The following is a 138,631-nucleotide window of genomic DNA, read 5'->3' on the forward strand; positions in this document are numbered from 1 at the left end:
CCCCGCCCCCTGTGCACCCTGGGGTATTTCCTCCCCCACGGGGAGCACTTCCCCCCCATGCTCATCCCTCCCCTGTGCACCCTCGGGGTATCCCCCGCCCCCTCCCACGGGGAGCACCTTCTCCCCTTGTTCATCCCTCCCCTGTGCACCCCCGGGGTATGCCCTGCCCCCCAGGAAGAGCATCTCCTCCCCCTGCTGCTCCCTCCCCTGTGCACCCCTGGGGTATCCCCCGCCCCCTGCTCACCCCTCCCCTGTGCACCCCCGGGGTATCTCCTGCCCTGCCCCCCACGGGGAGCACCTCCCCCCCTGCTCACCCCTCCCTTGTGCACCCCCGGGGTATCCCCCGCCCCCTGCTCACCCCTCCCCTGTGCACCCCCGGGGTATCTCCTGCCCCGCCCCCCACGGGGAGCATGTTCCCCCCTGCTCATCCCTCCCCTGTGCACCCCCCGCCGACCCCTCCCCTGTGCACCCCCGGGGTATCTCCTGCCCCGCCCCCCACGGGGAGCACCTCCTCCCCATGCTCATCCCTCCCCTGTGCACCCCCGGGGTATTTCCTCCCCGCCCCCCACGGGGAGCACCTCCTCCCCATGCTCATCCCTCCCCTGTGCACCCCCTGGGGTATCTCCTGCCCCGCCCCCCATGGGGAGCACCTCCCCTGTGCACCCCCGGGGTATGCCCTGCCCCCTGTGCACCCCCGGGGTATTTCCTCCCCGCCCCCCACGGGGAGCACCCCCTCCCCATGCTCATCCCTCCCCTGTGCACCCCCGGGATATCCCCCGCCCCCTGCTCATCCCTCCCCTGTGCACCCCTGCGGTATTTCCTCCCCCACCGCCCATGGGGAGCACCTCCCCCCCTGCTCATCCCTCCCCTGTGCACCCTCGGGGTATCCCCCGCCGCCCCCCACGGGGAGCACCTCCTCCCCATGCTCATCCCTCCCCTGTGCACCCCCGGGGTATCCCCCGCCCCCTGTGCACCCTGGGGTATTTCCTCCCCCACGCCCCACGGGGAGCACCTCCCCCCCATGCTCATCCCTCCCCTGTGCACCCTCGGGGTATCCCCCGCCCCCCCCTCGGGGAGCACCTCCTCCCCCTGTTCATCCCTCCCCTGTGCACCCCCGGGGTATCCCCCGCCCCCTGCTCACCCCTAGGGTATCCCCTGCCCCGCCCCCACGGGGAGCACCTCCCTCCCTGTGTGCTCACCCCTCCCTGTGTGCCCCTGGGGTATCCCCTGCCCCGCCCCGCCCCCCACGGGGAGCACCTCCTCTCCCTGCTGCTCCATCCCCTGTGCACCCCTGCGGTATCCCCTGCCCCCCACAGGGAGCGCCCCCTCCCCCTGCCTCCTCCCCCTGCTGCTCCCTCCCCTGTGCACCCCAGGGGTATCCCCTGCCCCCTGTTCACCCCTCTCCTGCCCACCCCTGGGATATCCCCCGCCTCCTGCTCACCCCTCCCCTGTGTGCCTCCGGGGTACCCCCCATGGTGAGTGCCCTCTCCCCCTGCCTCCTTCCCCTGATGCTCTCTCCCATGTGCACCCCTGGGGTACCTCCCACCCCTACTCCCCACAGGGAGCGCCCCTCCCCCTGCTTCCCCGCCCCCTTCCCTGTGCACCCCTGGGATACCCCGCCCCCCACTCCCACAGCCCACCCCCCATGAGGAGCACCCCTGCCCCCCCTTCCGCTGTGCATGGCCGGGGTACCTCATGCCCCGCCCCCTGCTGTCCGTGCCCCACCCCTCCCGGGGAGCCCCCTCCCCTGTGCACCCCCAGGGTACCTCCCGCCCCTGCTCCCACCAGCCTGTCCCCCCACAGGGAGCACCCCCTCCCCCTCCTCTGTGCACCCCTGGGGTATGACCTGCCCCCCCATGGAGAGCGCACTGCCTCCTCTGGGTACCCCCCCAGCCTGCCCCCTGTGGGGAGTGCCCCACCCTGCCCTCTCCTCTGTACAGCCTCCTGGTACCTCCTGCCCCCTGCTCTTCCCAGCCCGTCCTCCACGGGGATCGCTCCCTCCCTCCCGCAATGGGAGTATGTGGGGGTGGGCACGCCGTCCCCCCCAGGGGAAGGGTAATGAGCTGGGGTGCTCCTTGAACCCCGTGTGCTCAGCGTTCGGCCCTGCCCCATGGGGCTCCACGCGCCAGCCCTGCCCCCATGCCCATTGGAGGGCCGGATCGGCCCTTTGGGCCCCTCTGGCTGGTCTCTTGCTGGTCTCCTGCTCCCCTGGGTCAGACCGCACATCTAGCTGGTATCGCGCCCGCTCCGTGCCTGCCCCCCTCACTCAGCCCCTGGGCCCCTCAGCCGGCTGCCCCTGTTCTCTCGGCCTGGGCAGGCAGCGCAGGTCCGGGAAGCGTGGTGGTGTCTGGCTGTCGGCACTGGGGGGTCTCCAGGCGGCAGGGGAGATGCTCACCCAGCCCTTGGGGTGCTGGGCTACTAGAGTTGCAGTCCTGGCACCCCTGCTTCTGACCCACTAGATCCCACTCTCCTTCCAGAGCTGGGTGCATCTAGGGCCAAGTCCCACCCGCCGCCCAGCATGAGGCAGTGCCGGCTGTTCCAATAGAAGCTGCCAAGCCCCTTGTTATGCAGCAGCCTGTGGAACTCGCTGCCACTGGAAGTTCCTGAGGCCAGAAACAAAGCGACTCTCCAAATGGACGGGTTTTATTCCTTCCTGACCCAGTTTCATCCACCGACACTGCTGGATGCCAACACTACCCAGTTTCAGCGTCTCCCTCCTGGTGATTGACAGGCCAAGCCGGTCTCATGAGCTCATCCGGACTCCTGGGTTCTGTCCCCAACTCTGGGAGGGAAGTGGCGTCTAGTGGTTAGAGTAAGGGGGCTGGGAATTAATAATTAATTAATGGAGATATCCTATCTCCTAGAACTGGAAGGGACCTTGAAAGGTCATCAAGTCCAGCCCCCTGCCTTCACTAGCCGGACCGAGTACTGATTTTGCCCCAGATCCCTAAGTGGCCCCCTCAAGGATTGAGCTCACAACCCTGGGTTTAGCAGGCCAATGCTCAAACCACTGAGCTATCCCTCCTCCCCCCCCCCCCCCAGGACTGCTGGGTTCTCTCCCCAGCTCTGAGAGGGGGAATGGGATCTAATGCGAAGGTGGGGAGGTGGGAGTCAAGACTCCCGGGTTCTGTCCGTATCTCTGGGAGGTGAGTGAGGTCTGGTGGTTAGAGCGAGGATGGATGAAGCTTGGACTATCCCAGCACTGTCAGTCCCAGCATGCAGTGGGGCAGTTCTTCGGCCCATCGCGTTGGTTTGTGGTGCCGAGATTTTTGCAGCCGAGTTTCCGCTGGCCTCTGCTTTTCGCCAGCGCTTTCTGGGTGACTTTTCCCGCTGTGTGCGGCAGGGTGAGGCCAGCGCTGCGCCTGGTCCTGGGGGGGTGCTGGTTGACAGGGGCGGAGGAGAGACCCCAACATGATTGCGGGACGGGAGAAGGGGCCCGGTAGTGAGCCGTCACAGCGAGGACGGAGCAGCGATGGTCAGGATGCGGGGAGGAAATGGGAGGCTTGTGGATCCAGCCGAGAACCAGTGGCTGGAGATGAAAGCCGGACAAAAAGGGGTGGAACCACGGGGCTGGGTCGGGAGCTGACGGGACTCCCGATGTTGCAGCACCACAGCCCTTTATAAAGCAGCTGGAGAGCTCGGCGCTTTACGCAAGAGAAGGAGAGTTATCTCTGCTTGATGGCTGGGGAAACTGAGGCACTGAGCAGGGGAGTGGCTTGGCCTTGCTTGCCCAGCTTCCCTCCCTCCCCCACATTCCACCCCATGCCTGCACTGCGCCCACGCCCCCGCCCCCCACTGGTCTCACCCTCCGAGCACGGGATCTCCCTCCCCTTCCCCCGGAGGCTGCTCCCCTGCCCCAGCAAAGGGGACAGACCCCCAGGGGTAGTACAGCACTGCCGGGACTTCCCATCTCCAGCTGAGGGTCCCGGGACTCCCCCCCATGCACCCCGTGGGCTCCCATTAGCTGGGCGGGTGCTGGGTCTGGGCGTGGACCTGGCCCTGTCTCCGAAAGGGCCTGTGTCGGGCCGTTGGTCTGAGCCTGGCTGCATGCCCGTCCCCCAGCTGGCTCTGTGCCCCTCCTGGGCGCTATCCCCATGCGGAGCCCAACTGGCTGTTAATGAGCCATTGTCTGGCGACGGAGCCTGCTGGCTGGCGGCTGGCTGCAGCGGAGTCCGTGGAGCAGAACCCTTCCCTGCCCCAGCCAGTCCCCCCCGCCCTGGGGATGGATCGAGGCCAGCACCCACTAGAGGGGAAAGGGCCCCATTCCCCACCCCCCTGAGCCAGCCGGTCCCCTGGCCTGGGGTCGGATTGGGGTGCAGGGGTTGGCATGGCCAGGGTCCTGACTGGCCTCGCGGTGCGGAATGGTGCCAAATGCCATGTTGTTGGCTCGCGTCCATCCCCCTGACGTCAGGTCTGCACACGGCCAGCGCTTGTGTAAATGCCACATTAGTGCCGGTGCACGGGGGAGTCAGCTGAGCTACCTGGGGGTGCTCGAGGTCACCTATGGTAGTGAGTTAGAAGGCGGGGGGGCTGGGAGCCTAGACTCCTGGGTTCTTTTTCCAGCTTTGGAAGGGGAGTGGGGTCTAGTGGTTAGAGTAGGGGGGCGCTGGGAACCAGGACTCCTGGGTTCTATCCCCAGCTCTGGGAGGGGAGTGGGGTCTAGAGGGTTAGAGGAGTGGGTGGGCTGGGAGTCAGGACTCCTGGGTTCTATCCCTGTCTCGCATGCCCATTCCTTCGCTGCAGACTTGCGGTCCTTGCTGGGGTGGCGCCGGCTAGGAGGGCGGGGGGGGGGGGGGTGAGGTCTCACATGGGAGCGGTGTTGGCTCGTTTCACCGTGCGGCTTTATTGGTATTTGTCTGTGGTGTGGTGCGCAGCTGGTTCCCTACACAGACAGAGGTAGAGCAACCTTGGACTTCGATCCTTCCCCGTGTTTCCCCTCTGAGCACGTTGCTGTCCCAAAACCATAGTGTAGAACAAAGAGAGGCTGGGCTGCACCAGGGCACAAAAATGTGCTCGTCCTGCACTGCTGACGTAAATCCACCCCCAGCTCTGTGGGGTAAAGGGCAAGTCACTGGGTGGCTGTTCCCCAGCTGCCCCACCCCAGAAGTGGCTGCATCTCAACACTGGGCAAGCCACCCCTATGTGGCATCCCCATGTGACCTTTGTAAACCAGACAGGGACTCAGACACGCTAGATCCTGCTTTCTTCCTCTAGCAGCTGGCTGATAGCTGCCGGGGGTGGGGTGGGGTGGTCTGGGCACATGCCTCATGCTGTAAGGAAGGGGCGTCTGGCGGGCACCCTGTGATGGGGTTTGCTGCTTTCCAAGCCTCGGGCCCTTTAAGACGGATGAGGAGTGGCTGCCTGGCAACCCCTAGTTGTCTAAGCAACAGCACGCTGGCACTCTGGCTCGCCCAGCAACTGGAAGGGGGGGTGCTGCATCCAGCGGGCTCTGTGCCTGCCCCCTGGGGTCCAGACCGGGTTTCTGGGGCCCTGGCATGTCCCATGCCCGCCTTGGGGTGAGAGCCCAGGTGCCCTGGTGTCTCACGGTATGCAGGTCACGACACGGATGGGAGACCTGCAGGGAGTGGAGCTGGGGGCTCTGTGCTGTGGGGAGCAGGACGGGGGCTCAGTCGGGGGTGCCGTGCTGCAGGGAGGGGGCAGGGTGGCAACCGTGCTGCAGGGAATGGGGCAGCTGGGGGGCTCATTTCCTTTTCCCTTAGGAACCCCAATTTCCCCAACCCGTGCCCCATTTCCCCTTGGATGTTTTTCTCCTTAACATCCTGGCGCAGCCTGCTGGGCAGCGTTGCTGGGGCCGTGGCTAGCTGCTGCGCTCTCCCCCAGATTTCAGTGCTAGGTAAAGCAGTGGGATGGAAAAAGGGGGTGGGCCTTTTGTCTCAGCCCCTATTCCACTCTCCCCCCCCCCCCCCCCCCCGCCGCCGCTTCCCCACTGTATCCTTCCTGCTTCCTCTCACGTTCTCCTCCTCTTCCTCCCCCCAGGCTCCCCACGGACAGAGCCCAGAGCCCTGAGCCAGCTGCAGGGACTGAGAGCCGCCTCAGTGGAGCGGGCTGGGGGGCGCTGCCCATCTCAAGGTAAGTACCCCGGATTCCACTCCCCCAGGCCGGGCTGGGGGACCCTGGGCACTGGAGCAAATTGGGGGGTTGGGACACCGGGCCCTTGCCCTGTAGGCGGGCGCTGACTCTGATCCAGCCCCATGGAGGTGGGGTTGGGGAGTCCCTGGCGTGGGCAGAGTCTGGGCACCAGCGTCAGTCCAGGATCCGGATCAGAGCAGCCATGCCCTGAAATTGCACAAGGCTGGTCAATCTGGAGAAACCAGTTCCCAGACCTAGGGAGCGGGGGCAGGGGACACCATGATGGGTGGGGGCTGGGAGCCAGGACACCTGGGTTCTATCCCCGGGGAGGTTAGAGCGGAGGAGGAAGGAACTGGGAGCCAGGATGCCTGGGTTCTGTGCTGGGGAGGGGAGTGTGGTCAAGTGGTTAGAGCAGAGGGAGGAGGGACTGGGAGCCAGGACGCTTGGGTTCCCTTGGTGCTGTTGGCCCTGCTGCTGGAATGATCCCCTCCCCCTAACAGCAGCAGGCCCAGGGACAAAGGGTTCCTGCAAAGTATGTCAAACATCCAGCCCCCGGGGCACATGAAAGCAGACGCGGGCCCCGGGGTCAGGGCCTGGAGGCTGGGCTAGGTGGAGCCAAGTCCCAGCAGGGGAGCACCCCACAGGCAGGACCCAACTGGGCCAGCCTCATCGCCAACCAGTGCATCCCCCTCCCAGAGCAGGGGAGAGAACCCAGGAATCCTGGCTGGCTCCCAGCTGTCTGGTGGGAGGGGAACCTGTGGTGGGGCGGGATCTGTTCCCGGAGACACTTGTTGAGCCAGGGGCTGGCTGGCTTTTGTCTTCCCTGATTTCCCAATTCCTGCCACGCCTCCTGCAGCAGTGTCTGGCTCACACCTCAGGCAGGTGAGGTGGTGAGACAGTATCCAGGACGCCTGGGATCTGCGCCAGGCACTGGGAGGTGAGTGGAGGCTAGGGGGTTAGAGGGCTGGGAGCCAGGACTCCTGGGTTCTCTGCCCTGCTCTGGGAGGGAAGAGAGTCTAGGGGGTTAGAGCAGGGGGGCTGGGACCCAGGACTCCTGGGTTCTCTCCCCTGCTCTGGGAGGGAAGAGGGTCTAGGGGGTTGGAGGAGGGGAGCTAGGACCCAGGAGTCCTGTGTTCTCTCCCCAGCTCTTGGGGAGCAGTGGGGTTGGTTTACAGGTGGCACAGGGGGTCATGCTACCTCCCTCCCCCCCGGCCTGTCCCCAGGACGCGGTGCCGTAGCCGTCCCCGCCCGCCATGGCTAGATGATCCCGGCCCCGCGCCATGCTGCAGTCCCGCGGCCGGTACCTGCTGCTCCTGCTGGGGGTGCAGCTGGTGGTGATGGCGTTGCTGTACCATGAGGGCTACCGCCGGCGGGTCGCCTACTTCCTGGGCATCTTCTACAAAGGGGGGGCCCCGGCTGGGCTGGGGGGACCACAGAGCGCCGCCCACAACGCCTCGCTGCCCGGCGACGTCTACGCCAACCTCAGCCTCATCGCCCGGCCCCCGCTGCGTCCCGAGGAACTGCCCTACTGCCCTGAGACCTCCCCATTCCTAGGTAAGGGGCGCTCGGAGCCCTGACTTCACAGGGTGGGGGGGAGAGAAGAGTGGTGGGGGGGGGCTGGGGTCAGGACAGCTGAGTTCTATCCCATCTCTGGAAGGGGAGTGGGGTCTAGTGGGTAGAGCGAGGGGTTTGGAGTCAGGACTCCTGGGTTCTCTCCCTGGCTCTGTCGGGGGAGTGGGGTCTAGTGGTTAGATCAGGGCAGCTGGGAACCTGGACTCCTGAGTTCTGTCCCCGGCTGTGGGAGTGGGGCAGAGATTTGGGGGCTCCCATGGCTTTGAAGCCCCTCTGTGGGGTATGGGGGCGGCCCCCCAGAGCTTGTGAACCCCAAGTTTGCTAGGGCTCAGACGTTTGCTCTGCCCTGCAGGGGGGCCGATCCGGGTGACCTTCCCCCCGGGACTGACCCTGGAGGAGATTGGGCGCAAGAACCCCTATGTGACGGCCGGGGGCAGGTACCAGCCCCCCGACTGCGACCCCCTGCACCGCACGGCCGTCATCATCCCCCACCGCAACCGGGAGCAGCACCTGCGCTACCTCCTCTACTTCCTGCACCCCTTCCTGCAACGCCAGCAGCTCCGCTACGGCATCTACATCATCCAGCAGGTGCCCTGGATGCCGATCCAGGGGGGTGGCTCTTGGGGGTTAGAGCGGGGGGGGCTGGGAGCCAGGACTCCTGGGTTCTATCCCGGCTTGGGGCGATTAGTGGGGCCTATAGGTTAGAGCAGGGGGGCTGGGAGCCAGGACTCCTGGGTTCTATCCCGGCTTGGGGCGATTAGTGGGGCCTATAGGTTAGAGCAGGGGGGCTGGGAGCCAGGACTCCTGGGTTCTATCCCGGCTTGGGGCGATTAGTGGGGCCTATAGGTTAGAGCAGGGGGGCTGGGAGCCAGGACTCCTGGGTTCTATCCCGGCTTGGGGCGATTAGTGGGGCCTATAGGTTAGAGCAGGGGGGCTGGGAGCCAGGACTCCTGGGTTCTATCCCGGCTTGGGGCGATTAGTGGGGCCTATAGGTTAGAGCAGGGGGGCTGGGAGCCAGGACTCCTGGGTTCTATCCCGGCTTGGGGCGATTAGTGGGGCCTATAGGTTAGAGCAGGGGGCTGGCAGTAACCCTCCGTTGTCGTCCCCCCTTCCCACCCACCAGGCAGGGAACTACACCTTTAACCGGGCCAAGCTGCTGAACGTGGGGTTCAAGGAGGCGATGAAGGATGAGGACTGGGACTGCATGTTCTTCCACGACGTTGACCTCATCCCCGAGGACGACCGCAACCTGTACACCTGCGACCGCTTCCCCAAGCATGCCTCCGTCGCCATGGACAAATTCGGATACAAGTGGGTCCCTGCGCCCCATCCCAGAGGTGGCTGCATCTCCATGCTGGGCGAAGGGTGCCCAGATAACCAGCCCGCCATGTCTTCACACTGGGCAAGGGATCCCTGCATAACCAGCCCCCGAGCACCACCACAGAGGGGCTGTGTCTCCGTGCTGGGCGAGGGGTCCCCAAATAAGTACGCCCCGCCCCAGAGGTGGCTGCATCTCCATGGTGGGCGAGGGGTGCCCAGATAACCAGCCCGCCATGTCTTCACGCCGGGCAAGGGATCCCTGGATAACCAGCCCCCGAGCCCCACCCCAGAGGGGCTGCATCTTGCCAGGCAAGGGGTCCCCGAATAATCAGAGCTTGTGCCCCGCTCCAGAGATGGCCACATCTCCATGCTGAGCGAGGGGGTCCCTGTATAACCAGCCCCCGTACCCCACCCCAGAGGGGCCGCATCTCTGGCAAGTGTGATTGACAGCCTGGATTCCCCTCCCCCACCATCACTGCCCATCTGGAGTGCCCCCCGCTGACGCTGCCCCCTCTTCCCGTAGGTTGCCCTACAAGACCTACTTCGGGGGGGTGTCGGCTTTGACCCCGGAGCAGTACATGAAGATGAACGGTTTCCCCAACAACTACTGGGGCTGGGGGGGCGAAGACGATGACATCGCTGTGAGGTAGGGGGCGGGGCCTTGGGCACCCTCAGTCAGTCACCCCTTTGGGTTCTTTCACCTGGGGGGGGTGTGTGGGGGGGTGAGGATTCTCATATGACACCTGCTGGGCTAGCCCAGGTTTATGGGAGGGGCCACACGGTCTGTTATACAGGTGGGGAAACTGAGGCACATGTGCGGCACAGCCGGGGAGAGAACCCAGGAGTCCTGGCTCCTAGCCCCCCCTGCCGTGAGGCTGGATGGGCCGGTGGGTGTGATGGGCGGGGGGACGACAGGATACCAGGCTAGATGGGCCCGTGGTTTTTAACCCTGCCCCCCCTCCCCGCAGGGTGGCGCTGAGCGGGATGCTGATCTCCCGGCCCTCCGTCCAGCATGGCCGCTACCGCATGATCAAACACGGCCACGACAAGGGCAACGAGCAGAACCCCAGGAGGTGATGGGGGGGGGGAGGGGAATGGCGGGGGGGGGGGAGGGATCCCCTCAGTGGGAGAGGGGAGTGGTGTTGGGGGATCCTGGCAGCGGGGGAGGAGAATGGTGTGGGGCTTGGTGGGGGGCGGGGTCCTGGCAGCAGGGGTGGGGCTTGGGGGGGGGGAGCCTGGCAGCGGGTTGGGAGGAATGGAGTGGGGCTTGCTGGCGAGAGGGGAGGGGAATGGGGTAGGGTTTGCCCGGGGGATCCTGGCAGTGGGTTGGGGGGAATGGAGTGGGGCTTGCTGGGGGGGGGCATCCTGGCAGCATGGGAGGGGAATGGGGGGGGGGGGGGGCTTGGCAGAGAGGGGAGGGGAGATCGGGCATGAATTGGGCAGCATCCCAGCAGTGGGCAGGATGGGGGGGTCCTTGTCCGGCTAACCCCCTCCCCCGTCCCCCAGGTTTAACCTGCTGGCCAAGACGCGTCGGACCTGGCGCCAGGACGGCATGAACACGCTGGACTACCAGCTGCTGGCCAAGGAGCTCCAGCCTCTCTACACCAACATCACCGTCGCCATCGGCACCGAGAAGGGCCTGCGCCGCCCCACGTGACCTCCCTGCCCGCAGGGGGGCTGGGACTTGGGGGGGCGTGGCTGGCCCCCAGACTGGACCCCCCCGATCCACCCTGGACTGAGCAACCAAAGATGCCCAGCTGGAGGGGGTGGGGTCTTGGGCTGGTGCTGCTGGGGGGGGGGGGGGGAGAGAGAAGATTGGGCCCCTGAGCCGGGGGGGGGAAGAGCGGGACCAGGGAGTGGGGCCCTGATTGGGGGGGAATTGGGCCCCCAAGCTGGTGGGGGGGTGCAGGCAGGGGATGGGGCCCCTGCTGCCCCTGCTGTTAGAGGGCGAGGGGGAAGGGAATCAGGGCCTGGCTCCCCCCAGAGCCATTCACCAGGGCTGGTTTTTTATACAGATGTCTCTTGGGGGGCGGGGTTTGCTGTCCTGCCCGCAGAGGGGGCTGCCCCCCCAGTGCACAGACTCTTTCTTATTAAAGTGCAATTTATTTTACTGCAGCCGTGTTCCCCTCCCCCCAGCCTTGTTTGTTCTTGGGCGGGGGAGGGGGGCATTGGCCATGGGCCGGGCCACCTGGCTGCCATGGGGGGCCCCTGGCCGTGCTGGGCCCATGGGGAAGGGGAGGCATTGGCCGTACCACAGCCCCAGCCCCGATTGCCCTGGGGCTGCCAGCACCTGTTCCCTCTTCTCTGCCCCCGGGGGCTCCCCAGAAAGCCGGGCCCCGGTGGTCCCAGTGCCCAGCTCCCTCCTGCAGCAAGAAGAGCTGCTGGAGATCCCCCCTCCCCTGGGCTGATGGGATGAGTTGTGGGGGGGGGGGGGTGAGACTCTGGACCCCCTTCCCCTCCCCCACAGCCCCCCATGCAGCACACAGGGCCTGGGGCTACCTCCCCAAGTGTAGATGGGGCGCCTGGTCCCGCAGCCAGAGGTGGGGGGAGAGCTGTGGGTGGGGATTGAGGGGCACTGGGGGAGCTGGGGGGGGAGGGGGGCAAGAGAGCTCAGGCCTGGGTTTATCCAGAGACTGCGGGTCCCCCAGTGTCACCACACCCCTAAACTGCAATTCTCTAGCAGGGCTCATTCCCCGTTTGGGGGGGGGGAGCATCTCCAGCAGCCGCTTCCTCCCCCTCTCCCAGCTGAAAGAAGTGAGAGGGGGGAAAAAGAGCAGTTAAAAGAAACACACATTTCCCAACCCCCCCCCCCCCCGAATCTCAGCCTTCAGTTAAAAAAACCAATTCTGGGTCGAGCCCCCGCAAGTGGGGAGAAAAGCTGAAAACCGTGAATCTGCTGGGAGCTGCCTCGGGTACAAGCGACACTGCCTGAGTCTGCTGAGAGCCTGAGCCCGGTGCTGGGAGAGGGGGGAGCTGTCCCAGGTGTGAGCAACGCTGCCTGGGTCTGCTGAAACCTGAGCTAGGCCAGGTCCTGGGGGCCCCAGTCCCTATTCTGGTACAGAATATTTATTTTTAAATTTATTTTATTTACAGCTGGGCCTGATCCTCAGCTAACTCAGCAGGCAGAGAAAGTTCCTGGTCCTCCAGCCCAGCAGCATTTCAGGGACGTGGGCATGGCCCCCCTGTCTGCGCCCCAGGCGTCCTCCCCTGCCCCCCGGTTGCCATCCGCGTTGCCGCAGGCCCTGGGCACCTTCCTGGCTGGGGGTGCCCAGGAATACCCCAACTGGTCGGAGTGCAGGGGGAGGGTGTCCCCAGCTGGGCCCAGAGAAAGCTGCGTTGTGAGGCCGGCCAGGGCCTCCATGTGTAGTCTGTTCACCTAGGGCAAGGGGGCAGACGGCAGCAGCCAAACCAGGGCTAAAGCCCAGGAGTCCTGGCTCCCATCCCCCTCCCCTGGCTCTGACCACTAGACCCCACTCCCCTCCAAGAGCTCACGTAGAACCCAGGAGTCCTGGCTCCCAGCCCAGGGCTTTAGCCCTCCCTCTCAGCCATGCCAGGTGGCCCATCATACTCACCGCAATGCAATGCCAAGCAGCCCAGCTGTTGGGTAGGGTCGTCTTGCCCCATGCCTGTTAAAGAGAAACATAACAGCCTGGTATGAGAGTCTCTTCAATTCTTTCACTCTCCGGGCAGGGCTGGGGAGGGGCCTGTGCTCCATCCAGAGGGCTGCGTGCCAACTGGGGGCTCCCTGGGGGGTTTATCTGCTGCCCCTGGGGAAAGGGGATTTGAATGGCCCCGCTTCGGTAACCCTACAAAGGGCTGGGGTTGATCTGCCATCGGCGCTATCGCAGCCAACCACCAGGTGGCGCTGCTGTCTTCTGTCGCCTCCGACTCTCTAGTTCTCTTCTCGGGGTTTTAGGGCTTGTGCGTCGGGGCGCCTGGGTTCTGTCCCTGGGGAGGGGAGTGGGGTCTGGTGGGTTAGAGCAGAGGGCCTGGGAGCCAGGACACCTGGGTTCTGTCCCTGGGGAGGGGAGTGGAGTGGGGTCTAGTGGGTTAGAGCAGAGGGGCTGGGAGCCAGGACTCCTGGGTTCTGTCCCTGGGGAGGGGAGTGGGGTCTGGTGGGTTAGAGCAGAGGGGCTGGGAGCCAGGACACCTGGGTTCTGTCCCTGGGGAGGGGAGTGGAGTGGGGTCTAGTGGGTTAGAGCAGAGGGGCTGGGAGCCAGGACTCCTGGGTTCTGTCCCTGGGGAGGGGAGTGGGGTCTGGTGGGTTAGAGCAGAGGGGCTGGGAGCCAGGACTCCTGGGTTCTGTCCCTGGGGAGGGGAGTGGGGTCTGGTGGGTTAGAGCAGAGGGACTGGGAGCCAGGACTCCTGGGTTCTGTCCCTGGGGAGGGGAGTGGAGTGGGGTCTAGTGGGTTAGAGCAGAGGGACTGGGAGCCAGGACTCCTGGGTTCTGTCCCTGGGGAGGGGAGTGGGGTCTGGTGGGTTAGAGCAGAGGGGCTGGGAGCCAGGACTCCTGGGTTCTGTCCCTGGGGAGGGGAGTGGAGTGGAGTCTAGTGGGTTAGAGCAGAGGGACTGGGAGCCAGGACTCCTGGGTTCTGTCCCTGGGGAGGGGAGTGGGGTCTGGTGGGTTAGAGCAGAGGGACTGGGAGCCAGGACGCCTGGGTTCTGTCCCTGGGGAGGGGAGTGGGGTCTGGTGGGTTAGAGCAGAGGGGCTGGGAGCCAGGACTCCTGGGTTCTGTCCCTGGGGAGGGGAGTGGAGTGGGGTCTAGTGGGTTAGAGCAGAGGGACTGGGAGCCAGGACTCCTGGGTTCTGTCCCTGGGGAGGGGAGTGGGGTCTGGTGGGTTAGAGCAGAGGGGCTGGGAGCCAGGACTCCTGGGTTCTGTCCCTGGGGAGGGGAGTGGAGTGGGGTCTAGTGGGTTAGAGCAGAGGGACTGGGAGCCAGGACTCCTGGGTTCTGTCCCCAGCTCTAAGAGGGGAGTGCGGCCTGGGGGGTAGAGCAGGGCGCACTGGGGCCAGCATGTGTGTGAGAGTGAGGGATCATGGGTGCATTGTTGGCCTCTGTGTGCCTGTGCATCCATTTTTCCTTGCATGTTGCAGCCAGAGCATGTGGGCGTGCTTTTGCACCTGTGCATTTGGAGCTGAGTGTGCAGTTTGGTGCATGGAGGGGGTGCATTTTTGCACAAATCTGTGTGCATGTGTGTCACGGATCCCCAGGAGAGCCCTGAAGCAGGACTCGCTGCCATAATAGTGGGGGTGGGTGAAATGTACTTTGTTGCCGGTGGGCAAATACCCCAGACTGCAGCGATTTGCAGGAACCCACGAAATCTCCCATCAGTTTGGCAGAAAGAGAATCTCAGCAATGCAAAGCCAGTCTGTTTTTAAATGAAAGTTTTCATACTTCAAGTTAAGCGAGGGATAGAAAGAGATTTCCTGTCTATGATAACAGGAGTTACAGTGTGTTTGTACCTGCTTTAAGCAAGATTTGTTTGATTCTTTCAGTGGTAAAAATTGTCTGAATTCTGTTTATATAGATCATATCTTCACCCACCGGTTTTATGCTGGTTTTTTTAGCAGCATGGGGAAACCTCTCTCTCTTGTGGGATTTGAGGGATGAAAATGGAAGAAATGCGGGAGCGGGTGGGAGCAGGTCTTGCAGGTGGGACGCGCAGGGGTCTATCATGCGTGTGTCACTGTCGGCCGCTGTGGCCACGTGCCGCGGCCCGTGCGTGAATTTTTCCTTGCACGTTGCTGCGGGAGCGTGTGGGCGTGCGTTTGCCCATTTGTGTTTGGAGCTGAGCGGTCATCTCAGTGTGTGGGTGTGTGTGAGTGTGTGCATTTTTGCACGGATCCACGTGTGCAAGTGTCACAGATCCAGGGGGCCAGCCCTGGGGAGGCCCCTTTCAGTATGTCAGTCCCCCCCCCCCTCACTAGGAGCAACCACCTGGCTTCGCCTCCTGGGACCTAACCTCGGAGTCTTCCACCCCCGTGTCACGCCGTGAGCTCCCTGCAGCAAGTCTGCCTGACTTGGACACCCGAGGGAGACGTGTACCCCCAAAGGGAGCAATGTGCCCCCAACCTCCTTAATCTGGAGTGACTCTCGGGCAGTGGTGTAAAAGCAGGAGGGTTTTGAGCTGCCTGGAAAGCCCTTCATTAGCACTGAGAACAGCCTGGTCCATCTGGGTCAGTCCGGAGTCCTCTGACCCCGCTCTAGCTTGTCCAGACGCTTCTCGCTTCCAGCAGCCCCACAAGTAACAACCCCACCAGACCCCTCCTCAGCGCTTTGTTCCCGGGCTGGTCAGAGCCTCCTGGCTCCCTGCTGCGGGGTCCATCCACGGGTGTTAGCTGCTAGGTGCCAAATGTCCGGGCAGTTGGCATGGCCATTGTCTTCTGAGAGGCTCCATGGGCGTGGGGCCCAGGCAGGTAAGTATCAACCACACCCGGATTTCTGCAAAAAGTAAACAACCTTTTCCCACCACCTGGGGAACCATGCACCACTTAGGGGAAACTGAGGCACGCGCCACCTTCCCACACAATATGTCGGAAAAGTGCCCCGCTGTCCCAGCGCGTTGCTGCAGCTGCATGGCGGTGGGCGTGCGTTGGTAAGATAAGGCTGCATGGGCAAGTATTTGTGCCTGAAGGTGTGTGCACCGATGATGTGTGTTTGCATCCATTGGGGGTGTGCATTTTGTGCAGGAGGGGTGTGGGCATCTGGTGTGTGTGCCTTATGCATAAGGGGGGGTGTATTTTTGCCCACCATTGTGTGTGTATTAGCTCATACACATTGTGTGTATGTGCGTCTGTTTCTGTCCCCGTACGTGTGGTGCTTTTGGGCCGGGCTCTGTGTGCAACCTCACACACGCTTTCGCACTTGCGTGTGTGTATGTGTGATGGGTGTGTTACTGCTCACACTCTTTCTTCTCCGCCCCTCCCCCCCCTGCCCAGGGCGGGGGAGGGGGGTGGAAGTGGCTGCAGGTTTCCGGTGACCAGGCTCAGTTCCCAAACGGGGAGGGGCTTGGACTAGGCTCCGCCTCCTCTGGGGCAGCAGGTGGGGGGAGGGGGCATGCAGTAATGCAAGGCGCAGTGGGTGTGTGGGGCCAGTGCCTGACAGAATGGGGTATCTGGGGGGGGCAGTGAAGTGTGAGGATGTAGTGGGGTGCAGTGGGGGAGTGGGGTGCAGTGGGGGAGTGGGGTGCAGTGGGGGTGGGGGGATGCAGTGGAGCACCGTGCAGGGGCAGTGTGGGGGGGTGAGGTTCCGTGGGGATGGGGGATGCAGTGACTGGTGCAGAGGCGGTGCAGTGGAGTAGGGTGTGGATTATGGATTATAGTGGGGTGCAGTGGATTGCAGTGTAGTGTGGTGATGCAGTGCCCAGCACGGGGGGGGGGGCAGTGAGGCATGGAGTACAGTGGATTGCAGTGGGGTGTAGGGGTGCAGTGACCAGTGCAGTTAGGTATGGGGGTGCAGTGATCAGTGTAGTGTGGTAATGCAGTGCCCAGCACGGGGGGTGGGGGTGCAGTGAGGCATGGAGTGCAGTGGGGGTGCAGTGCCCAGTGCAGTTAGGCATGGGGGTACAGTGTGGTGCGGTGATGCAGTGCCTAGCGCAGTGAAGTACAGTGAGGCATGGGGTGCAGGGGTTGCAGTGGGGCAGGGGTGCAGAGGATTGCAGTGAGGTGAGGGGGGTGCAGTGCCAGGCACAGTGGGGAGGCAGTAGTTAACCCGCGGTGGGGGCGGGCTGTGCACTGCGGTCTCTAGCTCTTCCCCCCCCCCCCCCCCGGCCATATCCCTTCCTCTTTTCAAGGGTTTCCTGTCCGTGCTGTCGCTTGGCTCCGTCCCCAGCACCTGGCCCTTCCCGCGGGGACCCCAGCACCCGGCAGACGCCCCAGCCAGACACCTCCGCACCCCAGCACCATGGGACCTCCGGGCCCCTCACCCCTCCACGCCTTACTGGGCTTGGCCTGGGCGCTGCTCGGTGAGTCTGACACCCCCCCCCCAGCTCCCCCAAACCTCCCCTGCATTGCAGCTCCCCCAGATCTATCCCCTCCCCCACAGCCCACCAGACTTCTCCCCACAGCCCCCAAATCTATGCCCTCCCCCAAACAGCCCACCAGATCTATCCCCTCCCCCGCAGCCCACCAGACATCTCCCCACAGCCCCCAGATCTATCCCTCCCCCACACAGCCCCCAGATCTATCCCCTCCCCTGCAGCCCACCATATGTCTTCCCACAGCCCCCCAGATATATCCCCTCCCCCCCGCAGCCACCAAATCTATCCCCTCCCCCACAGCCCACCAGACTTCTCTCCACAGCCCCCAGATCTATCCCCTCTCCCACACCTCCTCCCATTAACACGAGTTGCCCCCCCCCCCGGGACCTGCCTTTCCCCCCTTCTCCCCCTTCATCAGAAGAGCCCCCCCCCACACACACACACACACTGCCTCCCAATATCTCCTCACCCCACCTGGGCAGAATACCATCATCCCCTATAGTGCCCCCCATCTCTATCACCACCTGCCCCCCCCAGCCCAGCCCCGCTCTCCACCAATACAATCCCCCCCCACCACAGCCCCAGCTCGTCTGCTCCCCCATCCTCCTTAGACTCCCCCACCAATCAACAGCCCCCCGGCACTCCAGAGGAGCATTGCCCATTGATGCCCATGGGATGCTGGGGACCCCTCCGGGCCTGGGGGGCAGTGGGGGCAGGAATGGGGGTCCCAGCAGGGTCCTGTCTCCTCGTCCATCGTGCCCCCAGCTCTGCTGTGGGCTTCCCAACCCCCCTTCTCCCAGGGCCTCCCCTTCTGCAACCCCTGCTGCTTCCCCTTTCCAAGAAGAGACTCAACAAAGAACAACACGAGGGGGATGGGCAAGGCCAGGACGCCTGGGTTCTCTCCCCAGCTCTGGGAGGGGAGTGGGGTCCAGTGGTTAGAGCGGGGGGGGGGCTGAGAGCCAGGACTCCTGGGTCTGGGAGGGGTGTGGGGTCTAGTGGTTAGAGCAGGGGAGTGCTGGGAGCCAGGACTCCTGGGTTCTCTCCCTGGCTCTGGGAGGGGAGTGGGGTCTAGTGGTTGGAGCAGGGGAGGCTGGGAGCCAGCTTGGAGCAGGAGTGTGTGGGGTTGGGATAGGGAGCCATGGCTCCTGGGTTCCACCCATGCAGGGCCTTGATCAAGTCCCTTACCCTTCTCAGTGCCTCAGTTTCCCTTGGCTGAGTGGTGTTAATGTGATGGCACAGATGGAGCTAGCAGTGGAAGTGGGGGGGGCACAAGCTGTCTGGGTGCCCGGGGGGGCTCAGGCTCCTACTTATGGGTCTCCCCTCCCCCCACACTTCTCTGTATCCTTCCTCCTTCAATCTCCAGCTGTAGCGTGCTTCAAAATACCCAGCCACAGGACTCGAGCTTCCGGCCGCCTCAGCCCTGGCATACCCTGGTCACAATAACGCAATGGAACCCAGAAGTCTGGGCTCCAAGCCCCATCTGCTCTAACCACTAGACCCTACTGCCTTCCCAGACCTAGGGAGAGGACCCAGGAGTCCTGGTGCCAGCCCCAGGGGTTTCTGGTCCATGGGGGTCATTGGTACAGCGCCCCAGTGGCATGGTGACGTCAGGGTGTTAGACACAGCCTAAGGGAGGGACAGAGGGCGGGAGATGGGGGGGGGGCGGAATCCTGCTGCCCCCCCCCCTCCCCCAGTACAAACACAGAGCGGGGGCAGGCCTCAAGCAGAGAAACCAGAGGTGTGAAACTGACCACGGGCCCTGCAACAGCTAGGGCCAGGCAAATGGATTGGAAACACATCACTTGCAGAGCTGGGGGGGGGGGGGTCACTGCACAGATACCACATGGGAGCTGAGATCACAACCCAGCCCTGCCCCCGCTGCAGTCAGGGGGTGACTCCGGATCGACCCCGGGGGAGCTGAGATCAGAACCCAGCCCTGCCCCCGCTGCAGTCAGGGGGTGACTCCGGATCGTTCCGGGGGAGCTGAGATCAGAACCCAGTCCTGCCCCCGCTGCAGTCAGGGGGTAACTCCGGATCGACCCCGGGGGAGCTATCAGAACCCAGCCCTGCCCCCGCTGCAGTCAGGGGGTGACTCCGGATCGTTCCGGGGGAGCTGAGATCAGAACCCAGTCCTGCCCCCGCTGCAGTCAGGGGGTAACTCCGGATCGACCCGGGGGGAGCTATCAGAACCCAGCCCTGCCCCCGCTGCAGTCAGGGGGTGACTCCGGATCGTTCCGGGGGAGCTGAGATCAGAACCCAGCCCTGCCCCCGCTGCAGTCAGGGGGTAACTCCGGATCGTTCCGGGGGGAGCTGAGATCAGAACCCAGCCCTGCCCCCGCTGCAGTCAGGGGGTGACTCCGGATCGACCCCGGGGGAGCTATCAGAACCCAGCCCTGCCCCCGCTGCAGTCAGGGGGTGACTCCGGATCGACCCCGGGGGAGCTGAGAGCAGAACCCAGCCCTGCCCCCGCTGCAGTCAGGGGGTGACTCCGGATCGACCCCAGGGGAGCTGAGATCAGAACCCAGCCCTGCCCCCGCTGCAGTCAGGGGGTGACTCCGGATCGACCCCGGGGCAGCTGAGATCAGAACCCAGCCCTGCCCCCGCTGCAGTCAGGGGGTGACTCCGGATCGACCCCGGGGGAGCTGAGATCAGAACCCAGCCCTGCCCCCGCTGCAGTCAGGGGGTGACTCCGGATCGACCCGGGGGGAGCTGAGATCAGAACCCAGCCCTGCCCCCGCTGCAGTCAGGGGGTGACTCCGGATCGACCCGGGGGGAGCTGAGATCAGAACCCAGCCCTGCCCCCGCTGCAGTCAGGGGCTGACTCCGGATCGACCCCAGGGGAGCTATCAGAAGCCAGCCCTGCCCCCGCTGCAGTCAGGGGGTGACTCCAGATCGACCCCGGGGGGGGGGGGGGGGAAGGTCACTGCACAGATACCACATGGGAGCTGAGATCACAACCCAGTCCTGCCCCCGCTGCAGTCAGGGGGTAACTCCGGATCGTTCCGGGGGAGCTGAGATCAGAACCCAGCCCTGCCCCCGCTGCAGTCAGGGGGTGACTCCGGATCGACCCCGGGGGAGCTATCAGAACCCAGCCCTGCCCCCGCTGCAGTCAGGGGGTGACTCCGGATCGACCCTGGGGGAGCTGAGAGCAGAACCCAGCCCTGCCCCCGCTGCAGTCAGGGGGTGACTCCGGATCGACCCCAGGGGAGCTGAGATCAGAACCCAGCCCTGCCCCCGCTGCAGTCAGGGGGTGACTCCGGATCGACCCCGGGGCAGCTGAGATCAGAACCCAGCCCTGCCCCCGCTGCAGTCAGGGGGTGACTCCGGATCGACCCCGGGGGAGCTGAGATCAGAACCCAGCCCTGCCCCCGCTGCAGTCAGGGGGTGACTCCGGATCGACCCGGAGGGAGCTGAGATCAGAACCCAGCCCTGCCCCCGCTGCAGTCAGGGGGTGACTCCGGATCGACCCGGGGGGAGCTGAGATCAGAACCCAGCCCTGCCCCCTCTGCAGTCAGGGGGTGACTCCGGATCGACCCCGGGGGAGCTGAGATCAGAACCTAGCCCTGCCCCTGCTGCAGTCAGGGGGTGACTCCGGATCGACCCGGGGGGAGCTGAGATCAGAACCCAGCCCTGCCCCCGCTGCAGTCAGGGGGTGACTCCAGATCGACCCGGGGGGAGCTGAGATCAGAACCCAGCCCTGCCCCCTCTGCAATCAGGGGGTGACTCCGGATCGACCCCGGGGAGCTGAGATCAGAACCCAGCCCTGGTCCCGCTGCAGTCAGGGGGTGACTCCGGATCGACCCGGGGGGAGCTATCAGAACCCAGCCCTGCCCCCGCTGCAGTCAGGGGGTGACTCCGGAACGTTTCGGGGGAGCTGAGATCAGAACCCAGCCCTGCCCCCGCTGCAGTCAGGGGGTGACTCCAGATCGACCCCGGGGGAGCTATCAGAACCCAGCCCTGCCCCCGCTGCAGTCAGGGGGTGACTCTGGATCGACTCCGGGGGAGCTATCAGAACCCAGCCCTGCCCCAGCTGCAGTCAGGGGGTGACTCCAGATCGACCCCGGGGGAGCTATCAGAACCTAGCCCTGCCCCCTCTGCAGTCAGGGGGTGACTCCGGATCGACCCCGGGGGAGCTGAGAGCAGAACCCAGCCCTGCCCCCGCTGCAGTCAGGGGGTGACTCCGGATCGTTCCGGGGGGAGCTGAGATCAGAACCCAGCCCTGCGCCCGCTGCAGTCAGGGGGTGACTCCGGATCGTTCCGGGGGGAGCTGAGATCAGAACCCAGCCCTGCCCCCGCTGCAGTCAGGGGGTGACTCCGGATCGACCCCGGGGGAGCTGAGAGCAGAACCCAGCCCTGCCCCCGCTGCAGTCAGGGGGTGACTCCGGATCGTTCCGGGGGAGCTGAGATCAGAACCCAGCCCTGCCCCCGCTGCAGTCAGGGGGTGACTCCGGATCGACCCCGGGGGAGCTATCAGAACCCAGCCCTGCCCCCGCTGCAGTCAGGAGGTGACTCCGGATCGACCCCGGGGGAGCTGAGATCAGAACCCAGCCCTGCCCCCGCTGCAGTTAGGGGGTGACTCTGGAACGACCCGGGGGGAGCTATCAGAACCCAGCCCTGCCCCCGCTGCAGTCAGGGGGTGACTCCGGATCGACCCCGGGGGAGCTGAGAGCAGAACCCAGCCCTGCCCCCGCTGCAGTCAGGGGGTGACTCCGGATCGTTCCGGGGGAGCTGAGATCAGAACCCAGCCCTGCCCCCGCTGCAGTCAGGGGGTGACTCCGGATCGACCCCGGGGGAGCTATCAGAACCCAGCCCTGCCCCCGCTGCAGTCAGGGGGTGACTCCGGATCGACCCCGGGGGAGCTGAGATCAGAACCCAGCCCTGCCCCCGCTGCAGTTAGGGGGTGACTCTGGAACGACCCGGGGGGAGCTATCAGAACCCAGCCCTGCCCCCGCTGCAGTCAGGGGGTGACTCCGGATCGACCCCGGGGGAGCTGAGAGCAGAACCCAGCCCTGCCCCCGCTGCAGTCAGGGGGTGACTCCGGATCGTTCCGGGGGAGCTGAGATCAGAACCCAGCCCTGCCCCCGCTGCAGTCAGGGGGTGACTCCGGATCGACCCCGGGGGAGCTATCAGAACCCAGCCCTGCCCCCGCTGCAGTCAGGGGGTGACTCCGGATCGACCCCGGGGGAGCTGAGATCAGAACCCAGCCCTGCCCCCGCTGCAGTCAGGGGGTGACTCCGGATCGTTCCAGGGGAGCTGAGATCAGAACCCAGCCCTGACCCCGCTGCAGTCAGGGGGTGACTCCGGATCGTTCCGGGGGAGCTATCAGAACCCAGCCCTGCCCCCGCTGCAGTCAGGGGGTGACTCCAGATCGACCCCGGGGGAGCTATCAGAACCCAGCCCTGCCCCCTCTGCAGTCAGGGGGTGACTCCGGATCGACCCCGGGGGAGCTGAGAGCAGAACCCAGCCCTGCCCCCGCTGCAGTCAGGGGGTGACTCCGGATTGACCCGGGGGGAGCTATCAGAACCCAGCCCTGCCCCCACTGCAGTCAGGGAGTGACTCCGGATTGACCGCGGGGGAGCTGAGATCAGAACCCAGCCCTGCCCCCTCTGCAGTCAGGGGGTGACTCCAGATCGTTCCGGGGGAGCTGAGATCAGAACCCAGCCCTGCCCCCGCTGCAGTCAGGGGCTGACTCCGGATTGAGCCGGGGGGAGCTGAGATCAGAACCCAGCCCTGCCCCCGCTGCAGTCAGGGGGTGACTCCGGATCATTCCGTGGGGAGCTGAGAGCAGAACCCAGCCCTGCCCTGGCTGCAGTCAGGGGGTGACTCCGGATCGACCCCGGGGGAGCTGAGATCAGAACCCAGCCCTGCCCCCGCTGCAGTCAGGGGGTGACTCCGGATCGACCCGGGGGGAGCTATCAGAACCCAGCCCTGCCCCCGCTGCAGTCAGGGGGTGACTCCGGATCGTTCCGGGGGAGCTGAGATCAGAACCCAGCCCTGCCCCCGCTGCAGTCAGGGGGTAACTCCGGATCGACCCCGGGGGAGCTATCAGAACCCAGCCCTGCCCCCGCTGCAGTCAGGGGGTGACTCCGGATCGTTCCGGGGGAGCTGAGATCAGAACCCAGCCCTGCCCCCGCTGCAGTCAGGGGGTGACTCCGGATCGACCCCGGGGGGAGCTGAGATCAGAACCCAGCCCTGCCCCCTCTGCTATCAGGGGATGACTCCGGATCGTTCCGGGGGAGCTGAGATCAGAACCCAGCCCTGCCCCCGCTGCAGTCAGGGGGTGACTCCAGATCGACTCCGGGGGGAGCTGAGATCAGAACCCAGCCCTGCCCCCGCTGCAGTCAGGGGGTGACTCCGGATCGTTCCGGGGGGAGCTGAGATCAGAACACAGCCCTGCCCCCGCTGCAGTCAGGGGGTGACTCCGGATCGTTCCGGGGGGAGCTGAGATCAGAACCCAGCCCTGCCCCCGCTGCAGTCAGGGGGTGACTCCGGATCGTTCCGGGGGGAGCTGAGATCAGAACCCAGCCCTGCCCCCGCTGCAGTCAGGGGGTGACTCCGGATCGACCCCGGGGGAGCTGAGATCAGAACCCAGCCCTGCCCCCGCTGCAGTCAGGGGGTGACTCCGGATCGACCCGGGGGGAGCTGAGATCAGAACCCAGCCCTGCCCCCGCTGCAGTCAGGGGGTGACTCCGGATCGACTCCGAGGGAGCTGAGATCAGAACCCAGCCCTGCCCCCGCTGCAGTCAGGGGGTGACTCCGGATCGACCCCGGGGGAGCTGAGATCAGAACCCAGCCCTGCCCCCTCTGCAGTCAGGGGGTGACTCCGGATCGACCCCGGGGGAGCTGAGATCAGAACCCAGCCCTGCCCCCGCTGCAGTCAGGGGGTGACTCCGGATCGACCCCGGGGGTGCTGAGATCAGAACCCAGCCCTGCCCCCGCTGCAGTCAGGGGGTGACTCCGGATCGACCCTGGCGGGAGCTGAGATCAGAACCCAGCCCTGCCCCCGCTGCAGTCAGGGGGTGACTCCGGATCGACCCCGGGGGGAGCTGAGAGCAGAACCCAGCCCTGCCCCCGCTGCAGTCAGGGGGTGACTCCGGATCGTTCCGGGGGAGCTGAGATCAGAACCCAGCCCTTCCCCCGCTGCAGTCAGGGGGTGACTCCGGATCGACCCCGGGGGAGCTGAGATCAGAACCCAGCCCTGCCCCCGCTGCAGTCAGGGGGTGACTCCGGATCGACCCCGGGGGAGCTGAGATCAGAACCCAGCCCTGCCCCCGCTGCAGTCAGGGGGTGACTCCGGATCGACCCCAGGGGAGCTGAGATCACAACCCAGCCCTGCCCCCGCTGCAGTCAAGGGGTGACTCCGGATCGACCCGGGGGGGGCTGAGATCAGAACCCAGCCCTGCCCCCGCTGCAGTCAGGGGGTGACTCCGGATCGACCCCGGGGGGAGCTGAGATCAGAACCCAGCCCTGCCCCCGCTGCAGTCAGGGGGTGACTCCGGATCGACCCCGGGGGGAGCTGAGATCAGAACCCAGCCCTGCCCCCGCTGCAGTCAGGGGGTGACTCCGGATCGACCCCGGGGGGAGCTGAGATCAGAACCCAGCCCTGCCCCCGCTGCAGTCAGGGGGTGACTCCGGATCGACCCCGCGGGGAGCTGAGATCAGAACCCAGCCCTGCCCCCGCTGCAGTCAGGGGGTGACTCCGGATCGACCCTGGGGGGAGCTGAGAGCAGAACCCAGCCCTGCCCCCGCTGCAGTCAGGGGGTGACTCCGGATCGTTCCGGGGGAGCTGAGATCAGAACCCAGCCCTGCCCCCACTGCAGTCAGGGGTGACTCCGGATCGAGCTGGGGGAGCTGAGATCAGGACAGTCTCGGAGATAGGAACTTCGGAAGGGACTTTGCCCAAGGTCTCAGAGTGAAGCTGGAGCCGTGTCCGTGCTAGGCGGATGTTAGCGCAGAGGGCTGGGGAGGGAACATTGTTATTGGATCGAGGTGCGCTGTGGAGCGACAGAGCGAGCCGGGGAGCCACAGGCCCCTGGCGATGGACCCCACGGAGCTCGACCACTCAGCTCAGCCCAGCAGCCCCATGGCCCATAAGAGCGATTCACTCCCCTGCCCGCCTCCTCGTGCAAATTATCCAACTTACACAGTAGTCCAGGGGCAGATCTGGGACGAGAACCCAGGAGTCCTGGCTCCCAGCCCCCCCTGCTCTAACCACTAGCCCCCACTTCTCTCCCAGAGCTGGGGAGAGAACCCAGGAGTCCTGGCCCCCAGACCCCCCTGGTCTAACCACTACCCGCACTGCCCTTCCAGAGCTGGGGAGAGAACCCAGGAGTCCTGGCCCCCAGACCCCCCTGCTCTAACCGCTAGCTCCCACTTCCCTCCCAGAGCTGGGGAGAGAACCCAGGAGTCCTAGCCCCCAACCCCCCCTGCTCTAACCACTAGCCCCCACTTCCCTCCCACAGCTGGGGAGAGAACCCAGGAGTCCTAGCCCCTAACCCCTCCCCGCTCTAACCACTAGCCCCCACTTCCCTCCCACAGCTGGGGAGAGAACCCAGGAGTCCTGGCTCCCAGCCCCCCCTCTAACCATTAGACTGAGGAACTTTTCTTTGTCTTGCAGGTTCTGTTAACGCACAGAGAGGTGAGGAGCCGCCCCACACCTAGGGGCTGCAACTTGGGGGGGCTGGGGGCTGGCCACGCCCCCTGGCTTGAGGGGGTTTCCAGGGTTTCCAGTTTGGTTCAGTGGCTCTCAGCTGCCCCCCACACTCCCACTATACAAATTGTTCCAGCACCCCTGCCCCACACCCCATTCCTTCCCTGCCCCCCAGCTCACTGCCCTGCCCCCCTCCGTCTCTACTCCCCCTCCCTGCCCCCCACTGCCTCTACTCCCCACCCTGCCCCACACCCCATTCCGTCCCTGCCCCCCAGCTCGCTTCCCTGCCCCCCTGCGTCTCTACTCCCCCTCCCTGCTCCCCACTGCCTCTACTCCCCCACCCTGCCCCACACCCCATTCGGTCCCTGCCCCCCAGCTCGTTTCCCTGCCCCCCTGCGTCTCTACTCCCCCTCCCTGCCCCCCACTGCCTCTACTCCCCCACCCTGCCCCCCAGCTCGCTTCCCTGCCCCCCAGCTCGCTTCCCTGCCCCCTGCGTCTCTACTCCCCCTCCCTGCCCCCCACTGCCTCTACTCCCCACCCTGCCCCACACCCCATTCCGTCCCTGCCCCCCAGCTCGCTTCTCTGCCCCCCTGCGTCTCTATTCCCCCTCCCTGCCCCCCACTGCCTCTACTCCCCCACCCTGCCCCACACCCCATTCCGTCCCTGCCCCCCAGCTCGCTTCCCTGCCCCCTGCGTCTCTACTCCCCCTCCCTGCCCCCCACTGCCTCTACTCCCCCACCCTGCCCCACACCCCATTCCTTCCCTGCTCCCCAGCTCGGTTCCCTCCCCTCCCTGCCCCCCTGCATCTCTACTCCCCCACCCCCTCCCTGTCCCCACAGCCCTTCTCTGCCCCACCACTCTGGTCTCAGCCCCCTGCTCCCCACACCCCCTTGCCTTTTTCCTACCCCCCCCCCCCAGCTGGCTACCCTCCATTTCGTGCCCCCTTGCCTTCTCTCTCTGCCCCCCTCCCGCAGTCCCACACAACCCCCACCCCTCCCCTCCTGGCCCCCTGCTCCCAACCCCCCTTTCCTTCTCTCCCTGCCCCCCCACTCCCCAATCTCCTTACCCTCCTCCCCCCACACCCTGCCCCTCTCCCACCCTCTCTCCTCCGCCCCATACTCCACAGATCCATTGCTCGATGCCCATCTCTCTCTCTCCCCCCCCCCCCCGCCCAGATTGCACTGGCTGCCCCCAGCTGAGCGGGGGGCTGATCGCGGGGCTGGTCGTGGGGGACCTGCTGCTGACGCTGCTCATCGCTCTGGCTGTCTACTGCCTGGCCGGCAAGATCCACCTCCACCGGGGGAGCGCACAGGGTACGGCACCGGGGAGCGCGCTAGGGCCGGGGGGTGCACAGGGGGTGGGGGTCATAGAGGGAACGGGGGGCACCCAGGGGATGGGGTAGGGGAGAAATTGAGGGGCAGCCAGGAGGTGGAGCAGGGGAAGAGTTGGGGGTGCACAGGGTATGGGGTTGGGGGTCATACAGGGAATGGGGGGCACCCAGGTGATGGGATAGGGGAGGAATTTGGGGTGCACAGGGTATGGGATTGGGGGTCATACAGGGAATGGGGGGCACCCAGGGGATGGGGCGGGGGAAGGATCAGGGGCCAGCCAGGGTATGGGGCAGGGGAGGAATTGGGGGTGCACATGGTATGGGGTTGGGGGTCATATAGGGAACGGGGGGCACCCAGGGGATGGGGCAGGGGAGGAATTGGGGTGCACATGGTATGGGGTTGGGGGTCATACAGGGAATGGGGGGCACCCAGGGGATGGGGCAGGGGAGGAATTTGGGGGGTGCACAGGGTATGGGGTTGGGGGTCATACAGGGAACGGGGGCACCTAGGGGATGGGGCAGGGGAGGAATTTGGGGGGTGCACAGGGTATGGGGTTGGGGGTCATACAGGGAACAGGGGGCACCCAGGGGACGGGGCGGGGGAAGGATCGGGGCCAGCCAGGGGATGGGGTTGGGGAGGGGCCAGGGACACCTGGGAAAACGGGGGGCTCCCAGCGAGAAGGGTTCAGTGGGACTGCATGGGAGGGAATGTCTCTGCTGCCACCTGCTGTCAGGATGGGCCCTGCTCTCCCTGTGTCCGTTTGTCCCTGCTCACCCCCTGCACGCACAGACGGATGTTTATTTCTTTCCCCCCAGGGGAGGTCAAGAAGCCCCCCGCCCCTGAGACGGAGTCGCCGTACCAGGTGAGCATGACCTGCTGTTTCCACTGGCCCCAGACCCTCGACCCCACAATGTATCACGACCGGGCTTGTCTCAGCCACGTGTCAGGGCCCCGCACTGACCAGAGTGCCTGGGGATTTGCCCTCAGTTACAGCCACTAGCTGGCAGGGATCTCGACTCCTGACTGCTACTAATGATCCTTAGCACCATCACTTACTCTCCCAGAACCTGCACAGGGAGGGGGCAGGGAAAATAGCATTAGCCCTGTTTGATATGATGGGGAAACCAAGGCACAGATCAGGATATGATTTGAATTGGTGGCAGAGTAGGGGATAGAACCCAGGAGTCCTGGCTCCCAGTCCCCCTGCTCTAACCACTAGACCCCACTGCCCTCCCAGTGCTGGGGTAGAACCTAGGAGTCCTGGCTCCCAGGAGCCCTCTCTGACGCTCTCCGTTTCTCCTCTTGTAGGAGCTCCAGGGTCAGAGGATGGATATTTACAGTGACCTGAAGAAATCGGGAGCCAATTATTAATGCCACGTCTCCGTCCCACGCCCGCTCTGCACCCAAGCGGCTAGTGCCAGGGTGTCAAATCCATGCAGCCTTCATTGTTTATCTCCATGCCACCCGCTCTGAGCACCGTTCCGTGCAAACATGCAGTCCCCCTAAATCTGCAGCATTGATCCCACCCCGCATAGGTGCCGACTCCGTGGGTGCTCCGGGGCTGGAATACCAATGGGGAAAAATTGGTGGGTGCTCTGCACCCACCAGCAGCTCCCCGTCCCCCCGCCCCAGCTCACCTCCGCCTCCTCCCCTGAGCGCCCCACCACGTCCTTCTTCTCCCTCCTCCCTCCCAGCGCTTACGCCGCGAAACACCTGTTTCGCGTGGCAAGCGCTGGGAGGGAGGGGGGAGGAGGAGGAATGCACCACGCTCGGAGAAGAGGCGAAGCCGGGGTGGGGAATTGGGGAGGGGCCAATAGGGGCAGGGAGGGGGCGGAGTCGGGCAGGGCCGGGGCAGGGGGGCGTGAGCACCCACCGGCGCCAAGGAAAGTTCTTCAGAGATGCATTTCCTCTCTGCTGGACTCATTTAATCTCCAGTTCAAGTGCCCTGCTTGTGTCCGGATGAGGGGGTTAGAAAGACCCCAACCCTGCTCCCTGGTCGTGGTTTTGCGATCTTAACAAAGTTTTTTGACTTGGAATTTCCTTCCTTGCTGTTTTTCTCCTCAACATTATTAGTACAATTTCAGCTTTAACAAAGTCTTTTCGCCGGGAATTTTCTTAGTCGTTTTCCCTTCATCAAAGTTATTGGTACAATTTCAACGTTAGCAACGTTTCTTGCTTGGGAGTTTCCTGACTTGCTTTTTTTCCGTTAAAGTTCTTGGGCTGATGTTAACAACGTTTTTTGGCTGGAAATTTCCAAAGTTGCTGTTTTGCTTTATTGAAATTCTTTGTCCTGTTTCTATTTAAATGAAATTTTTAGCTTGTGAATTATCATAGTTTTTCTCTATTCCATCCCTGTTGCTATTACTGGCCCTATGTCAGTGTTAAAGTTTTTGTGACTGGGAGGTTTCTTGGTTGCCGTTTTTTCCTGGTTAAAGCTATTGGTACAATTTCCACGTTAACAAAGTTTTTTCGGCCGGGAATTTCTCAAATGAGTTATTTTTGTTTGTGTTGAAGTGCTTGGTACGATTTCAAGTTTAATAAAGCTTATTTGCTGAGAGTTTCCTCTGAGGCAGATGCATCTGTTGACACAACAAGGAGCAATGGTCTCAAGTTGCAGTGGGGGAGGTCTAGGTTGGATATTAGGAAACATTATTTCACTAGGAGGGTGGTGAAGCACTGGAATGGGTTACCTAGGGAGGTGGTGGAATCTCCTTCCTTAGAGGTTTTTAAGGCCCGGCTTGACAAAGCCCCAGCTGGGATGATTTAGTTGGGGTTGGTCCTGCTGCTTTGAGCAGGGGGTTGGACTAGATGACCTCCTGAGGTCCCTTCCAACCCTGATATTCTATGATTCTATCTCAGCACCTGGTGAGCCATCACCATGAGGTGTTGTGTGCAGCTGTTATCCCGCTGCCTCGCCCCAGAGGTGGCTGCATCTCAGCGCCGAGTGAGTCATGCCTGTAGCTAAGATGTCTAAAGTGCTGGCGCCCCCTAGAGAGGAAAGCCCCCATGTTCCATTCCCTGCACCCCTGAGCTAGCCAGACCCAAATCCTGGGACTGGATGGGAGCCGGTGCCCCCAGAGGGGAAAGACCCGGTGTCCCATTCCCCACCCCCCTGAGAGCCAGCCAGTCACCGCCCTGGGGCTGGATTGGAGCCAGCAACCCCTAGAGGGGCACTGAGCTGCAGAGAACAGGGTGGGGGCTCAGTAGGGGGTGCCGTGCTGCAGGGAGTCACAATAAAGCACCACTGGAGTCAATATAAACAGGCCCCACTTGTTTTAATGGGAAAGATGAAGAGAAGTAGTTAGGCGGCTTATAGCTCCAAATCCTTTGACACTTGGGGCTGATGGGGGTCGGGTGGGGGCAGAGGGGGTGTCTTCTATTTCCTCCCCCCTTCCCTGGGGGTGGCTGGGTAGCACCCCCAAAAGTTGGCCCTCCCTCAGCGTTAGCCCAGAAGCTCACTGGCTCCCTTTCATTGCCCCCCAATGTCAGCCCCCACCAGCTTCCCCCCTGCCCAGATCTGGGGTGTCCCTCTGGCAATTGGGGTGTTTCCCTCACGGATCCAGCCCTTCCCCTGCTAGGAATGGAGGTAAATTCTGCACCCCCTGAGCAGGTCCCAGAGTCCCCCCCTCCAGGGCTCAGCCCCCCCAAACTACAATCCCCCTAAAAAGGGGAATGTGAGCCCCCAAAACGACTGCCTTTACATTCACCCCCAAACTGGGGAAAGCCCTTGGGATTGGCCATGAAACTGGGAACCCCCAGCAACACCCAAACTGGGGCTAGGGCATGTGATTCTGTCACCAAACAGCAGGGGGCACTGGGGAGCCAAGAGTCCATCTGACTGCACCCCAAATCCCTGACCACATCAGCCTCCCAAGCCGGCGCCCCCTAGAGGGGAAAGGCCCTGTGTCCCATTCCTCACCCCCCCCCAAGCCAGCCAGTCCCCCGATCTGGGGCTGGATTGGAGTCAGCACTCCCTAGAGGGGAAAGCCCCCGTGTCCCATTTCTCCCCCCCCCCCCCCACCCCTGAGCCATCCAGTCCCCCGACCTGGGGCTGCATTGGAGCCAGCGCCGCCCAGAGGGGAAAGGCCCCATGTCCCATTCTCCGCCTCTGTGGGCCAGCCAGTCCGCACCCTGGGGCCAGATCGGAGCCGGTGCCTCCTAGAGGGGAAAGGCACCATGTCCCATGTGTTGGGGCAAGGAAGTGCTGGTATCTGTGGAGAAGGTCTATCTCCCGGTGGTGAGGATGGTGTCTGTAGTGGGATCAGCTAGGTACTGAGGGGAGGGGTGGGGGGGGGGAGGGTCAGTTGACTCTTCCAGGCATGTTCATATAAACCTTCTGGTCTTCTACAGAGAGAGACAAGCAAAGAGCTTCCGTTAGCAAACAGCCAGTCTGATTCGGGAGGAGGGGAAATGGCAGTGGGGCAGGGGGTGGTGTAGGGGTGGGGATCCCGGCAACAGGAGAGGGGGTGGCATGGGGGGATCCAGTGAGGCAGGGGATGATGTGGGGCACACAGGCTGGGGGGGATCCCAGCAGCGGGGGAGAAGGCAATAGGCCTGGCAGTGGGGGAGGGGGTGGCACGGGGGGAATCCTGGTAGTGGGGGAGGGGCAGTAGGCTGGGGGGATCCCAGCAGTGGGGGAGGGATTGGGGGTTCTCCGCCCCCCCACTCACCGCTGTTGCCCGTGGGTTTGCCGCAGCGCTTGGTGCAGTGATACACCCCAGCGATGAGGAACAGGGTGAAGATGAGGTCGCCGATCACCACGCCGACGATGACGGGCGTCTGGATCTGGTAGCAATCCCCACACGGCCCTGCAGGAGAGCGGCTGTGAGCCCCATAACGCAGCGCGGGATTAGGGGCACCGGGCTGCAGGGAACAGGGTGAGGGCTAAGCAGGGGGCGCTGTGCTGTGGGGAGCGGGGGGGGCTCAGCAGGGGGCGCTGTGCTGTGGGGAGCGGGGCGGGGGGCTCAGCAGGGGGTGCTCTGCTGCAGGGAGCAGGGGGGCTCAGCAGGGGGCGCTGTGCTGTGGGGAGCAGGGGGGCTCAGCAGGGGGCGCTGTGCTGCAGGGAGTGGGGCCAGTGGGTGTGTTTGCTGCCCCCTGCTGGAGGGGCTGAGCCCTGTGCTGTGTGTGGGGGCCTCCTCCCCCCCGCAGTCCCGCTCTCCGTGGCTCGGCTCCGTCTGGCTTTCACTCACCCTGTCCCTGAGCGGAGACGGCGTCTGCTGTGGAGAGAAAGGAAACGGGGGTGATCCAGCTCCAGCTCCCCTTCTACGAGCATCTGCCCCCGTGCCCCCCTCATCCCCTCCCCCACACAACGCCCCCACGCCCTAACCCCCCCTTGGCCCCTGCCCCGCTGATACAGTAACTCAGCCGTTCCCTGTTGGGTTACTAGATAACGATTAAAAACCCAAGGAAATTCCCTCCCCAAAAACTCCGTTTAGCTGCAATTCAATTGGCTTCCTTCTGCTCCGCCCCCACTGCAGCTCCTCCCCCCCCAGCCAGAGCTCTGCTGGTGCCCCTCACTCCCGACCCACAGCCCCCTGCCAGCCCAGCCCTGGGCTCCCCACCCCCCAGCTCTGACCCACAGCCCCCCTTGCTGTACAGAGCAGTACCCAGTTTCCTTGCCCAGCTGTGGGGGGCTCTGGCTGTGGATATGTGGGGGCTGAGGGGTGGGGAATGGCCACTCTGGGGGGGAGGAGCCAGGTGTGCTCACGACCCCCCTAGGCAGCATCTGGGGTTCAGCCGGGAAGAGGAAGCGAAAGTGAAGTTTGAGACACTTCCCTGTTCCTGCTCCCAGCCAGGGGATTGCACAAGGGGATGTGACAGCAGCAGGAGCTCACGGAAACTTCTTCCCTGGGGAGATCGGCCTGACCCCCACCCTGCCACCCTCCCAGCCAGGGCCAGCCTCCATCCCCCACCCCCTCCCCTCGGGTCACAGCCCGCCATGCCCACAGCTCCCCCCATCTGTCACTTAGTACAAGGGAATTGCCCCAGAGCCTGGGAGCCCGGACTCCTGGGTTCCCCCCACTGTGGCCAGCGGAGAGAGGTCTAGTGGATTAGAGCGGGGGCAGAGGGGTTGCGAGCAGGACTCCTGGGTTCTGTCCCCGGCGCTGGGAGGGGAGTGGAGTCTAGTGGGTTAGAGCAGGGGGGCTGGGAGCCCGGACTCCTGGGTTCTCCCCACTGCTGCCAGCAGAGTGGGGTCTAGTGGATTAGAGCAAGGGGGCCGGGGGCCAGGACTCCTGGATTCTGTCCCCAGTGCTGGGAGGGGAGTGGGGTCTAGTGGGTTACAGCGGAGGGGGCAGAGGGGTTGCAAGCCAGGACTCCTGGGTTCTGTCCCTGGCACTGGGAGGGGAGTGGGGTCTAGTGGTTTAGAGCAGGGGCGCTGGGAGCCTGGACTCATGGGTTCTCCCCACTGCTGCCAGCGGAGTGGGGCCTAGTGGATTAGAGCGGGGGCGGAGGGGTTGGGAGCCAGGACTCCTGGGTTCTCTCCGCAGGCACCCGGTGGACACTCACCAATCAGGAGGCAGAGGAAGGGCAGGGCAGGGCCCCACATGGTGAGCTAGCCCCGGGCAGGTCTACGGGCAGTGCAGCCACTCTCCCCTCCAGCAGCGGCCAGGCGATTGCTACATGTTTGTGACTTTCCCCCTGGGGCCCAGCACCCGTCACAGTCACCCACATCCGGGGCTGGAGCGCGGCCCAGGCAGACCATGGCAAGACACACAGGATGTGGGGGAGGGCAGAGCGCAGGGGCTGAGTCACATTTGCCAGCCAGAGGCTGTTGCTATGCCCCCGCCCCCCGCTCTAACCACTAGACCCCCTCTCCTCTCAGAGCCAGGGAGAGAACCCAGGAGTTCTGGTTCCCAGCCCCCCCGCTGTAACCCAGACACCCGCTGAGGGTCTGGACCCACTGACTCCAACGGGGCTCCGGCCAATTGCCGCCTGCTGGGCTCTGCCAGTCTCTCCTCGCACCGCGCGAGCTGAGCCCTTGCGCTGGCTGGGAGCAGGTTTCCGTTTACAAATCATAGAATATCAGGGTTGGAAGGGACCTCAGGAGGTATCTAGTCCAACCCCCTGCTCAAAGCAGGACCAATCCCCAACTAAATCATCCCAGGCAGGGCTTTGTCAAGCCTGACCTTAAAAACCTCTAAGGATGGAGATTCCGCCACCTCCCTAGGGAATCCATTCCAGTGCTTCACCACCCTCCTAGTGAAATAGTGTTTCCTAATATCCAACCTAGACCTCCCCCACTGCAACTTGAGACCTTTGCTTCTTGTTCTGTCATCTGCCACCACTGAGAACATGTAGATAAATCTTTGCATTAAGCATGTTCACATAACTTTCATATGACTTTGTATTATGCCTCTATTTTCATACAACGTTGTATCAGATCCTTATATAGAAAACTTTGTATTGAGCCTTGGTATAATGTTATAGCCCCTAAGGATAGAATAAGATAAAAGAAAAATGTCTCTTTCCTAAGAATAGACAAAGATTCCCGCCCCCCCCCCCCCTTATCAATTGCCCTGTTGAATGAACGAGGTGTGAATGAGGAAGGCGTGGAAGGCAAGCATCCCCAGACACCTGCAACAGTTGGAGAGGGGATGGAAGCCAGACCCAAGGACAATAAAACTTGTCAAGTGGACTCACTAAAGAAGATCAGACATATTGACGGCCTCGGGGGTTAGAAGCGAGCACCTTCTTTTGAAAACACCCTTTTTAAACGGCATTGGGACAACACCCAGAGAGAAGCAGCACAAAGGACCAATGGACACAGACACAGATTTTGCATCTGGTACAGATTTGCATGAGAGGGAAGCTGCTCTAAATGTGAGGTGTCCTGCAGAGGATCCTGGGTCTTGGCTTGTCAACATGGGAGCATCGATCCGGACCCGCAGAAGCCCGGCTCCACCCCTCCCCCATCTAACTCACCTGCCAGTGAAGTTAAGGGGAGCAACTAATTGGTAACAACAACAAGGAGTGTGTTTGTGTGTGTATGTGAGTGCATGAGTGTAATATATCTCATATGCATATGATACAGTGTTGATTGATACATGTATTACCAATAAATGTGGTGCTTTGCCTTATCCCCCTGAAAAGATCCTGTGAAATACTTTAAGTACAACAAACAGTCTAGATCCATCCTCTTTGGAACCCCCCTTTTCAGGTAGTTGAAAGCAGCTATCAAATCCCCCCTCGTTCTTCTCTTCCACAGACTAAATAATCCCAGTTCCCTCAGCCTCTCCTCATAAATCATGTGCTCCAGCCCCCTGATCATTTTTGTTGCCCTCCGTTGGACTCTTTCCAATTTTTCCACATCCTTCTTGTAGTGCGGGGCCCAAAACTGGACACAGTACTCCAGATGAGACCTCACCAATGTCGAATTGAGGGGAACGATCACGTCCCTCGATCTGCTGGCAATGCCCCTACTTATACAGCCCAAAATGCCGTTAGCCTTCTTGGCAACAAGAGCACACTGTTGACTCATATCCAGCTTCTCGTCCACTGTAACCCCTAGGTCCTTTTCTGCAGAACTGCTGCCTAGCCACTCGGTCCCTAGTCTGTAGCTGTGCATGGGATTCTTCCATCCTAAGTGCAGGACTCTGCACTTGTCCTTGTTGAACCTGCTCAGATTTCTTTTGGCCCAATCCTCTAATTTGTCTAGGTCCCTCTGTATCCGATCCCTACCCTCCAGTGTATCTACCACGCCTCCCAGTTTAGTGACATCTGCAAACTTGCTGAGGGTGCAATCCACACCATCCTCCAGATCATTAATGAAGATATTGAACAAAACCAGCCCCAGGACCGACCCCTGGGGTACTCCGCTTGATACCGGCTGCCAACTAGACATGGAGCCATTGATCACTATCTGTTGAGTCCAATGATCTAGCCAGCTTTCTATCCACCTTATAGTCTATTCATCCAGCCCATACTTCTTTAAGTTGCCGGCAAGAATACTGTGGGAGACCGTCTCAAAAGCTTTGCTAAAGTCAAGGAATAGTCAAGAAAAGTCAAGAAATCGACTTCCCCGAACGCGCCTCACTCGGCTGGCTTTGAAATTCGCTGTGACCCTTCGCCTGCCCCGTCACAGACATGCCCTGGCGCTGAGCAGAAGCCCCCACCCCTTGGACCCTTCACCTGCACCATGGACAGAACCCAGCATTTATGCACCGTTACCACCCCTTCGCCCTTGGGCGCACCCCATGGCAAGACAAACCCCCCTGCCCCACTGCGGACACAACCTAGCCCACGCAGCGCTCCCATGTGACACACCAACATATGTGTGTGCCCTCGCAACATATGTGTGTGCCCTTTTCCTCTGATCCCACAACCAGGCAGGGGGCACGGAGAGCGGCTCACAGACACTCCCCAAGGAGTGCAGGGCCCCCCCAAGATCACTCCGTGCCCTATTACAGCTCTGCCAAGCTGCTCCAACTAACCCACCTGGGGGGAAAATTCCAAGAAGACTTTGCCTGAGAAGCCAGGAGGCGATTACTTACACTGCACATCCACTGAGACAGATGAAGACTGTCTATAGCTGATCGCGTTCTGAGCCACACAGCTGTAGCTACCGGACCGCTCCTCTGTGGCAGGGAAGGTCAGGACACTCTCTTGGGTCTCCTGATACTGGCGGTTATCCTTGTACCACGTGTACTTGGTCACCGGGGGGTTACTGCTGCCCACGGAGCAGTTCAGCATCACCGCTTCGCCTTCCTGGATGCGCTGGGGGTTTTTGAGGGTGATTCGTACCTCCTTGGGGGGGTCTGGAAAAGAATCCAGGTCAGGGTGTGTCTCGGTGTTCAGGGGGCATTATAGGAAGGAAATAAAAAGGAGGGAACTGCCCCAAGCATAGACAACGTCTGCCTGAGTCTGCAGAGAGCCTGCACCCATCGCTCCGAGATGGGGGATCCATCCCCGGGTGTTAACTCCCAGCTCCACTGCGCTGAGGTCCTGTGTCCGAGCAGGGGGCTCTGTAAGGCAGGATGGGGAGAGCACCCCACCCGAGCACAGATACCCCGGATGCTGAGGTACATACCGGGATCCCACCGCTCACACCAATGCCTCTGCAGAGGGCGGAAGGAGGTCCTAGGGGGAGGCTATGGCTCCTGCCCCTCCGGGATTCATGCAGGCTCTGCCACGCCAAGCTGGAGTGCAGATCCTGGATACCCCACCCAGCTGCAGCGCCCCCTGCTGGTCCCCTGGCTACTCACACTGTACGTCGACTGTAATGGCCGGCGATTCCGACATCCCGACTGTGTTCCGAGGCTCGCAGTGGTAGGAACCGGACTGGTCGGGATGGATCTTGTCGAAGTGAAGCTCCTGCTGGGTTTGTGCTGGGAGGTGCTGCCCGTTTCTGTACCAGCTGTAGCTGCTGACGGGCGGATGAGCCCTGCAGGAGCAGCTGAGCACAACCATGGTCCCTTCCTGGATCTGAGAGCCCGTCACCAGTTCAACACGCGCGTCCTTTGGGGCATCTGGGGAATAAAAAGGCCCTGATTTAAATGGATTATTCTGTGGGAAACCCTAAATGACTTGACCAAGGTTACCTGGAGAATCCAGTGGCAGAGAACAAACTGAACTTAGTTCCCCGGTGAACACCTGACGCACGGGCCAATCCTTTCTCTAGAGGTAGGGTGGGGAAACTGAGGTAGTGTCACAGCAGAGCCCTGCCTGATTTGGGGAAATGGCCATTATTTCTCTTGGGAAGTTTTGGAGGGTTGCATCTGAAATGTTCGTGTTTTCAACGAAAACTCCCCAGACATTTCCCGTGAAAAAAATCATTTTCTGGTCTGTGATGGGGTGTTCACCCCACACCGGAAAGCAAGGGGTTAAAAGCAGCCTCAGGAGGCTGTGCAGGGAGCAGCCAATTGGAGAGCAGCTGAACGGAGCAGCCAATCAGGACCCAGAGGGCTCACATAAAAGGAGCTGCAGGGGCAGCGGCAGAGGCAGCCAGTGTCTGCAGGGTGCCCAAGGAGAGAGGACGGGGTTCCTAGCAGGCTGGGAGGCCCTGAGAAGAGGGCGAAGGAGATGCTGGGGCCATGGGGAGGTGGCCCAGGGAACTCAAGCAGCAGAGACAGAGGTTAGAGGCGCAGCAGGTCTGCAAGTGGTGACGATGACGGCGACACACCACCAGGAGGGGGCTAATCCCCCAGACGGCCAGCAGGAGGCGCCGCTCTAGTGAGTGAACCCGTCACACGGTCTCAGGAAAAGTTCAAAACCCTGAATATGTTTGGATTTTCAACGGGCTGCGCCCCATCCCCACCCCACAAAACCAAACCAATTGTCCAGTGAAACGAATTATCCGTCTGTGGCAATTTTCTGTCTGTCTCCAAAAGTTGCAGGGGCGGGGGGAGGGAAAGTGCTTTTTGGTCTGTGGGTTTTTTAGCAAAATCCGGGACATTTCACCCCAAAAGCGAATGTTCCTCTTGCATCACACATTGTTTTCTGCATATGCCAGGGACCAAGCGTGACCCGCCGAATTCATTCAGGCGCAAGACGCTCTCTGGCTCTCCCGAGAGGTGACGGGTTGAAAAAACTTTCAAATCTTTGAAAGAGCCGAGTCGCTTCTGCTTCAAAATGGGCCGATTTGGGGGGCAGGGGGAATGTCACATTTTTGAAATGACAAATTTTCCGTTTTTCTCCTGTTTGCCCCTGAGTGCAATAAAATAAATTGTTCCAGTGTTTGCGGGTTTGTTTGTCTTTTTCTCCCAACTCTGTGTGTGTGTGTACATACGTCTCCTGCTGCCCCCTGCTGGAGGGGTTGAATCCTGCTCTGCGTGTGTAAGCACTCCCCCTGCTTGAGGGAATGGGTCAGATCCGCCTCTGTGTGTGTGAGATTGGGCACATTGCCCTCTGCTGGCTGGAACCCGAACTGCCATGCTGTGTGTCAGAGGCCTTGTACTGCTAACAGCTAATGCAGATTCCCATTTAACTTCAGTTCCTGTCTTTTCCGATGCGACAACCCCTGCCTATTTCACCTCCTCTGATGTCCACATCACAAGTGTCTAGGGAAGTACAATAACATCCTCTCCTTGTGCTCAGCAGAGGTATCTAGTCTCGGGCAGTTCCACAGACCCTGCCTTCCCGTCTGGCCCCAGCCCCCACACTCACACTGGACGTCTATCCGCAGCGCTGGGGATGGGACCGTCTGTATTTCATTGGTGGCTTGGCAGAGATAGGAGCCGGAATGCTCATCCCCCTTGGCTTCAAACTCCAGCCTCTGCTCCTGCCCCTGGTGCAGCCACTGTGTGTCCTTATACCAGTTGTACGTGAAGACGGGGGGGTTGCTGCCCTCGGTCATGCACATCAGCACGAGTCTGCCCCCCTCTCGGATGGTCTCTCCAGGTGTCGCATTCAACTGGACTCCCTTAGGGGCATCTGGAGCAAACCAACACGCGGGTGAACAACTGAGATATGGACACTGTCCAGACATGGGGCAGGGAATGGGACACTGGGCCTTTCCCCTCTAGGAGGCGCCAGCTCCCATCCAGGGCAGGGGACTGGCTGGCTCAGGGGAATGGGGGATGGGACACTGGGCCTTTCCCCTCTAGGAGGCGCCAGCTCCCATCCAGGGCAGGGGACTGGCTGGCTCAGGGGAATGGGGGATGGGGAATGGGGCATTGGGCCTTTCCCCTCTAGGGGGCGCTGGCTCTGACCCTCATGCCCATCCCTGCCCAGTGGTACAGCCCCACTCTTCCTTCAAAATACTGCCAGCTCCCGCCCCATTGGCCAATCTGCTTCCACCCACCTGGACCCCAGTCCACCTCCCAGTGCCCTCCAAGAACTGCAGCCCGTACAGCGCTTTATGGGTCAGCGCCAGAGCTGCTGGTGGGGCTGGTGCTGTCAGACCGAGGGGCGCCCAGTTCAAATCCCCCCACTCACATTTCACGTCCAGCACCACGCTGCTCTCCGAGCTCGGTGTCCCAGCCGGGGTGCTGAGCCGGCAGGTTAAATTTGTCCCATGGTCCTGCCAGGTGGGCGTGAAAGTCAATGTGCTCTCAGTCCTTCCACTCCCCGTCCTCATGGTGGGCTCAGGGGTCCTATGCCCCAAACCGACCCACGTCAGGGTTATGGGGTAGTCGGGGCAGTGATAGGCTACGGAGCAAACTGCCTGGGCCGCGATTGACTCCCTGAGCTCGCTGGGTGCTTGGATTTGAGGAGCTGGAGGCGAATCTGTGTCAGGGGGACAAAGGGGAAAGTTATTAAGGAGAACACTTTATTATTAGGTGGTGATAGATGTTCAGCTGCGTGTGTGTGTTCTCTCTGTGTGCTGCCCCAGCTCTGCGTAGACACCTCAAGTGAACCGCCCAATGACCACAAGATCGGTTAAGGTACGAAGGCACCGGATCAGGTTTATTGGCGACAAAGCACGGTAGTAGCACCCGGCAGACTCTACGAGGACACTAAGACATGTCTGCCTGTGACAATGGACGCAGCTCAGTCTGTGGCGGGATTTTCCACTGCCCCCTCGGCTGGCCAAAGAGTCTCCCTCTGAGGCTGTGTCTACACTGGAATTTCGTTGGCAAAACTTTTGTCGTTCAGGGGTGTTAAAAAACACACACGCCCTGAACAACAAAAGTTTTACCGACGAAAAGTGCTGGTGTGAACAGTGCTTTGTGGGCAGGAATGCTATCCCGCCGACAAAGCTGCCACCGCTCACTGGGGGTGGAATTTTTTTGTTGGCAGGAGAGCTCTCTCCTGCCGACAAACAGCAGCTACACTGCGCGCAGGGCTGTAGCGGCACAGCTGTGTCGCTGAAAGGTGCCTAGTGTAGACAAAGCCTCGGGTACATCTTTATACCCTGCTATAAACAAGTTCCGTACTGTCAGCCTGATCTTATCTGTTAGGAGGGGTCAGTGTGTTCCCGTTATCCTGGGGGAAGGTTTTTGTACCTTCCTTGGTACCACTTAATATCGGGCGGTGTTTGCGGGAGTGCTCTGTGCCTAGCACTTCTTAGCAATGTGTATTTCTGCAAGATCAGCCCTGTGCTTGCCACAGTCTGTGAGCAGGGCCTGCCTCATACCAGGCCTCTGATACAAGGGCTCACGTCTCAGGCTCTCTTCCTACTGCATTAGGTAGAGTCCCTGCCCCAGGTGACATCAGGGCCCTGTTGTGCCGGGCGCTGCCCAGACACAGCGAGAGACAGTCCCTGCCCCAAAGAGACCACAGTGGAAATAGGCAAAGGATTATTCTCCCTGATTTTCAGGTGGGGAAACAGAGGCACCGAAAACGACTTCCCCTGGGGCAGCCAGAGGAAAAGGGAAAACATGAAATAACAAAACCCAACCCCTGCCATCCTTCCTTGTGCTGCACTTGGGGTGAAAAGGGAACAAAAAGCAAGTGGAAAAATTAAATTAAAAAATTCAAAGTTTGTGAGTAAAATATTTCAGGAGAAATGTGGAAAAACACCGTAAAATGTTAACAACTTTGAAGTTTTCTATCCAAACTGTTGTTCCGTTTTGCTAGAGGCTCTGCTGAGCAGCACGGAGGATAACAACCTACTGCTTCCGCTAGGTAAGGATCCATCTCCTTTAGCTCGACTGGCAGAGGTCGGTGCTGTTCTTGTGCAGACGGGGAGTTCAAGGCTGGCTGTAGCCCCAGACTTTAGCGAGAGTCGTTACCTCATTAAAGGGATGGGACAGTGGTGGAGAAAATAGGAACAGCCGGCCTGGATGTCATCCCAGGCACATTGAGCTGCATCCCCAGTGATGGCTGCTACCAGAGCGGGGTCTAGTGTTTGGGGGGGCTGGGAGCCAGGACTCCTGGGTTCTCTCCCCAGCTCTGGGAGGGGAGTGGGGTCGAGTGGTTAGAGCAGGGGGTGGGGTGGGGTGGGCTATGAGTCTTTAATCTGTTCCTACAAGGAAGCCCAGGACTTTCCCTCTTACCCGTCACGTTCACACTGATCTTAGTCATCCACTTCTTCTCCTCCGGCTTCTGCGCGGTGCTCGAGACGATCTGTCTCAGCCCGTAGGAGCCATTCTCACTGGCCCGCAGGTCAGACAGCTGCAGGCTGCAATCTCTCTCCAGGTCCCCCAGGAACCTCACGCGCCCTGCAAAGGCCGGGCTGATGGCGGCGCTGTGTTTATACAGGACGGTGCCACTGAAATCTTTCTTCTCAGAGTCATACACAGGGTTCAGGTACCAGGTCAGGGAGCTGATGGTCAATTTCTTTGTCCTTATGGGGTTCAGGACACAGGATTGATAGAGGCACGGGATGGACAGACAGGCCCCCGTCCAAGCGATCAGGGACTCGGGGACCTCGACAGGTGGCTCACATTGACAGAGGAAGCCTGGAAGCAGCAGAGTGACAGAGATGGCAGTGAGGGGCAGGCTGTCCGGGCGCTTCCGGTGCCGAACTGGGACTCAGTAGATCGGGGTCTGATTCCCAGCACTAAACTCCCTGTTCAGCTCGTGGTGTGGCTCTGTGCCTCAGTTTCCCCATCAGCACACTGGGAAGAACCCAAGATTCCTGATTCCCAGCTCTAAACCACTAGACCCCACTCCCCTCCCAGAGCTGGGATAGAACCCAGGAGTCCTGAATCCCAGCCCACCCCCCTCCGCCAATCAGTGGATCACATCAGTCTGATGCAAGAGGAGTAAATCTCACAGAGAAAAACCTCCCTCTGGGCTTGTGACTCCCTGGCCGGGTCTCCCCTCCCTTCTCCCCGCCCCCAGGGCTCTGTGGGGCTGAAGCAGCCAGACCTTCAGGGCGAGGTGAAGGGGCCTTACCCGGGAGGAACAGCAGCCAGACGAGACGCCTCATGGTGACCCCTGGGCAGCCGCAGCGCTGGGGAGCAGAGGAAAGAGCGAAGGGCTGGTCGGTTCCTGCAATGACCCAGAGCAACATCAACCACCCGGAGCGGAGAGAGACCAGCTGGAGGGGAGACTGCGGGGAACCCGCTACTTGCTCTAACCACTAGACCCTTCTCCCCTCCCAGGGCTGAGCAAGAACCCAGGCGTCCTGGCTGCCAGCCCCTCTGCTCTAACTCACTAGCCCTGCCAAAAGGCAGAAGAAATAGCTGCCGGATGGGTTTGTCACACATGGCGCGGTGCAAAGGGCGTCACATTTACATAGGGGAGGCAGCTAAACGCATGGGGACCGTTACACACCCCGCTGGGCAGGGTTCTGTTATTACAGGTCTTGGTACAACCCCACCCACACACCCCGGGAGCTCAGACCGGATGCCTCTAATCGGTTAGGGGGTGGGGGCTGGAAGCCAGGACTCCTGGGTTCAATCCCTGGCTCTGGGTGGGGAGCAGAGTCTAGTGGTTAGAGCAGCAGAAGAGCCCAGAACTCTGAGCCCACTTGTGTATGAGGTTCTTTCATTCACCCCCGTGCCTCAGTTTCCCCAGATGTGCAGCAGGACCCAGACGCACGCCTGCTGTCAGGCTGTGTGCATCGCTGCAGGCCGGGCACGGTGCAGTCCAGAGTCAAAGGCCCCGGCTGCTCCTCACATTTGATCCCCCACTTAGGGGACAGGGGATGAAGAGCCCTGAGAATGCCCCTCCCCCACTTCCCAGCAGCGCAGGGCACCAGAACAGCTGTTTCCCCCGCGTCAAGGGTCACTGGCTGGGCCTCGGCCGGGGTGTTTTTGTTGCAGAGACGCTGCCACTTCCTCTGGGCGTTGAGCAAACCAAGGTGAGGGGGAGGACCCCAGAGAGCAGCCTCAGGGTTTCACTGGCATTGAGTGCCTCTGCCCCGCCCCCGGCAGCACAGCGCCCCCTAGTGCCTCCAACCTGCCCCCTGCAGCGCAGCGCCCCCCAGCACCTCCACCCCGCCCCCCAGCACCACAACGCCCCCTAGCGTCCCCATCCTGCTTCCTGCAGCATAGCGCCCCCCAGCGCCTCCACCCCGACCCCGCACCACAACGCCCCCTAGCATCCCTATCCTGATTCCTGCAGCACAGCGCCCCCTAGTGCCAGGGAAAGTTGGCAGCTCCCAGGAGCAGAGACATATTGATTGGGGGGGGGAGAGGGGCAATCGACCAACCAGATGGGGGGAAATGGGGGACACACAGAGCTCCCCTCATCTGGTCAGAGCAGCCACAGCTCCAGCCGGCTCTGAAACTGATGGTAGATCTGAGAACCGGCTGGTGGCACCATTGACGCCTTCCAGTCCCACCCCACTGCCAGCTCAGCTCTGCCCAGTGTCCCAATGGGGAGGGGGCACAGACTGAGCCCCTGGCATGGGGGGAGCTGCTATGTGGGAGGCGATAATGGGGGGCCCAGAGGACCCCTGGCTTGGGGGTTAGATTGGGGGACCCTGGTGCAGAGGGGAAACGGGGGCACAGAGAGCCCCTGCTCAGGGGAAAGAGGTTTCAGGGAGTCCCTGACCTAGAGGAGGTGGGAGGGGGGCACACATGGAGCTGTGGGGGATGGGGGAGCTCTGCCAACACCCGCTATGAAGTGCGCTGCCCCCTGATAGAATGTTTCTCCTGAGCCCCACGGTTCTCTGCCCTGGAGCACCCCAAGGGGCTGGGTTAGTCTGGGAGCACAAGAGGGCGGGGACCGTCTCTCAGTGTGTCTGGGGGGCACTCGGCACAATGGGGCTGCACGGAGCTGGGAAAAGAACCCAGGAGTCCTGGCTTCCAGCCCCCCCCGCCGCTCTAACCACTAGCCCCCACTCCTGTCAGCAGGAGAAGGTGCAATTACCTTATAGCGCGTCCTGCAGCTACGACTCCGGCACCCGATCTGGCCGGGGAGGAGCTGAGCAATCAGTCCGGCGGCTCCGGAGGGGAAAGGGGAAGTGGCACCAGGCGGGGCATGGGTGAGATCTTTCCGCTGGTTAGGAAAGATAGAAAATGTGGCAAAAGACCACCTTGGCTTAACCACGAGATCTTGCATGATCTAAAAAATAAAAAGGAGTCATATAAAAAATGGAAACTAGGACAGATTACAAAGGATAAATATAGGCAAACAACACAGGAATGCAGGGGCAAGATTAGAAAGGCAAAGGCACAAAATGAGCTCAAACTAGCTACGGGAATAAAGGGGAACAAGAAGACTTTTTATCAATACATTAGAAGCAAGAGGAAGACCAAAGACAGGGTAGGCCCACTGCTTAGTGAAGAGGGAGAAACAGTAACAGGAAACTTGGAAATGGCAGAGATGCTTAATGACTTCTTTGTTTCAGTCTTCATCGAGAAGTCTGAAGGAATGCCTAACATAGTGGATGCTAATGGGAAGGGGGTAGGTTTAGCAGATAAAATAAAAAAAGAACAAGTTAAAAATCACTTAGAAAAGTTAGATGCCTGCAAGTCACCAGGGCCTGATGGAATGCATCCTAGAATACTCAAGGAGCTAATAGAGGAGGTATCTGAGCCTCTAGCTATTATCTTTGGAAAATCATGGGAGACGGGAGAGGTTCCAGAAGACTGGAAAAGGGCAAATATAGTGCCCATCTATAAAAAGGGAAATAAAAACAACCCAGGAAACTACAGACCAGTTAGTTTAACTTCTGTGCCAGGGAAGATAATGGAGCAAGTAATTAAGGAAATCATCTGCAAACACTTGGAAGGTGGTAAGGTGATAGGGAACAGCCAGCATGGATTTGTAAAGAACAAATCATGTCAAACCAATCTGATAGCTTTCTTTGATAGGATAACGAGTCTTGTGGATAAGGGAGAAGCTGTGGATGTGGTATACCTAGACTTTAGTAAGGCATTTGATACGGTCTCGCATGATATTCTTATCGACAAACTAGGCAAATACAATTTAGATGGGGCTACTATAAGGTGGGTGCATAACTGGCTGGATAACCGTACTCAGAGAGTTGTTATTAATGGTTCCCAATCCTGCTGGAAAGGCATAACGAGTGGGGTTCCGCAGGGGTCTGTTTTGGGACCGGCTCTGTTCAATATCTTCATTAACGACTTAGATATTGGCATAGAAAGTACGCTTATTAAGTTTGCGGATGATACCAAACTGGGAGGGATTGCAACTGCTTTGGAGGACAGGGTCATAATTCAAAATGATCTGGACAAATTGGAGAAATGGTCTGAGTTAAACAGGATGAAGTTTAACAAAGACAAATGCAAAGTGCTCCACTTAGGAAGAAAAAATCAGTTTCACACATACAGAATGGGAAGAGACTGTCTAGGAAGGAGTACGGCAGAAAGGGATCTATGGGTTATAGTGGACCACAAGCTAAATATGAGTCAACAGTGTGATGCTGTTGCAAAAAAAGCAAACATGATTCTGGGATGTATTAACAGGTGTGTTGTGAGCAAGACACGAGAAGTCATTCTTCCGCTCTACTCTGCTCTGGTTAGGCCTCAGCTGGAGTATTGTGTCCAGTTCTGGGCACCGCATTTCAAGAAAGATGTGGAGAAATTGGAGAGGGTCCAGAGAAGAGCAACAAGAATGATTACAGGTCTTGAGAACATGACCTATGAAGGAAGGCTGAAAGAATTGGGTTTGTTTAGTTTGGAAAAGAGAAGACTGCGAGGGGACATGATAGCAGTTTTCAGGTATCTAAAAGGGTGTCATAAGGAGGAGGGAGAAAACTTGTTCACCTTAGCCTCTGAGGATAGAACAAGAAGCAATGGGCTTAAACTGCAGCAAGGGAGGTTTAGGTTGGACATTAGGAAAAAGTTCCTAACTGTCAGGGTGGTTAAACACTGGAACAAATTGCCTAGGGAGGTTGTGGAATCTCCATCTCTGGAGATATTTAAGAATAGGTTAGATAAATGTCTATCAGGGATGGTCTAGACAGTATTTGGTCCTGCCATGCGGGCAGGGGACTGGACTCGATGACCTCTCGAGGTCCCTTCCAGTCCTAGAATCTATGAATCTATGAGATATCGGTGGGTCCCCCTGGGGGCGAGCTGGGGGGGCCGGGCCCCAGAGCGCCTTGAAGGGTGGCTCCAAACTCCCCCCTTTCGCTGCAGGTGCAGGGGGCTCTTTAGCATCACCTGAGTCCTTTCACTTTCCTCTCTCTAGCTAAGCAGGGCGGGCACGATCCAGGCATGGATGGGAGATGGGCAGGGAGCAGGGTGGAGGCTCTCCCCTGGCAGGCAGGGCTGGCCCCAATGCCCCAGCCCGGCACTAGGGGGCGCTGGGCCACAGGGAATAGAAAGGTCACTAATTGCTCAGGATCTCTCAGCCCAGACCTGCGATCAGCCTGGGGCACAGACAATAGGGGGCGATCGTGCCCTGGGCAGGGGGTGGGGTGGAATATACAATCCTACCTGTAACCTCAGCCCCGTTCCATACAGAGGGTCCTTCTCTGGCCCCGCGTCCACGTCCCCCCACGTGGGCACAGACAGAATGACAGCGAGGGGCTGCCTGGCCTGGGCTGTAGGTTCCTTAGCACTGCGGGGCTGCGGTCTGGGCCCAGGACAGTGCTGACCCCTAGGGTTTGGGTTTTGCCCTGGCGGGGCCTGTCCCCCTTTCCCGCCCCTGGGGAATCGCTGGCTGCAAAGTGGCCAGAAAGAAAAACACTTTGTTGTGACTGGAGCCCATGTGCTCAGGGAAGCGAGGGGTCGGAGCAAGAATTTGGGGGCACATCGTTTCAAAGGCAAAACTGAGCCCCTCCCCCAGCGCTGTCCCTGGTTCTATCAGCCCCTCTCCTGGCCTGGTCTCCACCTCTCGCCTCCATCAGCAGATGTTCTGGACCCACCACAGATCCCCTGAGCATGCTCAGGAGCAGCAACGCAGGAAACCGGGATGAGGAGCGTTTCTAGCACCACATGCCGGACAGCCCTGCCCCCAGAGCGGGGGATGGAGAGCGACGCAATGGGGTCAGAACAAAGTGCCCTGCGCTAACCACTAGACCCCTCCCAGCACTGGGGATAGAACCCAGGAGTCCTGGCCCTCAAGCCCCGCCTCCCAATCAGCAGACTGCACTCTCCTCCCAGAGCTGGGGATAGAACCCAGGAGTCCCTACTGCCAGGCTCCTGCTCTAACCACTCCTCCCCCCACTGCCCATAGGGACAGACACACATACCCCTCAAGTTGGGGGTGTGATCACTGGTCTTCAGACCCTCTTTCCCACTGTGTGTTGTTCTGTGTCCCCAGCAGGAAATCCTGCGCTCCGGAGATATCGCCAGCCCCTCGGACAATGATGGAGCCGATTATAACAGCCTGGGGGGCTATTCTAACTGAGCCCGGACGAGGTCACTGTGAGCCGTGGTCCCCTCTGCGCTGCCAGGACCCTGAACCCGATGAGACTCCACCGTCAACGCCTCGGCCTGTGTTCACTCTCCTCTAGGAGCCAGGAAAACCCTCTGAACCAAGCTCACGCCCACTGCTTGTTCCCCAGAGCCGGGCTGCAGCCCAGACCCTGCTTAGGGCTGGGAATTGCTGCTGTCAAATGCCGGGTTCTCCTAACTTTGACTTGACCCGGGAATTTCCTGCCTGTCTCGTCTTTGGGATTTGAAATCTCCCGAGTTCTCCTCTCCTTTGCCACCTGGGACTTGCAAGTTAATCGAAGATTTTTGTCTAGGTATTGTGACGTCTGGTGTTATCTGGACTGGTGATCTGCTAGGTCACTCCAATCCTTGCCTCTGGGAGCCAGCCTTACCCTGCTCTGCTGTGAGAACCCCCACTCCTGGGCTGTTCACGCACAGCCTCTGGCATGTAACCTATTCCTTGGATTGTGCCACCAAATGACACTAGCCAATATCTCCGGTCCCAGACACAACCCTAGGAACCTCCGTCTTGCAGTGTCCAGTTATGCCCGCTGGACGCTGCAAGCTTATATGAGTTCATTAATTTATCAAAGAAATTGATATGTACCAGGCTTGTTTTCCAAGCGGAGTCTCTGACACACTTCAAACCAAACGCATTGCTCCAGGTAGAACAAACAAACAGATTTATTAACTATAAAGATCGATTTAAGTGATTATAAGTCAAAGCAGAAACAGTCAGATTTGGGGGTCAAATGAAATAAAAGCAAAACACCTTCTAAGCTGATCTTAACACTTTCAATGCCCTTACACCTTAGATGCTTCTCACCAGGGGCTGGCTGGTTGTCCTTCAGCCAGGCTCTCCCCTTTGATCAGAGCTTCAGTCGCTTGGTGGTGGTGTCTGTAGATGGAGGTGGAAGAGAGCGAGAGCATGGCAAACGTCTCTCCCTTTTATCATGTCCTTTCTTCCCTCTAGTCTCCGCCCCCCCTTCAGAGTCAGGTGAGCATTACCTCATCGCAGTCCCAAACTGGCCAAAGGAAGGGGGGTGACTCACTCGAGAGTCCAACAGATTCTTTTGCTGCTGCCTAGGCCAGTGTCCTTTGTTCCTGTGAGGCTGGGCTGGATTTGTCCCATACATGCCCTGATGAGGTGTGAACTGCCTCTCTGCTTGTGGAGAGTTTTTGCTGGGGCTTATCTTAAGCCACATTTTCAGCCTCATAACTATATACATGAAATTATAACCTATAACACTACTATAACCCTTGGTGTTCACACCTCAACTGCTAGAAGAGGGCCTCATCCTCCCTGATTGAACTAATCTCGTTATCTCTAGACTGATTCTTGCCTGCATATTTATACCTGCCTCTGGAAACTTCCACTACATGCATCTGATGAAGTGGGTATTCACCCACGAAAGCTTATGCTCCAATACGTCCGTTAGTCTATGAGGTGCCACAGGACTCTTTGTCGCTTACTCCTATAACATTACTGTAACAACAATTCCAATAACATCACTATAACAACAATGCTCAGTGCATCATGAGCCTTCCGAAGACACCCGACATGACAAACTTTGCATTCGATACCACACAATCATATTATAAGGATGAACATGGGGGTGCAGGGTGTTCCCAATAGCTACAGAACATCACAGGTATTTCCACTGTTTTTTGTAAAGTTGATATAGAAAAAAAAATACCCAATCCCTGCATTTCGGTGCTATTTATTCCCAGTCGAGCTCTCCAGTGGAGTGATGGCCACGTCAACACAGTTGGGGGTCTGGCCCCATTCATTCCAATGGAGCTATGGCCAATTGGCCCCAGCATAGGTGCTGACTCCATGGGTGGTCTGGGGCTGGAGCACCCACTGGGAAAAATGGTGGGTGCTGAGCACTCACCGGCAGCCCCCCATCAGTGTTTCCCCCTCCGTCCCCGCGCCTCCCGCTTGCCACAATCAGCTGTTTCATGGTGCAGGAGGCTGGAGGAAGGGAAGAGGAGCGAGGACGCAGTGCACTCAGGTGTGGGAAAAGGTGGGCATGGTAGGGGTGTGGCCTTGAGGGAAGGCGGGGAGTGGGGGTGGGGCCTGGGGCAGAGCCAGGGATCGAGCACCCCCTGGCACAATGGAAAGTCGGCACTTGTGGACCCCCGCTGGGATCTGGCCCTGTTGAGCGATGGCGTCTCTTTGTGTTTAAGGTCCCGGCCGTGCAGAGAGGTCCCCGGCTGGTCGGGATTTCGGCGGAGCTCAGTGGGAACCAGCTCGGGGAGAGTCCAACTGGCTGTAAATATCCTGTGATGGTCCTTGGAGTTCCTGTAGCCCAAACAGAGAGCCAGTGAGATCCCTGCTCAACGGGCCCCAGGGCCAGCGGGGTGGGTGCCGCCAGGACCGGACACTCTGTGGCTGCGGGAATCTCCCCTGAGCCGGTAGCAGGACGGGGTCTGACACACACACACTCGGGCAGCGCCGGTTCCACCCAGCAGGGGGCAGGGATTTGCACTGCGGGGGATGGGGAGGCTGCAGCCGCACACCCCCCCCAGCCAGCAGGGGGCAGCGGAGTCCCGGGGGGGGGGGCGGAGGGTAACAGACCCTGCACTCACCTCATAGGGTGACTCCGTTTCTGGCGTGAGGGAAAGCTCAGCACCTCGTGGGAAAGGGAGAATAGTTTCTGTTATTAGATCCGGGTCCCCCCAAACCACCAGCCCCCTGAATCCCCCAAGTGTCTCCCACCAGCCCCCCACACCCTCGGACCCCCACCCCCTGACTCCCCCCAAATGTCTCCTACGAGCCCCCCACAGCACCAGCCCCCTGAATACACCCTAGTATCTCCCACCAGCCCCCCTAAACCTCCAGCCTCCCTACCCTCTGACTGCCCCCAAATGTCTCCTACAAGCTCCCCCACACCACCAGCCCCCTGAATACACCCTAGTATCTCCCAACAGCACCCCTAAACCACCAGCCCCTGGATCCCCACAAGTGTCTCATGAGCCCCCCAAACCAGCAGCCGCCCACCCCCTGTAGCCTTTATTTCTATTTAACGTGAAGGCCAGTGATGTGACATTACAGCAGTGAGGGGCTGGCGCTGGCGGCTACTGTCTCCGTTCAGCAGAGTCACCTCGGCCTGGTTACATCCAGCGTCACCGGGACACAGGGAGGCCAAGGCCAGTAACACAGACAGTGGCAGGAACAAGGTCCCCTGTCTCTGCTCAATTGTATTAAAGTCACCAGCTGAGTTATGACTGTCACCGCGTGTCCGACTCCTAGAGCGATCCATGCACCAGTGATAGCTGCACACGGACTCGCAGCCTCCCACACAGTGCGAGGGGCTGCTGGGTCTCCCCTGGATGGATCGTCAGGAGAGGGATGGGTCCCGCTCGAGTTTTCTCATAGGAAGCTCAATTTCCCCGCTCTGGGTCCCCCCTTTTTGTAAGGTGAGTCTGCCTATAGTGACCTTCTGTGCAGGTACCTGAAAGTTTCACCCCACTTTTCCCTTATGGGTCTGTGTCCCCATGACACTTACGGCCCCCCAATTTCTATAGGTGGGGCCCTACCAAATTCATGGCCATGAAAAATGCGCCACGGACCGTGAAATCTGGTCTTTTATGTGCTTTTACCCTGTACAATACAGATTTCACGGGGGAGACCAGCGTTTCTCAAAGTGCGGATCCTGACTCAAAAGGGAGTTGCAGGGGGAGTCACAAGGTTATTTTAGGGGGGTCTTGGTATTGCCACTCTTACTTCTGCGCTGCCTTCAGAGCTGGCTGGCCGAAGAGTGGCAGTTGGTAGCCGGAGAGCGGCGGCTTTGGCCAAGTGTTGAGCTCTGAAGGCAGCGCCGCCGCCAGCAGCAGCGCAGAAGTAAGGGTAGCAGTACCACAACCCCCTTACAATAACCTTGCAACCCCCCCCCCCAACCCTCCCGTCCTCTTTGGGTCAGGATCCTACAATTACAACACCGTGAAATTTCAGTTTTAAATAGCGGAACTCATGAAATTTACTATTTTTACAATCCTATGACCGGGAAATTGACCAAAATGGACTATGAATTTGGTAGGGCCCTCGCTATAGGTTGTGTAGATTCTCTTTGTTCTCATTAAAAAGAACAGGAGTACTTGTGGCACCTTAGAGACTAACAAATTTATTACAGCATAAGCTTTCGTGGGCTACAACCCACTTCTTCGGATGCACGTTCTCATTAACACTGACACACAACCTGTAGCCTGTGGTGCAGACACATGTTGGAGCCAGATGTGCCGCTACAGCATTTTTGTGATTTAAAGTTAATCTTCGGGCTGATTGTTTGTATCATTGCCCTTTGGTGCCTCTTTTCCCAGCATCTCAGGACATCGGGTTTTCCTTCGCTCACTTACGTCTGTCGGCATTTCTTAGCTCCGAGGCCCAAAATAGCGAAGCTAAAATCTTGCAGGCCTCGGCCTACAGGCCTTGCGTTTCAGCCTTCCTGCCTTAGCTCTCTAATACAGCGGTTCTCAAACTGTGGGTCGGGACCTGATTTTAATGGGGTCGCCAGGGCCAGCATTAGACTTGCTGGGACTCAGGGACCCAGCTCCAGCCCCACCTGGAACGGCAGGGCTCAGACTGTGGCCCCCTCTCCAGCCCACCCGGGGTGGGGGGGGGGCGCTCGGGCTCTGCCCCCTCCCGGGGTTGCAGTAACTCTGTGGTCAGAAAGGGGTCACGGTGCAATGGAGTCTGAGAACTGCTGCTCTAATACATGGTTATTCCTGCTAAATACTGATCAGTCTTAGACCTCTATAGCCCTACAGCTCCCCTCTACTGACCAGACAGTGATTGTATGTTAATGAATCATAACAGCATGCAATAAATGAATCATAAACTAAAATCATTGGCTGCATCCCTGCATTCCCCCAAGTGTCTCCCCCCAACCATCCCAGACCACCATCCCCCACCCCCTGTATTTCCCCATCTCCCACCAGCACCCCACATATCACCCCACGTGTCTCAACATTCCCCCAGCCTTGTGTTCTCCCAGATATCTTCCACCAGACTCCCAAACCACCAGCCTCCTCATTGTGTTTCCTCAAGTGTCTTCCACCCCCCCCCAAACCATGAGCCTCTGCCTCCCTTGAATCACCCACAGTGTCTCCCCCCAAAACACTGGTCCCAATCCCCCAAATTCTCCCATGTGTCTCCCACCAGCCCCCCCAAATCACCAACCCCCTGCACCAGCCCCATCCCTGTTCCCACCCACCCAGCCCAGCTCTTACCCTCCGCAGACCCCTTGGCTCCCGCCTGCCGCCGGCCTCTCACAAGCAGGTAACAAACCCCCACATTAACGAGGATGATGAGGAGCAGGACGGCAACCACAACGCTGGCCACAAGGACGGGGTACAGAGATTGGCAGTTGCTACAGCCTGATGAAAGACAGGAGCTGGTGTCACCAGTGTGGGGCGCTGACAGCCCGGCCCAGCCCAGCCCGACCCGGGCAGCACGGAGCCCGACGGGATCAGAACCCACAGCCCAAGGGTTTCCCAGCCTGCGTGTTGGGCATTCCCCAGCCAGGCCCCCGGGGTACCAGGGACTCTCAGGACCTTCCGGGGACACCTGGCGTTATCCTGGTACCAGGCGAGGTGATGTTGGCAGGGACACTGCTGCTGAAGCGGCAGGTTAAATTCACTGGGTCCCCTTTGTGCGGGTCAGCGCCGGGTGTAGCCGTGATGTTTGTGCCTTTAGGGGCGTCTGGAAATGGGGGGACAAAGGAGCCGGGAAAAGGACGAGAAAAATGGGGTTGTGTGTCCCGGGCTGGTATCGCTTTAACTAGGCGGTGAGCCTCTGGGGCGCTCACCGTGTTCACACTTTAGAAAGCAGCCGTGTGTGCGGGTAGCTCGGCCTGGCCGCTGCGTGTGGTTAACAGACACATGTATTGGGGCCCTGCCGGCTGGTGGGGTCCCTCCCCTGATCATCGTCACTGAAAAGGCAAACGACACTTGGCCGAGTGGGAGGGGCTCTGGGGCAAACGGGCACTTTTCAGAGACAGAGTGGCGGGGGGCCTGGCCCAGAGGGGGGAAGGGTTTCAGGGCAGGGGGTGAGGGGCAGGGCCTGGCCCATGTGGTTCCAGGGCGCCAGAACAGGCAGGGTGGCAGGGGGATAAGGGACGGGGGTCCCCAAGAAGGATCTGGGGGCACACGGTAGGTGTGTGTGGGCAGGGCATTTCCCAGACAGGAAGGGGGCCACAGGTCACGTGCCCAGCCCCCTTCAGTCTAGTCCATCCAATGCATCCCATTAGTTCACCCCCCCTCACTTCAGTCCCCCTAAATCTCACAGCCAGCCTCCCCGAGACCTCTGGCAAAGGCAGTGATGGGCACAGGGACGGATGATCCATAGAAACTAAGGGCAGAAGGACCAGCTGGGTGACACAGGCCCCAGGACCTCCCTGAATTCATTCCTGTTTGAACGAGAGCAGATCCTTTAGCAAAACATCCCAGCGTGATTTAAACATTCCCCGGGATGGAGAATCCACCACATCCCGAGATTGTTGTTTCAATGGCAAATTCTCCTCCCTGTTCAACATTTGCACCTTATTGCCAGTCTGAGGGCAGGTCTACACTAACCCCCCAATTCGAACTAAGGTACGCAACTTCAGCTACGTGAATAACGTAGCTGAAGTTCGAAGTACCTTAGTTCGAACTTACCTCCGTCCAGACGCGGCAGGCAGGCTCCCCCGTCGACTTCGCGTACTCCTCTCGTCGAGCTGGAGTACCGCAGTCGACGGCGAGCACTTCCGGGTTCGACTTATCGCGTCCAGACAAGACGCGATGAGTCGAACCCAGAAGTTTGATTTGCTTGCCGCCGAACTACCAGGTAAGTGTAGACCTACCCTAAATTTGTCTAGATTCAGCTTCCAGCCCCTGGATCTCGGTCTGCTCGGCTGCTGGGCCCATGATCAATGTTCTCTTCTCCGCGTAGGATCTTCCAGATGGGGCTCACGTCCCCCCTTCCCTTTCCCTTGGTGCAGCTAAACAGACGGAGTCCTGGAGCCTCTCACCCTAGGGCAGGTTTTCCAACCCCTGACTCCTTCTCCTGGCTCTTCTCTGACCCCTCCCCAGCTGATCAGCACCTCCTGGGAGTGCAGGCCCCAGAACTGGGCACAGGACTCCGGCCGCGGTCGCACCAGGGCCAGTTCCAGAGGGAAAATCCCCTCTCTGCTCGATTCCAGATTGCCCTGTTCATGCACCCCGGGATCGCGCTAGCCCTGCTGGCCACCACAGCGCTGGTAGCCCCTGGTGAGCTCGTGATCCACCGCGATCGCCACGACGACCCTCCCGCGCTGGGCCTACGGCACAAAGGCACAACCCCAGCCCCTCCCCCACCCCGGAGCTCTCTTTTCACACGTCCCCGGCACTTACACAGGACAGTGATGGTGATGGGGGGGGACAGGGACTGGCCAATCCCATTGGCAGCCTGGCAGCGATATCGCCCAGCATCCTCCGCCGTGATGATCTTCAACACCATTTCCTGCCGGGATCCCTCCAGCTGCCGGCTGCCCCGGTACCAGGCGTAGGAGTTGGGGGCGGGGAGGCTGCTGGTGTAACTGCACGTTAGTGTCACCGATTCCCCTTCCCGCGGGCTGGTGCCCGGCACTGCCGTAACGTGGACACCTGTGGGGGAGTCTGGGGGGCGAGACAGAGACACGGGGCGTGAACAGAGAGAGACAGAGTGGGGGGGACCTGGCCCGGAGGGGGGAAGGCATCCAGGGCAGGGGGTGAGGGGCAGGGCCTGGCCCATGTGGCTTCAGGGGGCGAGAACAGGCAGGGTGGCAGGGGGATAAGGGGCAGGGGTCCCCCAGAAAGTTCTGGGGGCACAAGGCAGTTGTGGGTGGGGGACAGGGCCTGGCCCAGAGCAAGCTGGGGGCCTGGGGCAGGTGAGGGGTGTGACAGGGCCTGGCCCATATGGGGCTGGGGGGTCTGTTGGGGGCAGAGGCTGTCCCAGAGGGGTCCGGGGACACAAATCAGATCGAGGGGCAGGGCCTGGCACAGAGGTGGCTGGACACCCAGGAAGGTGGGAGGGGACAGCTCAATGTGGAATGGGGCCCCCGGGTCAGGTTGGGGGAGGGGCAGTGGCCCGGAGGGGGCTGGGGACCCAGGGCAGGTGTGGGGGGGACACAAACTGAATTTGTTGCTGATGGGCCCAGACATGGGAGCGATACAGAGGAGCAGGGGGGCCCAGCCCAGAGCCAGCAGCACTGGGGGCGACCAAACCTGGGTATTAGGAGGCGGGGCAGGAATATGAGGCTGGGGCTGATGAGGTGGGCGCAGCAAAGCAGGGGGGACGAGGTGGGAGGGACGGAGCAGGGGGGACGAGATGAGGGGCTGCAGGGCTGCTCCAGGAGGCCGTGTGGGGAGCATCGGGGGCTGCGGGGGAGGAGGCTCTCGCCAGCCCTCGCTACTTACGCTGAACTTCGACCGATTCCCTCGCAGAGAGGCTCAGATACCCCCAGCCGGGGCCGGAGACCCAGACCCCGCACGCGTAGCTCCCTCCGTCAGAGACGGCTGCCTTGTCAACACGTAAATCCTGCCCGGCTTCTGACAGCCACACGTCCCCGCGGGACCAGACGTACCCGGCGATGGGCCACAGGGCAGCAGCCCGGCAGTGCAGGGTAAAACCATCGCCTTCCCTTAGCGCTGCCTTCCCTGCCGGCCACGAAACCGCAACCCTGGGCACGTTGGGGGCGACTGAGGGCGAGAGTCGGGAGAGAGTTCGTCAGCGGGGCCCCGGGACTGAACGAAGGGGCAGGTCCCTCCCCGTCCAGTCCCACGAGGCAAGAATAGTTGCTAGAGCCAGATGACAGTTTTTGACGGAATAGAACCCAGGAGTCCTGATTCCCAGCCCCCCTGCTCTCACCCACAGACCCACTCCCCTCCCAGAGCTGGGGAAAGAACCCAGGAGTCCTGGCACTGAGTCTCACCCACTTTAACCCCTAGACCACCCTCATCCAAGAACTGGGGATAGAACCCAGGAGTCCTGGCTCCCACTCCCCCTGCTCTAACCATGCCATGTCTAGCAGCAGATCTCACCTGTCCCCGGGGGCTGGGATTTGTCAGAGTCACACTCATCCCTGTATCCATCCACCTGGCATCTCAGCGCCGTGCCGGGGTGCAGCTGGGACGGGGATATTAGCCGCTCCATCGCCCTTGCCTCGCCCGGGGTTTGCCCTGGGCTCCACCGCGCACCATCTCGGTCGTACCAGGAGGGGCGATGGGGGCAGGCGGCCCCCACGTAGCAGGTGAGGGAGGGTCCCGGTTCCATTCGGCGCCCCAGGGAGGGCTGGCACGGATGGGCTGTGAGGAGAGGAGGGGTCAGGAGCCATTGATCCCTGCTGGGGCCCTGGGGCTGGCAGCGCTCCCAGGGGCCGCGGCCTGGCTGCAGAGCGGGGAGCAGCCCCCAGGGGGCGGGCGCGGCCCAGCCTGGGAGCTCGGCTGGCCGGGGCTATGAGGGCTCGTGGCAATGGGGGAGAGCAGCAAAAGTTGGCCTGAGACACGGGGAGCGCTGGGTCTGCCCGGAGGGGCACAGCCACCAGTGCGGGGCACCACATATCAGGCCTCAGAGTAGAGCCCTAAGCGGGACTGTTTTTAATTCTGTCCCGTTCCTGTTATTCAAGTGCTCGGCTTTGTTTATTGCATTTTCAGCCCCCTCCCAGCCACAAAAACCTTCGATCCCGCAAATCCCGCAAGAGAGACAGATTCCCCCATGCTGCTAAAAACCAACCAACCGACCGACAGAAACCGGTGGGTGAAGATATGATCGATACCAACGGAATTCAGACACAATTCTTACCACTACAAGAACAAAACAAATCTTGCTTGAGCCAGGTACAAACACACTGTAACTCCTGTTATCATAGAACGCGTCTCTGAGCTGACTTGGGCTGGTGCATTTCCCCAGATTTGGAGCGAGGGAGATAAACACGGAGAGGAACTTCACCGAGAAGTCTGAAGGAATGCCTAACATAGTGAATGCTAATGGCGAGGAGGTAGATTTAGCAGATAAAATAAAAAAAGAACAAGTTAAACATCACTTAGAAAAGTTAGATGCCTGCAAGTCACCAGGGCCTGATGAAATGCATCCTAGAATACTCAAGTAGCTAATAGAGGAGGTATCTGAGCCTCTAGCTATTATCTTTGGAAAATCATGGGAGACGGGAGAGATGCCAGAAGACTGGAAAAGGGCAAATACAGTGCCCATCTATAAAAAGGGAAATAAAAACAACCCAGGAAACTACAGACCAGTTAGTTTAACTTCTGTGCCAGGGAAGATAATGGAGCAAGTAATTAAGGAAATCATCTGCAAACACTTGGAAGGTAGTAAGGTGATAGGGAATAGCCAGCATGGATTTGTAAAGAACAAATCATGTCAAACCAATCTGATAGCTTTCTTTGATAGGATAACGAGTCTTGTGGATAAGGGAGAAGCTGTGGATGTGGTATACCTAGACTTTAGTAAGGCATTTAATACGGTCTCGCATGATATTCTTATCGATAAACTAGGCAAATACAATTTAGATGGGGCTACTATAAGGTGGGTGCATAACTGGCTGGATAACCGTACTCAGAGAGTTGTTATTAATGGTTCCCAATCCTGCTGGAAAGGCATAACGAGTGGGGTTCTGCAGGGGTCTGTTTTGGGACCGGCTCTGTTCAATATTTTCATTAACGACTTAGATATTGGCATAGAAAGTACGCTTATTAAGTTTGCAGATGATACCAAACTGGGAGGGATTGCAACTGCTTTGGAGGATAGGGTCATAATTCAAAATGATCTGGACAAATTGGAGAAATGGTCTGAGTTAAACAGGATGAAGTTTAACAAAGACAAATGCAAAGTGCTCCACTTAGGAAGGAACAATCAGTTTCACACATACAGAATGGGAAGAGACTGTCTAGGAAGGAGTATGGCAGAAAGGGATCTAGGGGTTATAGTGGACCACAAGCTAAATATGAGTCAACAGTGTGATGCTGTTGCAAAAAAAGCAAACATGATTCTGGGATGCATTAACAGGTGTGTTGTGAGCAAGACACGAGAAGTCATTCTTCCGCTCTACTCTGCACTGGTTAGGCCTCAACTGGAGTATTGTGTCCAGTTCTGGGCACCACATTTCAAGAAAGATGTGGAGAAATTGGAGAGGGTCCAGAGAAGAGCAACAAGAATGATTAAAGGTCTTGAGAACATGACCTATGAAGGAAGGCTGAAAGAATTGGGTTTGTTTAGTTTGGAAAAGAGAAGACTGAGAGAGGACATGATAGCAGTTTTCAGGTATCTAAAAGGGTGTCATAAGGAGGAGGGAGAAAACTTGTTCACCTTAGCCTCTAAGGATAGAACAAGAAGCAATGGGCTTAAACTGCAGCAAGGGAGGTTTAGGTTGGACATTAGGAAAAAGTTCCTAACTGTCAGGGTGGTTAAACACTGGAATAAATTGCCTAAGGAGGTTTTGGAATCTCCATCTCTGGAGATATTTAAGAGTAGGTTCGATAAACGTCTATCAGGGATGATCTAGACCAGGCAACCTATGGCATGCGTGCCGAAGGCGGCACGCGAGCTGATTTTCAGTGGCATTCACACTGCCCGGGTCCTGGCCACCGGTCCGGGGGGCTCTGCATTTTAATTTAATTTTAAATGAAGCTTCTTAAACATTTTAAAAACCTTATTTACTTTACATACAATAGTTTAGTTATATATTATAGACTTATAGAAAAAGACCTTCTAAAAACGTTAAAATGTATTACTGGCCCACGAAACCTTAAATTAGAGTGAATAAATGAAGACTCGGCACACCACTTCTGAAAGGTTGCCGACCCCTGATCTAGACAGTATTCGGTCTTGCCATGAAGGCAGGGGACTGGACTCGAGGTCCCTTCCAGTCCTAGAATCTATGAATCTATGAAAGAGAAGCTCAAACAAAATATTTAGCAATTTCCCCAGTAGGCGACTCTCGGTACATTTATGAGATTTAGTGTTTTCCTGCCACTTACCGCAGCCTGGTTTATACCCACCCAATCCCACCCCCAACAAAGCACATTTTATCCGCTCCCGCTGTTCTGCCGGGGGGTCCTGCAGGGTCCCAGTCCCACTATCGGGCTCCACCTGAGAGCCCCTCACGCCTGCTGCATTACGCTGGCTGCAGGGTCAGTCTCAGCGGCTCTTCAGCACAGGCCAAGGGTTAGACAGAGTGACGGGGACGCGGGTCTGACAACACAGCCTAGGAGTCTGACCCACAAGTCCCCCCTGCTCTAACCACTACGCCCCACTTCCCCTAGAGCTGGGGAGAGAACCCAGGAGTCCTGGCTCCCAGCTCTAACCACTAACACCCCCCCCCCACACACACACACTTCCCCTAGAGCTAACCACTTGGATTTCAAAGCAAGGCAGAAATGTGTGTGTGTGTGTGTGTGTGCACGCACACGGGCGTGTGGTGCCTTCTCTGAGTGCATTGAACTGGGGGTGCTGGAAGGAACCTGGTTACCAGAGACATTGAGCCGCTGTCCTGGGTCACTCGTCCGTCCGTCACTGCTGCCATTGCGCACTGCTTCGAACCGGAAGCGGTAGGTGCCGTGATCGCTGGGGCGCAGCCCCGCCACCCGCAGGGAGCAGTTGTGCTGCAGGTCCCCCAGATAGCGGGCGCGGCCCTTGAAGGCAGCGTGGACATGAGTCTTGTCCTGGTAATACACGGTTTGATCACTGTCCCGTGTCCAGTTCACGACACTGACGTTCCACCCTGCGGGGTAGGTGAAGTTGCAGGGGATGGTCACGCAGGAGCCGACCCATCCATCGAGGGGCCCTGGTGCGAGTGTCACGCCCCACTCCTGGGCGTAGGTACCTGCTGGGGACAGGAATCGGGATCAGACCGGCGCCCGGCCCCAGCGAGTTGGGATTTTGGAGAGATCCCCCCCTCCCAACATCAGCCCGTCCCCTGCCCAGCAATTAATGACCCCAGCCCCCGAATCACTCCTGTCCCCCCGAGTTCTCCCATCAGTCCAGGCTGACCCCCTCCCCCACATCTGCCCAGCCCCCTTCAGTTCAGTCCATCCTCTGCATCCCATTAGTTCACCCCCCCTCAATTCAGCCCCCCAAATCCACTCAGCTCAGCTCCCCTGGCCACCCCCTTCAGTCCAACCCCCCTCAATTCAGCCCCCATTCCCCCAGCCCCTTCAGTTCAGCCACCTCATCCCTCCTCAATTTAATCCCTCTCAATTCAGCCCCCCAAATCCACCCTCAGTTCAGCACCCCCCCCAAAGCTGGGTGTCTGGCACTCACGCCGGAGGCCCTGACTGTAGGACGAGCCCCACAGGGGAGTGGTCAGAAACTTCCCATGCACAAGAAGCTGGGTGCAGACGCAGGCAGGGGCCAGCCGGGCCAGAGCTGGGTGGATGGGCAGGGCAGCGAGAAGCCCGGAGGCAGGACCTGGCGCAGGGAAAATGGCAGCCTGGGGGACAAGACCAGTTGAGACCCTCGCTGCTCAGCCCAGGGTGCTCAGGGCTAGACCAGGCTGACTCTGCCATGAGAACCAGGCGTGTTCTCCACCGGGGGGAAACCAGCAGCGAGGACCCGTCCGCTCAGGGTCAGGTTCAAGGCCAGACGCCCCCTAGGCTTGAACTGGAGCCGCTGGCGCGAGTGGCTGGGACGTCCCTGTGATGGAACCCGGTTCCGACCCCCTCCTGGCAGTGTAGACACACTCCCAGGGCTGGGAAACGGTCCCCGCCGGTCCCCTGGGCGGCAGCGCATCGCGTCTGTGTGAATTACTCACCGCTCAAAAGGCAAAAGACAGGGACCAGCACCAAGGCCATCTCCGTCCAGGACAGAGCGCTCAGCCGGCCTGGGAGGGGAAAGGGGCCGGGAATGAGTCACCTAAGGCTTGGAGACTGGCCCGATGGATCCATTTCATTTCCATTCCCGCGTGCTTTGCGGGCCGTGTATGCAGGGCTCACCCCTCGGAGGTGCAATGCAGCCACCTCTGGAGAGGGACACGTGGCTGTTTGGCAGCTCACAGCAACTCAAGGGACGGTTTCAGGACAGGACAGGAGGAAGGTTCCTGTGTGGAGCTGACACATGCAGGGAGATTCAGAGAGGGGGAAGGGAATAAACAATGTTGGGGTGTGGCAGGGACCCCAGGGGGATAGAGCCATGTGGGGGAAGGGTATCCCAGGCACAAGGGGGCAGGGTCGGGGTTCAGTGTCTCAGCTGGGAACAGCAAAGTCCCAGAAGCAGAGATCAGCCCTGACTGCGAGGGGAGAGACCCCTACCGAGCCCCCGTCCTTACCGTACAGCCCCCCCTAGCGCCACCCTGGTGCATTGGGGCCAGCACTGATTGAAATGGGAGAGTGCCCCCTACTGAGCCCCCCCCCGGCCCATCCTGCAGCTCCGCCCCCCCTAGCGCTTCCTCTGCTGCTTCCTCTCTGATAACTGGATTGTTTATCGGGTCCCGTCTCTCCGTGTATCTGTGACCACAGCCTGGGCAGAGCCAGTGTCTGATGTTACCCGACCGCTCTGAGAACGTTCGCTCTGGGAATGGGGCAACTGGCCAGCAAGGGTCTGAGGGCCCAGGTGTGTCTGGAAATATATTTTCCTTTGCAGAGCTGGGACTAGAACCCAGGAGTCCTGGCTCCCAGCTGCCCCTCCTTTAACCCAAATACCAGGCTCCCTCTCTGAACAGTAGCTTCAGCTGACGTGTTCTCCCCCCTAGGACCTCAGGTCCCTTCACAATCTGCCCAGCTGTTGAGCATTTCAACAAGCCGTGAAATGCAGCCTGGTCTGGGGTGGGGCACAAAAGCCATGTAACAGTGCAGGATGATGTTTCCCTGCCATGTTCGGTCCCCGTATCTTACACCACGAGCTCGTCCGGCAGGGACTGGCTCTCACGCCGTGTTTGGGAAGCACCCTGTATATTTACAGTGCTAGCACAGGCTGCTGTGGTCTAGTGGCTAGAACACAGCCTGGGACCCAGGTCTGTGGGTTCTCCTCCTAGATGTGCCATGGCCCTGCTGTACGACGATGAGCGACTCACTTCCCTGTTCTGTGATTCAGTTTTTCCTCCCACCTATTGTCTATTTTAATTGCCATTTCTTTGGGGCAGGGACTGTCTCTGGCTGTGTCCACACAGCACTCTGCTCACCAGGTCTTGATCTCAGCTGGGGCCCCACCCATAAGATTCTCTCACTGTTTAATCTCCTTTCAGTGATTTAGAGATTCGAAGAATCATTCTCCCCCTATCTGGCTTTTTGCCCCAAAACAAGGAGAAGCGGCTCTTACCTGGGCCTGGGCCTGAGTTAGTGACTGGGACTCCGGTCTGATCCCACCGCTAACACTAACGGGAGAGCAGGGAGGTTGGGGCAGGTAACTAGTAATCATATTCATCTACATCTGTGGCAATAGCCCCAGGCGCCGTGAGTGGCTGGTGGCTCAGGGGAGGAAAGGGAACCGTGATAGTGTGTTCCTGGCCTTTAAAGGAAATGTATTTGCTATTTAGGTGGCAATAAAGTCTAATGGTTAGAGTGGTTGTGGCACACTGTACTGCCAAGCCGCCCCTGGGACCCCCATATTCACCACTGTCCTATAATGATGATGTGTTGTGTACAAAGTCTGCCTGGTGAGGTATCAGTGTGAAAGGCTTGATCTGTTGAACATTAATGCCCTGCTGGATTGGATGTGCTGTCATTGCATGGGGATCTATGAAGTTTTGCTACGTGTGTGTTACTGAAATACTTTGTGAGTTGGGAACCCCCCACAACCAGCCTTTACATGTACAACAATGGAGCAGCCAGACGTGCTGATGGCCCATTAAAGGAATCCACAAGCCCAGGGACTATCCCAGGAACCGTAAACAATGGAAACTTCTCAGGCCCTGTCTAAACTGGCAAGTGTCTGTGCAGTAAAGCACATTGATCTCTCTTAAAAGGAAGTTTTAATCTTTGGCTTGGAAAATAAACAGGAGTAGTTATGATATAGCACCTGTTCAATACCTAAACTGAAGTCAAGGTTAGTACTATTGTCTCTCGAGGAAATAATGGAATAAAACACATAGGAACGTATTATCCACACCTCCCATTCCTCTCACCCCAAAATAGTTAATTGTGCTTGTTGCCTTCAAACAATTGATCAAGATAAGAAACAGCAGCAGATCATCAGCAAGAAGGCAGCTGCAATCAGACCATAGCAACCTTCTCTGATCTGAAGCTCATTAGTCATATTGCAGCAGAGGGTAGACTGGGAAGGGTTTCAGTTTTTCTGCCCCTTTCAGGGATTTTAACTCTATGACCACCGCACGCTCTAGGATTTCAGCCTTCAGCTTCTTCGTCAGCTCACAGGCTGCACACATGGCACCTTCAGTCGCAAGCAGGTCGTCAATGAGGGGGGAGGGATAGCTCAGTGGTTTGAGCGTTGGTTTGCTAAACCCAGCATTGTAAGTTCAATCCTTGAGGGGGCCACTTTGGGATCTGGGGCAAAATCGGTACTTAGTCCTGCTAGTGAAGGCAGGGGGCTGGACTCGATGACCTTTCAGGGTCCCTTCCAGTTCTAGGAGATAGGATATCTCCATTAATTTAAAGCAGCTTCCTACATGGTAACTCCCGAGGTGCACACACTGCCAAGCCACTTAGTGCACAGAAACAGCGGAGTTGTAAAAAACTCTGGAGAGGTGTAGAGTTTCTTGTGCCTCCATAATTCCTGTTGTGTGTCCCATAATTCCTGTTCTCACCGGTCATTGGTTTGCACTCTACTGCCCTGCCCTCAGGTGACCAACCATCATCCCCACCCAGGAAATTGCTTTGGAAATTTGAAAGTCCCCTTCCTGTTTGCTCGGTGACGTGTGCAGTGGTCTCAGCGCATCTTTCCAGGTGACCCTGCCTGCTCCACGCACCAGGTGATCCCCCGCTTGGAGCAATGAGACTGTTAAGAATGCTGGAGACACAACACAGTTCATGCAAACAAACATGGCTCTGGCATCATACTTTCTATTTAAGCAAGAGATACCACACACTACAAACTGGAGTCCAATGTTAGGTACATTGTCACTGGTTCCGAACAAGACCAGCAAATGCTCACTCTCTTTCTGCAAGGAACTCGACTGGCTAGAAGTATGTGGTGCCACAGTGAAAGACTTAACAGTGGAAAAAATGAAGAACTCTCTCACCACATTCAAAAATTTGCATACATGGCTGATGAATGCACCGATGCAAATGGGCATCAAGTATTAAGTCATTGCGTACATTATCTTGATGTCAGGGGTAGGCCAGTAGATGCATTTCTAGATGTTAAAGTTATAGAAGACACATCGGCTGCATCTGTGACAACCCACATCTTAGAAGAGTTAAATGCTTGTGTGACAAAGTGGGGGATTTTCTTGTTTGTTTTCTTGTTTTCGGAGGGGTTTCAATGGTTTGCATGCGGAGGGGGTGGGACTCAGTTTCCCTGGGTGTTACTGGTTTAACGAGGTGAGGGGAGAGGGAGTTTGTTGTACAGAGGACCGTAGAGAGGGCACGTGGGACCCCAGCCAACGGCCTGGAGGATGGATACCCCAGCGACCGGACCCGGAGACCCAGCTCAGGAATCGCAGCTGGTTCTGGCCAGTGGGCGGACAATGGGCTGCAGAGTGAGGAGCCAGTGACCTAACCAGCCGGTTCCAGCCAGAGGACAGAAGCGAGGAGAGGAGGCCCCAGTTTACGACCCTGTTTACCTGGAGAGAAGACAATGGACAGAGGTGCGGCTTGGGGCCCGGGATTTCAGATGCCCAGCTGGGAAGCAGGGGGGCTCTGGGCTGGAGAGGGGGAGCAGGCAGAGCCCACCTGGATGCAGAGAGACTGGGATGTGCTGGGCTGAGGGAGGCCAGGCCTGAGGCCCTGAGAGTTTCCTGTGCTGTGTTCAACTCTCAATAAATCCTCCTGTTTTATGCTGGCTGAGAGTCACTCCGGTCTAGAGAACAGGGTTGCATCAAGCCCTTCAGGGGTGGAGGCCCAGGGGGTCCAGAGCGAGTGGACTCCCTGAGGGGGCCCACGGCGAGAGACAGGCATGCTAAGGCTCAGAGAGGTGCGGTTCCAGGAGGTGGAGGGGCCTGATCCCGAGAGAGAGTGGACCCCCGAGAAGGGCTGTCGCACTGAAAGGGGCACCCCCCACGGACCGCACGGAGCCAAGAGTGGGCACGATCTGTGAGTCCGTGACAACGTGGTGTCAGAAGTGGGATTGGTCGTGGATGCACCCTGTAGACATGGGCTGCGAGTGCCGGCGCTTTGCAGTGAGCGGCTGCCAGCGATAGAACGAGGGTATTGAACGGAACCAGCCTGGAAATGGCCTAGAACCGGCTCCGTAAGAGCGACCTGGCCCGTCTCTGCAGGGAGAGGGGGCTGAGCGTGGGGAGGCTCACTAAGGAGCGGCTGATGGCTCAGCTTGTAGAGAATGACCAGTCTGAGGCACAGGCTCCAGACCCAAGGGGGGCTTCCGGGGTGCCCGGAGAGCTGGCGAGTAGCCGGGGGGGGGGGCAGTCCGTGTAGTGACCGGGAGTGGGTCAGACCTGACTCCCCAGTCAGTACAGGGAGACCCCAGTCAGGTTCCCCCCTCGAGGAGCTGCGGAGATTGGAGCTGCAGCTGAAAGCAAAGGCGCTGGAGCTGGAGGAACGGAGACTGGCAGTCAGAGAGAGAGAGAGAACGAGCGGACCGTGTAGAACAGCGGAAGCACGAGTTGGAGTTGGAGGAGCGGCGGGCTAAGAGGGCCTGCTGGGGGGTAAGTGGGGAAGGGCCCCGAGATGCCGGTGTTGGGGGGAGTTTAGACACCAAACTGCTGCCCCAGTTCGAGGCGGGGGGGGATATTGATGCTTACCTCACAGCCTTTGAGAAGGCTTGTGATCTGTACCAGATTGACCCTGCAGACAGGCTTCGCTGTCTGACCCCCCGGCTGGGTCCCAAAGCCATACAGGCATTCAGCGAAATGGATGGTATTGAGACGGGGGACTATGACCTGTTCAAACAGGCTTTGCTGCTGAAGTTTGAACTGACCCCCGAGGCGTACAAGAAACGATTCCGGGGTGTACACAAGGCCTCAGGTGTCACTTATAAGGAAGTCACCAACTTGCTGGGGGAATATCTCCGCAAGTGGGGGAAGAGCGCAGGGACCAGTACCGCAGAGGATGTGTATAACCTGGTGGGGTTGGAGCAGCTGTAGGACATCTGCCCTCCAGACCTTAAGATGTGGCTAGTGGACCGGAAGCCCAAGGATCGGCGCCGTGCAGGGGCACTGGCAGATGAGTTTGCGGACAGCAAATCGGGGGCAGGAGGGAGACCCACATCGGGGACTCAGAAGAGGAGTCATCCCGAGACCCCTCCAAGGTGGGACTTGAGGGACCTGAAATGTAATTACTGTGGCCAAAAGGGACACAAGGTGGCACAGCGCCTGAAGATGAAGGAAATGGCAGCCAAGCAGAACCCGCGGAGTGTCAACTGGGTGGAAGCCCCCCGAGAGGGGGCACCACTGGTCTAGGGGGGTGAAGTCGAGAGGGCTGTGCCAGGGGGAGGGGGAGTGCCAATGTTATAGCCGATGCTATACCATGGGGCGGGGGCCCTGAACTTCCCCAGGTCACCGGCTAAGTGACCCTGCTCCGTTCAACCTCGAAGGGGGGAGAGATGTGACGAAGTGGGGGATTTTCTTGTTTGTTTTCTTGTTTTCGGTGGGGTTTCAATGGTTTGCATGCGGAGGGGGTGGGACTCAGTTTCCCTGGGTGTTACTGGTTTAACGAGGTGAGGGGAGAGGGAGTTTGTTGTTACAGAGGACCGGAGAGGGAACGTGGGACCCCAGCCAATGGCCTGGAGGATGGATACCCCAGCAACCGGTGACCTGAGACCCCGACCCGGAGACCCAGCTCAGGAGTTGCAGCCGGTTCTGGGCACTGGGAGGACAATGGGCTGCAGAGAGAGGAGCCAGTGACCTAACCAGCCGGTTCCAGCCAGAGGACAGAAGCGGGGAGTGGAGGCCCCAGTTTACAACCCTGTTTACCTGGAGAGAAGACAATGGACAGAGGCGGGGCTTGGGGCCCGGGATCTCAGATGCCCAGCTGGGAAGCAGGGGGGCTCTGGGCTGGAGAGGGGGAGCAGGCAGAGCCCACCTGGATGCAGAGAGACTGGGATGTGCTGGGCCTAGGGAGGCCAGGCCTGAGGCCCTGAGAGTTTCCTGTGCTGTGTTCAACTCTCAATAAATCCTCCTGTTTTATGCTGGCTGAGAGTCACTCCGGTCTAGAGAACAGGGTTGCATCAAGCCCTTCGGGGGTGGAGGCCCCGGGGGTCCAGAGCGAGTGGACTCCCTGAGGGGGCCCACAGCAGAGACAGATGTGCTAAGGCTCAGAGAGGTGCGGCTCCAGGAGGTGGAGGGGCCTGACCCCAAGAGAGAGTGGACCCCCGAGAAGGGCTGTCGTACTGAAAGGGGCACCCCCCATGGACCGCACGGGACCAAGAGTGGGCATGATCTGTGAGTCCGTGAGAGCTTGTCAATTGGACCCCAAATAGATGGCTGCTTGTGCATTTGATGGAGCTACAAACTTCTCTGGAAGACATGGTGGAGTACAAGCTTTGCTCAGAGAAAAGTGTAACCCTAATCTCTCCTATACGCACTGCAGAGGCCATCTACTCCAACTAGCGCTAGTATGAGCTGCAGACTCTTCAAAAGACATTTAAAAAGCTATAAATTTAATGTCTTCATTATATTCTTTTTTCAGCAAGAGTCCAAAAAGACTGAATATCTTGGGAAATATAGAAGATACCCTGGGACTGAAGTTCAATTAGTCCAACCTGGAAAAACCCGCTGGCTTTCTCATGAGTGATCCTTGGCTGTTGTCTTAAAATTACTCCAGCCGTTATTTCTGGCTTTGAAAAGTCTCTACCAAGATGGGATGGATCTAAGTAGTGAGGCTGGTGGGTTACTTTTGCTACTACGTTCAGAGAAGACTATTGACGTTCTCTCTCTCGTACGTCTACTGTTGAAACCACTTGGGTCATTAAACAATGTCATCCAGGCATCTGCTACAACAGCAGTAGATCTTTGTCCAGCAATAGAAGCTACATTTGGATCAATCAGAGAGCTATCCATTGAAAAAGTACTGGAAGAAGCAAAGACTTCAGTCAAGAAGTTGACTAATGAAGGCATTTATATTGAATCCTTAAGTGAAGAGGACAAGAAGTGTTTGTTAAGCCAGCTGAAAAAGTACACAGACTTGATTCTTTAAAATCTACAACAGCGACTTCTAGATTCTACTCAACCTCTACGGAGCTTTTACAGATCCCTGTCCTATAAAACACCGACAGTTGAGTGGAGTGAGGCACTACCAGCAATGGGGCTGCCATGTGCTCAGGACAGAATAGAGAATTTGAACACAGAGTGGAATATCATAGGACGAATGAATAAAGATTTGAACTTCAACTTCTTTTTTATAATCACTAGTGGCTCGACCTGATCTTTGTGCTATGTTTCCTGGGCTGAAAGAAGTAGGAATCCATCTCTTGCTACTCCCAGTCACAACAGCTACAGTTGAGCGTTCTTTTTCACCATTGAATAGAATTTTGTGTTCTGAAAGAAGTCGCCTTCTGCCTGATCATGTGACTGAACTAATGAGCATATCAATTGAAGGAATGGAAGTACTGGACATACGAGAAGCCACCAAAGATGAACGCATTGCATTCAAGAACTTCATTAACAGAGTTGTTCAAGAAGGATGTAGATGTTGTGCTTCATAAAAGGCTTGAGAAGCCAACTTTAATTTGTATGATGATTTTAAAACATGAGTTAAATCTAATAAAATGGTCATGAAACATTTCTCAGTTTTTACGATGGTGCCATACAGCCCACCTTCACCCTCACGGTCTCACCGCTCATCGGCCCTGACCCCTCCTCCTGTAAATTTGAACACCCCCCCCCCCATTTCAATTCCTGGGGAAAACACTGGCTGGGTGTGTCCCTGCCTGGGGATGGCTGTGTAAGGGCAGGACCTGCCAGAGGTTTGTTGCTTGTCACAGCATCACAGTGTGAGAGGGAGCCCAGGTTGGAAAGCCAGAGGGGTCAGCGGTACCCCAGTTCCAGGTTGCACCCCAGGGAACCCGTCACAGCGGCTGGGAGTCAGGACTCCTGGGTTCTATCCCCAGCTATGGGGGGGGGGTCTAGTGGGTTGGAGCGGTGGGGTTGGGAGTCAGGTCTCCTGGGTTCTATTCTTGGTTTTGCCCCTTTGCCCCTGGGGCGTGGGGACCCTCCTCTCACTCCGAGGGCTGAGCGGCTCCGCAGAGGCTTTGAGATCCCAGCTGGCCGGCGCTAGAACAGGACCAAGCCTCATCCCTTCACTAGGGTCTCTCAGAGCACGGGGGTCGTGATCCTTCGAACTCTGACCCAGCAGCCCCGTTTGGCCTGTGGCTGGGGAGTCTCTGGGGCTGGACGGGGTTAAAAGGAACAGGCACCACCACACACACACCCCGTGTAATCAGCGCTGGGGCTGAGCTTTCGCAATGTCCAGAGAAAGGGGAAGTTTCTCTGCCGCAGCCAGACAACAAAGTGAAAGGCTCCCACAGGAAAAATGGTGCATGGAGCCGGAACCCCCGAGTCCCAACTCTCAGCCCCCTGCTCTAACCATTAGACCCCACGCCCCTCCCCCAGCTGGGGATAAAAACCAGAAGTCCTGATTCTCAGTCACTGTAACCACTAGACCTTATTGCTACCAAACCAGCGAGTACGTTGCCTTTAAAGGCCAGGAACACACTATCACGGTTCCCTTTCCTCCCCTGAGCCACCAGCCACTCACAGCGCCTGGGGCTATTGCCACAGATGTAGATGAATATGATTCCTCGTTACCTGCCCCCAACATCCCTGCTTTCCCGTTAGTGTCAGCAGTGGGATCAGACCGGAGTCCCAGCCGCTAACCCAGGGCCAGGGCCCAGGTAAGAGCCGCTTTAACTTGTTTTGGGGAAAAAGCCAGATTTGGGGAGAATGATTCTTTGCATCTCTAAATCACTGAAAGGAGATTAAATGGTGAGAGTTTCTCATGGGAGGGGCCCCAGCTGGGATCATGGCCCCGTCGTGTCAGGTGCTGCCCAGACACAGGGAGAGACAGTCCCTGCCCCAAAGAAATTACAATTAAAATAGACAATAGGAGGGAGAGGAAACTGAGGCACAGAGGCGCAGTGACTGACCCGCTATTATATGGTGGGTCCATGACAGATCTAGGAGTAGAACCCGGGGCTCTGTCCCACTGCCGTGCTCTATCCACTGGGCCGCACTGTCACACCGTAACTGGGGGTAGCATTGAAAATACACTGGGGGCTTCCCAAACACGGCGTGAGAGCCAGTCTCCACCCAACAAGCTCACGGTGTGTAAGATATGGGGACTGAACACAGCAGGGCAACATTACCCTGTGCTGTAAAACAGCTGCCGTGCCCTACCCCAGAGCAGGCTGCATTTCACTGTGGGTTGAAAAGATCAACAACTGGGTGGGGTGTGAAGGTGTCTGAGATCATATTGGGGAGACCACAGGAGACTGATCAACGGTTCAGAGAGGGAGCATCGTGTTTGGGATAGAACTGGGGGCTAGGAGCCAGGACTGCTGGGTTCTAGTCCCAGCTCTGCAAAGGGAAATTTATTTTCAGACACACCCGGGCCTTCAGATCCTTGCTGGCCTGTTGCCCCATTACCCAGAAAGAACATTCTCAGAGCACTTGGGTAACATCAGACACTGGCTCTACCCAGATTGTGTTCACAGAGACGGGACCCGATAAACAGTCTAGTTATCAGAGAGGAAGCAGCAGAGGAAGCGCTAGGGGGTGTGGCGCTGCAGGATGCGCTGGGGGGCTCAGTAAGGGGCGCTATCCCCTCGCAGTCAGTTCTGGCCCCAATGCCCCAGGGTAGCGGTGGCGCTGGGGGGGCTGTGCTGCAAGGATGGGGGCTCTGTAGAGGGCTCTCCCCTTGCAGTCAGGGCTGATCTCTGCTTCTGGGGCTTTTCTGTTCCCAGCTGAGACACTGAACCCCGACCCTGCCCCTTGTGCCTGTGATACCCTTCCCCCACATGGCTCTCTCCCAAGGGGTCAGAATGTCCCCCTGGGATCCCTGCCGCATCCCAAAGTGGTTTGTTTCGTTCCAGCTCCCTGACTCTTCCTGCACATGTCAGCTCCACATAGGAACCGTCCTCCAGTCCTGCCCTGAAACTGCCGTCTGCGTTGCTGTGAGCTGCCAAACAGCCACGCGCCCCTCCCCAGAGGTGGCTGCATTTCACCCCTGAGGCTGTGAGCCCTGTACACACAGCCCGCAAAGCACACGGGGATAGAAATGCAACCAATCATTGCTCCGTCAGGCCAATCTCTGAGCTTTACTCCCTTCTGGTTAGGAAATTATTTTACGAAGGGATCTAGGTGTAAAATACCTGGTCATGCAGCCGATCCCGCGGCCGGACGCCATCGCCCAGCGCAGATGAGCTGTCACCCAGAAATGCTGCAGGTGACTCATTCCCGGCCCCTTTCCCCTCCCAGGCCGGCTGAGCGCTCTGTCCTGGACGGAGATGGCCTTGGTGCTGGTCCCTGCCTTTTGCCTTCTGAGCGGTGAGTAATTCACACAGACGCAACGCGCTGCCACCCACGGGCCGGTGGGGACCGTTTCCCAGCCCTGGAAGTGCGTCTACACTGTCAGGAGGGGGCTCGGAACCGGGTTCCATCGCAGGGATGTCCCAGCCACTCGCGCCAGCGGCTCCAGTTCAAGCCTAGGGGGCATCTGGCCTTGAACCTGACCCCGAGCGGCTGGGTCCTCGCTGCTGGTTTCACCCCAGTGGAGAACACGCCTGGTTCTCAGGGCAGAGTCATCCTGGTCTAGCCCTGGCCACCCTGGGCTGAGCAGCAAGGGCCTCAGCCGCTCTCATCCCCCGGGCTGCCGTTTTCCCTGCCCCACGTCCTGTCTCCGGGCTTCTCGCTGCCCCGGCAAGTCGGGGCGTCTCCTGGGCCGGCCTGGAGAGCTCTGCTCCCTGCCCTGCCCGTCTGCCCAGCTCCAGCCCGTCTGGCCCCTGCCCGCGTCCGCACCTGGCTCCTTGATCAAGGGAAGTGCCTGAACTAAGGTTTCCAACCCTCCAGGATTTTCCTACAGTGTCGAGGAATTAAAGTAAAGATTAATCTGTAATTAAAGATTGTCGTGTTATGAAACCTCCAGGAATTTGTCCAAACAAATCTGGCAACTCTAACCTGACCCCTCGCCAGTGGGGCTCCTCCTGCAGTCAGGTCCTCTGGTCCAAGGCCCAGACACTATGGGGGGGGGGGGTTCTAAACTGAGGGGGGATGGGGGTGCACTGAGGGGCGATATGGGGGGCTGAATTGAGGGGGGATGGGGAGGTGAACTGAGGGGGGCTGGACTGAAGGGGGTGGCCAGGGGAGCTGAGCTAAGCGGAGATTTAGGGGGACTGAAGTGAGGTGAACTGAGGGGGGTGAACTAATGGGATGCAGAGGATGGACTAGACTGAAGTGGTGCTGGGCAGATTGGGGGCGGGGGGTTGGCCTGGACTGATGGGGTCCTGGAGTGATTTGGGGGCTGGGGTGATTAATTGCTGTACAGGGGAGGGGCTGATGTTGGAGGAGCATCTCCAAATTCCCCTTCTCCAATTCCCAGGTGAGCGCTGGCCGGGCTCACTGTCACCCCCACACCGGGGGAGGATGGGGGGGGGGGCTCAGACAGCCCCACAACACAACATCCCCGATTGTGTTTTAAAGCCCCTGGTTTGTGGGGCTGAGCTGATGCTGGTCTCTCCCGGTGGGATCTCTGCGGCAGCCCAGCCTGCGGCTGGGGCCGGGCGCCGGTCTGAGCCCCGATTCCTGTCCCCAGGAGGTGCTTACGCCGAGGAGTGGAACGTGAGATTCGCACCAAGGCCGCTTGCTGGATGGGTCGGCTCCTGCGTGACCATCCCCTGCTCCTTCACCTACCCCACAGGGTGGATGGTCAGTGATGTGAGCTGGACACGGGACGGGGATCAAACTGTGTATCGCTCGGACGAGGCTCGTGTCCATGCTGACTTCAAGGGGCGCGCCCGCTACCTGGGGGACCTGCAGCACAACTGCTCCCTGCGGGTGGCGGAGCTGTGCCCCAGCGATTAGAGCACCTACCGCTTCCAGTTCGACACAGTCGGTGATGGCAGCAGTGACAACTGGACGAATAAAGCAGGACGGTGACTCAGTGTCTTTGGTAACCAGGTTCCATCCAGCAGCCCTGGGTCAACGCAGGGACCTTGGATAACCTCAGAGAGGGCACCACACACGAGTGCGCACACATAGAACAGGGCTTGTCCCCTCCATCAGGGGGCAGCAGGGACACACACACACACCCACACCCACACCCACACACACACACACACACCATTTCTGCCTTGCTTTGAAATCCAAGTGGTTAGAGCTGGGAACCAGGACTCCTGGGTTTTCTCCCCAGCTCTAGGGGAAGTGGGGGAGTGCTTAGAGCAGGGGGGACTTGTGGGTCAGACTCCTAGGCTGTGTTGTCAGACCCGCGTCCCCGTCACTCTGTCTAACCCTTGGCCTGTGCTGAAGAGCCGCTGAGACTGACCCTGCAGCCAGCGTAATGCAGCAGGCATGAGGGGCTCTCAGGTGGAGCCCGATAGTGGGACTGGGACCCTGCAGGACCCCCCGCCAGAACAGTGGGAGAGGGTAAAATGTGCTTTGTTGGGGGTGGGTTCGGGTGGGCAAAAAACCAGGCTGTGTTAATTGGCGGGAAAACACTAAATCTCATAAATGTACCAAGAGTCGCCAATTGGGGAAATTGCTAAATATTTTGTTTGAGCTTCTCTTTCTTTGACATGTTTATCTCCCTCGCTCCAAATCTGGGGAAATGCACCGGCCCAAGTCAGGTCAGAGACACGTTCTGTGATAACAGGAGTTACAGTGTGTTTGTACCTGGCTCAAGCAAGATTTGTTTGATTCTTTTAGCGGTAAAATTGGGTCTGAATTCCGTTATCGATCATATCTTCACCCACCGGACTCTGTCTGTTGGTTGGTTGGTTTTTAGCAGCATGGGGGAATCTGTCTCTCTTGCGGGATTTGCGGGATCGGAGGATTTTGTGGCTGGGAGGGGGATGAATAACACTTGAATAACAGTCTGAGGCCCGATGTGTGGTGCCCCCCACTGGCGGCTGCGCCCCTCCGGGCAGACCCAGTGCTCCCCGTGTCTCAGGCCAACTTTTGCTGCTCTCCCCCATTGCCCCAAGCCCTCATTGCCCCGGCCAGCCGAGCTCCCAGGCTGGGCCGCGCCCGCCCCCTGGGGGCTGCTCCCCACTCTGCAGCCAGGCCACGGCCCCTGGGAGTGCTGCCAGCCCCAGGGCCCCAGCAGGGATCAATGGCTCCTCACCCCTCCTCTCCTCACAGCCCATCTGTGCCAGCCCTCCCTGGGGCGCCGAATGGAACCAGGACCCTCCATCACCTGCTCCGTGGGGGCTGCCTGCCCGCAATGCCCCTCCTGGTACGACCGAGATGGCACACAGTGGAGCCCAGGGCAACCCCCGGGCAGGGCTGGGGCGACCGAGCTGCGAATATCCCCGTCCCAGCTGGACCCCGGCGCGGCGCTGAGATTCCAGGTGGATGGATACAGGGATGAGTGTGACTCTGACCAATCCCAGCCCCTGGGGACAAGTGAGCTCTGCTGCTAGACATGGCATGGGTAGACCAGGGGGAGCTGGGAGCCAGGACACCTGGGTTCTATCCCTGACACGGAGGGGAGTGGGAACTAGTGGTTAGAGCGGGGGAGTAGGGAGTAAGGATTTTTGGCTTCTATCCCCAGTTGTCAGAGGGGGGTGGTCTAGAGGGTTAAGGTGGGGGAGATTCGGAGCCAGGACCCCTGGATTCTTTCCCCAGCTCAAAAACTGTCATCTGGCTCTAGCAAATATTCTTGCCCCATGAGACTGGATGGGGAGGGACCTGCCCCTTCGTTCAGACCCGGGGCCCCGCTGATGAACTCTCACCCAGCAGGGAAGGCAGCACTAAGGGAAGGTGACGGTTTTACCCTGCGCTGCCAGGATGCTGCCCTGCGGCCCGTCGCCGGGTACGTCTGGTCCCGCGCGGACGTGTGGCTGCCAGAAGCCGGGCAGGATTTACGTGTTGACAAGGCAGCCGTCTCTGACGGAGGGAGCTACGCGTGCGGGATCTGGGTCTCCGGCCCAGGCTGGGGGTATCTGAGCCTCTCTGCGAGGGCTGGCGAGAGCCTCCTTCCTCACAGCCCCCAATACTCCTCACACGGCCTCCTGGAGCAGCCCTGCCTGCCCCAACCTCATCCCCCCTGCTTTGTCCCCGCTCACCTCATTAGCCCCAGCCTCATAGTCCGCGCCGCCCCTGCCTCCTAATAACCGGGTTTGGTCAACTCCAGTGCTGCTGGGTCTGGGCTGGGGCCCCTCTCCTCCTCTGCATCGCTCCCATGGCTGGGCCCATCAGTGACAAATTCAGTTTGTGTCCCCCCCACACCTGCCCTGGGCCCCCAGCCCTGTCCGGGCCACTGCCCATCCCCCCACCTGACCTGGGGCCCCATTCCACACTGAGCTAAGCCCTGTCCCCTCCCACCTTCCTGGGTGTCCAGCCGCCTCTGTGCCAGGCCCTGCCCCTCCACCTGCCTTGTGTCCCCGGACCCCTCTGGGACAGTCTCTGTCCCCACCAACTGCCCCAGACCCCCAGCCCCATATGGGCCAGGCCCCATAACACCCCTCACCTGCCCCAGGCCTCCAGCTTGCTCTGGGCCAGGCCCTCTCCCCCCCAACTGCCTTGACCACCCAGACCATTCTGCGGGACCCCTGCCTCCTATACCCATGCCGCCCTGCCTGTTCTCACCCCCTGGAGCCACATGGGCCAGGCCCTGCCCCTCACCCCCTGCCCTGGATCCCTTCCCCCCTCTGGGCCAGGTCCCCCCCACTCTGTCTCTCTCCGTTCACACCCCATGTCTCCGTCTGGCCCCCCAGATGCCCCCACAGGTGTCCGCGTTACGGCAGCGCCGGGCACCAGCCCGCAGGAAGGGGAATCGGTGACGCTAACATGCAGTTACACCAGCAGCCTCCCCGCCCCCAACTCCTACGCCTGGTACCGGGGCGGCCGGCAGCCGGGGGGATCCCGGCAGGAAATGGTGTTGAAGAGCATCGTGGCGGAGCAGGCTGGGGAGTATCATTGCCAGGCCGCCAATGGGATTGGCCAGTCCCGGTCCTCCCCCATCACCATCACTGTCCGGTGTAAGTGCCGGGGACGTGTGAAAAGAGACCTCCGGGGTGGGGGAGGGGCTGGGGTTGTACCTTTGTGCCGTAGGCCCAGCGCGGGAGGGTCGTCGTGGCGATCGCGGTGGATCACGAGCTCACCAGGGGCTTCCAGCGCTGTGGTGGCCAGCAGGGCTAGCGCGATCCCGGGGTGCATGAACAGGGCAATCTGGAATCGAGCAGAGAGGGGATTTTCCCCCTGGATCTGGCCCTGGTGCGACCGCGGCCGGGGTCCTGTGCCCAGTTCTGGGGCCCGCACTCCCAGGAGGTGCTGATCAGCTGGGGAGGGGTCAGAGAAGAGCCAGGAGAAGGAGTCAGGGGTTGGAAAACCTGCCCTAGGGTGAGAGACTGCAGGAGCTCCGTCTGTTTAGCTGAACCAAGGGAAGGGGAAGGGGGGACGTGACCCTCATCTGGAAGATCCTACGCGGAGAAGAGAACGTTGATCAGGGGCCCGAGCAGACCGAGATCCAGGAGCTGGAAGCTGAAGCTAGACAAATTCAGACTGGCTATAAGGTGCAAATGTTGAACAGGGAGGAGAATTTGCCATTGAAACAACGATCTCGGGACGTGGTGGATTCTCCGTCCCGGGGAATGTTTAAATCACGCTGGTATGTTTTGCTAAAGGATCTGCTCTCGTTCAAACTGGAATGAATTCAGGAGAGTCCTGGGGCCTGTGTCACCCAGCTGGTCCTTCTTCCCTTAGATTCTATGGATCATCCGTTCCTGTGCTCATCACTGCCTTTGCCAGAGGTCTCGGGGAGCCTGGCTGTGATTCCTCCAGCCCTTTAATCAAGCAGGCAGGGGCTGGACTACATCTCCAATGATGCACCACAGCCAGCCATACCAATGAAGTGCCGGTCCCTGCACCAAGAGGGGAGCAGGTGGTGCATTGTTGGAGATGTAGTTCAGTCAGACAGCCCGGCCGACAGAGGAGACTGAGAACGTGAGGCACAGGAACTGCAAGTCCCATGATGCCCCACACCGAAGGACTCCTGACGCACCTGGAATAATGGGATTTTGTGAATCTTGGTTTTCATTATAAAAAATCAGAGTTTCTCATAGAGCTGGCCAGAAAATGATTTTTTTTTCCCCAGTGGGAGAGCACCACTTTTCATAAAAATGTGAAAAAACGAAATATTTCAATTGAAAATGGCCTCATGGGAGTTGTAGTTTGGGTGCCTCATTCTCCCATTCTCTTCTGTGGACCAGGATTTCTAGCTGGACTATATCTCCCAAGATGCACTGTGGCTATGGATTCCTATGAGGCACCCTTCCCATCACCAAGAGGGGAGATACTGGTGCATCATGGGAGATGTAATCCAGCTGGGCAGTACAGCCTATAGAGGAGTCTGGGGGTGCTGGGAGGGGAAGGCTTCAGATCGGAGCATCAGGCCTGCTGTCTCCAAAGCCACGGGTTCAAATCCTGCCAGATTCACTTTGCTCCTGCGGCAGATCAGTGGAACCGGCTGAGGTTGATGCAGCGTGGGGAGGATACAATCCCATGCTACAGCTCCCAAGACTCAGCCTTTGCCCCACTGATTTGCTCCCAATTCCCTTTCTGCCAGCTGTTGTGTTAGGTCCTACGTCCTTCCTCCACCCTAGAGTTGTCCACACCTTACCGTTGCAGGAGCTGACCCACCCCAGAAGTGGCTGCATCTCAGCACCAGGTGAGCCATCCCCATCTGGTGCTGCTGTGTGGCTGTTACCCAGCTGCCCTGCCCCACCCAACCCCAGAGGTGGCTGCATCTCAGCCCTGGCTGAGCCTTCCCTGTATGACTATTACCCTGCTTCCTTTTCCCAGAGGCAGCTGCATCTCAGTGCTGAGCGAGCCATCCCCGTGCGGCGTTGCTGTGCAGCTGTTACCCACCTGCCCTGCCCCAGATATGGCTGCATCTAAGCACCAAGTTACCCATCCCTCTGCAGTGCAACCTGTTTTGCAGCTGCCCCACCCCAGAAGTGACTGCATCTTAGCACCACGTGTCATGATCCATTCCCATCCATCCTCACTGTGTGGTTCTTACCCAGCTGCCATCCATCAGCAAAAGGGGTTAAAAAATCTGCTGCAGGGTTGATCCAATAACCCTCCTTTCTCCTTTTCAGCCACCCCCCCTGTTTGGGCACCAACGTACATCATAGGACCTACAGTTGTGCTTGTCCTATTGCTGCTGGTGGGGCTGGTCGGCGTCATAGCTTGGAGGTATTTGTGCTTTGGCAAACCGGTAATATCCACGTCTCTGATCTCTGGCAATCCCCATCTCCTCCCACCAGCCTTTGCCGGAGAACCCCGCGCAATCCAGGACTGAGAATTGCAGAGCCAGTTCAGATGCATGGAAGTTGGGGGGAGATGATTGAATGGTGGTGGTTGGGTCCCACACAGATACCTGACCCCCGCGAGGGGCCTGGGAAGGGCTGGGCGGCCTCCTGGTTAAACGGCTGGGCTGGGCGTCAGCAGAGCAGGGGTCAAGCCCAGGAAGGAGGTTCTATTTTGTGGGAGCCTTTGTCCTGTTCCTTCCCCCCCCTGAACCGAAGCAGATGATGTTTTGCCTCTGAGCTGTTGGTCTCCTTTATTTGTAGGAAGAGGCGGAGCAAACGCCAGGGAATGAGCAGCAATCCGGTAAGTGCGTCTATGGGGCTGGGAGCCAGGACGCCTGGGTTCTCTCCCTAGCTTGGGGAGGGCAGTGGGGTCTAGTGGGTTAGAGAAGCAGGTACTGGGAGCCAGGACTTATGGGTTCTAAGCCCAGCTCTGCTGCTGACTTACGGCATGACTTTTCCCCCTCCATAGAACAGGATCATAAAATCCCCCCCCCGCCCCCGAGCAGGACAGAAGGTCTTTCCAATCCCCTGGGTAGTTTATCTGGGGGGGGGGGGGGGGGGGCTATGTGCAGTTTCCTTTGTTATTACACATCACCGAGCAGTCCCAGAGCAGTGGCTCACGGCCTCACTTCTGCCTGACTTGCAGCACCCGCCGGGCCCGGGGGAGACCCCGATGTCTGAACACATCTATGAGAACACCCAGCACTACGGCATGGGGAAGCCAGCCCGCCTGGCCCCCCCCGGGCTCCCCAGGTAACAGCAGAGCCTGGCTGTGAGCTACTGCGCAGGGACTGGGTGTGGGGGGTGAGTTTGATACGTGTGTCCCCCTGGCGCCCCCTGCTGGATGGCACCAGCCCTGCTCCGTGTGTGTGTGTGTGCCTGCTGGAGGGGTGAGCCCTGTTCAGGGCAGGGGATGGATTGCAGCCATTACCCCTACAGCAGAGGTCCCCAAACTTTTTCTGTGGCACCTTCCCTTACCCATAAGGGAATCTGTCCATGTCCCCCACCGGGAGCGGGGCCAGAGCTGTGGTTGGAAGGTGGGGTCGAGGTCGGGGCTGGGACCGGGGACTAGAGCTGCGGCTTGGGTGGAGCGGGGTTGGGTGGCTCTCCCTCCCCACTGCTCATGGGGGCTAGCCCCAGCCCCGCCTTACCACCCCAAAAGCTCCTCCATGTCCTCCTATGGTGGTGCGCCCCACAGTATGGGGAACACTGCCCTAGAAGGGAAAGGCCCTGTGCCCCCTTCCCTGCCCCCGCTGAGCCAGCCAGTCCCCCGCTCTGGTTCTGGATTGGAGTCAGTGCCCCCTAGAGAGGAAAGGCCCCATTCCCCATTCCCGAAATCCATGGCTTATGTCTGGTCTGGGAGCTTTAGCCCAGGGGTCCCCCGCAGCCACTGACCCACAGGGGTTCTACGCTGTTGACCGACGCAGCCTGTCCAATCCCCAGCCACGGCGCTGCAGCCGACCCAGTGCTAGCAACCAAATGCCCTCACGCCATCCCCAGCCCCCTAACGGTCTCTCTTTCCATGGCAGCGCCCCCACCAAGGTGTGCCCAGGCTCTCCGGCCGGCACCGGGCAATCCCACATCTACAGCCAGCCACTGAACATGGGCAAAGTACCACAGGTGAGCGACTCATTCCTCTGTGTATACGAGGCCCAGGACTCCTGGGTTCTATTCCTGGCTCGAGGAGGGGAGTGGGGTCTAGTGGGTTAGAGTAGGAGGTGCTGGGGGTCAGGACTGCTGGGTTCTCTCCCCAGCTCTGGGAGAGGAGTGGGGTCTAGTGGTTAGAGCAGAGGCTGTGAGTCTTCAATCTGTTCCTAAAAGGAAGCCCAGGACTTTCCGTCTTACCCGTCACGTTCACACTGATCTTAGTCATCCACTTCTCCTCCTTCTGCTTCTGCTTCCTGGGGTTCAAGGCGATCGGTCTCAGCCCGTAGGAGCCGTTCTCGCTGGCCCATAGGTCAGACAGCTGCAGGCTGCAATCTCTCTCCAGGAGGGCCGGGCTGACGGAGGCGCTGTGTTTATACAGGATGGTGCCACTGAAATCTTTCTTCTCAGGGTCATACCCAGGGTTCAGGTACCAGGCCAGGGAGTTGATGGTCGGGTTGTTTGGCATCCTGGGGTTCAGGAGGCAGGATTGATAGCGGCACAGGATGGACAGACAGGCCCCCGTCCAAGCGATCAGGGATGCAGGCACCTAAATTGGTTGGTCAGAGTGACACAGGAAGCCTGGAAGCAGCAGAGTGACAGAGATGGGAGCGAGGGGCAGGCTGGCTGGGCGCTTCTGGTGCTGAACTGGGACTCAGGAGATCGGGGTTTGATTCCCAGCACTAAACTCTCTGTTCAGTTCATGGTGTGGCTCTGTGCCTCAGTTTTCCCATCTGTACAATGAGGAGAACCCAGGAGTCCTGGCTCCGAGCCCCCCTGCTCTAACCACTAGACACCACCCCCCCTCTCAGAGCCGGGGATAGAAACCAGGAGTCCTGAGTCCCCCCCAACCTCCTATCACTAGATCACATTAGTTTGATGCAAGTGGAGTAAATCTCACAGAGGAAAACCTCCCTCTGAGCTTGTGACCCCCTGGCCGGGTCTCTCCTCCCTTCTCCCCAGCCCCCAGGGCTCTGTGGGTCTGAAGCAGCCAGACCTTGAGGGCAAGGCGAAGGGGCCTTACCCAAGAGGAACAGCAGCCAGATGAGACGCCTCATGGTGACCCCTGGGCAGCTGTGGCGCCGGGGAGCAGGGGAACGAGCAAAGGGCTGGTCGGTTCCTGCGATGACCCAGAGCAACATCAACCACTGGAGAGAGAGGAGCTAGAGGGGAGACTGCAGGGAACCTGTTACCTGCCCTAACCACTAGACTCCTCCCAGCACTGGGGAGAGAACCCAGGAGTCCTGGCTACTAGTCCCCTGCTCTAACCACTCGAGGCGGGACTGTCCGGCAGGTGGTGCTAGAAACGCTCCTCATCCCGGTTTCCTGCGTTGCTGCTCCTGAGTATGCTCAGGGGATCTGTGGTGGGTCCAGAACATCTGCTGATGGAGGCGGGAGGGGCTGGGCCGGGAGGTGGAGACCAGGCCAGGAGAGGGGCCGATGGACAGAACCAGGGACAGTGCTGGGGGAGGGGCTCAGTTTTGCCGTTGAAACGATGTGCCCCCAAATTCTTGCTCCGACCCCTCGCTCCCCTGAGCACATGGGCTCCAGTCACAACAAAGTGTTTTTCTTTCTGGCCACTTTGCAGCCAGCGATTCCCCAGGGGCGGGAAAGGGGGACAGGCCCCGCCAGGGCGAAACCCAAACCCTAGGGGCCAGCCCTGTCCTGGGCCCAGACCGCAGCCCCGCAGTGCTAAGGAACCTACAGCCCAGCCCAGGCCAGGCAGCCCCTCGCTGTCATTCTGTCTGTGCCCACGTGGGGGGACGTGGACGCGGGACCAGAGAAGGACCCTCTGTATGGAACCGGGCTGAGGTTACAGGTAGGATTGTATATTCCACCCCACCCCCCTGCCCAGGGCACGATCGCCCCCTATTGTCTGTGCCCCAGGCTGATGGCAGGTCTGGGCTGAGAGATCCTGAGCAATTAGTGACCTTTCTAATCCCCTCTGGCACAGCGCCACCTAGTGCCGGGCTGGGGCATTGGGGCCAGCCCTGCCTACCCATCTATGCCCGGATCGTGCCCGCCCCTGCTTAGCCAGAGAGAGGAAAGTGAAAGGACTCAGGTGATGCTAAAGAGCCCCCTGCACCTGCAGCGAAAGGGGGAAAATTTGGAGCCACCCTTCAAGGCGCTCTGGGGCCCGCCCCCCCCAGCTCACCCCCAGGGGTCACCCGCAGAAATCTCACCCCCACACTGCCCCGGTGCCATTTCCCCTTTCCCCTCTGGAGCCGCCAGACTGATTGCTCAGCCCTCCCCGCCCCCCGGCCAGATCGGCTGCCGGAGCCGTGGCTGCAGGACGCGCTATAAGGTAATTGCACCTTCTCCTGCTGACAGGAGTGGGGGCTAGTGGTTAGAGCGGGGGGGGGGGCTGAGAGCCAGGACTCCTGGGTTCTTTTCCCAGCTCCGTGCAGCCCCATTGTGCCGAGTGCCCCCCAGACACACTGAGAGACGGTCCCTGCCCTCTTGTGCTCCCAGACTAACCCAGCCCCTTGGGGTGCTCCGGGGCAAAGAACTGTGGGGCTCAGGAGAAACATTCTATCAGGGGGCAGCGCACTTCATAGCGGGTGTTGGCAGAGCTCCCCCCATCCCCCACAGCTCCCTGTGTGCCCCCCTCCCACTCCCTGTAAGTCAGGGACTCCCTGAAACCTCTTTCCCCTTAGCAGGGGCTCTCTGTGCCCCCATTTCCCCTCTGCACCAGGGTCCCCCAATACCAGCTCCCCCCATGCCAGGGGATCAGTCTGTGCCCCCTCCCCATTGGGAGACTGGGCAGAGCTGAGCTGGGGGAGGAGGGGGGGCCGGAAGGCATCAGTGGTGCCCCCAGGCGGTTCTCAGATCTACCGTCAATTTCAGAGCCAGCTGGAGCATATGGGGGAAGCTCTGTGTGTCCCCCATTTTCACATGTCTGGTTGGTCAATTGCCCCCCACCCCTCAATCAATAGGTCTCTGCTCCTGAGGGCTGTGAACTGTCCCTGGCACTTTGGGGCGCTGTGGTGCAGGGGGCGGGGTGGGGCTCTCCCCTGGCAGTCAGGGCTGGCCCCGATGCCCCAATGTGAATCAAACAGAGCAAGAGCTTGAATCTGGGTCTCCCACAGCATTGGGGAGGGAGGAGGGCCTGACCCACAGGCCCGTTGGCTGCTTTGGGTCTGTCTCTCTCTGGTTTTTCATTAAAACAATTTTGGTCTCGGTTTCACCAAAACCAAACACTGCCTCCCCCCCCCCCGCCCCCCGCCCTGCACACGGGATCCACACGAGGCCACCCCGGCTTTCTCCCCATCCCGCGCCTTGTGCACCCTGTGGCTACGTCCTCACTACGGGGGGGGGGGGGGGTGTCAATTTAAGATACGCAAATTCAGCTACGCGAACAGCATAGCTGAATTCGACATATCGGAGCCGACTTACCCTGCTGTGACGACGGCGGCAAATCGACTTCCGCGGTTCCCCCGTCGACGGCGCTTACTCCTACCTCCGCTGGTGGAGTAGAAGCGTCGATTCGGGGATTGATTGGCGCGTTCCGACGAGACGTGATAATTCGATCCCTGAGAGATTGATATCTACCTGCCAATTCAGGCGGGTAGTGTAGACCTGCCCTGAGATACTTCGCTCCTCGGACCCCCAGCAGAGGGCGCTGTTGAGCTGCTCCCAGCCCCAGATTCTCACCTTCCCCTGGGATCTGGGAATTGATTATTTTTGTGCTGCCCTGCGAGATGCCACCTTCAGGCCCGATTTGGAGCAAACCCCTCAACTGCTGAAAACTGAGCCCCTGTGCAGCAGCTGAAATTCAGCACCCGACAAATTAAACCACCCTGAGGATTGCCAAAAATCCTGGGGCAATTTCTCCTGTCCAGACAGCTCCACGGCTCGCTTGGCTGCTCGTCGGGGCAGGGGAGTGGGGTTTTGCTCTGTGTTTGTACAGCGCCTGGCACGCTGTCCCGTGAGCGTTGTGCCTACGTGTTACCCTGAGACACCGAATACACAATACTCGGGGGTTAGGAAATACACTGGGGCCGGGCTCCGTGTCTCCCCGAGAACAGGGGGGCGCTTTATTCGGAAGTGAGAAGAATGACAGCCTGGGGGGATCCAGCCTCCTGCAGGATGGGGTGAGCCGAACACTGCTTAGCGCGGAAATCTTAGCCCTGGACAATGGACCCATAGAGCCAGCAAAACCCAGCTCTCCCCGTTATATGAGCCAGTGAAAGTGACTAGCCATGAACTGAGGAATAATTCACCTGCAGTTGCTACACTCCTGTAGGGGAGTGAGAGACAGAAGGAGCTGGAGCTGTTCAGTTTCTCTCAAAGGCAGCAGAGAGATGCCTTGGTCTGGGTCTATCAGCACCTCTCTTGGGAGGGGATTTCAGGGAGCAGAGGCTGTTTAACCCACCCCACAAAGGCAAAGCGAGATCCCTGGCTGGGTGATGAAGCCAAACAAATCCAGACTGGAAAAAAGGGGCAGGTTCTCCCCAAGGAGAGGACTTGACCCTCGCAACAACTACCCCAGGGAGGGGGCAGATTCTCCAAACCTTTGAGTCCTTCCATGGCGATCCGGTGTCTCACTAAAAGCCCCGCTCTAGCTCGACCCCCAGATCTGGGGATGAAATCTATGAAGCGGGCAGAGTTAAGGGCACACATGAAAAGGGGCAGAGTTAATGATGCTCTACCTTGACTCTTCCCCCTCCAGATCTGGGCTGGATGCAGGGACCCCTAGGGGAGGTTCTCCGGCCTAGGTTAGGCATGAGGGACACTGGCCGTGCAGAACAGTCCCTTGCGATGTGTGGATTGATTAACCAAACCCTCCAGCCCTGCAACCTGCACGGCCAGGAGAGTACATGCTGCCCAATATTACCCACCCCAGGGCTCTCTTAGCATTGCGATCCCTCACTCGCCTTCAGGAGCCACAGCTCAGTGTTTTAACCCTGAGCCAGGAGGAGATACTTTGGCCCCGATCCTGCCATCGGACCCATTACCGCCCAGTGGCTGGACCTACTACAGGATCCAGGCCTCAGTCTAACGTCACGGCTCAGCGCGGGCTTAATCCTAATATTATCTTCTACTGAAACCATTTGGCAAAACCCACCTGAAATCGTGCGATGTTTTGGAGGCACCGAACCCGTGTTTCCTGATCACAAAAAGTTTCGTGCAAACACGTTCACTTGTTTCTACTCCCCACCTCCTGCTCCTGGAGCCAGGTCATTTCTGGGCCCTGCCTTCTCGAACACCAATGCAGAACAATACATATGTGGCTATTTGGATATATAGGTGCGGCCTCTACAGATTTGATAGATATACAGTGCACTCCAGTTATAAGAATCACTGTCATAAGAATCAATCGCGTATCAAAACCAGTGAGCAAAACCACTGGGACAAAATCATACCTATACTCCGCTTGCAAGAAGCGACCGCTTATAAGAATCCAATAATCCGGAGCAGATGTGATTGTTATAAAAGGAGTGCACAGTATATATGGAGATCGCTGTATAGAGAGTGTGAGATTTTTACTGGTTTATAATTTCAACTAGGGCTGGCAAGTGATTAAAAAAATTAATTGCGATTAATCGCACTGTTAAACGATAATAGAATACCATTTATTTAAATATTTTTGGATGTTTTCTACATTTTCAAATATATTGATTTCAGTAACAACACAGAATATAAAGTGTACAGTGCTCACTTTATATTTATTTTTGATTAAAATATTTGCACTGTTAAGAAACAAAAATAGTATTTTTCAATTCACCTAATACAAGTACAGTAATGCAATCTCTTTATCATGAGAGTTGAACTTACAAATGTAGAATTATGTACATAAAAAACTGCATTCAAAAATAAAACAATGTAAAATTTTAGAGCCTGCGAGTCCACTCAGTCCTACTTCTTGTTCAGCCAATCGCTCAGACAAACAGGTTTGTTTACATTTGCAGGAGATAATGCTGCCGCTTCTTGTTTACAATATCACCTGAAAGTGAGAACAGGTATTCGCATGGCACTGTTGTAGCCGGCACTGCAAGATATTTACGTGCCAGATGCGCTAAAGGTTCGTATGTCCCTTCATGCTTCAACCACCATTCCAGGGGCCGTGCGTCCATGCTGATGACGGGCTCGGCTCGATAACAATCCAAAGCAGTACGGACCGACGCATGTTCATTTTCATCATCTGAGTGAGATCCCACCAGCAGAAGGTTGATTTTCCTTTTTGGTGGTTCAGGTTCTGTAGTTTCTGTATCAGAGTGTTGCTCTTTTAAGACTTCTGACAGCAGCTCCACACCTCGTCCCTCTCAGATGTTGGAAGGCACTTCAGATTCTTAAACCTTGGGTCGAGGGCTGTAGCTTCTTTGTGTTTTGTCAAATCTGCAGTGAAAGTGTTCTTAAAACGAACAACATGTGCTGGGCTATCATCCGAGACTGCTACAACATGAAATATATGGCAGAATGCAGGGAAAACAGCAGTGCAGATACAATTCTCTCCCAAGGAGTTCAGTCACAAATTTAATTAACACATTATTTTTTTAACAAGAGTCATCAGCATGGAAGCGTGTCCTCTGGTGGCAGAAGCATGAAGGGGCATACGGATGTTTAGCATATCTGGCACGTAACTACCTTGCTGTGCCATCTACAAAAGTGCCATGCAAATGCCTGTTCTCACTTTCTGGTGACACTGTAAATAAGAAGTGGGCAGCATTATCTCCTGTAAATGTAAATCATAGAATATCAGGGTTGGAAGGGACCTCAGGAGGTCATCTAGTCCAACCCCCTGCTCAAAGCAGGACCTAATCCCAACTAAATCATCCCAGCCAGGGCTTTGTCAAGCCTGACCTTAAAAACCTCTAAGGAAGGAGATTCCACCACCTCCCTAGGGAACCCATTCCAGTGCTTTACCACCCTCCTAGTGAAAAAGTTTTTCCTAATAGCCAACCTCGACCTCCCCCACTGCAACTTGAGACCATTACTCCTTGTTCTGTCATCTGCCACCACTGAGAACAGTCTAGATCCATCCTCTTTGGAACCCCACTTCAGGTAGTTGAAAGCAGCTATCAAATCCCCCCTCATTCTTCTCTTCTGCAGACTAAACAATCCCAGTTCCCTCAGCCTCTCCTCATGAGTCATGTGCTCCAGCCCCCTAATCATTTTTGTTGCCCTCCGCTGGACTCTTTCCAATTTTTCCACATCCTTCTTGTAGAGTGGGGCCCAAAACTGGGCACAGTACTCCAGGTGAGGCCTCACCAATGTCGAATAGAGGGAAATGATCACGGCCCTCGATCTGCTGGCAATGCCCCTACTTATACAGCACAAAATGCCGTTAGCCTTCTTGGCAACAAGGGCACACTGTTGACTCATATCCAGCTTCTCGTCCACTGTAACCCCTAGGTCCTTTTCTGCAGAACTGCTTCCTAGCCATTCGGTCCCTAGTCTGTAACAGTGAGGATGGAAGGATCCAATTAAGTGCAGGACTCTGCACTTGTCCTTGTTGAACCTCATCAGGTTTCTTTTGGCCCAATCCTCTAATTTGTCCAGGTCCCTCTTTATCCTAGCCCTACCCTCCAGTGTATCTACCACTCCTCCCAGTTTAGTGTCATCTGTAAACTTGCTGAGAGTGCAGTCCACGCCATCCTCCAGATCATTAATGAAGATATTGAACAAAACCGGCCCCAGGACCGACCCTTGGGGCACTCCGCTTGAAACCGGCTGCCAACTAGACATGGAGCCATTGATCACTACCCGTTGAGCCCGACAATCTAGCCAGCTTTGAATCCACCTTATAGTCCATTCATTCAGCCCATACTTCTTTAACTTGCTGGCAAGAATACTGTGGGAGACCGTATCAAAAGTTTTGCTAAAGTCTTGTTTGCTAAAATAAACTTGTTTCTCTTAGCGATTGGCAGAACAAGAAGTAGGACTGAGTGGACTTGTAGGTTCTAAAGTTTTACTTTGTTTTGTTTTTGAGTTCATTTATGTAACCAAAAAAATCTATATTTGTAAGTTGCACTTTCATAACAAAGAAATTGCACTACAGAACTTGTATTAGGTTAATTGAAAAATACTATTTCTTTTGTTTATCATTATTACAGTGCAAATATTTATAATCAAAAATAATATAGACTTTGATTTCAATTACAACACAGAATACAATATGTATGAAAATGTAGAAAAACATCCAAAATATTTAATACATTTCAATTGGTATTCTATTGTTTAACAGTGTAATTAAAACTGTGATTAATCACGATTAATATTTTTAATTGCAATAATTGTTTTAATTAATTGTGTGAGTTAATTGCGATTAATCAACAGCCCTAAGTTCAACAGATATTATCAATATTTATTCTTAAGCACGTTTCAGATTTTGATTGATTTAAAATTTTTACAATTGTCCAAAATAATGGCCTTTAAACCAAATTTATCAATTTAAATTGTCCTAATTGCAGGAAAGTATGGGGGTGGGGTGGGGTGTCAGCCACTATTTATTTCATGACTGCATGTGTCGAGGTTAAAAGAGTGAACACTTTACAACACGAATTGTCAACATCTACAGTCAAAATAGCCAACTCAATATCCTTAAATCAAGCCTCAGTTTTCTTACTTGGCCCATCTGCCAATGTCAATTATTACCAAGGGAAATATGTTTTGGCGGTTGGTGTGAATACGGCGAAATTGACGTTTGCCACTAAAAACCAAATCCTCAAAGCCTGTGGACGTACTAAGCGAACGTACTAAGCGAACGCCTCTTCAGCAAGAGGTTTGGCAACTGGGCCTAGAATCCGCCACAAGGAAATCGGTGCATTCACTTAGAATAAGGGCGGTTATTGGTTATTGGTGATAAGGCTGGTCTCACACTGACACTTGGTCTGGCATAAATACATGTAGGCTTGGAAGAATTCGATTTTTATCCTCGGTCAATGGCGGTAAACGTCAATTTTACCGTATCCCACCCACCGAACGAAACATTTCCGTCAATAATCATGGAAAATTACAGCTACGGTTTGATTGACGGCTATTTACTTTGTAGATTTCAACACGTGATGTTGCCGGTTGGTGTTTAAGAGAGGCGAGGTGGGGGAGGTAAGATCTTTTACTGGCCCCACGTCTGTCGGTGGAAGGGACGAGGTGTCGCGCTTGACCGTGGCCTCAGAACTTTCCCATTGAAAATGGAAACTTCCTAACGTGGCAAAGGAAGGAGCCAAACAGAACAGCCACATCGACTTCCTGAGCAATGTGAGAAACAAGCCGTGAGAGTCTGTCCCACCTGGGCCTGGAGTCTCCTGGTTTCCTTCTGCAGACCAACGGAGACGCTCCAAAGTGGGGCCCTTCCACCAACACTAGTTGGTCCGATAAAATATATTCCGTCACCACCTTGTCTCTCTCCCAGCCCGGGGCCACACAGATCCAACGAGAGAGTCGTCGCTTTGTGTTTTAGTTCTAAAGCTTTATAGTGTGAGTCCAGCAGAGCCGCGCTGTGTCTGCGTCGCGCTGAAGCCTGGAATGTCTATTGAGTCAATGGGAAGTGACAGAAACAGCCCTTCCGCGGGAGTGAAGCCCCAGGAGAGTTAGGCACCAAAATCCCTTCCAGGAGCTGGGCCTTAGTGCCTCCCTTCATCCTCTGCTCCCTGCGCCGCCCCCTTGAATGCTCCATTTACGGGGCCACCTCTAAGAATCCAGATCTTAGCAAACCTCTGAATTTGGAGACTAATTCCCAGATTCTCAGCTCAGCCGGGGGCGAGGAGATCACCCAGTCTGGCCTCGTGTGTCGCCCAGGCTGTGGGGCTGCCCTGAATTCATCACTGGCTGAACTAGAGCTGCCCTTTGAGCAAAACCTCCCATCTCGACGGCAGAATTGCCACCAATGGAGAACAGGGTTTCCACCTTTCTAATGGCTGGTAACTGGACCCCCAAAGCCCCACCCCCTGCTCTGCCTCGTCCCTCAAGTCCCCACCCCTGCTCCGCCTCTTCCCTCAAGGCCCCGCCCCTGCTCCACCTCTTCCCCCCCAGATAAATAAAAACAGACATCAGGGTTGTCACATGGCACCCGGACACACAAGCCAAAACCCAGACTGTCCGGATGAGTGGCCTCCCTGATGGAGAACCCGCCCCAACCCTGGGTAAATTGTTCCCAGGGTTAATTCCCTTCCCTGGTATAAATTCCCACCTTATTTCCAGTCTAAATTTGTCTAGCTTCAACTTCCCGCCTGCTGGACCTTGGGCCTGCTAGATTGAGGGGCTGCTCTCACAGATTTCTGTCCCGGGGGGGGGGTATTTCTAGAGGGGACTAAGTCACCCCTCACCCTTCTCCGTGTGACGCTGGATAGACTGAGCGCCTGGAGTCTGACTCAGGCCTGTCTTCCCATCCTTGAGTCATTCTCCTGGCTCTTTTCTGACCCCTCCCCAAGTGATCTCTGGGCGTCTGGAACTGGGGAGCGGTGCAGCCAGTCGCAGGATTCTACTGGAGGTAACCCCTGAATGTGGGGGAGTCGGCTCTGGCCCAGGTCAGACCAGCCAACCAAACTCGCCCCTTCTGGCCTTGGAAATCTGTTTGTCTCGTGTCTCCTCATTGCCCCTCCGCTGCCTCGCGGGATCCCTAGCCGAGAAGCCGGCGCTAGCAGCAAGCGTGTGCAGCTGGCTGGGGGCTGTGGGGGGAGGCGCCAGGTTAGCCGCAGCTGGATGCTAGCAGTTAATAGTAGCATATTCGCAGGTGAGGTCGGCTTCAGGCTCTGCTCTCCGGGTGGGAGGCTGCAGCTGGATGGCCGAGTAGTGGACCTCATCCGGGTCACCCTAGGGTGAAGAACAATAATGACAACGCCCAGCTCTGACATGGAGCTTTATGTCAGCAGAGCTCAAGACACGGTTGGGGAAACTGAGGCACCAGATGGCAAAGTGACTTGGCCAAGGTCACTGAGCAGGCAGGTGGAAAAGCCAGGAAGAGAACCCAGGCATCCTGTGTCTTAGGCCAGTGCTCTATCCACTAGGCAACGCTGTCTCCTAAAAATAACTCCTCCCCCACCCACAATTTTAGCCTTGATGATCATTACAGCATTGGGCATTCTGGAGTCCCCTTATATCGCCACAAAACACACTGGTTAAGGGCGTCACCTCCGTAGTGGGAGACACACAGGTAGGATAAGAGCCCTACCACTGCTGCTGGCTAATGGAGCAACTCCTTTAGCTCCCCCTTGGGGATAACAGCTCTACTACTCCTGCCAGCTAATGGAGCAGCTCCATCAGCTCAAGGTAATGCTGCTATGGAGTCACCAGCAGTTGGATCAGAGCTGGGGTCCCCTACAGGGGAAAGGCCCCAGGCCCCATTCCCTGCCCCAGCCAGTGGATGAAATATTTCTGCAAACGCCAGCTGCCCAGAGCTTGTCCCACTGCCCCAGGCGATACAGAGCCCTCCCTCCAGGGTGCTCTCCTCTTCATGTCACCCCCAGCCCCGTAACTCAGCCTCCCGCCCACCTCTGTGCCCGCCAGCTGCTGGGCGATGCCCCCTCCCCTGCCCAGCAGCTGTGCTCCCCCTGACCCAGAGCACCCAGCCCAGCCTGATCTCGCTGCCACTGGGAGCTGATCTCACAGGGGGCAGAGCTGGGATAGAACCCAGGAGTCCTGGCTCCCAGCCTCTGCCCCCTCCCCAGGCTCTAACCCACTAGACCCCACTCCCCTCCCAGAGCCAGGGATAGAACCCAGGAGTCCTGGGCCCCGTATACACAGAGAAATGAGTTGTCACCTGCGGTACTTCGCCCATGTTCATCAGCTGGCTGTAGATGTGGGATTGCCTGGTGCTGGCCGGAGAGCCCGGGCACACCTCGGTGGTCACGCTGCCACGGAAAGAGAGACCATTAGAGGGGCTGGGGATGGCGCGAGGGCATTTGGTTGCTAGCGTTGGGTCGGCTGCAGCGCCATGGCTGGGGATTGGACAGGCTGCGTCGGTCACAGCGTAGAACCCCTGTGGGTCAGTGGCTGGGGGGGCACCCCTGGGCTAAAGCTCCCAGACCAGACATGAGCCATGGATATGGGGAATGGGGCCTTTCCTCTCTAGGGGGCACTGGCTCCAATCTAGCCCCAGAGCAGGGGACTCGCTTGCTCGGGGGGACGGGGGCACAGGGCCTTTCCCTTCTAGAGCAGTGGTCCCCAAACTATGGGGAGCACCACCATGGGAGGGCACGGAGGAACTTTCCGGGCAGGGAGGGAGCACCTCCCAGCCCCGCTCTGCCCCAGCCCCAGCTCCAGCTCCAGCCCCACTCCCAGCTCCGGCCTTGACCCCATCTCCTGACTGCTCCCGGCAGGGGAGGCGGGTGGGGCGCTCACAGATTTCATTATGGGTAAGGGAGGGTGCGACAGAAAACATTTGTCGACCAGTGTCTAGGGTGCTGGCTCTGATCCAGCCCCCGCCCCGAACAGGGCTCATCCCTCTAGCAGGGGGCGCCAGGGACAGACAGACAGACACAAAGACACACACACTGACCTACCCCCCCAGCAGAAGCCATATCAAGCTCACCCTAACACATGGGCACTGCCCAACACCTAGTCCCTGCACAGTAGCTCACAGCCAGGCCCTGCTGTTACCTGGGGGGCCCGGGTGGGGCCAGGCGGGCTGGCTTCCCCAAGCCAGAGTGCTGGGTGTTCTCATAGATGCGATCAGACATCGGGGTCTCCCCCGGGCCCGGCTGGTGCTGCAAGACAGGCAGAAGTGAGGCCGGGAGCCACTGCTCTGGGACTGCTCGGTGATGTGTAATAACAAAGGAAACTGCACATAGCCCCTCCCCCGATAAACTACCCATGGGATTGGAAAGACCTTCTGTCCTGCTCGGGGGGGAGGGGGGATTTTATAATCCTGTTCTATGGAGGGGTAAACTGAGGGACAGAGCTCATCTAAAGTCATGCCGTGAGTCAGCAGCAGAGCTAGGGAGAGAACCCAGGCGTCCTGGCTCCCAGCCCCATAGACGCACTTACCGGATTGCTGCTCATTCCCTGGCGTTTGCGCCGCCTCTTCCTACAAATAAAGGAGACCAACAGCTCAGAGGCAAAACATCATCTGCTCAGGGCTGCCCAGAGGATTCAGGGGTCCTGGGGCAAAGCAATTTCGGGGGCCCCTTCCATAAAAAAAAGTTGCAATATTATAGAATACTATATTCTCGTGGGGGCCTGGGGCAAATTGCCCCACTTGCCCCCCCCCGGGCGGCCCTGCATCTGCTTTGGTTCAGGAGGGGAAGGAACAGGACAAAGGCTCCCACAAAATAGAACCTCCTACCTGGGCTTGTCCGCTGCTCTCCTGACGCCCAGCCCAGCCGTTTAACCAGGAGGCCGCCCAGCCCTTCCCAGGCCCCTCGTGGGGGTCAGGTATCTGTGTGAGACCCAACCACCACCATTCAATCACCTCCCCCCAACTGGGTGTCCATGCATCTGAACTGGCTCTGCAATTCTCAGCCCTGGATTGCGCGGGGTTCTCCGGCAAAGGCCGGCGGGAGGAGATGGGGATTGCCAGACGATCAGAGACGTGGATATTACCGGTTTGCCAAAGCGCAAATACCTCCAAGCTGTGACGCCGACCAGCCCCACCAGCAGCAATAGGACAAGCGCAACTGTAGGTCCTATGATGTACGCAGGTGCCACGGGGACTGGAAAGGAGAAAGGAGGGTTATTGGATCAACCCTGCAGCAGATTTTTGAACCCCGTTTGCTGATGGATGGCAGCTGGGTAAGAACCACACAGTGAGGATGGATGGGGATGGATCATGATATGTGGTGCTAAGATGCAGCCACTTCTGGGGTGGGGCAGCTCCCCCAGCAGTAAGGCGCGGACACCTCTCGGGTGGAAGAAGGACGTAGGACCTAACACAACAGCTGGCAGAAAGGGAACTGCGAGCAAATCACCGGGGCAAAGGCTAAGTCTTGGGAGCTGTAGCATGGGATTGTATCCTCCCCACGCTGCATCAACCTCAGCCAGTTCCACTGATCTGCCGCAGGAGCAAACTGAATCTGGCAAGATTTGAACCCATGGCTTTGGAGAAAGCAGACCTGAGGCTCAGACGCGAAGTCCTTCCCTCTCACCCTCCCCAAGAGGGTGTGCTGCCCACCTGGATTACATTTCCCATGGTGCACCACTATCTCCCCTCTTGCTGATGGGAAGGGTGCCTCATAGGAATCCATAGCCAGGGTGCATCGTGGGAGATGTAGTCCAGCTAGAGCACCTGGCCCACAGAAGAGAATGGGAGCACGAGGCCCCCAAACTACAACTCCCGTCAAGCCATTTTCAATTGAAATATTTCGGGTTTTGACATTTCTATGAAAAGTGGAGCTTTCCCACCCTCCCCCAACCCTCTCCTCCCGCACCTCCCCCCTTCCCCTGCACCTCTGGGAAAAGAAAAACAAAAAACATTTCCTGGCCAACTCTATTAGAAACATTTTTTTTTAATGAAAACCAACATCTCTCAAAATCCCATGATTCCAGGGGTGTCATAGGAGTCCTTCGGTGTGGTGCATCATGGGACTTGCAGTTCCTGTGCCTCATGTACTCAGTCTCCTCTGTCAGCTGGGCTGTCTGGCTGAACTACATCTCCTACGATGCACCACCTGCTCCCTCTTGGTGCGGGGAGGGCGCGTCATTGGAATCCCTGGCTGTGGTGCATCATGGGAGACGTAGTCCAGCCCCTGCCTGTTTGATTAAAGGGCTAGAGCAGTGGTTCTCAAACTTTTTTACTGGTGACCCTTTTCACATAGCAAGCCTCTGAGTGCGACCCGTCTTATAAATTAAAAATACTTGTTTATATATTTAACACCATTATAAATGCTGGAGGCAAAGTGGGGTTTAGGGTGGAGGCTGACAGCTCACGACCCCCCATGCAGGGCCGGCTCTAGGCACCAGCACTCGAAGCATGTGCTTGGGGCGGCACTTTCCAAGGGGCGGCACTCCAGCCCCCCGCCCCCTTTTTTTTTGTTTTTTGCTTGGGGCGCAAAAAGCCGGAGCCGGCCCTAAACCAAGATGTTCCCTGTCAGCTGAGGCTTTCAGGCTGAGGTGGAACTGACACTGCAGTTCTGGCGTCAGTCGCTAGATGGCGCTCATGGCAGCCTGAGTTCCACAGGCTGGATGCAGTCCAGGCTGCCCGGCCGCTGGAGAGCCCGAGCATCATCCCCCGGAGCTGAGCCCGGGCTGCGGCGGCCCCCGGACCCAGCCCACCGCGCAGCTCCCCCGCCTCAGCCCTGCGCTGCCTGCCCTGGGCGGGGAGAGGCAGAGCCCGGCTCCGAGCGGGGCAGCGGGGGATACTGCCCTGCTGGGGGACCCCCGCGGCTCAGGCACCTGGGGGGTCAGTGTCTGTCCTCTCGGCTCTGCCTGCATGGGGCTGGGGAAGCAGCTGTCAGCGCCTGCCCCTCTCAGCCCTTGCACCCTCATCCCGTTCGCTGCCCCTCCACTTGTACCTTCCCCCCCATCACTCCTTCACCCGCACCTCTCCCCTTGTACCCTCCCCCAGCCCTCTCCTCCCGCACCTCCCCCTTCCCCTGCACCTCTTCTCCCGCAACCCTCCTGATACCCCCTCTCCTCCTCCACCCTCCTCCATGAGTACATCACACCCCGCTTCTCTGCCAGTGTAGAGCCCCCAAGCACCCCCACACCCGCTCCTCCGCCTGAACCCTCTTTACTAAATCCCCATCCCTTGCCGGGTACAAGGTATGAGGGTTAGTCTCTATGCCTTCCATGTGCATTTGGAGCACTACAGATGGGGTTGTGGGGGACGGGGAGGTGCAAGTTTTATACTAAAGTGAAATAAAAATAGGAGAAACGGTTTGATCCCCACTGCAAGTGTAAACGGGGATTGCTGTGGTGAACAAGGAGGTCACGTTTCGGGGGGGGGGAGCCCAGGGCTGGGGCAGCAGGGGGTGGGGGAGGGCACTGGTGGGTGGGGGGAGGGAAGAGAGAGCCCAGGGCTGGGGCGGCAGGGGGTGGGGGAGGGCACTAGTGGGTGGGGAGCAGCCAAAATTTTTTTTGCTTGGGGCGGCAAAAATCCTAGAGCCGGCCCTGATTACAGCCTCCCATACCACTCCTCTGGTTACTCTATTCCAGGGGTAGGCAACCTTTCAGAAGTGGTGTGCCAAGTCTTCATTTATTCACTCTAATTTAAGGTTTCACGTGCCGGTAATACATGTTAATGTTTTTAGAAGGTCTCTTTCTATAAGTCTATATTATATAACTAAACTATTGTATGTAAAGTAAACAAGCTTTTCAAAATGTTTAAGAAGCGTCATTTAAAATTAAATTAAAATGCTGATCTTACGCCACCCGCCTGCTCAGCTCGCTGCCAGCCTGGGGTTCTGTTCACCTAGGCCGGCAGCGGGCTGAGCAGGGCCTATGGCCGGGACCCCAGACCTGGGGAGGGGGGGGAGTGTTTCAGGCGTCAGGGTAGAGGGCTGGGGGTGTGGAGGGTTCAAGGGTCAGGTCAGAGGGCTGGGGTCTGGGGGGCGTGCAGGGCAGAAGGCTGGGTGTGTGTTGGGGTGGGGGGGTTCAGGGCAGAGGGCTGGGGTGTGTGGGGGTGCAGGGTAGAAGGCTGGGGTGTGTGTTGGGATGTGGGGGGGTTCAGGGCAGAGGGCTGGGTGTGTGTTGGGATGTGGGGGGGTTCAGGGCAGAGGGCTGGGGGTGTGTTGGGGTGTGGGGAGTGCATGGCAGAAGGCTGAGTGTGTGTGTGGGGGTCAGGGCAGAGGGCTGGGGTGCTCGGCTCGTGGGGGGAGCGGCTCATGGCAGGGGGCTGGAAGGGATATGCCTTGTTCCACCCCCTTCTCCAAGGCTCCGACCCCACCTCTCTCTGCCTCCTCTACGGAGCTGTGTGCACGCTGCCGCTCTTCCCCCTCCCCCTCGCTAGGGCCATCAGCTGATTGGCGCAGGGACGGAGAGGAGGAGGGGCAGGAAAGCACCACGCTGGGGGAAGAAGCTGGGGAGGGGGGAAGCTTGGCTGCTGCAGAACCAAGCTTCTGCCCCCGCAGGGGAGAGCAGTGGGCGGGGGGCTGAGTGGGGCTGGGACCGCGGCAGGGAGCTGTCTGCCACTCAAAATCGGCTCGCGTGCCGTGTTTGGCACACGTGCCGTAGGTTGCCTACCCCTGCTCTATTTCAATAGAAAGCAGGGATTTTCCCTCCTGGGTTCCCTTCCAGCCACTGGCCCCACCTGTTCCTGCTGAGCTTCAGAGGTAGAACAGGAGCCTAGTGACCCAGAGATCACACGGCCTCTTGGGCCAGCCTCTCCCTGCTTAGCTTTACAGGTGGGACAAATTCCAGCGCTCTGCTCCTTCAGTTCTCCGTCTCCATCACCCCAGAAGGCCTCATATCCACGCACTGTGCGACCCTAAGGCCGACGGGACGAGAGTCCAATCCGGCTGGGCTCCTTCTGGCACTCTGCTTGTAAGCGCTTCCCACAGCGGACTCCCCGCCGTGACCCAGGTGTGTCTAGCTCAGCTTAGATTCAGGGCTGCCCCCAAAGCCCCTGAGATGACAACCAGACCTGCCTGAGGCTTTTTCAGCAGATCTATTTTCACCAGAAAACAGGGGGTTCACCCCCAAAAGCTTTGTCTCACAGGGAATAACAGTCATTTCTGACAACAAAAAATTGGTTGGAAAAAATATTCTAAATGTAACATTTTGCGGGGAGAGGGGAATCATTTCTTGTATCATTTTGGACAAATTTTGGTTGTGAGATTGCAGTGAAGTTCTCACCATTGTTGAGTTCTTTACTGGAAAAAACTGTGAAGGGGTAAAAGAGGGGGGAAATTATGGGGGAAACACTTTCTGGTCATTTCTAAACATAAAAAAAAACAAAACTTTTTTCCCTATTTTTTTCAGTGGAAAAAGTCCAAAAAGTCACTTTCCTCCACTGGAAAGTATGAAAAGGGGTTGTTGTTGTTTTTTAATAAAACCCACTATGTAGTAAGATAAAATAACACTTTTACAAACTTTTCTGATACTGTTCCAGTGAAAAATAAAGTGAATTAAGCCATGAAAAAGCATGAAAGGTATATATTTTAAATGAAAGGCTAAATCGTGAACGTAAATAATACTTTTAAAAACTTTTTTGCACTTTTTCAGTGACAATAAAATGGAAAAAGCATGAAAAAATGATTTTCTGTTTTTGTAAAGGCTAGGTGGTGAGAGAAAAACACAGCTTTTCAAACATCTTTTCTCACTTTTCCAGTGGATAATCAAGCAGAATTTTTTTAAAAAAAGTCATTTTCCCATTGGAAAATGTGAAAAAGACTTTTAAAAAATAATAATAATGAGAAAAGGCTGCACAATACAACCAACTCACAATTTGTATTGCTTTTCACCCCTACTTTTCTGTTAGAAAATAAAAGGAGGGGGGAAGGGGGTGGGGGTTAAGTCACTTTTCTCATTAGAAAAGCATGAACAAAATTTAAAAGGCTAAATAATGAGAGACAAAGACCATTTTTTCTAAGGGGAGAAAATTGATTTTTTTTTGCTCTTCAAAAAGCACCAATGGAAAAAAAATGTCGAGCCGGAAGAACAAAACGATTTTTTTTCATTAAAATTTTGCAGTGGAAAATTCCAAGAAGACTTTGCCTGAGAAGCCAGGAGGCGATTACTTACACTGCACATCCACTGAGACAGACGAAGACTGTCTATAGCTGATCGCGTTCTGAGCCTCACAGCTGTAGCTACCAGACCGCTCCTTTGTGGCAGGGAAGGTCAGGACGCTCTCTTGGGTCTCCTGATACTGGCTGTTATCCTTGTACCACGTGTACTTAGTCACTGGGGGGTTACTGCTGCCCACGGAGCAGTTCAGCGTCACCGCATCGCCTTCCCGAATGTGCTGGCGGTTTTCAAGGGTGATTCGTACCTCCTTGGGGGCGTCTGGAAAATAATCGAGATCAGGGTGTGTCTCAGTGTTGGGGCGGAGGGTTATAGGCAGGAAATAAAAAGGAGGGAGCTGCCTGAGGGCTGGTCTTCACTACCCACCTGGATCAGCGGTAGAAAATCGATCTCTCGGGGATCGATTTATCGCGTCTCGTCGGGACGCGAAAATTGATCCCCGAATCGATGTGCATACTCCACCAGCCCAGGTAGGAGTAAGTGCCATCAACGGGGGAGCTGCGACGGTCGATTTGCCGCCGTCCTCACAGCGGGGTAAGTCGGACCAGATACGTTGAATTCAGCTAAGCTATTCGCGTAGCTGAATTTGCGTATCTTAAATCGACCCCCCCTTAGTGTAGACGTAGCCTGAGTGTAGCCGATGCCTGCCTGAGTCTGCAGAGAGCCTGAGCTGATTGCTGGGAGAGGAGGGTGTGACACCCTGGCACCCCAATAGTCACCACTGTCATGTAATTAGGCTATGTTTTGTACAAAGTATTCCTTGTGAGGTATCATGCTAAAAGTCTTGATCTGCTAGACATTAATATCTCGTTGGATTGTACGTGCTATCGTCATATGTGGATTTATGAAGTTTGGCTATGTATGTGTTACTGAAACATGTTGTGAGGTTGAAAACACCCACAAGCAGCCTTTCAGGTACAACAGTATAAAGGCCAAACAATGTTAATGGCTCATTGAGGAAATGCAGACAATCACCAGGGTTACCCCAGGAACTGTGTGCAATAGAAACCTCTCAGAGATAGCACTGCACAATGGGAACCGTTTGACCCAGGTCACAGCAAAAGAGCTTTCCAGCAACAGGGAAGAAGATATACAAGTGGGGAAATGATGGTACCTCACTCTCCCGACAACAACACACCTGGAAACACCTGAGGGGCAAGGACTGAACTGTGGGAAGTGATGGTCCCAGGCTAGAGGGATTTTTAGCCTGTGTATGAAAACCTGGGAAAGCCAAGGCCACTTGTGCCTTAAGAATCTGCCAGCCTGTTTATCACTCAGGGTGAGAATTTGCTAATTCATATCCTACCTAGCTAGTGTGTTCAGCTCAGTTTGCGGTTTTGTTTATTTACTAGATAATCTGCTTTGATCTGTTTGCTATCACTTATCATCACTTAACATCTATCTTTTGTAGTTAACAAACTTGTGTTGGTTTTGTCTAAAACCAGCGTGTGGGAATTATAACTGGGGACAGAAAGCTGTTGCTTCCCTCTCGCCACATTGAGGGAGGGGGCGACTTGTATGAGCTTGCGCTGTACAGTTCCCTGTGCAGTACAAGACGGTATCATTTGGGGTTTACACTCCAGAGGGGGGTGCGTGCCTTAGCAACTGAGAGGTGCCTTAGCGGAGCCTTCCCATGCAGAGCTGATCTCAGCATCTGTGTGTGAAGCTGCAGCTGGGTGTGTCCCTCTCTGGGTGTGTGCTGCTGAAAGAGCAGGCTTGGGGAGCTTGGCAACTGATCACAGCACCACAGTGTGACAGGGCGCCCAGGCTGGTGGGTCAGATGGGATCAGTGGTACCCCAGTTCCAAGAGGCACCCCGGGGGGAGCCCGTCACAGAGGGAGCTACCCCAAGTGCGACTGACAGAGCAACACTTATTGGGTCTGCAGAGAGTCTGAGCCTGTCGCTTGGAGAGGAGGGAGCTGCCCTGAGTGTGACTGAGTCTGCAGAGAGCCTGAGCCTGTTGTTGGAGAACGAGGAGCCATCCCAAAGGGATGTTAACTCTCAGCCCTGCTGTGCTGAGGCCCTGTGCCCAATCGGGGACTCTGTGAAGCAGGAGGAGGAGAGCACCCCACCCGTGCACAGATACCCTGGATGCTGAGGTACATAACGGGATCCCACCGCTCACACCAATGCCTCTTCAGAGGCAGGAAGGAGGTCCTAGGGGGAGGCTATGGCTCCTGCCCCTCCGGGATTCATGCAGGCTCTGCCACGCCAAGCTGGAGTGCAGATCCTGGATACCCCACCCAGCTGCAGCGCCCTCTGCTGGTCCCCTGGCTACTCACACTGTACGTCCACTGTAATGGCCGGCGATTCCGACATCCCGACTCTGTTCCGAGGCTCACAGTGGTAGGAACCGGACTGGTCGGGATGGATCTTGTCGAAGTGAAGCTCCTGCTGGGTTTGTGCTGGGAGGTGCTGCCCGTTTCTGTACCAGCTGTAGCTGCTGACGGGCGGATGAGCCCTGCAGGAGCAGCTGAGCACAACCATGGTCCCTTCCTGGATCTGAGAGCCTGTCACCAGTTCAACACGCGCGTCCTTTGGGGCATCTGGGGAATAAAACGGCCCTGATTTAAATGGATTATTCTGTGGGAAACTCTAAATGAATGGACCAAGGTCACTCCGGGAGTCCAGTGGCAGAGAACAAACTGAACTTAGTTCCCCGGTGAACACCTGTCGCACTGGCCAATCCTTTCTCTAGAGGTAGAGTGGGGAAACTGAGGCAGTGTCACTGCAGAGCCCTGCCTGATTTGGGGAAATGGCCATTATTTCTCTCAGGAAGTTCTGGAGGGTTACATCTGAAATGTTTGTGTTTTCAACGAAAACTCCCCAGGCGTTTCCCGTGAAAAAAATCATTTTCTGGTCTGTGATGGGGTGTTCACCCCACACCGGAAAGCAAGGGGTTAAAAGCAGCCTCGGGAGGCTGTGCAGGGAGCAGCCAATCAGAGAGCGGCTGAACGGAGCAGCCAATCAGGACCCAGAGGGCTCACATAAAAGGAGCTGCAGGGGCAGCGGCAGAGGCAGTGGGTGTCTGCAGGGTGCCCAAGGAGAGAGGACGGGGTTCCTAGCAGGCTGGGAGGCCCTGAGAAGAGGGCGAAGGAGATGCTGGGGCCATGGGGACGTGGCCCAGGGAACTCAAGCAGCAGAGACAGAGGTTAGAGGCGCAGCAGGTCTGCAGGTGGTGACGATGACGGCGACACACCACCAGGAGGGTGCTAATCCCCCAGACGGCCAGCAGGAGACGCCGCTCTAGTGCGTGAACCCGTCACACGATCTCAGGAAAAGTTCAAAACCCTGAATATGTTTGGATTTTCAACAGGCTGCGCCCCACCCCCACCCCACAAAACCAAACCAATTGTCCAGTGAAACAAATTATCTGTCTGTGGCAATTTTCTGTCTGTCTCCAAAAGCTGCGGGGGTGGGGGGAGGGAAAGTGCTTTTTGGTCTGTGGGTTTTTTAGCAGAATCCGGGACATTTCACCCCAAAAGTGAATGTTCCTCTTGCATCACACAATGTTTTCTGCATATGCCAGGGACCAAGCGTGACCCGCCGAATTCATTCAGGAGCAAGACGCTCTCTGGCTCTCCCGAGAGGTGACAGGTTGAAAAAACTTTCAAATCTTTGAAACAGCCGAGTCGCTTCTGCTTCAAAATGGGCCGATTTGGGGAGGGGGGAATGCCACATTTTTGAAATTTCCCATTTTTCTCCTTTTTGCCCGAGTGCAATAAAATCAATTGTTCTAGCATTTGCGGTTTGTTTTTCTCCCGCCCCCCCCCCGTGAACCGTGTGTGTGTCTCTGCTGCCCCCTGCTGGAGAGGTTGAATCCTGCTCTGCGCCGGTAAGCACTCCCCCTGCTGGAGGGAATGGGTCAGATCTGCCTCTGCATTTGTGAGAGATTGGCACATTGCCCTCTGCTGGCTGGAACCAGAACTGCCATGCTGTGTGTCAGAGGCCTTGTACTGCTAAGAGCTAATGGAGATTCCCCTTTAACTTCAGTTCCTGTCTTTTCCGATGCCACAAACCCTGCCTATTTCACCTCCTCTGATGTCCATATCACAAGTGTCTAGGGAAGCCCAATAACATCCTCTCCTAGTCTCCCTCCTTGTGCTCAGAAGAGGTATCTAGTCTCGGGCAGTTCCACAGACCCTGCCTTCCCGTCTGGCCCCAGCCCCCACACTCACACTGGACGTCTATCCGCAGCGCTGGGGATGGGACCATCTGTATTTCATTGGTGGCTTGGCAGAGATAGGAGCCGGAATGCTCGTCCCCCTTGGCTTCAAACTCCAGCCTCTGCTCCTGCCACTGACTCATAGACTCATAGACTCATAGAAGAAGAAGAGAAGAGTGGCTAGTCCCATAGAAGGAGGGGAGGAGTTGATGGAGACAGCACCAAATCTGGGCCCCAGGAGGCTACAGGATGGCATAAGGGGAATTATAAGGGAAAATAGGAATGGACAGGGGTTGCAACTAGAGGGAACAGGGGATAGATTAGCAGATCGCACTGTCACCAGGCAAAGGCAGGTGTATGTAATTGGGGACTCCTTATTGAGGAGGTTAGACAGGCCTGTGACCAGGGCGGACCCAGAGAACAGAAGGGTGTGCTGTCTACCGGGCGCTAAGATACGGGATGTGGACCTGCGGTTGAAAAGGATCCTAAAAGGAGCAGGTAAGAACCCCTTGATCATCCTTCACATAGGAACGAATGACACGGCTAGGTTCTCGCTGGAGAGAATCAAGGGAGATTATGCCAGGCTGGGGAAGACGCTTAAGGAAATCGAGGCTCAGATCATCTTCAGTGGGATTCTGCCTGTTCCTAGAGAAGGGCAGCAAAGGGGTGACAGGATTGTGATGATAAATAGCTGGCTAAGGGAGTGGTGCTATAAGGAGGGCTTTGGGATGTATGGCCACTGGGAGGCTTTTGGGGACAGAAAACTGTTCTCACGGGATGGACTTCACCTAAGTAGGGAAGGAAATAGACTTCTGGGAGGGAGGCTGGCTCATCTCATCAAAAGAGCTTTAAACTAGGAATTTGGGGGAGACGGTTGGGAGATGTCCAGTTAATCTCCACAGCAGATTATAACATTGAGAGGGACGACGACGGGATAAGAACGGATATAGCCAGGGGGAAGAGATTGGACAAAAGGAGGAGGGGGGGGATGGATACTAGACTAATAGGTCTAACTGGCGGAATGGTGACCGTACCAAATTTAATAATGAATGTGAGAGGGGCTAAACAGCATAAATTAAGATGTTTATACACCAATGCAAGAAGCCTAGGTAACAAAATGGAGGAATTGGAGCTCCTGGTCCAAGAAATGAAACCGGATATCGTAGGAATAACTGAAACGTGGTGGAACGGTAGTCATGACTGGAGTACAGGTATGGAAGGGTATGTGCTGTTTAGAAAAGACAGGAACAAAGGTAAAGGTGGGGGAGTAGCATTGTATGTCAATAATGAGGTAAACTGTAAAGAAATAATAAGTGATGGAATGGATAAGACGGAGTCTGTCTGGGCAATACTCACATTGGGTAAAAGAACTACTAGAGCCTCCCCTGGGATAGTGATTGGGGTGTGCTATAGACCGCCGGGATCTAGCCTGGATATGGACAGAGAACTCTTTAATGTTTTCAGGGAAGTAAATACTAATAGGAACTGTGTAATCATGGGAGACTTTAACTTCCCGGATATAGATTGGGGAACAAATGCTAGTAACAATAATAGGGCTCAGATTTTCCTAGACGTGATAGCTGATGAATTCCTTCATCAAGTAGTTGCTGAACCGACGAGAGGGGATGCCATTTTAGATTTGGTTTTGGTGAGTAGTGAGGACCTCGTTGAGGAAATGGTTGTACGGGACAACCTTGGCTCGAGTGATCATGAGCTGATTCGGTTTAAACTAAATGGAAGGATTAACAGAATTAAATCGGAGACTAAGGTTTACGATTTCAAAAGGGCTAACTTTAATAAATAAGGCGACTAGTTAGGGAAGTGGATTGGACTAACAAATTTAAGGATCTAAAGGCGGAAGGCGCCTGGGATTATTTCAAATTGAAGTTGCAGGAGCTGTCGGAGGCCTGTATCCCGAGAAAGGGAAAATGGTTCGTAGGCAGAAGATTTAGACCGAGCTGGATGAGCGAGCGTCTCAGAGGGGTGATTAAGAAAAAACAGAGAGCGTACAAGGAGTGGAAGATGGGAGGTATCAGCAAAGAAACCTACCTTATTGAGATCAGAGCATGTAGAGATGCAGTAAGAAAGGCCAAAAGCCGTGCAGAGTTGGACCTTGCGAGGGGAATTAAAACCAATAGTAAGAGGTTTTATAGACATATAAATAGGAAGAAAACAAAGAAAGAGGAAGTGGGACCGCTGAAGACTGTAGATGGAGTGGAGATTAAGGATAATCTAGGCATGGCACAATATCTAAACGAATACTTTGCATCGGTCTTTAATGAGGCTAAAGAAGGGCTTAGGAATAGTGGCAGCGTGACGGATGGGAATATAGGAGGGGGGATTGACATTACCGTATCCGAGGTAGAAGCCAAACTCGAACAGCTTAACGGGACTAAATCGGGTGGACCGGATGATCTTCATCCGAGAATATTAAAGGAACTGGCGCGAGAAATTGCAAGCCCGTTAGCGATAATTTTTAATGAATCTGTAAAATCAGGGGTGGTACCGTTTGACAGGAGAATAGCTAATGTGGTTCCTATTTTCAAGAAGGGGAAAAAAAGTGACCCGGGTAACTACAGGCCTGTTAGTCTAACATCTGTAATATGCAAGGTCTTGGAAAAAAATTTGAAGGAGAAAGTAGTTAAGGACCTTGAGGTCAATGGCAATTGGGACAAATTACAACACGGTTTTACGAAAGGTAGATCATGCCAAACCAACCTGATCTCCTTCTTTGAGAAAGTAACAGATTTTTTAGATAAAGGAAATGCGGTGGATCTAATATACCTCGATTTCAGTAAAGCATTTGATACGGTACCGCATGAGGAATTATTGGTTAAATTGGAAAAGATGGGGATCGATATAAAAATCCAGAGGTGGATAAAGAACTGGTTAAAGGGGAGACTGCAGCGGGTGGTACTGAAAGGTGAACTGTCAGGTTGGAGGGGGGTTACCAGTGGAGTTCCTCAAGGTTCGGTTTTGGGTCCGATTTTATTTAATCTATTTATTACTGACCTCGGAACCGAATGTAGGAGTGGGCTGATAAAGTTTGCGGATGACACAAAGTTGGGAGGTATTGCCAATTCGGAGAAGGATCGGGATATTCTGCAGGGAGACTTGGATGACCTTGTAAACTGGAGTAATAGTAATAGGATGAAATTTAATAGTGAGAAGTGTAAGGTGATGCATTTAGGGATGACTAACAAGAATTTTAGTTATAAGCTGGGGACGCATTGGTTGGAAGTAACGGAAGAGGAGAAGGACCTCGGAGTCCTGGTTGACCGCAGGATGACTATGAGTCGGCAATGTGACGTGGCCGTGAAAAAAGCTAATGCGGTCTTGGGATGCATTAGGCGAGGTATTTCTAGTAGGGATAAGGAGGTGCTGGTTCCATTGTACAAGGCACTGGTAAGACCACATTTGGAGTACTGTGTGCAGTTCTGGTCTCCCATGTTTAAAAAGGATGAACTCAAACTGGAACGGGTACAGAGAAGGGCCACTAGGATGATCCGAGGAATGGAAAACCTGTCGTATGAAAGGAGACTCGAGGAGCTCGGTTTGTTTACCTTAACCAAAAGAAGGCTGAGGGGGGATATGATTGCTCTCTTTAAATATATCAAAGGGATAAATACCAAGGAGGGAGAGGAATTATTTCAGCTCAGTACTAATGTGGACACGAGAACGAATGGATATAAACTGGCCATGGGGAAGTTTAGGTTTGAAATTAGAAGAAGGTTTCTAACCGTCAGAGGGGTGACATTTTGGAACAGCCTTCCGAGGGAAACGGTGGGGGCGAAAGACCTCTCTGGCTTCAAGATTAGGCTAGATAAGTTTATGGAGGGAATGGTTTGATGGGATAACGTGATTTTAGTCAATTAGGCATTAACGTGCCATCGCTGGTAAAATGAGGGTCCGGCTGTAGAATCTTGCCTGTATGCTCGGGGTTCTACTGATCGCCAGATTTGGGGTCGGGAAGGAATTTTCCTCCAGGGTAGATTGGCAAAGGCCCTGGAGGTTTTTCGCCTTCCTCCGCAGCATAGGGCAGGGGTCGCAAGCTGGAGGATTCTCTGCGACTTAATTTAAAGACTTCAAGGGAAAGTGGGTGGGTCAGCTTTTGTGGCCTGCATCATGCGGGAGGTCAGACTAGATGACCATATTGGTCCCTTCTGACCTTAAAGTCTATGAGTCTATGAGTCTATGAGAACAAATGGATATAAACTGGCCGTCGGGAAGTTTAGGCTTGAAATTAGACGAAGGTTTCTAACCATCAGAGGGGTGAAGTTCTGGAACAGCCTTCCGAGGGAAACAGTGGGGGCGAAAGACCTCTCTGGCTTTAAGATTAAGCTTGATAAGTTTATGGAGGGGATGGTTTGATGGGATAACGTGATTTTAGTCAATAGGTCAATAACGTGCCATCGCTGGTAATTAGTAACAATGGTCAATGATGGGATATTAAAAGTTACTACAGAGAACTTTTTTCGGAGGGTCTGGCTGGAGAATCTTGCCCGCATGCTCGGGGTTCTACTGATCGCCATATTTGGAGTCGGGAAGGAATTTTCCTCCAGGGTAGATTGGCAGAGGCCCTGGAGGTTTTTCGCCTTCCTCTGCAGCATAGGGCAGGGGTCGCTGGCTGGAGGATTCTCTGTGACTTGAAGTCTTTAAATCACGATTTGGGGACTTCAACATCTGAGTCAAGGGAGAGAATTATTCCAGGAGTGGGTGGGCCAGCTTTTGTGGCCTGCATCATGCGGGAGGTCAGACTAGATGATCATAATGGTCCCTTCTGACCTTAAAATCTATGAGTCTATGAGTCACTGGTGCATGTACTGTGTGTCCTTATACCAGCTGTACATGAAGATGGAGGGGTTGCTGCCCTTGGTCATGCACATCAGCACGAGTCTGTCCCCCTCTCGGATGGTCTCTCCGGGTGTCGCGTTCAACTGGACTCCCTTAGGGGCATCTGGAGCAAACCAACACACGGGTGAGCAGCTGAGATATGGACACTGTCTAGACCTGGGGTAGGGAATGGGGCATTGGGCCTTTCCCCTCTAGGGGACGCTGGCTCTGACCCTCGTGCCCATCTCTGCCCAGTGGGACGGCCTCACTCTTCTTTCAAAATACTGCCAGCTCCCGTCCCATTGGCCAATCTGCTTCCACCCACCTGGGCCCCTGTCCACCTCCCTGGTGCCCCCCAGGAACTGCAGCCCCTACGGTGCTTTATGGGTCAGCGCCAGAGCTGCTGGTGGGGCTGGTGCGGTCAGACCCAGGGGCGCCCAGTTCAAATCCCCCCACTCACATTTCACGTCCAGCACCACGCTGCTCTCGGAGCTCGGTGTCCCAGCCGGAGTGCTGAGCCGGCAGGTTACATTTGTCCCATGGTCCCACCAGGTGGGCGTGAAAGTAAGTGTGCTCTCAGTCCTTCCGCTCCCCATCCTCATGGTGGGCTCAGAGGTCCTATGCCCCAAACCGACCCACGTCAGGGTTATGGGGTAGTCGGGGCAGTGATAGGCTACGGAGCAAACTGCCTGGGCCGCGACTGACTCCCTGAGCTTGCTGGGTGCTTGGATTTGAGGAGCTGGAGGCGAATCTGTGTCGGGGGACAAAGGGGAAAGTTATTATTGAGAACACTTTATTATTAGGTGGTGTTAGATGTTCGGCTGCGTGTGTGTGTTCTCTCTTTGTGCTGCCCCAGCTCTGCACAGACCCCTCAAGCGAACCGCCCAATGACCACAAGATCCGTTAAGGTACGAAGGCACCAGGCCTAAGACACGAAGATACTAAGACATGGATGACCGTGACAATGGACGCAGCCCAGTCCATGGTGGGACTTTCCACTGCCCCCTTGGCTGGCCAAAGATTCTCCCTCTGAGGCTCTGTCTACACTGGAACTTCGTCGGCAAAACTTTTGTCGTTCAGGGGTGTTAAAAAACACCCCCCCCCCCCGAATGACAAAAGTTTTAGTGACAAAAATTGCTGGTGTGAACAGTGTTTTGTGGGCAGGAGTGCTATCCCGCTGACAAAGCTCCTGCCAACAAACAGTGGCTACACTGACTGCCTCTTAGCGGCACGGCTGTAGTGGGACAGCTGTGTCGCTGAAAGGTGCTTAGTGTAGACAAAGCCTTGGGTACATCTTTATACCCTGCTATAAACAAGTTCCCTACTGTCAGCCTGATCTTATCTGTTAGGAGGGGTCAGTGTGTTCCCCTTATCCTGGGGGAAGGTTTTTGTACCTTCCTTGGTACCACTTAATATCGGGCTGTGTTTGCGTGAGTGTGCTGTGCCTAGCACTTCTTAGCAATGTGCATTTCTGCAAGATCAGCCCTGTGCTTGCCACATTCTGTGAGCAGGGCCTGCCTCATACCAGGCCTCGGATACAAGGGCTCACGTCTCAGGCTCTCTTCCTACTGCATTAGGTACGTTATGGTACAGTGCCTGCCCAGGTGAGATCCGGGTTCTGTTGTGCCGGGCGCTGCCCAGACACAGCGAGAGACAGTCCCTGCCCCAAAGAGACCACAGTGGAAATAGGCAAAGGATTATTCTCCCTGATTTTCAGGTGGGGAAACTGAGGCACAGAAAGCTGAAATGACTTTCCCTGGGACACCCGGGGAAAAGGGAAAACATGAAATAATAAAACCCAGCCCCCGACATCCTTCCTTGTGCTGCACTTGGGGTGAAAAGGGAACAAAAAGCAAGTGGAAAAATGAAATTCAAAAATTCAAAATTAGTGGGTAAAATATTTCAGGAGAAATGTGGAAAAACACAGTAAAACGGAAACAACTTTGAAGTTTTCTATCCAAACTGTTGTTCCGTTTTGCTAGAGGCTCTGCTGAGCACCATGGAGGATAACAACCTACTGCTTCCGCTAGGTAAGGATCCATCTCCTTTAGCTCGACTGGCAGAGGTCGGTGCTGTTCTCGTGCAGACGGGGAGTTCAAGGCTGGCTGTAGCCCCAGACTTTAGCGAGAGTCGTTACCTCATTAAAGGGATGGGACAGAGGTGGAGAAAATAGGAACAGCTGGCCTGGATGTGATCCCAGGCACATTGAGCTGCGTCCCCAGTGATGGCTGCTACCAGAGCAGGGTCTAGTGTTTGGGGGGGCTGGGAGCCAGGACTCCTGGGTTCTCTCCCCAGCTCTGGGAGGGGAGTGGGGTCGAGTGGTTAGAGCAGGGGGTGGGGTGGGGTGGGCTATGAGTCTTTAATCTGTTCCTACAAGGAAGCCCAGGACTTTCCCTCTTACCCATCACGTTCACACTGATCTTAGTCATCCACTTCTTCTCCTCCGGCTTCTGCCCGGTGCTCGAGAAGATCAGTCTCAGCCCGTATGTGCCGTTCTCGCTGGCCCGCAGGTCAGACAGCTGCAGGCTGCAATCTCTCTCCAGGTCCCCCAGGAACCTCACGCGCCCTGCGAAGGCCGGGGTGATGGTGGCGTTGTGTTTATACAGGATGGTGCCACTGAAATCTTTCTTCTCAGAGTCATACACAGGGTTCAGGTACCAGGTCAGGGAGTTGATGGTCGGGTTGTTTGGCCTTCTGGGGTTCAGGAGGCAGGATTGATAGCGGCACGGGATGGACAGACAGGCCCCCGTCCAAGCGATCAGGGACTCAGGGACCTCAACAGGTGGGTTACATTGACAGAGGAAGCCTGGAAGCAGCAAAGTGACAGAGATGGCAGTGAGGGGCAGGCTGGCCGGGCGCTTCCAGTGCCGAACTGGGACTCAGGAGATCGGGGTCTGATTCCCAGCACTAAACTCCCTGTTCAGCTCATGGTGTGGCTCTGTGCCTCAGTTTCCCCATCAGCACACTGGGAAGAACCCAAGTTTCCTGATTCCCACTCTAAACCACTAGATCCCACTCCCCTCCCAGAGCTGGGATAGAACCCAGGAGTCCTGAATCCCAGCCCACCCCCCACCGCCAATCACTGGATCACATTAGTCTGATGCAAGTGGAGTGAATCTCACAGAGGAAAACCTTCCTCTGAGCTTGTGACCCCCCCCACCCCCAGCCGGGTCTCCCCTCCCTTCTCCCCGGCCCCCAGGGCTCTGTGGGTCTGAAGCAGCCAGACCTTAAGGGCAAGGCAAAGGGGCCTTACCCGGGAGGAACAGCAGCCAGACGAGACGCCTCATGGTGACCCCTGGGCAGCCGCAGCGCTGGGGAGCAGAGGAAAGAGCGAAGGGCTGGTCGGTTCCTGCGATGACCCAGAGCAACATCAGCCACCCGGAGCAGAGAGAAACCAGCTGGAGGGGAGACTGCGGGGAACCCGCTACTTGCTGTAACCACTAGACCCTTCTCCCCTCCCAGGGCTGGGCGAGAACCCAGGTGTCCTGGCTGCCAGCCCCTCTGCTCTAACTCACTAGTTGCCGGATGGGTTTGTCGTGCGTGGTGCGGTGCAAAAGGTGTCACATTTACACAGGGGAGGCAGCTAAACGCAGGGCAACCGTTACACACCCTGCTGGGCAGGGTTCTGTTATTACAGGTCTTGGTACAATTCTACCCACACCCCCTGGGAGCTCACACCAGATGCCTCTAATTGGTTAGGGGGTGGGGGCTGGAAGCCCGGACTCCTGGGTTCTATCCCTGGTTCTGGGTGAGGAGCAGAGTCTAGTGGTTAGAGGAGCAGAAGAGCCCAGAACTCTGAACCCACTTGTGTATGAGGGTCTTTGATTCAACCCCCGCCGTGCCTCAGTTTCCCCAGATGTGCAGCAGGAACCCAGACACTCGCCTGCTGTCAGGCTGTGTGCATCAGCGCAGGCCGGGCACGGCGCAGTCCAGAGTCAAAAGCCCTGGCTGCTCCTCACGTTTGATCCCCCACTTGGGGGGCGGGGAACGAAGAGCCCTGAGAATGCCCCTCCCCCGCTTCCCAGCAGCGCAGGGCGCCAGAGCAGCTGTTTCCCCTGCGTCTAGGGTCACTGGCTGGACCTCAGCCGGGGTAGTTTTGTCGCAGAGACGCTGCCACTTCCTCTGGGCGTTGAGCAAACCAAGGTGAGGGGGAGGACCTGGGAGAGCAGCCTCAGGGTGTGAGAACCAGCATTGACTGCCCCTGCCCCGCCCCCTGCAGCATAGCACCCCCTAGCGCCCCCACCCCGCCCCCTGCAGCACAACGCCCCCAGCGCCTCCACCCCTCCCCCTGCAGCCCAGCGCCCCCTAGCGCCTCTACCCAGCCTCCTGCTGCACTGCCCTCAAAGTGCCAGGGAAAATTTGTGGCCCCCCAGAGCAGAGACCTATTGATTGGGGCGTGGGGGGCAATCAACCAACCAGAGGAGGGAAATTGGGGGACACACAGAGCTCCCCACATCTGGTCAGAGCAGCTGCAGCTCCAGCTGGCTCTGAAATTGACAGTAGATCTGAGGACTGGCTGGGGGCCAGGGGCGGCTCTAGGCACCAGCAAAGCAAGCACCTGCTTGGGGCAGCCCATTTGCAGGGGCGGCAGCTGGGGGATCCAGCCTGGGAGCTGAGAACCAACAGGGGGCCCTGGGAGCTGTAGTTCCTTGGTTAGCTCCCTGCCCATAGAGCCAGCCCTGGGCAGGGAAAGAACTACATTTCCCAGCATTCCCTTGGCCACTACCAACAGGAAAGAGGGGGAGGGAGTGAGGGAGCTGAGACCTCATGCTGCAGCCTGCTATGAATGGAGAGCTGCACTGGGAAGGGTAGAGATACCATATTTTAACATTCAAAAAATAGGACACTCCACAGGGAGGGAGGGTAGCCCCACCCTGCCCGCATCCACTCCCTCCCACTGCCCCCCACAGAAACCCCAACCCATCCAACCCCCCTGCTCCCTGTCCCCTGATCACCCCCTCCCGGGACCCCTGCCCCAACTGCCCCCCAGGGCCCCACCCCCTATCTAAGCCCCACTGGTCCTTGTCCCCTGATTGCCCCCTCCCGGGACCCCACCCCCATCTAAGCCTCCCTTCTCCTTGTCCCCAACTGCCCCCTCCTGAGACCCCCCCAACTTCCCCCCTAGGACCCCACCCCCTACCTGTCCCCTGACAAACCCCTGGGACTCCCATGCCTATCCAACTGCTGCCTGTCCCCTGACTGCCCCCCCCGAAACCCCTGACCCATCTAACCCTCCCTTCTCCCTGCCCCTGACTGCCCCCCCCGAACCTCCGCCCCATCCAACCCCCCCTGCTCCCTGTCCCTTGACTGCCCCCCCGGTACTCCCTACCCCTTCTCCAACCCCCCAGTCCCCTTACCGTGCCACTCAGACCAGTGTGTCTGGCTTCGCACAGCGCCAGACACGCTGCTGCATACATGCTGCCGTGCTCCCCTGCGGAGCCACAGCCCCCCCCAGCACCTGCCTTCCAGATTTGAACACCTCAAAATTCAGGAGTGCTCAAGCTCAGTTTGGGCGGCTGTTACTTCATTTCTCCCAAATCAAATATACTGATCCACTGTAACTTGCTGTAGAAAAAGTAGAATACATTGAGCAAGAAATGCTTCCCAGTGGTTATTAGGACTGGAATTGCTATTTTCAACAGCCATTGCCTTTTGTTGTTTGTTTGTTTGTTTAAAAGGAAGACAGTGATATTGCATTGGCAAATTCCCCATAGAAAGAAAGAGTGGAACAAAAGAATAATAAAGGCACCTCAACTTTTCCTCATTTATGTAGGACAGTCTTATAATATGCATCCAGATATCCTCCAATCACACAAGCTGAAAATGGTTCCACTTTACTGCAGTTCTGTAACCATATGGGAACCAATCCTGTCTGTGTTCTGTGCACATCTAAAATTCCTGCTGAATGACCGGCCCTGGGAGCGAGTTACCAGTGACCCAGGGCTGCGGCGGAAGGAGGGTGCAGTTGGGGGGAGGGAGAGCCCAGGGCTGGGGCAGCAGGAGGTGTGTGTGGGGGGCAATGGTGGGGGGGTAGGGGGGGGAGCCCAAAGCTGGGGCAGCAGGGGTGTGTGTGTGGGGGGGGGGAGAGCCCAGGGCTGGGGCGGCAGGGGGGTGCGGGTGGTGGGGTAGAGCTCAGGGCTGGGGCGGCAGGGGGGTGCGGGTCTGGGGGGAGAGCCCAGGGCTGGGGCAGCAGGGGGTGCGGGTGGTGGGGTAGAGCTCAGGGCTGGGGCGGCAGGGGGGTGCGGGTGGTGGGGTAGAGCCCAGGGCTGGGGCGGCAGGGGGGTGCGGGTCTGGGGGGAGAGCCCAGGGCTGGGGCAGCAGGGGGGTGTGGGTCTGGGGGGAGAGCCCAGGGCTGGGGCGGCAGGGGGGTGCGGGTGGTGGGGTAGAGCCCAGGGCTGGGGCGGCAGGGGGGTGCGGGTCTGGGGGGAGAGCCCAGGGCTGGGGCAGCAGGGGGGTGCGGGTTTGGGGGGAGAGCCCAGGGCTGAGGTGGCAGGGGGGTGCGGGTGGTGGGGTAGAGCCCAGGGCTCGGGCGGCAGGGGGGTGCGGGTCTGGGGGGAGAGCCCAGGGCTGGGGCAGCAGGGGGGTGCGGGTCTGGGGGTAGAGCCCAAGGCTGGGGCAGCAGGGGGGTGCGGGTGGTGGGGTAGAGCCCAGGGCTGGGGCGGCAGGGGGGTGCGGGTCTGGGGGGAGAGCCCAGGGCTGGGGCAGCAGGGGGGTGCGGGTCTGGGGGGAGAGCCCAGGGCTGGGGCGGCAGGGGGGTGCGGGTGGTGGGGTAGAGCCCAGGGCTGGGGCGGCAGGGGGGTGCGGGTCTGGGGGGAGAGCCCAGGGCTGGGGCAGCAGGGGGGTGCGGGTCTGGGGGGAGAGCCCAGGGCTGGGGCGGCAGGGGGGTGCGGGTGGTGGGGTAGAGCCCAGGGCTGGGGCGGCAGGGGGGTGCGGGTCTGGGGGGAGAGTCCAGGGCTGGGGCAGCAGGGGGGTGCGGGTCTGGGGGGAGAGCCCAGGGCTGGGGCAGCAGGGGGGTGCGGGTGGTGGGGTAAAGCCCAGGGCTGGGGCGGCAGGGGGTGCGGGTGGTGGGGTAGAGCCCAGGGCTGGGGCGGCAGGGGGGTGCGGGTCTGGGGGGAGAGTCCAGGGCTGGGGCAGCAGGGGGGTGCGGGTCTGGGGGTAGAGCCCAGGGCTGGGGCGGCAGGGGGGTGCGGGTGGTGGGGTAGAGCCCAGGGCTGGGGCGGCAGGGGGGTGCGGGTCTGGGGGGAGAGTCCAGGGCTGGGGCAGCAGGGGGGTGCGGGTCTGGGGGGAGAGCCCAGGGCTGGGGCAGCAGGGGGGTGCGGGTGGTGGGGTAAAGCCCAGGGCTGGGGCGGCAGGGGGGTGCGGGTGGTGGGGTAGAGCCCAGGGCTGGGGCGGCAGGGGGGTGCGGGTCTGGGGGGAGAGCCCAGGGCTGGGGCAGCAGGGGGGTGCGGGTGGTGGGGTAGAGCCCAGGGCTGGGGCGGCAGGGGGGTGCGGGTCTGGGGGGAGAGCCCAGGGCTGGGGCAGCAGGGGGGTGCGGGTTTGGGGGGAGAGCCCAGGGCTGAGGTGGCAGGGGGGTGCGGGTGGTGGGGTAGAGCCCAGGGCTCGGGCGGCAGGGGGGTGCGGGTCTGGGGGGAGAGCCCAGGGCTGGGGCAGCAGGGGGGTGCGGGTTTGGGGGGAGAGCCCAGGGCTGAGGTGGCAGGGGGGTGCGGGTGGTGGGGTAGAGCCCAGGGCTCGGGCGGCAGGGGGGTGCGGGTGGTGGGGTAGAGCCCAGGGCTGGGGCAGCAGGGGGGTGTGGGTCTGGGGGGAGAGCCCAGGGCTGGGGCGGCAGGGGGGTGCGGCGAGGAGCTCAGGGCTGGGGTGGGGGGGGCAGCCAACATTTTTTTTGCTTGGGGCGGCAAAAAACCTAGAGCCGGCCCTGGCTGGGGGCACCATTGACGCCTTCCAGCCCCACCCTCAGCTCTGCCCAGTGTCCCAGTGGGGAGGGGGCACAGACTGAGCCCCTGGCATGAGGGAAGCTGGTATGGGGGAGACGGGAATGGGGGGCCCAGAGGACCCCTGGCCTAGGGGTTAGATTAGGGGACCCTGGTGCAGAGGGGAAACGGGGGCACAGAGAGCCCCTGCTAAGGGGAAAGAGAGTCCCTGACCTAGAGGGAGTGGGAGGGGGGCACACACGGAGCTGTGGGGGATGGGGGAGCTCTGCCAACACCCGCTATGAAATGCGCTGCCCCCTAGTTTATTGTTTCTCCTGAGCCCCACGGTTCTCTGCCCCGGAGCACCCCAAGGGGCTGGGTTAGCCTGGGAGCACAAGAGGGCGGGGACCGTCTCTCAGTGTGTCTGGGGGGCACTCGGCACAATGGGGTTGCTCGGAGCTGGGAAAAGAACCCAGCAGTCCTGGCTCCCAGCCCCCGCTCTAACCACTAGCCCCCACTCCCGCCGGCAGGAGAAGGTGCAATTACCTTATAGCGCGTCCTGCAGCCGCGGCTCCGGCAGCCGATCTGGCCGGGGAGGAGCTGAGCAATCAGTCCGGCGGCTTTGGAGGGCGAAAGGGGAAGTGGCACCGGGTGGGGTGAGGAGGGGGTGAGATTTCTGCGGGTCCCCCTGGGGCGAGCTGGGGGGGCCGGGCCCCAGAGCACCTCAAAGGGCGGCTCCAAACTTCTCCCTTTCACTGCAAGTGCAGGGGGTTGTTTAGCAGCGTCTGAGTCCTTTCACTTTCCTCTCTCTGTCTAAGCAGGGGCGGGCACCATCCAGGCATGGCTGGGAGATGGCCAGGGCGCAGGGTGGAGGCTCTACCCTGGCAGGCAGGACTGGCCCGGCACTAGGGGGTGCTGTGCCACAGGGGAATAGAAAGGTCACTAAGGTCAACAAATCCCGCAAGAGAGACAGATTCCCCCATGCTGCTAAAAACCAACCAATCAACAGACAGAAACCGGTGGGTGAAGATATGATCGATACCAACAGAATTCAGACACAATTTTTACCACTACAAGAATAATACAAATCTTGCTTGAACCAGGTACAAACACACTGTAACTCCTGATATCACAGAACGTGTCTCTGACCTGACTTGGGCCAGTTCATTACCCAACATTTGGAGCGAGGGAGATAAACATGTAGAGCAGGGTAGTCAACCTTTCAGAAGTGCTGTGCCGAGTCTTCATTTATTCATGCTAATTTAAGGTTTCGCGGGCCAGTAATACATTTTAACATTTTTAGAAGGTCTCTTTCTATAAGTCTATAATATATAACTAAACTATGTTGTAGGTAAAGTAAATAAGGTTTTTAAAATGTTTAAGAAGCTTCATTTAAAATTCAATTAAAATGCAGATCTTATCAGTTTAGTGTGATCCTTCCCTTGCTTTTCCTTGCTGAGTTTTTCAATGTCTGGCCCGGATTTGGATACTTTAAGCTGCACCCAGGCTTCTGAGTGATCAGTTGTTAACCGGCTCCGAGAGGGACAGAGGACGGATTTCACATGTGAAAATACCTGTTCACACAGGTATCTGGATCCAAATGCTGAGAGCATTGCAAACGCAATTTTCTTCAAGCAGTTCCATTTCACTGGCAGGAACGTCCAGCAGGTCAGAATAGAGGGCCCATGATCGCTCTCGGTAGCTTCAAGTGCACTCCGCAGATCTCCAAACTTTGATGCTCACAATTCTGAGCTTTTTAACTGAACGAGCTGCATTTCGAAATCTTCAACAGCCATCCACTGAAATACAGACAAATCCAAGTCGCTTTCATTGAACTTTTCCGGTTTCATTAGAAAAGAAAGCATTGGGCCAAATCGCTGGAAATCTTGAAATCTGTCAGAAAATTCTGATTCCAGTTCTTGCATGTACATTCCAATCTCAACGTCAAACGCAGTGCGCTGTTCCACGTGGCGTGATAGTGATTTAAGCAGCAAATCAGGACTTAAAAATATCCCAGTACAGTGGCGCTGGAACAATTTTTAAGGTGGGTTTGCAGAGCTGCGCCCCCTCTTGCCCCTGCCTGCACCCCTCACTGCCCCAGGCTGGGGCCAGTGGGCTACAGCTGGAGGTGGCTGCAGAGCCCCGGGTGGGCAGCTGGGACCCCAGGCTGGCAGTAGAGCCCCCCAGACTGATGGCCAGGACCTGGGACCGGCAGCAGGCTGAGCGGGGCTGGAGGACAGAACCCCTGATGTCAGGGGGCTGGCGGCTGGTACCCCAGGCCAGCAGCGGAGCCCCTGGGACCGGTGACCAGGACCTGGGCAGTGTGAGTACCACTGAAAATCAGAAGACCAAACAACACAGTTCCCTTCAATGACCCAGCCTCAGGTCCCCATCCAGGTACCCACGTCAAATATGTCATATATGATGAAAATTTCTGTAAATCTTATTTCATCGTATAAAAGAAAAGGTTCTACCAACCCCAAAGGATCGGACACATCACCGCCCAGGTTAATGAATGTTTCAGATCTTACCCAAATACACGCCACATCCAATTCTTATTAACTAAACTAAAATTTAGTAAAAAAACAAAAGAGAGAGAGAGTCTGGTTAAAAGATCAATATACAGACAGACAGGAGTTCAATTCCTTTAGGTGCAGATTCATAGCAGAGATGCTGAGCTTTGTAGTTGCAAAGAGTTCTTTCAGAAATAGTTCATAGATTATAGTCCAATGTCCAAATCTCACATTCAGGGCGTACCAGCATAACTGGGACCTCAATCTTGTGACTCAAACTCCCCCTGATGAAGTCTAAGCAGATCTGAGATGACAGACTCAGGACCCAAGGATCTTTTATACAATCTCATGTCCTCTTGGACAAGTTGGGATTTCTTTGGGGAACAAAAGGTAATTACGATGACTTTCAAAGAGGTCCTTCTTAGCTATAAGAATTAACATGAGAGCATTTCCTTTTTCCTCCAGCATTCACAGTACATTTCAAAGAGAGATGAATACCGAGATATCCCATGTTTACAATTTATTTAAATGATATCAGAATACAGCATAGACAGGGACTGTAGGTTACATTGTAGACTCTACTCATACATATGCAAATACACAAAACCACAAACATTATCTCCCTACATGTATTCTGAGGGTTATTTATTTTGCAGGATGTTTAAACCTTTCTAGCCTTGTGTCACACCCGCAACGTGAGGCTGGTGTGGGAGGGTGAAATTAGAGCTCCTGGATACACCTTAAGGACCTTCCAACATTGATACGAGCTGTGTTTATATTGAATTCCTTGTAAGGCCAAATTATTGAGGCATGCTTTGGCCCCAGCCAAAAACTTAGCCCATACTTTGAGAACCACTTTAGTGATTCCAGGGTTTGGTCTATGTATTAATTTAATGTAGCCATTAGCGTTCTTCAGAGAGCACTTACTCTGGTATTCAGCCATGAAGGCTGTGAGGTGTTGTACCTCAGTTTCCCTTTGTGCCCAGCAGTTCAAGCTTGTGGTGTTTTTTCTGCTGTGGAAAGTTTTAGCAATCTCTCTAGGCATTAGCTGTGAAGCCTCAACATTATTAGGCTTTTTAACACACAGTGTGTTCTTGTTGAACCAAACAGCATAATCAGAAGGGTTTCTACTATGCACCACTCTTAACATGTTCAAGGGCTTTTCCAAAAGACCCTGCACATTGTACATGCTTACAGCTTTTGGCATCACCAACAAGTTAGTTACAAGCATTAGCAACAACATTAGCATCAGTTCTATCACATGTACATTTATGATCATTTTTGGCATGCCGAGCCTTTGGTTTAGACAAATCATTCTTTAGCTCAGCTTGTCCCAGATCCCTTTTGAATCTTTGTAGCTTTTTCTTGACCTCAGGGTCTTTCTTAACATAGGCTTTCAGTTTAACCACTTCCTGCCACCACTGAGAACAGCCGAGCTCCATCCTCTTTGGAACCCCCCTTCAGGTAGTTGAAGGCTGCTATCAAATCCCCCCTCACTCTTCTCTTCTGCAGACTAAACAAGCCCAGTTCCCTCAGCCTCTCCACGTAAGTCATGTGCCCCAACCCCCCTGATCATTTTCATTGCCCTCAGCTGGACTCTCTCCAATTTGTCCACATCCTTTCTGTAGTGGGGACCCCAAAACTGGACGCAATACTCCAGATGTGGCCTCACCAGTGTCGAATAGAGGGGAATAATCACTTCCCTCGATCTGCTGGCAATGCTCCTACTAATGCAGCCCAATAAGCCGTTAGCCTTCTTGGCAACAAGGGCACACTGCCGACTCATATCCAGCTTCTCATCCACTGTAACCCCCAGGTCCTTTTCTGCAGAACTGCTGCTTAGCCAGTCGGTCCCTAGTCTGTAGCTGTGCATAGGATTCTTCCGTCCTAAGTTCAGGACTCTGCACTTGTCCTTGTTGAACCTCATCAGATTTCTTTTGGCCCAATCCTCCAATTTGTCTAGGTCAGTCTGGACCCTATCCCTACCCTCCAGCGTATCTACCTCTCCCCCCAGTTTACTGTCATCTGTGAACTTGCTGAGGGTGCAACCCATCCCATCATCCAGATCATTGATAAAGATGTTGAACAAAACCAGCCCCAGGACCGACCCCTGGGATACTCCGCTTGATACCAGAGATACCATCTTAAAGAGATACCAGCCATTTTCACTAATATAGATTCATAGATTCATAGATTCTAGGACTGGAAGGGACCTCGAGAGGTCATGTTAGACTCAAGGTTTTTTTGCTCTTCCCTTACCAAACTCCGCTTCCACATAGACTCAGATGTCAAGTCCACTAAGGGACTACAAGACATATCCAAAATATCTAGAGATGAGAGTTTTCCTGCCATCCCCTGTATTCTCGAGAGATTAACTGCACAACTCTCCTCCGGCTCTACAGATTCAGCTGTCCAGTCTTCCCTCTGAACCTGAGATACAGACGGTTTACTCAAAGAATCAACATGGAGACAGTCCTGTCCCAACACCATTGTCTCCCCGACAAGCTGGTTAAGCTTATGGGGCTGTTTAAACTCCCTAACCATTTTTACTCCATCTGAAGTCTCCCCAAAGCTCTCCCCCATGGGTTTTTTCAAAGCAAATTCAGTGGATTCATTTTCATTTGAAAGACTTTGGCCACTAGGCACCAACACACGTTCCCCAGAAGAGAGACTGTTTGCTATCGACAATGGCCCTTTAAGGGACAATGGAAACAATTCCTTGTCACAGACTTCAAAGACTTCACTAAGAAATTCCTTTTCTTTTGCAATATCCTGCACTGCAACCGGTTCCTTCTGAGCTTTATTTCTGTCCAGAACCGACATTGGCACAACAGAGAAATCACCAAACTTCTTCTGAGTTTCACTTACATCCAGAATCACCTCTGGCCCATCGGGAGGATTTTCACACAACCCCCTTTCAGGTAAACTGCTAGACTTCGTAGTCACATGATCAGAAGCATTCACTTCCTGGTTACGTTTCCACACTGTCAGTGGGTACCAGTCAAATCATCTTCATGCTTTCCTGGTGCCCTGGCTATGATATCACCCTGATCAGACAAGGTTGTCATATCTTTACCCAGCAACACACTAGCAACAGGCAAAATAGAAACACCAGTATCGCTTGGTCTCTGGGAGCTATTTATGACATCAACTGGATGCAACTTAGCTACAATATCATCATCCCTAGCAGACACAAATTCAGAACCACTTCCTTCCTGGGCTTTAGTTGTATGCAGAATCAGCTCTGGGTTAACGGATAAGTCTTCAACCATCATAGGCTGACAGGCTTCTTCTGTCTGCTTTGCAGACAGAAAAGAGCTGGAGGAACATTCCCTGTAACAGACACACAGCTCGGGATCTCATTTCCCTTGTCCCAGCACACATGGCTCTTCACGGACAATTGCTTGGAGATTGGGGTAGCTCCCTTCATAAGCAAGTCATTGCCCCTAACAGACACAGGAACATTTCCTTCACTGTCACAATTCTCCACACTGGTAGCAGGTAAGGTGCAGGGACACTCATGTGCCACTGTCCTGCCCTTCCCAAACTGCTGCTTAGACAAAGCCATCAGCTCAGAGGGCTGCCTCTGCTCATCTGAACTCTCTTTGCCTTCCCCTCCCTTAACAGATAAGCTGCTGTTTTCCACAAAGAGTGTCTTGTTACACTGAGCTACTTTAAGCTCATCACTTTTACCTGGGCCAGGCTGACTTCCCCAGGCTTTACTAGCCAACGTTCCATCGCCCATAGAAAATTTACCCTTTTCTTCCTCAGTCGGGGCTTTAACCTGATCAACAACTTTAATTTGCTCTAGAGAAACATCTTCCTGAGCCTTATCTAATGGCAGATTCACTTCTGAGATACCAGACAGATAATTAGGATTTTTCCCACATATGCACTGCTTCTTTGCACAGATAAACAGCCATCTTCCTCAGACAAACCTTTGGAGAAACCCTCTGTAGGCAAATCCTTGCCCCAGTAGACACAGGTTGAGGATTATTTCTTTCCTGTGACTGGTTTATATCATCAACTTGACTGAACAAGGTTTTAATATCATCTCCAAACAAAAGATCCTTAGGCAATAACTTCCTTACACCAGCGATAACTTCATGTTTAACCCCATTCCATTCAAGATGGATTCTGGCTAAAGGCACATGCACGGTAAACTCATAGAGGATCACAATATTCACACTCTGATTTGGTAAATAATCTTCCTCTTTGGCAAAATCTGTTTTAACAAGAGTGATGTTAGAAGCTGTAATTTGCCCTAAACAGCTTTTCCCATTGACTTTTACATTCTCTGCACAAGTTATGGGGTTACCTTCACCTGAGCTCAGAGTAAAAGTATTTACATAAAAGGGGACAGTGTTGGGGTAAATTTGGTTACACACAGACAACTGCTTAGAGTCAAACAACCTACCAACATTGTTACAAACTGGACAGATTCTATCCCCACCTTTGTTGTTGAGAGGAGCTGGTTTTTCGGGATGAGACAGTTCCTGTTGTTCCTTTATTCTCTGGAGTTGGAGCTTAAGTTTGTCCACTTTTGCCTTAGTTTCTAGTTCCTGCAATCGAATACCTGCCATTCTCTGCTCATGTTCCAAACACAGACGTTCTCTCTCAGCAGCTTCTCCTTCCAGATCAGCTATTTTTTGCTTTTGTTGCAATTCTAGCTGCTGGTTTCTCCCTGCAAGCATTTTTGCTGGGTTTGGTTCCTTATCCCTGACAATTAACACATTTCTCACTTCCCTCTCTGTAAGCACAATTCTTCCAGGCTTTTCTGTCAGGATCTTGATCATGGGTCACTCACTGTAACTGATTTTTAACCCTTAAACTCTCCAGTACAAAATTAAATGTTGACAATGTAACCCCCTTTGGGGTTTAGAGCGCATGGCCCCTTTAATTTTTTTTTAGGGGGGAGGGGGAGCAGTAAGAGAAAGGAGGGAAACTCAGGGGGTGGCTCTGGAGCTCCAGGGAGAAGGGCTGCAGCCCACAGGCCCTCGCAAAGCGAAGCAGCAAAGAACCTGCCTGGAGCCTGGGAAGGGCAGGGCTGATCGGGGACAGCCCAGGACAGGAGCCAGGAGGAGCACGGTGCCAGGGAGGAATTGCCCGAGAAGGACAGGCCGGAGCTGGACCCAGTATCCCGGCTGCCCAGAGCTGCGTGGGGCTGTGGGAACTGGGGCTAGTGACTCTGCATTGGGGACAAGGAGGGAGGCTGTAGCTAGTTAAGTGGGGAGGGGGTCGCTCTGTGTGGCTTTGCAGAGAGCGGCAGAAGAGGGCACTGGAGGGGTTGGTTGGGGAAAGTTCCCTGGCGCCGAAGACGACCAGGAGCACCCAAGACTCACCCCTGGACTGGAACTTTGCTCAGGACTCCTGAACTCTGTGTGCAGACACATTGCTCAGTGTCTGCCCTTCCAGACTGCGCTACCACTGGGCCTGTGGGGCCTCGGCTTGGATGCAACCCTGTCCTACTGCTCCCCCTATATTTTTTCTTGGTTTTTTTTGGTTGTTTGTTTTTTCTTTGTAAATAAATATTTTCCTTTGTTGTATCCATTGTACTTTTCCTGTGGGTGGGTGTTCACTCTGGGGGGGTTGGAACAGGTGCCCCTGGGGTGGAAGGGATTTCTCCTGCTGCATTCCTGCGCGCGCCGTCTCTTGGCCAGAGCTGGCTGAAGAGCAGACTCCATCTTGGCCACGAGGGCGCTAAAGTTACACTTGGTGGCCCGTACGGAGACTTTACAGTACACACACGCACACACCTACGTTGCGCACCCTGGGCTTTCCTTCACATAGCAAAGAAACTCCTAACTAACTTTCATCTCAGTTAAAAAAAAATGGAGAGGGGATTACTAGAAGACCTGTGCCGAGGGGCACGAATCCCAATAACCAAAGCTGTGCTGGTGGCGGGGTTCCCAAAAGAGATGGAACCGAATAAATTTGAGGAAAGCCTAGATGCAGCTGAAATACTGGGGAGAGGGAAAGTCCACACCCGTATTTACAACCGCAAAGTGAGAAGTACCGGCGAGGCGTGTTAGAGGCCTGCCACAATCGAATGGGGCATCTGGGAGTCGAGCGATTGGAGGCCCCAGTTAAGGCAAAATTCCATTGGCCCCGGATGGGGCCTGACATCGTCCACCATGTTCACACCTGCACCAGATGTATCCTAGGCAGGTGGCTCCTCTTGTCAGCATCACAAGTTCTGCACCCACGGAACTTGTCTTTATGGACTTTCTATCATTAGAGCCTGACCACCGGGGTACTGCAAATATCTTGGTGGTCACTGACCATTTTACTCGTTATGCTTATCCCACCAAAGATCTAAAAGCTTCCACGGTTGCCAAAATCCAGTGGAAAAAGTTCTTCGTTCACTATGGGTTGCCTGCCAGACTACACTGAAATCAGGGACGGGATTTTAAAAGTCAGTTAATAAAAGAACTTTATAAGATCATGGGGATCAAGAAATCACACACCACCCCTTCTCATCCCCAAGGGGATTCACTACCAGAACGATTCAACCGCACGCTACTGAACATGCTGGGAACGCTGGAGCCTCAGCAGAAAAAATACTGGAGCCAGCACGTGGAGCATTCGGTACATGCGTATAACTGCACTCGACACGATGCAACTGGGTTCACACCATACATGTTAATGTTCGGTCGTGAAGCCTGGTTGCCGATCAATCTCTGTTTTGAAGTGTCTTCAAATGGGGCACTCCCAGAAACGTACTTGGGGTATGTGACTCGCTTAAGAGATCAACTGAAGGAGGCGTATCTGATAGCTACTCAAGCAGCTGGTCACCAAAATAAAAAAAATAAAACCCGATATAATCAGCAAGTGAAGCAACAGAAAATTCAGGTTGGTGACCAAATTTTGGCCCGAAATCTCGGACTACAGGGAAAACACAAAATAGCAAATAGTTGAAAGTCACACCCATACATTATAAAAAAAAAAACGTGGGGATCTACCAGTGTATCGAATACGTCCTGAGGGCAGTTACAGCCCCACCAAACTCTCCACCAGAATCATCTGTTACCTGTAGGACAAGTGGGGTCCGGTGGGTTGGAGCAGTGGGGCTGGGAGTCAGGACTCCTGGGTTCTATACTTTGTTCTGCCCATGAGGGGTGGGGACCCTCCTTTCACTCCGAGGGCTGAGCAGCTCCTCAGATGCTTTGAGATCCCAGCTGGCCGGCGCTAGAACAGGACCAAGCCTCATCCCTTCCCCAGGGTCTCTCAGAGCACGGGGGTCGTGATCCTTCGAACTCTGACCCCGCAGCCCCGTTTGGCCTGTGGCTGGGGAGTCTCTGGGGCTGGACGGGGTTAAAAGGAACAGGCACCACCACACACACCCCGTGTAACCAGCACTGGGGCTGAGCTTTCGCAATGTCCAGAGAAAGGGGAAGTTTCTCTGCCACAGCCGGACAACAGAGTGAAAGGCTCCCACGGGAAAATGGTGCGTGGAGCCAGAACCCCAGAGTCCCGACTCTCAGCCCCCTGCTCTAACCACTAGACCCCACATCCCTCCCCCAGCTGGGGATAAAAACCAGAAGTCCTAATTCTCAGTCACCGTAACCACTAGACCTTATTGCTACCAAACCAGCAAGTACGTTGCCTTTAAAGGCCAGGAACACACTATCACGGTTCCCTTTCCTCCCCTGAGCCACCAGCCACTCACAGCGCCTGGGGCTACTGCCACAGATGTAGATGAATCTGATTACTCGTTACCTACCCCCAACTTCCCTGCTTTCCCGTTAGTGTCAGCGGTGGGATCAGACCGGAGTCCCAGCTGCTAATCCAGGCCCAGGGTCAAGGTAAGAGCCGCTGTTCCTTGTTTTGGGGCAAAAAGCCAGATTTGGGGAGAATGATTCTTCACATCTCTAAATCACTGAAAGGAGATTAAACGGTGAGTGTTTCTTATGGGAGGGGCCCGAGCTGAGATCAGGGCCCCGTTGTGCCAGGCGCTGCCCAGACACAGGGAGAGACAGTCCCTGCCCCAATGAAATTACAATTAAAATAGACAATAGGAGGGAGAGAAAACTGAGGCACAGAGGAGCAGTGACTGGCCCGCTATTGTATGGTGGGTCCATGACAGATCTAGGAGTAGAACCTGGGGTTCTGTGGCCCACTGCCGTGCTCTAGCCACTTGGCCTCACTGTCACACTGTAACTGGGGGTAGCATTGAAAATACACTGGGGGCTTCCCAAACACGGCGTGAGAGCCAGGCTCCGCCCGACGAGCTCACAGTGTAAGATATGGGGACTGAACACGGCAGGCAACATTACCCTGCGCTGTTAAACAGCTGCCGTGCCCGACCCCAGAGCAGGCTGCATTTCAGTGTTTGTGAAGGTGTCACTGAAGGTGTTTGAGATCATTTGGGGGAGACCACGCAGGACTGATCAACTGTTCAGAGAGGGAGCCTGGTGTTTGGGGTAGAATTGGGGACTGGGAGTCAGGACTCCTGGATTCTAGTCCCAGTTCTGCAAAGGGAAATTTATTTCCAGACACACCTGGGCCCTCAGACCCTTGCTGGCCAGTTGCCCCATTACCCAGAGCGAACGCTCTCAGAGCGGCTGGGTAACATCAGACACTGGCTCTGCCCAGGCTGTGGTCACAGATACACACAGAGACGGGACCCGATAAACAATCCAGTTATCAGAGAGGAAGCGGCAGAGGAAGCGCTATGGGGGGCAGAGCTGCAGGATAAGCCGGGGGGGGCTCAGTAGGGGTCTCTCCCCTCGCAGTCAGGGCTGATCTCTGCTTCTGGGACTTTGCTGTTCCCAGCTGAGACACTGAACCCCGACACTGCCCCTTGTGCCTGTGATACCCTTCCCCCACATGGCTCTGTCCCAAGGGGTCCGAATGTCCCCCTGGGGTCCCTGCCACACCCAAAAACGGTTTGATCCGTTTCACCTCCCTGACTCTCCCTGCACATGTCAGCTCCACATAGGAACCGTCCTCTGGTCCTGCCCTGAAACTGCCCTCTGCGTTGCTGTGAGCTGCCAAACAGCCACATGCCCCTCCCCAGAGGTGGCTGCATTTCACCCGTGAAGCTGTGAACCCTGCACACACGGGGATAGAAATACAAACAATCATTGCTCTGTCGGGCTAATCTCCGAGCTTTACTCCCTTCTGGTTACGAAGGGCCCTAGATGTAAAATACCTGGTCGTGCAGCCGATCCCGCAGCCAGACGTCATCGCCTGGCGCAGATGAGTTGTCACCCAGAAATGCTGCAGGTGACTCATTCCCGGCCCCTTTCCCCTCCCAGGCCGGCTGAGCGCTCTGTCCTGGACGGAGATGGCCTTGGTGCTGCTCCCTGCCTTTTGCCTTCTGAGCGGTGAGTAATTCACACAGATGCGCCGTGCTGCCGCCCAGGGGGCTGGTGGGGACCCTTTCCCAGCCCTGGGAGTGCGTCTACACTGCCAGGAGGGGGCTCGGAACCGGGTTCCATCGCAGGGATGTCCCAGCCACTCTCGCCAGCGACTCCAGTTCAAGCCTAGGGGGCGTCTGGCCTTGAACCTGACCCTGAGCGGCCTGGTCTTCCCTGCTGGTTTCACCCCGGTGGAGAACACGCCTGGTTCTCCTGGCAGAGTCAGCCTGGTCTAGCCCCGGCCACCCTGGGCTGAGCAGCGAGGGCCTCAGCCGCTCTCGTCCCCCGGGCTGCCGTTTTCCCTGCGCCACGTCCTGCCTCCGGGCTTCTCGCTGCCCCGGCGAGTCAGGGCGTCTCCTGGGCCGGCCTGGAGAGCTCTGCTCCATGCCCTGCCTGTCCGCCCAGCTCCGGCCTGGCTACCCCTGCCCGGGTCCGCATCCGGCTTCTTCATCAAGGGAAGTTCCTGACCTAAGGTTTCCAACCCTCTGGGATTTTCCTAGAGTGTCGAGGAATTAAAGATTAATGTTTAATTAAAGATTGTCATGTGAGGAAACCTCCAGGAATTTGTCCAACTAAAATTGGCAACCCAGCCTGACCCCTTGCCATTGGGGATCCTTTGCCATTGGGGCCTCTGGCCCAAGGGCCAGACACCCAGCTATGGGGGGCGGGGCTGAACTGAGAGGGGATGAGGGGTGCACTGAGGGGCGATATGGGGAGGTGAATTGAGGGGGGATGGGGAGGTGAACTGAGGGGGGCTGGACTGAAGGGGGTGCCAGGGGAGGTGAACTGAGCAGGGTTTAGGGGGACTGAACTGAGGGGGGTGAACTAATGGGATGCAGAAGATGGACTAGACTGAAGGGTGGCTGGGCAGATGTGGAGGAGGGGGTCGGCCTGGACTGATGGGAGAACTCGGGGGGACAGGAGAGATTTGGGGGCTGGGGTGATTAATTGCTGGGCAGGGGACGGGCTGATGTTGGAGGGGGGGATCTCCAAAGTCCCCTTCCCCAATTCACAGGGGAGCGCTGACCGGGCTCACTGTCACCCCCACACCGGGGGAGGATGGAGGGGGCTCAGACAGCCCCACAACACAACATCCCTGATTGTGTTTTAAAGTCCCTGGTTTGGGGGCTGAGCTGATGCTGGCCTCTCCCGGCAGGATCTGTGCAGCAGCCCAGCTTGCGGGGCGGGATCCCCAACTCGCTGGGGCCGGTCTGATCCCCGATTCATGTACCCAGCAGGTGCCTGCGCCCAGGAGTGGGACGTGAAATTCACACCAGGGCCCCTGGCTGGATGGGTCGGCTCCTGCGTGACCATCCCCTGCTCCTTCACCTACCCCATAGAGTGGAAGGTCAGTGCCGTGAGCTGGACACGGGACTGGGATCAAACCGTGTATCGCTCGGACAAGACTCGTGTCCACGCTGCCTTCGAGGGGCGCGCCCGCTATCTGGGGGACCTGCAGCGCAACTGCTCCCTGCGGGTGGCGGGGCTGCGCCCCAGCGATCAGGGCTCCTACTGCTTCCGGTTCGACGTAGTGAGCAATGGCAGGAATGACACATGGACGAGTCGGCCAGGACAGCGGCTCAGTGTCTCCGGTAACCAGGTTCCGTCCAGCACCCCTGGGCGCGCGCGCGCACACAAACTATTTCTGCCTTGCTCTGAAATCCAAGTGGTTAGAACTGTGAGCCAGGACTCCTGGGTTCTCTCCCCAGCTCTAGGGGAAGTGGGGTGTAGTGGTTAGAGCAGGGGGGACTTGTGGGTCAGACTCCTAGGCTGTGTTGTCAGACCTGCGTCCCCGTCACTCTGTCTAACCCTTGGCCTGTGCTGAAGAGCTGCTGAGACTGACCCTGCAGCCAGCGTAATTCAGCAGGCGTGAGGGGCTCTCAGGTAGAGCCCAATAGTGGGACTGGGACCCTGCAGGACCCCCCGCCAGAACAGCGGGAGCAGGTAAAATGTGCTTTGTTGGGGTGGGTTCGGGTGGGCAAAAACCCAGGCTGTGGGAATTTGCAGGAAACACTAAATCTCATAAATGTACCAAGAGTCGCCTACTGGGGAAATTGCTAAATATTTTGTTTGAGCTTCTCTTTCCTTGACATGTTTATCTCCCTCGCTCCAAATCTGGGGAAATGCACCGGCCCCAGTCAGGTCAGAGACGCGTTCTGTGATATCAGGAGTTACAGTGTGTTTGTACCTGGTTCAAGCAAGATTTGTTTTATTCTTTTAGTGGTAAAAATTGTGTCTGAATTCTGTTGGTATCGATCATATCTTCACCCACCGGTTTCTGTCTGTCGGTTGGTTGGTTGGTTTTTAGCAGCCTGGGGGAATCTGTCTCTCTTGCGGGATTTGTGGGATCGGAGGTTTTTGTGGCTGGGAGGAGGATGAAAATGCAAAAAACGAAGCCAGGCACTTGAATAACAGGAACGGGACAGAATTAAAAACAGTCCCGCTTAGGCCTCTGGTCTGAGGCCCGATGTGTGGTGCCCCCCACTGGCGGCTGTGCCCCTCCGGGCAGACCCAGCGCTCCCCGTGTCTCAGGCCAACTTTTGCTGCTCTCCCCCATTGCCACGAGCCCTCATTGCCCCGGCCAGCCGAGCTCCCAGGCTGGGCCGCGCCCGCCCCCTGGGGGCTGCTCCCTGCTCTGCAGCCAGGCCGCGGCCCCTGGGAGCGCTGCCAGCCCCAGGGCCCCAGCAGGGTTCAATGGCTCCTGACTCCTCCTCTCCTCACAGCCCATCCGTGCCAACCCTCCCTGGGGCGCCGAATGGAACCGGGACCCAACCTCACCTGCTCCGTGGGGGCCGCCTGCCCCCATCGCCCCTCCTGGTACGACCGAGATGGTGCGCGGCGGAGCCCAGGGCAAACCCTGGCCTGGGCTGGGGCGACCGAGCTGCAAATATCCCCGTCCCAGCTGGACCCCGGTGCGGCGCTGAGATGCCAGGTGGATGGATACAGGGATGAGTGTGACTCTGACCAATCCCAGCCCCTGGGGACAGGTGAGCTCTGCTGCTAGACATGGCATGGGTAGAGCAGGGGGGCTGGGAGCCATAAGAACATAAGAACATAAGAAAGGCCGTACTGGGTCAGACCAAAGGTCCATCTAGCCCAGTATCTGTCTACCGACAGTGGCCAATGCCAGGTGCCCCAGAGGGAGTGAACCTAACAGGCAATGATCAAGTGATCTCTCTCCTGCCATCCATCTCCATCCTCTGACGAACAGAGGCTAGGGACACCATTCTTACCCATCCTGGCTAATAGCCATTTATGGACTTAGCCACCATGAATTTATCCAGTCCCCTTTTAAACATTGTTATAGTCCTAGCCTTCACAACCTCCTCAGGTAAGGAGTTCCACAAGTTGACTGTGCGCTGCGTGAAGAAGAACTTCCTTTTATTTGTTTTAAACCTGCTGCCTATTAATTTCTTTTGGTGACCCCTAGTTCTTGTATTATGGGAATAAGTAAATAACTTTTCCTTATCCACTTTCTCAACATCACTCATGATTTTATATACCTCTATCATGTCCCCCCTTAGTCTTCTCTTTTCCAAACTGAAGAGTCCTAGCCTCTTTAATCTTTCCTCATATGGGACCCTCTCTAAACCCTTAATCATTTTAGTTGCTCTTTTCTAGTGCTAGAATATCTTTTTTGAGGTGAGGAGACCACATCTGTACACAGTATTCGAGATGTGGGCGAACCATGGATTTATATAAGGGCAATAATATATTCTCAGTCTTATTCTCTATCCCCTTTTTAATGATTCCTAACATCCTGTTTGCTTTTTTGACCGCCTCTGCACACTGCGTGGACATCTTTAGAGAACTATCCACGATGACGCCAAGATCTTTTTCCTGACTCGTTGTAGCTAAATTAGCCCCCATCATGTTGTATGTATAGTTGGGGTTATTTTTTCCAATGTGCATTACTTTACATTTATCCACATTAAATTTCATTTGCCATTTTGTTGCCCAATCACTTAGTTTTGTGAGATCTTTTTGAAGTTCTTCACAATCTGCTTTGGTCTTAACTATCTTGAGTAGTTTAGTATCATCTGCAAACTTTGCCACCTCACTGTTTACCCCTTTCTCCAGATCATTTATGAATAAATTGAATAGGACGCCTGGGTTCTATCCCTGACATGGGGACTAGTGGTTAGAGCCAGGCCCAGCCAGGACGCCTGGGTTCTATCCCTGACATGGGGACTAGTGGTTAGAGCAGGGGAGCAGGAAGTCAGGATTCCCAACTCTGGGAGGGGAGTTTGTCTGTGGGTGAGAGCTGGGGGGGCTGGGAATCAGGACTCCTGGGTTCATTTTCCTCAAAAACTGTCATCTGGCTCTAGTATTCTTGCTCCGAGGGACTGGACGGGGAGGGACCTGCCCCTTTGTTCAGTCCTGAGGCCCCGCTGATGAACTGTCACCCGACTCTCGCCCTCAGTCGCCCCCAACGTGCCCTGGATCGAGGTTTGGTGGCCTAAAGGGAAGGCAGCACTAAGGGAAAGTGACGGTTTTACCCTGCGCTGCCAGGCTATTGCCCTGCGGCCCGTCGCCAGGTACGTCTGGTCCCACGGGGACATGTGGCTGCCAGAAGCCAGGAAGGATTTACGTGTTGACAAGGCAGCCGTCTCTGACGGAGGGAGCTACGCGTGCGGGGTCTGGGTCTCCAGCCCCGGCTGGGGGTATCTGAGCCTCTCTGCGAAGGCTGGTGAGAGACTCCTTCCTCGCAGACCCTGATACTCCCCACACGGCCTCCTGGAGCAGCCCCGCATGCCCCCGCCTCATTCCCCATCCTTTGCCCCACCCACTTCATGAGCCCCAGCCTCATATTCCACCCCCACCTCCTAATAACCGGGTTTGGTCAACCCCAGTACTGCTGGCTCCAGGCTGGGCCCCCCTGCTCCTCTGCATCGCTCCCATAGCTGGGCCCATCAGCGACAAATTCAGTTTGTGTCCCCCCACACCTGCCCTGGGCCCCCAGCCCCCTCCAGGACACTGGCCATCCCCCCACTTGACCCCAGGGCCCCATTCCTCACTGAACTAGGCCCTGACCCCTCCCACCCTCCTGGGTCTCCAGCCGCCTCTGTGCCAGGCCCTGCCCCTCCACCTGCCTTGTGTCCCCGGACCCCTCTGGGACAGCCTCTGCCCCCCCCAGGTGCCCCAGACCCCCAGCCCCATATGGGCCAGGCCCCGTCCCACCCCTCACCTGCCCCAGACCCCCAGCTTGCTTTGGGCCAGACCCTCTCTGCCCCCAACTGCCTTGTGCCCCCAGACCCTTCTGGGGGACACCTGCCCCTTATCCCCCTGACACCCTGCCTGTTCTAGCCCCCAGGAGCCACATGGGCCAGGCCCTGCCCCTCACCCCCTGCCCTGGATCCCTTCACCCCTCTGGGCCAGGTCCCCCCCACTCTGTCTCTCTCCGTTCATGCCCCGTGTCTCCGTCTCACCCCCCAGACGCCCCAACAGGTGTCCGCGTTACGGCAGCGCCGGGCACCAGCCCGCAGGAAGGGGAATCGGTGACACTAATGTGCAGTTACACCAGCAGCCTCCCCGCCCCCAACTCCTACGCCTGGTACCGGGGCGGCCGGCAGCTGGAGGGATCCCGGCAGGAAATGGTGTTGAAGAGCATCGCGGCGGAGCAGGCTGGGGAGTATCACTGCCAGGCCAACAATGGGATCGGCCAGTCCCGGTCCTCCCCCATCACCATCACTGTCCGGTGTAAGTGCCGGGGACGTGTGAAAAGAGACCTCCGGGGTGGGGGAGGGGCTGGGGTTGTGCCTTTGTGCCGTAGGCCCAGCGCGGGAGGGTCGTCGTGGCGATCGCGGTGGATCACGAGCTCACCAGGAGCTCCCAGCGCCGCGGTGGCCAGCAGGGCTAGCGCGATCCCGGGGTGCATGAACAGGGCAATCTGCAATCGAGCAGAGAGGGGATTTTCCCCTGGATCTGGCCCTGGTGCGACCGCGGCCGGGGTCCTGTGCCCAGTTCTGGGGCCCGCACTCCCAGGAGGTGCTGATCAGCTGGGGAGGGGAAAGAGAAGAGCCAGGAGAAGGAGTCAGGGGTTGGAAAACCTGCCCTAGGGTGAGAGACTCCAGGACTCCGTCTGTTTAGCTGCACCAAGGGAAGGGGAAGGGGGGACGTGAGCCCCGTCTGGAAGATCCTACGCGGAGAAGAGAACATTGATCATGGGCCCAGCAGCCGAGCAGACACAGATCCAGGGGCTGGAAGCTGAAACTAGACAAATTCAGACTGGCTATAAGGTGCAAATGTTGAACAGGGAGGAGAATTTGCCATTGAAACAACGATCTTGGGATGTGGTGGATTCTCTATCCTGGGGAATGTTTAAATCATGCTGGGATGTTTTGCTAAAGGATCTGCTCTCATTCAAACGGGAATGAATTCAGGGGAGTCCTGGGGCCTGTGTCACCCAGCTGGTCCTTCTGCCCTTAGATTCTATGGATCATCCTTCCCTGTGCCCATCACTGCCTTTGCCAGAGGTCTCGGGGAGGCTGGCTGTGATTCCTCCAGCCCTAAAATCAAAGAGGCAGGGGCTGGACTACGTCTCCCATGATGCACCACAGCCAGTGAAGCGCTCCTCCCCGCACCAAGAGGGAGCAGGTGGTGCATCCTCGGAGATCTAGTTCAGCCAGACAGCCCGGCCGACAGAGGAGACTGAGAATGTGAGGCACAGGAATTGCAAGTCCCATGATGCAACACACTGAAGGACTCCTGACACACCTGGAATCATGGGATTTTGTGAGATCTCGGTCTTCATTTAGAAAAAAATTTCTACTAGACCTGGCCAGGAAATGATTTTTTTCCCCCAGTGGGAAAGCTCCACTTTTCATAGAAATGTCAAAAAATGAAATATTTCAATTGAAAATGGCCTGATGGGAGTTGTAGTTTGGGTGCCTCGTGCTCCCATTCTCTTCTGTGGGCCAGAATCTCGCATGGTGCGCCCTGGCTATGGATTCCTATGAGCAGGGCCGGCTCCAGGGTTTTGGCCGCCCCAAGCAGCCAAAAAATAAACAAAAAAAAATCCGCGATCGCGATCTGCGGCGCCAATTCGGCGGAAGGTCCTTCGCTCCGAGCGGGAGTGAGGGACCGTCCGCCGAATTGCCGCCGAATAGCTGGACCTGCCGCCCCTCTCCGGAGTGGCCACCCCACGCACCTGCTTGCCAAGCTGGTGCCTGGAGCCGGCCCTGCCTATGAGGCACCCTTCCCATCACCAAGACGGGAGATAGTGGTGCATTATGGGAGATGTAATCCAGCTGGGTAGCACAGCCTATAGAGGAGGCAGGGGTGCTGAGCGGGGGAGGGCTTCACGTCTGAGCATCAGGTCTGATGGCTCCAAAGCCACAGGTTCAAATCCTGCCAGATTCACTTTGCTCCTGCAGCAGATCAGTGGAACCAGCTGAGGTTGATGCAGCATGGGGAGGATACAATCCCATGCTACAGCTCCCAAGACTCAGCCTTTGCCCCAGTGATTTGCTCCCAATTCCCTTTCTGACACCTATTGTGTTATGTCCTACATCCTTCCTCCACCCTAGAGATGTCCGCACCTTACCGCTGGGGGAGATGCCCCACCCAAGAAGTGGCTGCATCTCAACCCTAGCTGAGCCTTCCCTGTATGGCTATTATCCTGCTGCCTTTTCCCAGAGGCACCTGCATGTCAGTGCTGAGCGAGCCATCCCCATGCGGCGTTGCTGTGTGGCTGTTACCCAGCTGCCCTGCCCCAGATATGGCTGCATCTAAGCACCAAGTTACCCATCCCTCTGCACTGGCACTGTGAGGATGTTTCCCAGCTGCCCGCCCCAGAGGTGGCTGCATCTTAGCACCACGTGTCATGATCCATCCCCATCCATCCTCACTGTGTGGTTCTTACCCAGCTGCCATCCGTCAGCAAAAGGGGTTCCAAACTCTGCTGCAGGGTTGATCTAATAACCCTCCTTTCTCCTTTTCAGTCCCCGGGGCTCCCGCGTACATCATAGGACCTACAGTTGTGCTTGTCCTATTGCTTCTGGTGGGGCTGGTCGGCATCATAGCTTGGAGGTATTTGTGCTTTGGCAAACCGGTAATATCCATGTCTCTGATCGTCTGGCAATCCCCATCTCCTCCCGCCGGCCTTTGCCGGAGAACCCCGCGCAATCCAGGGCTGAGAATTGCAGAGCCAGTTCAGATGCATGGAAACCCAGTTGGGGGGAGGTGATTGAATGGTGGTGGTTGGGTCCCACACAGATACCTGACACCCGCGAGGGGCCTGGGAAGGGCTGGGCGGCCTCCTGGTTAAACGGCTGGGCTGGGCGTCAGGAGAGCAGGGGTCAAGCCCAGGAAGGAGGTTCTATTTTGTGGGAGCCTTTGTCCTGTTCCTTCCCCCCCCTGAACCGAAGCAGATGATGTTTTGCCTCTGAGCTGTTGGTCTCCTTTATTTGTAGGAAGAGGCAGAGCAAACGCCAGGGAATGAGCAGCAATCCGGTAAGTGCATCTATGGGGCTGGGAGCCAGGACGCCTGGGTTCTCCCTCTAGCTCTGCTGCTGACTCACTGCATGACTTTAGATGAGCTCTGTCCCTCAGTTTCCCCCCCCATAGAACAGGATTATAACCCCCCCCGCCCCCCTCCGAGCAGGACAGAAGGTCTTTCCAATCCCCTGGGTAGTTTATCGGGGGAGGGCTCTGTGCATTTTCCTTTGTTATTACACATCACCGAGCAGTCCCAGAGCAGTGGCTCGCGGCCTCACTTCTGCCTGTCTTGCAGCACCAGCCCCCCAGGTAACAGCAGGGCCTGGCTCTGGTGTACACTACAAGGGGTGGGTGTGGGGTGGAGCCCACACATTAGGAGAATGTCGCCAAGGGTGAGCTTGATCCGTGTGTGTGTGTGTGTGTGTGTGTGTGTGTGTGTGTGTGTGTGTGTCCCTGGTGCCCTCTGCTGGATGGCACAAGCCCTGCTCTGTGTGTGTGTGTGTGTGTGTGTGTGTGTCCCTGCTGGAGAGATGAGCCCTGTTCAGGGCAGGGCCTGGATTGCGGCCAATACCCCTACAGCAGAGGTCCCTAAACTTTTTCTGTCGCGCCCTCCCTTACCCATAATGGAATCTGTTCATGTCCCCCAACCGCAGGCTGGGAGCGAGGCCAGAGTTGCTGTTGGGAGCTGGGGTTGGGGCCGGGGCTGGGACTGGGGCCAGAGCTGTGGCTGGGGCAAAGCGGGGCTGGGTGGCGCCCCCCCACCCCTAATGGGGGCTGGCTCTAGCCCTGCCATGCCACCCCAAAAGTTCCTCCATGCCCTCCTAGGGTGGTGTGCCCCACAGTTTGGGGAACACTGCTCTAGAAGGAAAAGGCCCTGTGCCCCCTTCCCTGCCCCCCTGAGCAAACCAGTTCTCCCACTCTGGGGCTGGATTGGAGCCAGTGCCCCCTAGAGAGGAAAGGCCCCATTCCCCATTCCCCAAATCCATGACTCATGTCTGGTCTGGGAGCTTTAGCCCAGGGGTCCCCCCCCAGCCACTGACCCACAGGGGTTCTATGCTGTTGACCGATGCAGCCTGTCCAATCCCCAGCCACAGCGCTGCAGCCGACCCAGTGCTAGCAACCAAATGCCCTCACGCCATCCCCAACCCCCCTAACATTCTCTCTTTCCGTGGCAGCGCAACCACCCAGGTGTGCCCGGGCTCTCCGGCCGGCACCAGGCAATCCCACATCTACAGCCAGCCGAAGAACATGGGCAAAGTACCGCAGGTGAGCGACTCGTTCCTCTGTGTATACGGGGCCCAGGACTCCTGGGTTCTATTGCCAGCACTAGGAGGAGAGTGGGGTCGAGTGGTTAGAGCAGGGGGTGGGGTGGGGTGGGATGTGAATCTTTAGGCTGTTCCTACAAGGAAGCCCAGGACTTTGCCTCTTACCCATCACGTTCACACTGATATCAGTCATCCACTTCTCCTCCTCCTTCTGCGTGGGGTTCGTGGCGATCGGTCTCAGCCTGTACGAGCCGTTCTCGCTGGCCCACAGGTCAGATAGCTGCAGGCTGCAATCTCCCTCCAGGTCCCCCAGGAACCTCACGCACCCTCC

At 57.2% G+C, this 138,631-nt stretch overlaps 5 protein-coding genes across 5 annotated transcripts; 2 read left to right on the plus strand and 3 right to left on the minus strand.

Moving 5' to 3' along the window:
- The first annotated feature begins 7,367 nt into the window (after positions 1-7,367).
- LOC135892410 (beta-1,4-galactosyltransferase 3-like) lies at positions 7,368-10,639 on the plus strand. Its single transcript, XM_065420188.1, has 6 exons — positions 7,368-7,644; positions 8,015-8,250; positions 8,786-8,973; positions 9,506-9,628; positions 9,951-10,055; positions 10,489-10,639. The coding sequence occupies exons 1-6, from the start codon at positions 7,371-7,373 to the stop codon at positions 10,637-10,639; spliced, it is 1,077 nt and encodes a 358-aa protein (XP_065276260.1). The 5' UTR covers positions 7,368-7,370.
- Positions 10,640-16,790: 6,151 nt separating this feature from the next.
- TYROBP (transmembrane immune signaling adaptor TYROBP) lies at positions 16,791-28,559 on the plus strand. The gene is made up of 5 exons (XM_065420480.1): positions 16,791-16,947; positions 25,580-25,600; positions 26,788-26,925; positions 27,759-27,805; positions 28,252-28,559. Exons 1-5 carry the CDS (start codon positions 16,887-16,889, stop codon positions 28,312-28,314), a joined length of 330 nt encoding a protein of 109 aa, XP_065276552.1. The 5' UTR covers positions 16,791-16,886; the 3' UTR covers positions 28,315-28,559.
- A 2,684-nt stretch (positions 28,560-31,243) lies between these two features.
- HCST (hematopoietic cell signal transducer) lies at positions 31,244-33,490 on the minus strand. Its single transcript, XM_065420078.1, has 4 exons — positions 33,451-33,490; positions 32,133-32,159; positions 31,614-31,751; positions 31,244-31,287 (listed from the first exon to the last, which is right to left on the minus strand). Exons 1-4 carry the CDS (start codon positions 33,488-33,490, stop codon positions 31,244-31,246), a joined length of 249 nt encoding a protein of 82 aa, XP_065276150.1.
- A 2,936-nt stretch (positions 33,491-36,426) lies between these two features.
- On the minus strand, positions 36,427-42,781 carry LOC135892214 (B-cell receptor CD22-like). The gene is made up of 6 exons (XM_065419923.1): positions 42,664-42,781; positions 41,820-42,224; positions 39,817-40,107; positions 39,046-39,312; positions 37,146-37,409; positions 36,427-36,698 (listed from the first exon to the last, which is right to left on the minus strand). The coding sequence occupies exons 1-6, from the start codon at positions 42,779-42,781 to the stop codon at positions 36,427-36,429; spliced, it is 1,617 nt and encodes a 538-aa protein (XP_065275995.1).
- A 6,161-nt stretch (positions 42,782-48,942) lies between these two features.
- On the minus strand, positions 48,943-112,185 carry LOC135892215 (B-cell receptor CD22-like). The gene is made up of 12 exons (XM_065419924.1): positions 112,068-112,185; positions 111,216-111,620; positions 109,275-109,565; positions 108,794-108,938; positions 103,995-104,119; positions 102,099-102,362; positions 99,814-100,077; positions 55,437-55,700; positions 53,653-53,769; positions 53,298-53,444; positions 49,961-50,040; positions 48,943-48,963 (listed from the first exon to the last, which is right to left on the minus strand). The coding sequence occupies exons 1-12, from the start codon at positions 112,183-112,185 to the stop codon at positions 48,943-48,945; spliced, it is 2,241 nt and encodes a 746-aa protein (XP_065275996.1).
- Between the last annotated feature and the right edge of the window lie 26,446 nt (positions 112,186-138,631).

Source organism: Emys orbicularis, chromosome 20, assembly GCF_028017835.1.
Source record: "Emys orbicularis isolate rEmyOrb1 chromosome 20, rEmyOrb1.hap1, whole genome shotgun sequence".
In the NCBI taxonomy this organism is placed as follows: domain Eukaryota; kingdom Metazoa; phylum Chordata; order Testudines; family Emydidae; genus Emys; species Emys orbicularis.

What these genes read in the sequence shown, in the direction of transcription:
- LOC135892410 (XM_065420188.1), top strand. Translation starts at nt 7,371, where the DNA reads ATGCTGCAGTCCCGCGGCCGGTACCTGCTGCTCCTGCTGGGGGTGCAG. An exon ending in TGAGACCTCCCCATTCCTAG is followed by an intron (nt 7,645 to 8,014) that starts GTAAGGGGCGCT and finishes TCTGCCCTGCAG; the next exon opens with GGGGGCCGATCCGGGTGACC. An exon ending in GCATCTACATCATCCAGCAG is followed by an intron (nt 8,251 to 8,785) that starts GTGCCCTGGATG and finishes CCCACCCACCAG; the next exon opens with GCAGGGAACTACACCTTTAA.
- TYROBP (XM_065420480.1), top strand. Translation starts at nt 16,887, where the DNA reads ATGGGACCTCCGGGCCCCTCACCCCTCCACGCCTTACTGGGCTTGGCC. An exon ending in CTTGGCCTGGGCGCTGCTCG is followed by an intron (nt 16,948 to 25,579) that starts GTGAGTCTGACA and finishes TTTGTCTTGCAG; the next exon opens with GTTCTGTTAACGCACAGAGA. An exon ending in CCACCGGGGGAGCGCACAGG is followed by an intron (nt 26,926 to 27,758) that starts GTACGGCACCGG and finishes CTTTCCCCCCAG; the next exon opens with GGGAGGTCAAGAAGCCCCCC.
- HCST (XM_065420078.1), bottom strand. Translation starts at nt 33,490, where the DNA reads ATGTGGGGCCCTGCCCTGCCCTTCCTCTGCCTCCTGATTG. An exon ending in CGTCTCCGCTCAGGGACAGG is followed by an intron (nt 31,752 to 32,132) that starts GTGAGTGAAAGC and finishes GCTCTCCTGCAG; the next exon opens with GGCCGTGTGGGGATTGCTAC. An exon ending in CAAACCCACGGGCAACAGCG is followed by an intron (nt 31,288 to 31,613) that starts GTGAGTGGGGGG and finishes CTCTCTCTGTAG; the next exon opens with AAGACCAGAAGGTTTATATG.
- LOC135892214 (XM_065419923.1), bottom strand. Translation starts at nt 42,781, where the DNA reads ATGTTGCTCTGGGTCATTGCAGGAACCGACCAGCCCTTCGCTCTTTCC. An exon ending in CGTGGTGCTGGACGTGAAAT is followed by an intron (nt 39,313 to 39,816) that starts GTGAGTGGGGGG and finishes GGTTTGCTCCAG; the next exon opens with ATGCCCCTAAGGGAGTCCAG. An exon ending in GCTGCGGATAGACGTCCAGT is followed by an intron (nt 37,410 to 39,045) that starts GTGAGTGTGGGG and finishes TTTATTCCCCAG; the next exon opens with ATGCCCCAAAGGACGCGCGT.
- LOC135892215 (XM_065419924.1), bottom strand. Translation starts at nt 112,185, where the DNA reads ATGTTGCTCTGGGTCATCGCAGGAACCGACCAGCCCTTCGCTCTTTCC. An exon ending in GATCAGTGTGAACGTGATGG is followed by an intron (nt 109,566 to 111,215) that starts GTAAGAGGGAAA and finishes CCCCCGACACAG; the next exon opens with ATTCGCCTCCAGCTCCTCAA. An exon ending in TGTCTCAGTGGATGTGCAGT is followed by an intron (nt 55,701 to 99,813) that starts GTAAGTAATCGC and finishes CTCGCCCCCCAG; the next exon opens with ACTCCCCCACAGGTGTCCAC.